The 144,179-nt window shown below is 31.8% G+C and overlaps 3 protein-coding genes across 7 annotated transcripts; 2 read left to right on the top strand and 1 right to left on the bottom strand.

Annotated features, from left to right (window-relative positions):
• The first annotated feature begins 35,577 nt into the window (after nucleotides 1-35,577).
• Nucleotides 35,578-45,709, top strand: LOC143065287 (sulfotransferase 1B1-like). Of its 2 annotated transcripts, XM_076238781.1 has the most exons (6): nucleotides 35,578-35,616; nucleotides 39,771-39,940; nucleotides 41,561-41,887; nucleotides 42,190-42,290; nucleotides 43,961-44,129; nucleotides 45,443-45,709. In XM_076238781.1, the coding sequence occupies exons 1-6, from the start codon at nucleotides 35,606-35,608 to the stop codon at nucleotides 45,565-45,567; spliced, it is 903 nt and encodes a 300-aa protein (XP_076094896.1). In that variant the 5' UTR covers nucleotides 35,578-35,605; the 3' UTR covers nucleotides 45,568-45,709. The 2 variants fall into 2 exon arrangements, with proteins under 2 accessions (XP_076094896.1, XP_076094904.1); XM_076238789.1 differs by lacking the exon at nucleotides 41,561-41,887 and having other exon boundaries at nucleotides 35,591-35,616.
• A 17,793-nt stretch (nucleotides 45,710-63,502) lies between these two features.
• On the bottom strand, nucleotides 63,503-120,195 carry LOC143065273 (cyclin-dependent kinase 17-like). Of its 3 annotated transcripts, XM_076238757.1 has the most exons (16): nucleotides 120,123-120,195; nucleotides 115,131-115,328; nucleotides 89,068-89,201; nucleotides 81,708-81,824; nucleotides 76,435-76,491; nucleotides 74,450-74,564; nucleotides 73,265-73,359; nucleotides 72,703-72,765; nucleotides 72,134-72,257; nucleotides 71,087-71,147; nucleotides 70,102-70,161; nucleotides 67,966-68,169; nucleotides 67,364-67,406; nucleotides 66,301-66,391; nucleotides 65,315-65,392; nucleotides 63,503-63,985 (listed from the first exon to the last, which is right to left on the bottom strand). In XM_076238757.1, exons 2-16 carry the CDS (start codon nucleotides 115,243-115,245, stop codon nucleotides 63,954-63,956), a joined length of 1,389 nt encoding a protein of 462 aa, XP_076094872.1. In that variant the 5' UTR covers nucleotides 115,246-115,328; nucleotides 120,123-120,195; the 3' UTR covers nucleotides 63,503-63,953. The 3 variants fall into 3 exon arrangements, with proteins under 3 accessions (XP_076094872.1, XP_076094863.1, XP_076094881.1); XM_076238748.1 differs by lacking the exons at nucleotides 115,131-115,328; nucleotides 120,123-120,195 and adding an exon at nucleotides 97,691-98,168; XM_076238766.1 differs by lacking the exons at nucleotides 89,068-89,201; nucleotides 115,131-115,328; nucleotides 120,123-120,195 and adding an exon at nucleotides 83,811-83,947.
• A 176-nt stretch (nucleotides 120,196-120,371) lies between these two features.
• LOC143065262 (UDP-xylose and UDP-N-acetylglucosamine transporter-like) lies at nucleotides 120,372-139,158 on the top strand. Of its 2 annotated transcripts, none has more exons than XM_076238726.1 (10): nucleotides 120,372-120,526; nucleotides 123,561-123,674; nucleotides 125,096-125,198; nucleotides 125,709-125,758; nucleotides 127,397-127,478; nucleotides 128,283-128,343; nucleotides 128,759-128,868; nucleotides 131,555-131,630; nucleotides 132,049-132,121; nucleotides 133,090-139,158. In XM_076238726.1, exons 1-10 carry the CDS (start codon nucleotides 120,450-120,452, stop codon nucleotides 133,328-133,330), a joined length of 987 nt encoding a protein of 328 aa, XP_076094841.1. In that variant the 5' UTR covers nucleotides 120,372-120,449; the 3' UTR covers nucleotides 133,331-139,158. The 2 variants fall into 2 exon arrangements, with proteins under 2 accessions (XP_076094841.1, XP_076094850.1); XM_076238735.1 differs by lacking the exon at nucleotides 125,096-125,198 and adding an exon at nucleotides 124,954-125,056.
• Nucleotides 139,159-144,179: the final 5,021 nt, after the last annotated feature.

Raw genomic sequence — 144,179 nt, 5'->3', positions numbered from 1 at the left:
GAATTTCCAAAATATCTGTTGTTACCTTGGAAACAATGCAAAAAGGTCAAAACTTTGAATTTTCACAGAACATTCCAGAACATCAATGTTAAATTTATTCTAGAGACATTAAATGGTATATGATTATGGAGGGCTAAAAATGCAGCAGGGGTTTGACTTTGGAATATTCAAAATGGCCGCCGTTACCATGGAAACAGCAAAAATATGAAAAACTTCAAAATGCTTCAAATTTAAGGAAACTTATAACAAATGTTGCCTAGCTTATGTAGACTTGACTTTTGAGTTAAGAATTTTCTAAATGGCCGCCGCTCACCTGGCAATAGGGGAAGGGTGCCATCCGTTATTGCTAGCAATTACAAATCTAGTTATTTTTATTTTTCTTCCACACATTTTGTCCGCGCGAGTTCTCAGAATTGAACCTACCAATGTTTATGGAACTCAACTATAATGAAGAACCCCACTTGAAGTTGTGCACCTTGCTATGGAATGGTAAAAGATGGCCGCCGTTTCCATGGAAACAGCACAAATGCGAAAAAAATCAAAGTGGTCCAAACTGGAAGAAACTCCACAAGAATGTTAACTGGCATGTGCTGATTTTCAGTTTGACTTTGGAATTTTCAAAATGGCTGCCGTTACCATGGAAACAGCTCAAATATCAAAAATTCTAACTCTTTCGTTATAACATCCAGCTGGATGAAACTTTATGAAAATATTCTCCAGTATGCCAAGATGTCAAGACAATATTTGGAAAGTTCAAAATGGCCGCCGTTGTCATGGAAACTGGGGCCAAGTTTTGCATTAACCCTATGGAAAAATGCATAAAACCAGCATTTTCTCAGAGAGTAGTGCACCAAAGTTAATGAAACTGTATTGATATATAACATGACATGTGGCAAAGAGATGTACGCTTTTAGAATTTTGGAATTATCTACTGTAACCATGGTTGCAGCACAAATGTTCAAAATTTCCAAAAAAATTAAAATGCTGCAAACTGGATGAAACTTTACAGGAATAGTAACTGACATGTGGGGAGTTGCATTTTGAAGTTGGAATTTCCAAAATGGCTGCCGTAACCATGGAAACAGCAAAATTGTCCAAAATTTCAAAATGCTCCAAACTTAATGAAATTTTACAAAAATGATGACTTGCATGTGTAGATGCACTCTTTGACTTTGAAATTTTCAAAATGGCTGCCGCTCGCCTGGCAATGGGGGGACGAGGGTGCCATCCGTTATTGCTAGCAATTACAAATCTAGTTATTTTATTTATTCTTCCACACATTTTGTCCATGCTATTTCTCAGAATTGGCTTGAACAATATTGATGGAACTTTACCATAATGGAGACCACTATATGAAATTGTGCAATTGGGGTATGGAATGGTAAAAGATGGCCGCTGTTTCCATGGAAACAGCATAAATGCGAAAAAAATCAAAGTGTTCCAAACTGGAAGAAACTCCACAGGAATGTTGACTGGCATGTGCTGATTTCCAGTTTGACTTTGGAATTTTCAAAATGGCTGCCGTTACCATGGAAACAGCTAAAATATCAAAAATTCTAACTCTTTCGTTATAAGATCCAACTGGATGAAACTTTATGAAAATGTTCTCCAGTATGCCAAGATGTCAAGACAATATTTGGATAGTTCAAAATGGCCGCCGTTGTCATGGAAACTGGGGCCAAGTTTTGCATTGACCCTATGTAAAAATGCATAAAATCAGCATTTTCTCAGAGAGTATTGCTCCAAAGTAAATGAAACTGTATTGATATATAACATGACATGTGGCAATGAGATGTACGCTTTTAGAATTTTGGAATTATTTACTGTAACCATGGTTGCAGCACAAATGTTCAAAATTTCCAAAAAAAATAAAGTGCTGCAAACTGGATGAAACTTAACAGGAATAGTGACTGACATGTGCGGAGTTGCATTTTGAAGTTGGAAATTTCAAAATGGCCGCCGTAACCATGGAAACAGCAAAAATATCAAAAATTTCAAAATGCTTCAAACCTAATGAAACTTTGCAAAAATGCTACTAGACATCTGTAAATGCATTCTTCGACTTTGGAATTTTCAAAATGGCTGCCGCTCACCTGGCAATGAGGGGAAGGGTGTCATCCGTTATTGCTAGCAATTACAAATCTAGTTATGGCACCCTCAACGGAGTTGGGGTGACGTATTGTTATTCTACGTTTCTTTTTATGGCACCCTCAACGGAGTTGGGGTGACATATTGTTATTCTACGTTTGTTTTTTTTCTTTTTATTATTAAGTCACCAAAACGGAGTTTTTGGGGACTTATTGTTTTTGTATCGTTTCTTATTATGGCACCCTCAACGGAGTTGGGGTGACATATTGTTATTGTTCCGTTCTTTTTTTCTTATTATATTTATTCTTCCACACTTTTTTGTCCATGCTATTTCTCGGAATTGGCTTGAACAATATTGATGGAACTATACCATAATGTAGACCACCACATTCTATAGTGCAGTGGGGTATGGCACCATCAAGATGGCTGTCGTTGCCATGGAAACGAAACAAATGTGAAAAATTTCTGTTTTTTGTTTTGGTGAACTATTTGAATATGCTTACACTCAGAATCATCATATTTTAATACAATGGAGGTGCCCACTATATACAGGTGTTGGATGATTTTTGCACTCATTGGACCTACTATGTTGCCATGGAAACTACACCAAAAATTTCAAAAATATCAAAATGCTCCAAACTTCATGAAACTTCAAAGTAACGATGAGCAACATTGGAAGATGTGGAATTTGGCGTTGGAATTTCCAAAATATCTGTAGTTACCATGGAAACAATGCAAAAAGGTCAAAACTTTGAATTTTCACAGAACATTCCAGAACATCAATGTTAAATTTACTCTAGAGACATTAAATGGTATATATGATTATGGAGGGAAAAAATTACAGCTTGACTTGACTTTCGAATATTCAAAATGGCCGCCGTTACCATGGGAACAGCAAAATTATGAAAAACTTCAAAATGCTTTAAATTTAATGAAACTTATAACAAATTTTGCCTAGCTTATGTAGACTTAACTTTTGAGTTTCGAATTTTCAAAATGGCCGTTGTTGCCATGGAAACAGCAAAAATGTTCTAAATGGCTGCCGCTGGCCTGGCAATGTGGAAAGGGTGCCATCCGCTATTGCTTGCAATGGCAAATCTAGTTATTATTATTCTTATTCTTCTCTTTCTGACCCCTTAAACTGTCCTACCATTTTCTTTAAAGCATTAGAGGATGAAAACTTTATATTTATTCTGGGTATAGGTCTGCATCATGGGGGTTGCAGAACCCAATGTCCGTGATACCAGGGTGTCATCTTGGCATAATTAGGGGGGCTCAAAGATGGGTGGGGTCATTTTTTTTTTACATTTCCTAAATTTTCTGCTGTATATAGAGTAGATGGAACTATAATTTCTTTTATGTATATTTAGAGACACATGTCTGCTTCAATATGGAACTTATTTTATTTCAGTAGGGGGTCTCCTTGGCATAATTTTAGGGGGGTGAATTTTCATAGAACATTCCAGAACATCAATGTTAAATTTATTCTAGAGACATTAAATCGTATATGATTGTATATAATTATGGAGGGAACACATTACAGTGGGGGTTGGACTTTGGCATATTCAAAATGGCCGCCGTAACCATGGAAACAGCAAAAATATGAAAAACTTGAAAATGCTTCAAAATTAATGAAACTTATAACAAATGTTGCTTAACTTATGTAGACTAAACTTTTGAGTTTGCAATTTTCAAAATGGCCGCCGTTGCCATGGAAACAGCAAAAATGTCCAAAAATTTCAAAATGCTTCAAAATTGATGAAACTTAAAACAAATATTGCCTACCATATGTAGACATTACTTTTCACTTTAAAAATTCCAAAATGGACGCCGTAACCATGGAAACGTCAAAAACGGGAAAAATATCAAAATCCTTTCAATTTAATGAAACTTTTCACACAGCTTATTTGACATCATGGATACCGCAGAACAATGATTTGGGGTCCGTTTTGGTGACTTTTGTGTTAGCATCCTAACACAGGATTACTTGTTATGGCACCCTCAACGGAGTTGGGGTGGCATATTGTTATTCTACGTTTCTTTTTATGGCACCCTCAACGGAGTTGGGGTGACGTATTGTTATTCTACGTTTCTTTTTTTTCTTATTATTATTATTTTTCTTCTTGCAACAAATTTTGTCCAGGTGATTTCTCGAAATCCAATGGACCAATGTTGATGGAACTCTACTATAGTAAGGACCCCCAGGTGCAGAGTTGCAGGAAGCATGGAATCGTTCAAGATGGCTACCGTTTCCATGGAAACAGAACAAATGTGAAAAAATCCTGTTTTTTGTTTTGGTGAACTGTTTGGATATGCTTTATCTCAGAATCATTATATTTTAATACAATGTAGGTGCCCACTATATACAGGTGTTGGATGATTTTGGTGATCATTGGAACTACTATGTTGCCATGGAAACTACACCAAAAATTTCGAAATTCTCAAAATGCTCCAAACTTCAAGAAACTTCACAGTAACGATGAGCAACATTGGAAGATGTGGAATTTGGCGTTGGAATTTCCAAAATATCTGTTGTTACCTTGGAAACAATGCAAAAAGGTCAAAACTTTGAATTTTCACAGAACATTCCAGAACATCAATGTTAAATTTATTCTAGAGACATTAAATGGTATATGTTTATGGAGGGCAAAAAATTGCAGCGGGGGTTTGACTTTGGAATATTCAAAATGGCCGCCGTTACCATGGAAACAGCAAAAATATGAAAAACTTCAAAATGCTTCAAATTTAAGGAAACTTATAACAAATGTTGCCTAGCTTATGAAGACTTGACTTTTGAGTTTTGAATTTTCAAAATGGCCGCCGTTACCATGGAAACAGCAAAATTATCCAAAATTTCAAAATGCTTCAAACTTAATGAAACTTTGCAAAAATGTTACTAGACATCTGTAGATGCAGTATTTGACTTTGGAATTTTCAAAATGGCTGCCGCTCACCTGGCAATGGGGGAAGGGTGCCATCCGTTATTGCTAGCAATTACAAATCTAGTTTTTCTTATTATTATTATTTTTCTTCTTGCAACAAATTTTGTCCAGGTGATTTCTCGAAATCCAATGGACCAATGTTGATGGAACTCTACTATAGTAAGGACTCCCAGGTGCAGAGTTGCAGGAAGCATGGAATGGTTCAAGATGGCTACCGTTTCCATGGAAACAGAACAAATGTGAAAAAATCCAGTTTTTTGTTTTGGTGAACTGTTTGAATATGCTTTATCTCAGAATCATTATATTTTAATACAATGTAGGTGCCCACTATATACAGGTGTTGGATGATTTTGGTGATCATTGGAACTACTATGTTGCCATGGAAACTACACCAAAAATTTCGAAATTCTCAAAATCCTCCAAACTTCAGGAAACTTCACAGTAACGATGAGCAACATTGGAAGATGTGGAATTTGGCGTTGGAATTTCCAAAATATCTGTTGTTACCTTGGAAACAATGCAAAAAGGTCAAAACTTTGAATTTTCACAGAACATTCCAGAACATCAATGTTAAATTAATTCTAGCGACATTAAATGGTACATGTTTATGGAGGGCAAAAAATTGCAGCGGGGGTTTGACTTTGGAATATTCAAAATGGCCGCCGTTACCATGGAAACAGCAAAAATATGAAAAACTTCAAAATGCTTCAAATTTAAGGAAACTTATAACAAATGTTGCCTAGCTTATGTAGACTTGACTTTTGAGTTTGGAATTTTCAAAATGGCCGCCGTTACCATGGAAACAGCAAAATTATCCAAAATTTCAAAATGCTTCAAACTTAATGAAACTTTGCAAAAATGTTACTAGACATCTGTAGATGCACTATTTGACTTTGGAATTTTTAAAATGGCTGCCGCTCACCTGGCAATGGGGGAAGGGTGCCATCCGTTATTGCTAGCAATTACAAATCTAGTTATTATTTTTATTCTTCCACACATTTTGTCCATGCTATTTCTCGGAATTGGTCAAACCCATGTTGATGGAACTATACCATATTATGAACCGCCATGTGAAGTTGTGCAAGAGACATTGGAATGGTAAAAAATGGCTGCCGTTACCATGGAAACAGAACAAATGTGAAAAAATCCAGTTTTTTGTTTTGGTGAACTATTTGGATACTATTTAACTCAGAATCATTATATTTTAATACAATGTAGGTGCCCACTATATACAGGTGTTGGATGATTTTGGCACTCATTGGAACTACTATGTTGCCATGGAAACTACTCCAAAAATTTCAAAAATCTCAAAATGTTCCAAACTTAATGAGACTTCACAGTAACGATGAGCAACATTGGAAGATGTGGAATTTGGCGTTGGAATTTCAAAAATCGCTGTTGTTACCATGGAAACAATGCAAAAAGGTCAAAACTTTGAATTTTCACAGAACATTCTAGAACATCAATGTATAATTTATTCTAGAGACATTAAATGGTATATGATTGTATATGATTATGGAGGGAAAAAAATGCAGCGGGGGTTTGACTTTGGAATATTCAAAATGGCCGCCGTTACCATGGAAACAGCAAAAATACAAAAAACTTCAAAATGCTTCAAATTTATTTAAACTTATAACAAATGTTGCTCAGCTAATGTAGACTTGACTTTTGAGTTTGGAATTTCCAAAATGGCCGCCGTTACCATGGAAACATAAAAAATACAAAAAACTTCAAAATGCTTCAAATTTATTGAAACTTATAACAAATGTTGCTCAGCTAATGTAGACTTGACTTTTGAGTTTGGAATTTCCAAAATGGCCGCCGTTACCAATGCTACCGCTCACCTGGCAATAGGGGAAGGGTGCCATCCGCTATTGCTTGCAATGGCAAATCTAGTTATGGCACCCTCAACGGAGTTGGGGTGACATATTGTTATTCTACGTTTCTTTTTTTCTTATTATTATTTTTCTTCCACTTTTTTTGTCCAGCTTATATCTTGGAATTGGATGAACCAAATGTTATGGAACTATACCATAATGTTAACCAGCAGGTGCAGATTTGCAATCGGGGTATGGCATTTTCAAGATGGCCACCGTTACCATGGAAACAGAACAAATGTGAAAAATAAAATTTTTGTTTTTGGTGAATAATTTGAGTATGCATGAACATAGAATCGTCTAATTTTTATATATTGTTGGTGTCCACTATATACAAGTTTTAGGGGATTTTGAGAATCTTTGGAACTACTACATTGCCATGGAAACTAAATACATTTAACATTAAACCCTATGGGAAAACCTTAAAGTAGCATTTACTCCGTTAACAAGGAAGATCAAACTCAATGAAACTACATGGATATGCAACATGGCATGTTTCAAAATGGCACCTGTCTTTGGAATTTTGGAAATGGTAACCGTTACCATGGAAACAGCAAAAATTTCAAAAGTTCCAAATTGCTCCAATCTTCATGAAATTTCACAACAATGTTAATAGACATTTGTAGATGCGCTCTTTGACTTTGGAATTTTCAAAATGGCTGCCGCTCACCTGGCAATGGGGGAAGGGTGCCATCCGTTATTGCTAGCAATTACAAATCTAGTTTTTCTTATTATTATTATTTTTCTTGCAACAAATTTTGTCCAGGTGATTTCTCGAAATCCAATGGACCAATGTTGATGGAACTCTACTATAGTACGGACCCCCAGGTGCAGAGTTGCAGGAAGCATGGAATGGTTCAAGATGGCTACCGTTTCCATGGAAACAGAACAAATGTGAAAAAATCCAGTTTTTTGTTTTGGTGAACTGTTTGGATATGCTTTATCTCAGAATCATTATATTTTAATACAATGTAGGTGCCCACTATATACAGGTGTTGGATGATTTTGGTGATCATTGGAACTACTATGTTGCCATGGAAACTACACCAAAAATTTCGAAATTCTCAAAATGCTCCAAACTTCAGGAAACTTCACAGTAACGATGAGCAACATTGGAAGATGAGGAATTTGGCGTTGGAATTTCCAAAATATCTGTTGTTACCTTGGAAACAATGCAAAAAGGTCAAAACTTTGAATTTTCACAGAACATTCCAGAACATCAATGTTAAATTTATTCTAGAGACATTAAATGGTATATTATTATGGAGGGCAAAAAATGCAGCACGAGTTTGACTTTGGAATATTCAAAATGGCCGCCGTTACCATGGAAACAGCAAAAATATGAAAAGCTTCAAAATGCTTCAAATTTAAGGAAACTTATAACAAATGTTGCCTAGCTTATGTAGACTTGACTTTTAATTTGGAATTTTCTAAATGGCCGCCGCTCACCTGGCAATAGGGGAAGGGTGCCATCCGTTATTGCTAGCAATTACAAATCTAGTTATGGCACCCTCAACGGAGTTGGGGTGACGTATTGTTATTCATCGATTCTTTTTTTCCTTATTCTTCTTCCACACATTTTGTCCACGCAGTTTCTTGGAATTGAGTTGATCAATGTTGATGGAACTATACCACAATGTGCACCAGCATGTGAAGTTGTGCACCTGACTTTGGAATGGTCAAAATGGCTGCCGTTTCCATGGAAACAGCAAAAAACCGAAAATATTCAAAGTGTTCCAAACTGGACGAAACTTCACTTAAATAGTAACAGGCATGGCCTGAGCTGCATTTTTATCTTGGAATTTTCAAAATGGCTACCGTTACCATGGAAACAGCTAAAATATCAAAAATTCTAACTCTGTCGTTATATGACCCAACTGGATGAAACTTAATGAAAATGTTATCAAGTATGCCAAGATGCCAAGACGATATTTCGAAACTCCAAAATGGCCGCCGTTGTCATGGAAACTGGGGACAAGTTTAACATTGACCCTATGGAAAAATGCATAAAATCAGCATTTTCTCAGAGAGTATTGCACCAAAGTAAATGAAACTGTATTGATATATAACATGACATGTGGCAATGAGATGTCTGCTTTTAGAATTTTGATATTATCTACTGTAACCATGGTTGCAGCACAAATGTTCAAAATTTCCAAAAAAAAAGAAAGTGCTTCAAACTGCATGACACTTTACAGGAATAGTAACTGACATGTGCAGACTTTCATTTTGAAGTTGAAATTTCCAAAATGGCCGCCGTAACCATGGAAACAGCAAAATTGTCCAAAATTTCAAAATGCTCCAAACTTAATGAAATTTAACAAAAATGATAACTTGCATGTGTAGATGCACTCTTTGACTTTGGAATTTTAAAATGGCTGCCGATCGCCTGGCAATGGGAGGACGAGGGTGCCATCCGTTATTGCTAGCAATTACAAATCTAGTTTTTATTATTTTTCTTCCACTACTTTTGTCCGGAGCAGTTCTCAGAATAGAATGGACCAAAGTTGATGGAACTATGGTATAATGTTGACCACCATGCGAAGTTGTCCCTCTGACTTTGGAATGGTCAAGATGGCCACCGTTACCATGGAAACAGCAAAAATGCGAAAAACATCGAAGTGTTCCAAAATGGAAAAAACTTCACAGGAATGGTAACTGGCATGTGCTGATTTACAGTTTGACTTCGGAATTTCCAAAATGGCCGCCGTTACCATGGAAACTGCAAAAATGTCAAAAATTTCAAAAAGCTCCAAAATTTATGAAACTTTAAAAAAATGTTAATTTGCAAGTGTAGATGCACTCTTTGACTAAGGAATTTTCAAAATGGCTGCCGTTACCCTGGCAATGGGGGAAGGGTGCCATCCGTTATTGCTAGCAATTACAAATCTAGTTATTATTATTACTAGAACACACCCGCGAAATCGCGGGCATTCAGAGGGTAGTTTAAAGTATGTAAAGTGTTGTTGGAAGAATTTTGTAAAATGCAGAATGACTGGAGAATTTCAGCAAAAGTATCATAAGTCATAGGTTATTGGGGACAGGAAAATGTTTTTGTTACCCTCCACCTTTATTTCCAAAGTTCCCAATTTTTGGTTTTCTATCAATTTCAATATGAACATACATTTAGTATGTTATGAACATTTATTTAAGTAAGGAGCCTGTAATTCAGTGGTTGTCGTTTGTTTATGTGTTACATATTTGTTTTTCGTTCATTTTTTGTACATAAATAAGGCCGCTAGTTTTCTCGTTTGCATTGTTTTACATTGTCATTTCGGGCCTTTTGAAGCTGAGTATGCGGTATGGGCTTTGCTCTTTGTTGAAGGCCGTACGGTGACCTATAGTTGTTAATATCTGTGTCATTTTGGTCTCTTGTGGAGAGTTGTCTTAACATGGCAATCATACCACATCTTTTTTTTTTTATGTAATCAATGAATTTTGTAAAAGATTTAATGACTGAAGAATTTCAGAAAAAGTATCAAAAGTTCACATGAATAATTTTAGCGCTTATCTGTATATTATGAACATTCATTACTATATAAATAAAGCGTATTTACTTTCAATTCTAAGTTTACTAATCGATCCATGGTGATCATTGACATAGTATACAGACCCTCTCTATTTAATAAACTCTGTGACCGCCGTGGATAGTAAACTTGAAAATGATAGCAGATAAAATTCTGAAAATACACTTTATTCGTAGTATATGTATGTTCAAAGTATACAGAAAAACGCAAACCGGAAGTCTAATCTGACTTAAAATTTCGTACAATGACGGGACAATATCCGGATGCCTTTTTTCTCGTTTTTCTCCTAAAATAACTCAATCTGAATAATCATATGAATGGATGACAAATGCGACTATGCACTGTACCTATAGGACACAGAGGCGTGTTGATTAATTTATTCTGGAAAGAAGAGAAGCGACACCAAAAATGAGGTCTTCTCGTTTAATAGTATAGATTATACTTCCACCTATTTTGTCCGGTAGGTTTTTTGGAGTGAAATGGAACCAATCTTAATGATAGTTCACTATAAGGTGGAACAAAAAATTTCGGGGTGCAGGTGGGTCTAAGACCATAAAAAATGGCTGCCGTTTCCATGGAAACGGAACAACTGTGAAAAATTCCAGTTTTTGGTTTTGGTGAATAATTTGGAGATGCTTAAACTCAGAATCATCATATTTTAATACAATGTAGGTGCCAGCCATATACTGGTTTTGGATGATTTTGGCAACCATTGGAACTACTATGTTGCCATGGAAACTGCACCAAAAATTTCAAAAAAATCAAAATGCTCCAAATGTTTTGAAATTTCATAGTAACGATGAGCAACATTGGTAGATGTGCAATTTGGCGTTGGAATTTCGAAAATGTCTGCCGTTACCATGGAAACAAGTCAAAAATGGTCAAAATGCTTCAAAAACCTTAAAGTGGCATTTACTTTCTTAAAATAGTAGGTCAAATCCATTGAAACTTTGATGGTATGTTCCCTCCCATGTACCAATGTGGTATCTGCAATTAGAAATTTGGAATGGTATCTGTTACCATAGAAACCAGCCAAAATGTCAAAAATTTCAAAAATTTCAAAATGCTCCAAAATTGATGAAACTTAATATATTTGTTGACTGTCAAGTCTGCATTAGACTTTTGAAGTTGGAATTTCCAAAATGGCCACCGTTGCCATGGAAACTGCAGAAATGTCAAATATTTTCAAAATGCTCCAAACTTAATGAAACTTAATATTATTGTTAACTGGCATGTATAGATGAGACTTTTGACTTCGGAATTTTCAAAATGGCTGCCGTTGCCATGGAAACAGAAGAAATGTGAAACTTTTGACAATGCTCAAAATGTACTGAAAATTTACAGAAAGATATATGGCAATGCGTTGATCTGCATTCACTGTTAAATTGTTTTCAAATGGATGCCGCTTAGTGGCAATAGGGGAAGGGTGACATCCGCTATTGCTTGCAATGGCAATTCTAGTTAAGTCACCAAAACGGAGTTTTTGGGGACTTATTGTTTTTGTATCGTTTCTTATTATGTCACCCTGACGGAGGTCGGGTGACATATTGTTATTGTACGATTCTTTTTTTTATTATTATTCCACACTTTTTTGTCCAGACTATTTCTGAGAATAGGATGGACCAATTGTTATGGAACTTTACCAAAATGTTAAAGACCATGTGCAGAAGTGCAGTCGAGGGTTGGCATATCCAACATGGCTGCCGTTGTCAAGGAAACAGAAAGAATGTAAAAATGTAATAGAACATTCTAGAATATTGGTGTTAAAGTAAATCTACGACCATTAAATGTTATATAATGGTATTATATTATGGCGAGCACAATATAAAACAGCAGTATGACTTTAGAATTTTCAAATGTTGCCATGGAAACTGTGCAAAAAAAGCAAAATTTTGAAAATTCTTCAAATCTGTATGAAACGTTACAGAAATGTTCACTTGTTAATCTAGATGCGGCTTTCAACTTTGGAATTTCCAAAATGGCTGCCGTTACCATGGCTGCTGTTTAGTGGCAATTGGTGGACCAGGGTGACATCCGCTATTGCTTGCAATGGCAATTCTAGTTATGGCACCCTCAACGGAGTTGGGGTGACGTATTGTTATTCTACGTTTCTTTTTTTTCTTATTATTATTATTTTTCTTCTTGCAACAAATTTTGTCCAGGTGATTTCTGGAAATCCAATGGACCAATGTTGATGGAACTCTTCTATAGTAAGGACCCCCATGTGCAGAGTTGCAGGAAGCATGGAATGGTTCAAGATGGCTACCGTTTCCATGGAAACAGAACAAATGTGAAAAAATCCAGTTTTTTGTTTTGGTGAACTGTTTGGATATGCTTTTTCTCAGAATCATTATATTTTAATACAATGTAGGTGCCCACTATATACAGGTGTTGGATGATTTTGGTGATCATTGGAACTACTATGTTGCCATGGAAACTACACCAAAAATTTCGAAATTCTCAAAATGCTCCAAACTTCAGGAAGCTTCACAGTAACGATGAGCAACATTGGAAGATGTGGAATTTGGCGTTGGAATTTCCAAAATATCTGTTGTTACCTTGGAAACAATGCAAAAAGGTCAAAACTTTGAATTTTCACAGAACATTCCAGAACATCAATGTTAAATTTATTCTAGAGACATCAAATGGTATATGTTTATGGAGGGCAAAAAATTGCAGCGGGGGTTTGACTTTGGAATATTAAAAATGGCCGCCGTTACCATGGAAACAGCAAAAATATGAAAAACTTCAAAATGCTTCAAATTTAAGGAAACTTATAACAAATGTTGCCTAGCTTATGTAGACTTGACTTTTGAGTTTGGAATTTTCAAAATGGCCGCCGTTACCATGGAAACAGCAAAATTATCCAAAATTTCAAAATGCTTCAAACTTAATGAAACTTTTCAAAAATGTTACTAGACATCTGTAGATGCACTATTTGACTTTGGAATTTTCAAACTGGCTGCCGCTCACCTGGCAATGGGGGAAGGGTGCCATCCGTTATTGCTAGCAATTACAAATCTAGTTATTATTATTCTTATTCTTCTCTTTCTGACCCCTTAAACTGTCCTACCATTTTCTTTAAAGCATTAGAGGATGAAAACTTTATATTTATTCTGGGTATAGGTCTGCATCATGGGGGTTGCAGAACCCAATGTCCGTGATACCAGGGTGTCATCTTGGCATAATTAGGGGGGCTCAAAGATGGGTGGGGTCATTTTTTTTTTACATTTCCTAAATTTTCTGCTGTATATAGAGTAGATGGAACTATAATTTCTTTTATGTATATTTAGAGACACATGTCTGCTTCAATATGGAACTTATTTTATTTCAGTAGGGGGTCTCCTTGGCATAATTTTAGGGGGGTGAATTTTCATAGAACATTCCAGAACATCAATGTTAAATTTATTCTAGGGACATTAAATAGTATATGATTGTATATAATTATGGAGGGAACACATTACAGTGGGGGTTGGACTTTGGAATATTCAAAATGGCCGCCGTAACCATGGAAACAGCAAAAATATGAAAAACTTCAAAATGCTTCAAAATTAATGAAACTTATAACAAATGTTGCTTAACTGATGTAGACTAAACTTTTGAGTTTTGAATTTTAAAAATGGCCGCCGTTGCCATGGAAACAGCAAAAATGTCCAAAAATTTCAAAATGCTTCAAAATTGATGGAACGTTAAACAAATGTTGCCTACCATATGTAGACTTTACTTTTGACTTTAAAATTTTAAAAATGGCCGCCGTAACCATGGAAACGGCAAAAATAACAAAAATATAAAAATTATTTGAATTTAATGAAACTTTACACACAGGTTATGTGGCATCATTGATACCGTAGAACAATGATTTGGGGGCCGTTTTGGTGACTTTTGTGTTAGCATCCTAACACAGGATTACTTGTTATTATTATTATACTTCCACCTATTTTGTCCGGCATGTTTTTAGGAGTGAAATGGAACCAATCTTAATGATAGTTCACTATAAGGTGGAACAAAAAATTTCGGGGTGCAGGTGGGTCTAAGACCATAAAAATGGCTGCCGTTTCCATGGAAACAGAATAATTGTGAAAAATTCCAGTTTTTGGTTTTGGTGAATAATTTGGAGATTCTTAAACTCAGAATCATCATATTTTGATACAATGTAGGTGCCAGCCATATACTGGTTTTGGATGATTTTGGCAATCATTGGAACTGCTTATGTTGCCATGGAAACTGCACCAAAAATTTCAAAAATATCAAAATGCTCCAAATTTTTTGAAACTTAATGATAATGATGAGCAACATTGGTAGATGTGGAATTTGGCGTTGGAATTTCCAAAATGTCTGCCGTTACCATGGAAACAGAGCATAAGTGTCAAAATGCTCTAAAAACTTCAGGGTTTGGTGAATAATTTTGATATGCTTGAACTTGAAATCAACAAATTTTTACACAATATAGTTATCCACTATATACAGGTTTTGATTGATTTTGACAATCATTGGAACTCTTCTGTTACCATGGATACAGGACCAAATATTTCAAAAATTTCAAAATGCTCCAAAATTGATCAAACTTAATATGATAGTTGACTGGCAAGTCTGGATGAGACTTTTGACTTTGGAATTTCCAAAATGGCCACCGTTGCCATGGAAACTGCAAAAAAGTCAAAAATTCTAAAAATGCTTTGAACTTAATGAAACTTGGTATTATTGTTAACTGGCAAGTAAAGATGAAACTTTTGACTTCGAAATTTTCAAAATGGCTGCCGTTGCCATGGAAACAGCAGAAATGTGAATTTTTTTAAAATGCTCTGATTGTACTGAAAATTTTCACAAATATGTATTGCCATGCATATATGTGCATTCACTGTTTAACAATTTTGAAATGGTTGCGGCTTAGTGGCAATTTGGGGAAGGGTGACATCCGCTATTGCTTGCAATGGCAATTCTAGTTTCTATTACTTTTGTTTGCTTTTTATAATGGAATACGCTTTGAAATACATTTACCTTTCTATTTTTTATACATGGATTTTGAACTAATGTGTTTACAAGGATGCAGTGCATTGTGTATTTTCTATGGTGGTGGTAAATAAAAGATATTTAGAAGTTAAGAATCGATATAAAAATGTATTTTTTTAAATAGAAACCTGACATGCAAATTAATTTTAGTCAACTTTCTATACTATATTAACCATTCTGTGATAAGGCATATCATTTGAAGAATGGGTCCCCCTTTTTCTATTTTTATGTTTCCTCATTTAGTAAATATTTTACAAAAGGAGGAAAATTATTAATAGAGGACCACAAATGATAAACTATTGTAATATCGTATGGAAACAGAGCTGGAACACATTAAAAGAATGAAAATAAGCTAAAATATTACAGAATGTTTACGAAAAAAAAAATTGAAAGCACGAAAAAGGAGGTCCATTCCTCAAGCGCCTGTGATATATTTTTGGTGGTTCTTTCTTTCTTTCTGTTTTGTTTGATACTTTTAACGTTTTTGGAAAATGACGCTTTCAGCAGCATGTTTCCGATACTAGTGAACTGAACTTCCATTACTTTTCTCTGCCTACCGCGCTTGGTTCGTATTTACTTTCCATTACATTTCTCCGTCTACCGCGTTTGGTTTCGTATTTACTATTTTACATACAAACTGGAATTTGCTTGTATTATCATTTTTGTGTAGTAATCAACCTGGAACCAGTTTACATACCTCCGGTCCTTCTTATTACCAAAAAGATCGAAGTGTACCAACCAATGTTGTTGAGATACTCATAAATCTTTTTTTAACTTTATTGATTATGTGAAGTAAAACTAAAACATTGTTAAAACATTAAAGAAATATAATTAATCAGGGAAAACTTGATAGTCTTTTCTTTTTACAAACAACTGACTTTTTTTTACAAGAATATATAATGAGGCTTGTTTAGGGGGGGGTATCAATATCCCATATCCCATTAAGTTTTTATCCCAATATCCCGTATCCCTATAATGTTTACCCCTAATATCCCAATAAATATTTTTTACAAATATCCCATACCCCTAAAACTATTTTGAAATATCCCAAAAAATCATTATAAATTCATTCCCAAGCCCATTTTTTTCCTCATCATCACAACGTCAACAATTTTGACTCTGGGAAAACAAACTTATTTAGTGCATACTTCTAGTGTTAAATAAGAATATACAATGTATATGTCCAAAAGAAGAAAGGTTCCATCTTAGAGCCTTGTATAACAATCTCTTTTATGTGATGTTAAACGATAAATTTAGTGTAAGGGGTCTAATTTCAGACTTTTTTTTAATTGTTCAAACCGTGATGCATATGACTGTAAAATATAATTTTGATAGCATTCTTCTTTCATTGATAAGAAACTTCATCCTACACGTTAACCTATGTTGGAAAGAACAGAAGGACGCAACCCTGTCTCTTGTCCAAGATTGCTCTGACATCCAACGGCTGTTTTGCCAGAGAAGCTGAGACTGTGGGACGTCAGAGCACGTCCATATCAAAAAGTGGATATTTAGCATGCAAGTTCAATAACTCAAAATTTAACACAAGAAAGCTTTCTGCTAATGTACCTACATTACACTTAACTGTTGCAATATTTTTACAGCAGGCAAAATTTGCACAGCCCTTGTTTTTCAAAGAAATAAGACATTTGACTCTGTGATCTTGACCTTTATGAATTACATAGATCCCAATATTTTTGTTACTTTTTTTTAATTTCCTTCTTCACAACACATTAATTTACATTGATTATTTAGTAATTATTCGTTATTAACATAGTTTATACAGCGAAATATCTACTTTTTGATATGGGACGTGCTCTGACGTCCCTCGGCCCCAGCTTATCTGGCAAAACAGCCGTTGCACATCAGAACAATCTGTGAAACGTGGAGACCTCTGAAGATCCTCGCCACGCCACGTAAAAAATAAGAGGTAAAACACTATTTATAAAATATCCTGTAATCATATAAAGCATCAAAACAAATGAAAACGTTGACAACAATAAGGCTTAACTCATAAGATGGATACATCTAACAAAAATCTATGATTATTTCAAGAAAATTATCAATGCATATGAGTATATAATATAAAAAAAAAAGATAAGGTATGATTGCCAATGAGACAACTCTTCACAAGAGACCACGTGACACAGAAATTAACAACTATAGGTCACCGTACGACCTTGAACAATGAGCAAAGCTCATACCTCATAGTTAGCTATAAAAAGACCTGAAATGACAAATGTATATCAATTCAAACGAGAAAACTAACGGCCTAATTTATGTTAAAAAAAAATGAACAAAAACAAATATGTAACACAGCAACAAACGACAATTAACCACCGAATTAAAGACTCCTGACTTTGGACAGGCACATACATACAGAATGTGGCGAGGCTAAACATGTAAGCGGGATCCCAACCCTCCCCTTAACCTGGGACAGTGGTGTAACAGTACAACATAAGAACGAACTATACAAATCAGTTGAAAAAGGCTTAACTCATCAGATGGATACAAATAGAAATACATCTAAGAAAAACAGAGAGTGGACATGACCGAGTACTTGTACATCCCATCAACAAAAAGACACTAAGTACAGATCTGAGAGTACTTGCAGTTACTGACAGCTAGTTCAAAGCCAATTACAACTAATAAAAAGTAATGCATCTGCATGAGACTAAATTATCAATCAGTACACATCCAACATCCAATGGCACGGTAAACAACATCTCCGTAAAAATGAGGATGTGCTATCCCGTTTGAAATAATTTTTTTACAGGTAGAACCAAACTTCAAAACCAAATCTAGAATTTAGTAAAGATTTTAAGTGATTTGTGGTAACTAAATCCCTGACTTAATATTATTTACCAGTAATACATAGATTTCGTTCATTAAATCCAAATCGTTACAACAGACACGGGCATAGCGGAGGTGTTGTGATATACAAACACTGTAAGATAGAGCCAAAGGAACATCACCATCCAAAAAAGGAAAATTAACAATAAGAAACGAAACATGGAAAGCAAGACAAATACTTTTAAAATTATCAGTACATATGAGCATATAAATATCGAAAATAGATCAATACTTTTCGCTTGGGTTTGGATGACTTTTAAATAAAACGACCATTAACTCAAATAAAATCAACAAAGCACTAAAATTACCTTTAATATTAAACTTTTTGGGGCAATTTTATCAAGTGAGATGTAAATATGTCTGTACTTAACTTTTAAATTCCACTTATTTTTTTTCATGTTAAAAATTCGATATCCTTATAAATGCATCAATATCCCATATCCCATTTACTTTTAGGACAAATATCCCGTATCCCTAAAATTAAAATGGCAAATATCCCGTATCCCAATATACCCTATACAAGCCTCTATAATGTGTCCGTGTTAGTCCACTTTCTACTGGTTATAAGACAGCTCGAAGTACCGGAAATCCGACTCAATCTTTGTTTACAAAGTTACAACAGTAGAGTATGTACTATCCTGGTTCCCGGTACTACGTTCCAGGTATTAGCTATTAGCCATACTCTCTCACGAGGTCCCGGTACGGGGTTATTATTTAAATTTCAAAATGGACCGGAAGTTGGCATTTGGGAGTCCGCCTCAAGTTAAACTGGTCCGCCGTTCTATCTATAGCTTCGCACCGAAGGAACGGGTTGGAGCTATTGTCATAATGGCATTAATTGGACGAGTCGTACAAATTCAACGATTCGCTAATAAAATTGGCCAATTAAAGTGATAGGAAATTGACCTCAAATGTTACTACTGCGATGCCGCAAAATAAACAAGTATCTGTTAATTAACCCCATGGTACTCGCAGATAAATGACCAACAAGCGTGTTAACATGTTCTTGACAAACTGAGCCGGTATCTTTCATTCCCTAAAGAACTCAGTAGGGTTATAAATGTGCTAATTTCTCTTTGATTTGCTATCAGTATAATACATAATTAAACATAGCACATGATGTACTAGTCTCGTCAAATTATTAAATCCCGTGGTCAGAATTCTGACCACGGGATTTAGGCCATACCTGTTGTCAGTGTAGCGATAAGTGAACACAACAGGGGTCCAGTTTAGCCTCAAGTAAACAAAAGCTTTAAATTTTGGCCTTAGGAGACAGAAAATAACAAAACGACTTTGCACATTTCTGCAAAAAAGTATTTTCTTTGATTTAAGACATTAATGATTTAAATTGGAACACAGACAAAAAATGTGCAAACGATTTATTCCAAGCACATCCAACGACAAATGAACGACAAGGACTTGTATGTTGGTCAGACCAATGTCAACCTATAAATAATTACACCCTGTAAGACTTAATAGCAGTTGATAAGTATCGGACAAGAAAGAATAAAGAAAAAAATCAAATTTGTTTGGCTGAATCACCGCAATAGTTTAACAATAAATGTATGACGACGGGCTATAATCATGATAAATTAATGTAAGCAGTAAGTTTTGAAGCAGAATTATATTATACATGTATGACCAGATATGACATATATGTGGGGAAATGTCTATATTGCACTTATACAAATGAAAAACATGAAGACCATCTGTTTATTACAGGTAATTTACACATATGGTCACATTTGCACCTGAAAATTTACTATGGATGTAGACAAACTGGTGCATGACTTCAACTAAAAATGTTTAAATCCATCAGGTTTAATAATGTAACAAAAAAGAGTGACATTTGATATCTCAAGAGATTTGTACCCCCCCCCCCCTTTCTGACGGTTTCATTTGATATATGGTCCACTCTATACATGCTATATATCATGTATTATATATATATAGTTTGTTTGCAGTCTTCATAATTTATCATAAATGAGTTAAATGCACATGTTTATCTGACCACCAATTATTTTTAATGATGAAAACAAATTAATCTGTTTATTGATAAATGATACCATTTAGATCAATCAGCTGCTGCTACAGAACTAGTTTTTAAAAAACAAAACAAGAACTGAATAATTTTAATATAAATAATAATAAAAATTATATGTTATTTTATTTAGTTCATATTATGTTGTATTTTATACTTTGTTTTGTAATTAAAATGATTATTCTGCAAAGAAATGGGCAATAAATTAAATGCTGCATCTGGATATACATTGTAGACACAAGAGACTACAGATTTCATATTCTAAAATTTTGAAATATTTCTGGAATCACAGGTTTAAGGATGAATTGCAGTCTTCAGAGGGTTGAGTTTTAATTTCTTAATGTTGATTTAAAATTCTGAAGAAATTAATTGCACAATTAAACAAAGAATTAATTATTATGGTCCGAGAACACAATTATTTCGTAGTGCATTTCTTTTAGAACGTAAATGAAAATAAAAAAAATCCCACCTGCGCTTTCTCAAAGAAATTTATATGAGCCTGTGCCTAAAAATTGAGATTTTTCAATGAAGGGGGGCCTTACATGAAGATGTGATATTTTCCAGCAATTTTAAATTTGTGAAGCTTTTTGGTTATAAATAATCCTTACATATGTATTAAATGTACTTTAAATGGAAAGAAAAGTTACAAATAACATATCATATTAGTTTAAAAGGGTCTTAGGCCAAGTAAGACTGGAAATAATTTAGGGTCTATTTAGGCCGTGCCACATATTTACATTAAAAATGCATATTGAGGCTATAAGAAATAAAAATGTGTGTCTTTTTTATCATTTCTATACTCATGTGACATGAAACAACAAATCTGAGCACAAAAAGACTCTTGCATTTAACTTTTCTTACAGACAGTATGGTCTGATACAAAGATTTTTGCCTTTTTAGGGAAAAACTTGCATGCAATTTATTCTCAACAGGCTTATATTTAAACCACTTGCTATCTTACAGAAGAACAGAAAGATATTATGTGAAATGGAACAGGTACAATAGACATTGTAAAGTGCTTTTGGTACATATTTAGTGAGGTCTTTATTATGGACTTCAAATTTTATGTACCAAGCTCCCCACTTTTGACTTCATCCAAACAGGGCGTTAGACAAGGGTCATTTATACAACACATTTTGCACATATTGTCTGAGACAATCTTCTTTTCTGTAGATTCAGAGTTCATAAATAAGTAAAAGAACTAGATAAAAGCATAGAAACACAAATATTGACACACGAAAACCTGTCGGATAGAAAATCAAGATGCCATTTATGCATCAATATTGAAAAATCTATAAAATGCCTATTTTGACCATAAAATGCCAAAATTGGTCATTTTTGCAGAAATTCTATAAAATAAAAGTATAAATCCTTTAGTTTCATGCTATTTGACAAATTGACACCATCAAATCATTTAGGGAAGTTGCCAAAGTACAGATTCTATATTTACAGATTTCACCTCTTAGGTCCGAGAACCCAATTATTTCGTAGTGCATTTCTTTTAGAACATAAATGAAAATAAAAAAAATCCCACCTGCGCTCTCTCAAAGAAATTTTTACAGTGTTTTGTACTACTTTTGGGACAAATTATATCAAAATTATAGAAAACTTCATCGGCTCTAACTCAAAATATGGACAATTCTATGTTTAGGGCGTCTTGAAATCTTTTGACAGCTTCCGAAGTGCTAATTTTTAACCTTTTTCAGCTGGACCAAATCACTACTTTCCTTTAAAATTCTGGACCCAAATTTGTTTACAGTGTAATTTCACCCCCCTACTTGCAATTTGAGGCATTAAACATGGAGAAATAAATTTGGAAGGGGTATAAAAATTAATGGCAAGTAACCCACTGTCAACACTAGGGACTATATTCGTTAACAACAAAAATCAAGGGACGACAATTGTGGTCTCGGACCTTGTGTAGTCTGTGGAGAGTCCATCATCACATGTTTAAGTATACCTCTATTTTCTTCCCAAAAAAACCTTTTTAAGTATTACTATTTAAATTTCCACCACTAATTTTTTAACACCTAGCTATATAGATTAAGAACAGTGAAATTGTGATTGCAAACAGTAAAATTTTACTACCTTATATCATGTGTATAAAACCTTGAATTTTACAGCAAAATTTACTCCCACTACTGGGAAAAATCTGTTACGAAATTATCAGTTGATAATATAAAGCCTTCATTTTAACATTTTTTCAGCAAATATGGATTTTAGACATAAATGTTTGCATCAAAGGTAAAAATTAACCTTCTATGCTATTAAAAAGGAGGAAAAAGTTAATTTTTTCCAATTTTACAAAAAATAAGATTTAATCGATATCTAAACCTATATGTCATGTATGTTTAAAATTTTGGTATATTAAACTTCAAAATCACAATTTGTGATGAAACTATAAATTTGCTACTTATAGATAAGTGATTTTTTTTATTACTAATTTCAGTAGGCCCCTGGGCTGGTGTTTGGATCTAGAATTTTTAAAGCTGGATCTAGCAAACCAACATTTATAATAATACAATGAAAGACTATGCATGAACCATATATTGTTGTCGTCATAATCCGGCATCATCGTCCACGTCGTCCAAAGACACTTAGTTTCCAGACAATAGTTTTAGTTAAGTCTATGATCTCTATGAAATTTAAACCCACGGTTTGACAGCACAAAAGGAAGGTTGGGATTGATTTTGGGGGTTATGGTTCTAGCAGTTTAGGAATTAAACGCCTTAAAAGGGATCCAAATAGGCATTTTTCTAGTTTCCAGAAAGTAACTTGTATGCAAGTGTATGGATCTTTCTGAAATTGTACCACAAGGTTCCATACAAAAAAAGGAAGGTTGAGATTGATTTATGGGTTTATGGCCCTATAAACTGGTTAGGAATGAGGGGCCAAAAACAATACTTGTCTTATACTTTGATTTCAACAAAAAATCAAGATATGGGGTTCTTTGATATACTGAATCTTACCATGTATTTAGATTTTTTATTTTTCGGCCCTGTAATCAAATTGATCCATATGAGGTCAAAAGGGTCCAAACTTAAACTTTGTTTGATTTCCTTAAAAATTGCATTTTTGAGGTTCTTTAAAATGCTGAATCTAACCATGTATTTAGATTTTGGATATTGGACCATAAAAGATAAATGTCCAATTTAAAAAAAATTAAGTTCTTTAATAGACCACATTCATTCTGTGTCAGAAACCTATGCTGTGTCACAATCCAAATTCAGAGCTGTATCAAGCTTAAATGTTGTGTTCTGGGATACTTGGCTGCCCAAACTGTTCAGAGTTCAACTTCTGGGGTTGTATGAACCTGCGCCCTGGAACATTTTATTAAATTTTATTATACTTAATTTGTTTGTTTGTTTATTCTTTGAGCAAATTTTAATTCATTTAAAAATATAGGACAACAGAGTTGGTGTATGTGGGTTCGATTCCCACCCTAAGCATTCATTTATATCAGCTGGTGCAAAGCGGGCAGTTTAGCTTAGTGGCCCCACACTGACTCTGTCGTTCCAATGTAAAAAAAAAAAAACTTTCTATTTTTGTTTTCTTATCAAAGACAATGAAAATCAAAATTATGGTATACCTTTGAAAATTATACCAAAGAAAGTGAGATTTATACTCGGGTTGCATTCCCATAGGTTTCATTATACAGCTATAGGAAGCTATTATTAACAATGAAAATACAATGACTTTTAATAGGTATATTATATACATAATATACAAGGCATATTACTTTGAAGTACACAAAATGAAATATGTGGGTTATATCAATTGCAATTCAAGCTGCTGCCACATTTTATGGATGCAATATACATATCTGACTCCCAAAGTCTCCTGTATATGTCCTTGTACATTGTATCATAGATCAAATTTATTCATGGATTGTTTTACAAAAGTATTTTTTGTGGTCCTTTTTAGCTTGCCGTTCCGTGTGAGCAAAGCTTTACCAACCTCATCATTACAAATTAATACTCATGACCATGATGACCAAAAGAAAGAAATACCAACCAAAAAGCAAATTAGCTTTAAAAAAGAAAGAGTGCCACAAAACTAGAGGCTTTCAAGAGCCTGTGTCGCTCACCTGACTCTACTTGGGTTTTTGAAAAAAAGATATTAATCATGACAGGTACTTAAATAATGATTGAGACCAAATTTGGTTGCATTCCATTCTGTGGTTCTCTTAAAGAAGATTTCCCTATGTTAAACTAAGTCCCCCGCTGGCAGCCATCTTGGATGATGGATCAGCTACAAAGTAACCACACTTGGTCAGCACCTCATAAGGAACAGTCATGCTATGTTTGGTTTCATTCCATTCAGTGGTTCTCTAAAAGTAGACATTTGTATGTATTTCCCATAAGGTCTTATGTTAAACTAAGTCCCCCGCTGGCAGCCATCTTGGATGATGGATTGGCTACAAAGTAACCACACTTGGTCAGCACCTCATAAGGAACATTCATGCTCTGTTTGGTTTCATCCCATTCAGCGGTTCTCTAAAAGAACATGAAGAAGACATTTGTATGTATTTCCCATAGGGTCCTATGTTAAACTAAGTCCCCCGCTGGCGGCCATCTTGGATGATGGATCGGATACAAAGTAACAACACTTGGTCAGCACCTCATAAGGAACATTCATGCCATGTTTGGTTTAATTCCATTTAGTGGTTCTCTAGAAGAAGTTCAAAATGTAAAAAGTTAACGACGACGGACGCGCGGACGACGGACGCCAAGTGATGAGAAAAGCTTACTTGGCCCTCGGGCCAGGTGAGCTAAAAATCAGCTACAAACCAAACAACAAAAAATTACATAAAACTGAATCTTAAGTGATACATGAAATTGATGTAAAAAAACACTAAAAGAAAAAAATCAAGAAATTAGAATACATTTATACTGCTGAGCAGTGTCCTATCCCATACATTTCAAATAGAATCCCAGATAATAGACCTCAACACATATGACTCAAATTATTCAAATAACAATTGCCGATTTTTTTCAATGGATTTTTTTCTTCAAATAAGAATTCTATTAAATGAACCCTACTCTATCAAAAATATGTTTTTTCAAATAAAAAAGAAATATTTGATGCCAAAACCTGGACTAGTAGAACAGAGAAATGAATAGACCTGAACTGATCCGAAAATCTAAGGTCAGACTTATTTAAACTTCAATAATTTTTTTAGTATTCAATGTATTTTCTTCAACTGTAGATTTTGTAAAATGAAAAACAGATTAAAATTTAATCATGAAAAATATGTTTTGGGAACCAAAACTCTGACCTGAATGGTGAATTAAAATCTTAAATGGACCTGAAATTTCACTAATAAATTCCATTCATTTATTTTCTCGAGTAATTTCCTTGAAATCTAGATTTTGTCAAAAGCATTAATTGAATATACTATCAAAAAAAGATTTGATCGGAAATTATCTGGTCAATACAGGTATAATATTTTAATTGGCAGTGGCTATTTTACCGGCTCTGATTAAAATATTTCAATTCAAGCCGGCTAAATGGCCTATTTATCTAGGAAAGGCTGTTTTACCAGCAACATAGTTAATTTGTTATTTTGAAGGGTCTTTGTATCAAAAAGTGAAATTTAATATTTACTTTTGAAAAGTACTATGACAGTGTGCATGGTCGAAGGGCTGATCCCGAAATCAAGGGCTTAATAATATGAAATCCCGAGGTCCCGAATTTAAAGAAATCCCGACATCACGAAATTTCGAAAAAAGAATTCCCGGATCCCGAAAGGATTGATCCCTAATACCAAGCTTAAAAACACTTGATCCTGGCCCTGGAGTCCCGATTTGTCATATTACATATGACCTCGGGGCATTATTCACTATTTCTATTTACTGAGTGTTCTTGCGATCAATGTGCCACCTTGAATAAGAATGCGAAGTCATATGTTATAGGACTAGAGCCCCGATAAATGTCCGACCCACCTCATATATACATGCATCATATGAAAATAAAACTCAGATTTATTAATTGTTGGTTAAAAAAAAAAGTTGAAAATATCATTGCATCATAAATTTGATAAAACATTATACAATATAAGAAAGTCAATCACATAGCTTCAAAAATCATTTTTTTGAAATTAAACTTGCTTTTGAAACAACTGGTCAGTTATTTTAATTGCATACACATGCATGTATGCGTAAACAGAATAGTTTTTAGTTTGGCTTCCGTTTACCTCATTCCAACACAATAAACATATTTTCTATTTTTCCAGCACCCGCAACACAGTCACGATATTGCTGTTGCCGATAAATTAGCCATTTCAGAGATGTATTATTCAGAGCCGGCAAAATAGCCACTGCCACTTTGATTTCCTCGCTAAGGTCCGAGTTTTGACAATGGTCAACAATATTTTTCATAATTTCTTATTAAATATTATATAGAACTTTTTGATAAAGTTGAAGAAAATCCATTGAAAAATAAAACAGTAAAAATTTGAAGTTAGAATAACTGATAACTATGATTTCAGGTACGTTCAGGTCTCATCATTTCTCTATTCAGATCGAAGTTCTGGAATCAAAAACTAGTTTTTTTTTATTTATACCATTTCATTTTTTCTTTTCATTTGTTCCTGTTTATCTTTTTAATTATGATGTTCAACTTGGCAAATAACATCTTCGAGAGATGGATCTCGGAATTCATAATGTGAGGGGCGTCTCCTAAGACGCCAAAATTAAAAAGTTCGCCAATAGACGACGTTTGGTTTAGAAATACCTCCGATTTTGAAGAACGTTGTAAACAAGTTCAAGGTAACGTGAAGTTCGTCCCGGTCGTTATATTGGTATATGTGTAACATACTGAATATTGCGATCGGGAACCACTCTAAGTATGTACCAGACTGTATCTGTATGACATGTGAATAAATTGTCGATATTGATGCTGGCTAAAATACAACGGTTTTATTGGCGGGGCAGGAGAGAATAGATTTAAAGCTCTCTACGTTTGATGCGTGCACAACAGTGTCGTCTAGCTGATTCGGCGCGATCACTATCTTACAAAGGAGAATTCTAGTCAAATCGGTACCTGGTCAATTCGGCACCCGGTATAGTCAAATCGGCATCTAGTCAAATTGGCACCTGGTCAAATCGGCACTTGATATAGTCAATTCGGCACCCATGTTAGATTTGTTTAATATATATTTTTAACAGTATTTTAAGAAAAAACAGTAAAAATAAGGAATGGGTTGTCCAGAAATTTAACAGTATTTACCCAAGAAGAGTTAGATAAGGAAATGGTTGGCCAAAAATATTAAATTATTTAAATATATTTAAACCAGTTGAGGATTTTGCAGGAATATTGGTTTAATCAGAGACTTAATATGTCTCTGGAAAAATGCTGTTTAAACTTTCAAAAAAAAAAAAAAAAACACACACACCACCTTCAGTAATTGGTAATTATTTTGCATGAAAGTTTGAATTATTGAAAGGGACTCATACTTTTCCGTTGTATTGCTTCTTATTGTTTTATTGTTAAACAACAGCTTGGGTAAAGGTTTCGTTGTTTCTTATAAAGTTTTTAAGAATGAAACATCAATCATTGAACTACCTGTATACTGTTGAGTTAAAGCATATTAACTATGTACTTATTGATTAATTGAAAAAACATCAGTCATAGAATGTTGGGAAAACTTTAACATAATTAAACTTTTGTATTCTAACTACTTGATGCTTTTAACGATGCACATGATGTAATGCATGAAAAAATCCTAACCCCAAAAATACATCATTATGATCATGGTTTATCATGTTTATACATTTTTAGAATTATTTATTTATATAATTGGATGCCTACTTGTCTTTAAATAGGTGTCGATTTGACTAGTTGTCGATTTAACCAGTTGCCGATTTTACTTTTTCTATGGGTGCAGATTTGACCAGGTGCCGATTTGACTTGTACCCTAAAGTGAGTTTGAATATTGTACGGTGTTTTACTTGGTGGAATGTCAATACACTCACAGTAAGAGTTATTATTTACTTGCTTTTCCACAATAATTGTTGCGTGGTATTCTTTGAATTTCTTGGCAGTTATGGTTTTCTTCGGACATGCTTTTAAGAGGATTTCGTCTGGTTCAATAGCGTGAATCAGCCCCTCAACTACTTATGTACATAAATACTAACTTTGGCTTCAACGCCTTGTTCATCCTTGTCTGGAGATCTTGTTGTAGTTCCAGTTTGGCAAGCATTTTGAGACTTATCCATCCTCTCTTGACTTGTAATCTCTGGTGATAAATTTTGCCGCTTGACATGTTTGTTTTTGTTACCGGGTAGGTGTCGCATACTAGAGCTCCATATTAAATTATGAGATCAATTCCTAAAGGTCTAGTTCATTATCCAATTTGACACAAATTCCAATAACCGGAATGCCACCCAAGTTGAATATATGGTGACCCACTATAACAGCATAATTATTTGGAATTGTGTTTAATACCATGATGGTTCAATGACATACACTTAATGGAGACAGAAATTTGACAAGAAAGATTGTGGATTAGTGTAAAATAAAAAACTAGCTTACTAGGATATATGGTTAAAGAATGAATATCAAATTATATGGGTCATGGGCAGAGTTGTTATAAAATATCAATATGGAGAGAAGTGGTTTCAAATTTCATATAAAGGGACCTGGCTGACATGAAATAAAAAAAATCAAAGGAATATCCCTATTTGTCTAATCTTTAATGTGAAATAAAACAAGTATAACAATATTGTGTAAATCTAGAGAAATAGAATTTGCTTCAAGTAACAGAAATAACTATGTCACTAGTAACTTATTTAATGAGTATGTGGGTAATTAGTCCTATCACGTATGACCTCAGGAGCATTATTTACTATTTCTATTTATTGTTCTGATATTTCTTTTACTATCAATGTGTCACACTTCGCATTCAGTCTTGTCTCTTGACCTATTCGTTTGTATTAAAAAAAAAAAACAGTCAGTTGTCATCTTCACTTCACACACACATATACGAATATCAATTATATACTTACGAGACATGTTGCAATTTTCAACTTATCAAAAAAAAAAATCAAGACTTGCATAAACAATATCCCAATATTAGAGGCAGTGGCGTCAATTTTCCCCAGCAATATGTTAATCCAGAAAAGCGCGTCGGACGCATGAAGTTTATAAAGTTTAATTGTTATTTATGGATTAGCTTATATAGATCTCATTGTCATGTTTCACAAACATAAAGCTCGCGACGTGGAATTCTGTCAACCACCAACCAATCAATCAATCAATCAATCAATCAATCAATCAATCATATCAACATAAAACTCAACGTTTAAATGCTAGATTTTGATTGTCTAATACCAGGGCCGTAACTAGCCTCTTTTAATAGTGAGGCAAAATATATTCGCCGAGCGCAGAGAGGCGAAAAAAATTTGGCGAGGGGTCTGGGGGCCGCCTAAGGCCCTATGAAGCTCAGAGAAAAATAACTCAACATCGTGCATTCTGAGCGTTTCCTGGACTCTTTTCTTAAATTGAAACGGAATTAATTTTTAGCTATTTTTGTCGACAATATTCTGGTCTAAAAAAAAAAAAACATAAATTCATTGTAATTTAAGGCTTTTTAAGGTTTTACGGGGACAACATTAAAAGTAGACCGATAGATATCGTAGTTCTCATAATCATTAAAACCGGATCTGTCTGTCTGTTCTTGTCTTGTATTGTCCTTAGACTTTGGTGATTTTTTTTATGACTAGATTTAAATATAGTGACAGTGCTGTATTATACTTTTAAGTACTACTAGTACTGCTGAAGTCGACACTAAGGACTATCTTGACCTTGTCTTACGGTATTAATGATTATTTTATTGTTGAAACCCCTCAGTAACTATCAAGATGAAAAGGAATAAAAACTTTGACCATTGATCATTTGTATTTTTCCCATGCATTGACTTTGTGTAAGATAAGGTCATGTGAACATTAACTCCATATTCCTTTATTTTCTGTTCAAGGGTCTGAACATGACTCAAAGCAAGTTTAATCCTTCAATGTAAAAGTTCATATGGCAATACATTGATGTTTTTTTAAAAGATGATTTGATACCGGGAAATTGGTGGTCTTATTCAAACCATGTCAGCTATCTAGTTTTATCTACAAAAAAAGAGCCAGTTTTGTATTCTTTGATAGCAAGATCAATTCTCCATGTAGAAACGACAATTATTTTCTGTGTCCAGTAGCATTGTATATTCTTAAAATATTTTCTCGCACAATGTCTAGATATCGAAGGACATGTAACATTGCAAAACCACACGTTTACAAATGAAAATCAACACTCAGACTATAGTCATAAAGTAGAACAATAAATGAGCAAAAGATAAACCAGAGATACAAAGTACAAACAATAGACCATTAACTCTGAAAACTAAAAGTAAAATAGAAACAAGGATCACGAAAAACCTGCAGGGGCGAAATTAAAGATTGAAGAGAACTTGCTTCTGGCAAGACACTTTCTGTGAAAACAATTTGATATGAAGACAACCTTTTGTTCATTTTTTTTTTGAAATTTCCAACATGAGGCATTTGCCTCATTTGCCTCAATGTAGTTACGGCCCTGAATACGAGGAAGACCTTTCTATCCCATTGCTCATCAATATAAGCATATTATTGGAAAACACGATTAGAACACATTTATCATGTTTATTAAATCTTTATGTATAGAAACCTATGATCAGTCAATCATTACCTTGATATATGGTCTGTAACTTATTATTTTTGGGAGGTCTTATTGTTACCCTGATTTGTGAACAGATATGAAAGGAATCAACATTAGAATAATAGTCAAGAAAGTACTAATACTTGGATGCTGACGAATACCACGAACAACCCGATGAATACAGCTTAAACTTCAGTTTTACTGTGAATTGACTGGAAGTGTTGCTTGCCAACTACTGCAGAATTTTAAAATTCTAACCAAATTGCTATTTATTTTCTCACACCTAACTGTTCAACTGGTCAGAAATGTTAAAAAACCTGCTGCAAAAAACAGTCAAGTGGTGAAAGTGCAAGGTGATAGAATAAAGCATACTAACAATCATATAAGACTTCAAATCCACTTCATTCATAGATCAGACTAACAATTCCCATGCACATTTTATTGGAATTGTCATGGTAAAGGTGATAGGTAATACTGTTTGAATTGCTATAAAAATGTCCAAACTAAGCTTTCAACAATCTCTCTTATATTTATAAGAATCAGACATTATTTGAATTAAAACATCTCATATTCAGTAAAATATATGTGAAATAACAATTTATTTTTCGTAAGTTTCAATGAGAGATACTAGTAATCTTAAATCATTTTTACAATATTGATCTTATCTTCCTTTAAAACTTCAAGAGAATATATCCATGCTTCAAGTACATTTCATCAAGTATTGTATAGATCAATTCACAGAAACTTTTATAGCATGCATAGAAAACACCATTTCATTAGAAATATATTTTGACATTTTTTTTTATAGCAATTCGAATAAAATGCAGGGCGCAGCTCGATACGACCGCAGAGGTCGAACCCTGAACAGTTGGGGCAAGTATGGACACAACAATCAAGCTTGATATAGCTCTGAATTTGGATTGTGATAAAAATAGTTGACACAGCATAGGTTTCTGACACAGAATGAATGTGGTCTAAGAACTTAAAAAAATTAAATTGGACATTTAACTTTTTATGGTCCAATATTCAAAATCTGAATGCATGCTTAGATTCAGCATATCAAAGAACCCCATACATTCAATTTTTGTAGAAATCAAACAAAGTTTAATTTTGGACCTCGATTTGGACCAACTTAAAAACTGGGCCCATAATAAAAAATCTAAGTACATGTTCAGATTCAGCATATCAAAGAACCCCAAGAATTCAATTTTTGTTAAAATCAAACTAAGTTTAATTTTGGACCCATTGGACATTAATGTTGACCAATTTGAAAACGGGACCAAAAATTAAGAATCTAAATACACGTTTAGATTCGGCATATCAAAGAACCCCAATAATTAAATTTTTGATGAAATCAAACAAAGTTTAATTTTGGCCCCTTTTGTTTTTGTCCATAGATTTATGAGTTTTGAACAGCGGTTTACTACTGTTGCCTTTATTGGCCCCTAATTCCTAAACTGTTGGGACCAAAACTCCAAAAATCAATCCAAAACTTCCTTTTGTGGTCATAAATCTTGTGTATAAATTTCATAGATTTCTATTTACTTATACTAAAGTTATTGTGCGAAAACCAAAAGTCTTCGGACGACGACGTGATACCAATATACAATCGCAAATATATTTTTTAAAATTTTTGCGGTCGTGTAAAAATTACTACCTATATCAATTTGAATGACAATTACAATCAAATTTGATTTTTAAGAATATTATTGAAGTGGACCTAAACTCTTAGAGGATTGTAAGTATGATTTTTTTATCACCTTTACCTTAACAACTTGACTGTGTTTTTCTACAGCAGTTTGTTAACATTTCTTACCAGTTGAACAGTTTGGTTTGATAAAACAAAATTGCAAGTTGGTCAGAATTTTGAATATACTGCATTAGTTAGAGAGTAACACTTACAGTCAAGTCACAGTAATAGCACATTTATATAATCCTTAAATATTGTTCATTATATATCCTGGGTTCGAATTCATAAATGATAGTTTTATTTTACTAATTTTTACTTAAAGTTTAGTGAATGACTGCAAGAAGAATTCAAGTTGATATAAATGACGTTTTTCTATCCGTTTTTTTTCAATAGTTATGTCAGAACAAAACAAACCATCTTTTGGATATTTCGAACTATTGACAAGGGTTGTTTTTATGCTATTATTTGTAATACCTTTTTATTAATTTTGTTTGCTTCTTATAATTAAGATACTTAGTATACGAGGTTAAAATAAGATATTGCTTCTTTTAACTGGGTCAAGCAGTCTAGATAAATATTTCAAAATGTAGACCTCTTTCATGTTTTATATTTATTTATGTATTTTTAAACTAACATATTACAAGGTTGCATACTTTGTGTATTTCCTATGGAATCTGAAAGATATAAAGAAGCAATGGGTCGGTATTAGTATGTTATTTAACGTACTTTTTATATAACCGATGATAACATATAAGAGAAACGATGATAGTCCGTCGGAAGGGGACGATAAATGGCTGACCAGTGTTAAGAGAGCCATATCTCTTGCACGTAAAGACACCCTTGTAGATTTAATAAAAGAGCAGGCTAATTCTGCTACAAGGCAGCACTCGCACCCGCAAAGTGGAAAGGGATTAATATAAGTTGCAATAACTTGTTTCCCAATCCACTATAAATAAATATGTTTATACTATATTACCCCAGATACATTGTAGTAGACCAAAGCGTTACATGAACTTGCCCTTGAGTTGAATCGAAAGTATATCGAAATTATGCATCTCTATACTTTACCTCTTAGGATGAACTTTTTTTTATTATTTTCTATTCAATATAAAAAGACATATTCTTCAGTACAGTTCCCATACAAGATGAATTTTGATAGAACTGCAACTTCGTAGTCCAAAATAAAAATATTGCTTCAGTTCAAAAGAGCATTAAGTACGATTTGTTAGATATAAACGAGAGAGAAAAAAACGCATTAAAGGGGCATTAGCTTCGAGATATATATAAAAAAATCTAAAGTATGATTTTTTGTTTTTGGTTCAGTCATTAAAGAAAATGAAATAGTGAAATAAAAGTTTGCTTTTAGCAGCCGGTATGGTTCAATGTTGTCAAATAAAGCTAAGAAACATTGATAATGAATTATTCAAGTAAATAATTCAACCTTATTGAATCCGCATTCATGTGAACTTCAACTTAACCCCTTATCTAGAGATGGAAAATGCATGAATTGTGCGTGTTCGGTAATTTAAAGAAAAAGAATGTCAACATCGAAAGTGAAACAAAGGTAAATCATTCGATTGAGTGATTCGATCCACCAAAAATCATTCTTATACAGGTAAAAACGATAATTAACATATATTTAATCTATAATACGAAATTAACAGATATATAAAAAAAAACCAATAACACAAGTTGGCTTTCTATTTACATCTATATTTATGTTTATATCGCTTATATGACCATCGGAGGTCTTTAGAGGTCAACTCGATAATTACCTAGATGTCGTTAAGACTAAAATACACACGGTACGAAGTTACATGTTATCGCTGTAAATTGTTCATTTTAGACTTTTAATAATTTGGATAAATGTTTAACATGGTTATAAATCGAATATTAGAATTTGGGTCAAATCGGTGAACATAAATTTGACAGCTAGTGCCCTTTCACATACTAAGAATAGTAACATGTCTTACAGACAAAGCTTTTTGCTGTTATTTGATTTAGTTTATCACGAATGACAAAATGAAGAGCAGCTCGATATTGATGAAACAACCTTTCCTGATTAGGAGTTATTGTCCTTGATTTATTGGAAAATGGCTCTTCATGTCATTCCATGTCATTTGACCAATGCTTATAAAATTTAAAAAAAAAAAGTATTTTTGCTGATAAAAAAAAAGGCGGTCAAGGTCGATATGCACATTATCACTTTTGCCGTCCAGTCAGGAATATGACAGTTGTTTTCCATTCGTTAGATGTGTTTGAGCTTTTGAATTTGACATTTTATAAAGGACTTTCCGTTTTGAATTTCCCATACAGTTTGGTATTTTTGTTATTTTCCTTTTACGTATCTATACATTCCTGTGTTTTAAATGTTTGGGTTTTAGCGTTCCTGTTTACGATAGCGTCGAATTCACGAAATTTATAAACTTTTATTTTCATTAAGAGTTAAGCTGATCTAGGTCCTCATTTTAATGTGATACAAGACTAGTATTTACTTACATAAAGGTCGCGACATATGCATCTTGCGGTGCGCGCGCATCATCAACCATTCATCAAACATATCAACATTAAGCTCAGATAGAGTATATAAATACTGTTAGAAAAATAGGTAGTTGTATTTGTTGTGTAGAATCATGTTATGGTGTACTTGTTTGTCAAGGCTCACATAACCTTATATTCTTACCTCCTTCGTAATTCTTAATAATTCAGTTTTTGAACATTGTTTGTGATCACTTTTGTCCTGAAAGACTTTCAGTATATGGCGACTCATAATCATCAGCGTAAAATTAAAAAAATTATGTTTTTTTTTTTGTTAGAAAACATTTACTCTGAAACGAAATACATAACACCCCATTACCACCCTCATTTATGTGTAAACAATTTAATTGATATCGATAAAAATGGAGTCGAGGTAAGATCAAACTATTTCTCCTTACAGAAAGAAAAACTGTTGCTTGACACAAATCAGGTATAAAACTACAATTCTGATATATATTCCTTGTATCACATGATATATAGGACGTGTAACTGCTCGACTAGTACCGTTAAAAGATCTCAAACATTACTTTAAATCTTGTACATTGTAAAATGTGAACGACTAGGGTGTTTAACGACCTTGATTATACATGAGGGTCTCGTGCAGTTGGTTGACACATATGCTATTTAGTATATGAAAATCTAATAATACTGGATTTCCTAGATTATGAGGCTTTCTGTTCTGTATGAGTATGGATTTACTCAACAATATCTTTTTTCAGAAACCTACTAGAATAAAATGTACACACGAGGATAAACATCATAGTGTAAAGCGATTCAAAGCATTTAAAAATCTAAGTTAAGTTAAGGATTCTTTAAGATAAACATTATTGGGTACTAAAACAACATGGCTTTCTACGCTTCGTCTTTTTTCTTTGCTGAAAGCTAAAATTGAAGGAATTAGTTTTATAACTGTTCAACATTGCTTTAAATGATTTGTGTTTTGTTTAGTAAAATTAAAACATAACTGAAGAAATGCGGTTAAACAGTTATGTACACTTTTGGTCCTACACAGGTAAAAGTGCCACGCATGATATACGCACGAAGGCCAATACATGCGAAAGTCATGTGGGAATCATGCGTAAATTTACACACGATAATCGGATATAGCTCCATTTGGGCGTTTACCGTGCGAAAAATATGCATGATATACGCATGATTTTCGCACGATTTTCTTGGCTCATTTACTAGTGTACATCTGATCGATGCTTATATTTTGCCACGTTCTTTTCACAAAATTTGTATTACGGTTTTAAAATAAATCATATCATGACTTCTGAATTTTTATTCTGTTTTCATTTCTTTTGAAATTTAAGCTAATGTTGGCGTCATGTAAGGAACGTTTCCCTTTCCAAACTAGAGGCTCTCAAGAGCCTGTGTCGCTCACCTTGGTCTATGTGTATATTAAACAATGGACACAGATAAATTTATGACATAATTGTGTTTTGGTGATGGTGATGTGTTTGTAGATCTTACTTTACTGAACATTCTTGTTGCTACAATTATCTCTATCTATAATGAACTTGGCCCAGTAATTACAGTGAAAAAAAATTTCTAAAAATTTACAAAAATTTATGAAAAATGCTAAAAATTAACTATAAAGGGGTCAATTGACTATTTTGGTCATGTTGACTTATTTGTAAATCTAACTTTGCTGAACATTATTGCTGTTTACAGTTTATCTCTATCTATAATAATATTCAAGATAATAACCAAAAACAGCAAAAATTCCCTAAAATTACCAATTCAGGGGCAGCAACCCAACAATGGGTTGTCGGATTCATCTGAAAATTTGAGGGCAGAAAGATCTTGACCTGATAAACAATTTTACCCCATGTCAGATTTGCTCTACATGCTTTGGTTTTTGAGTTATAAGCCAAAAACTGCAGTTTACCCCTATGTTCTATTTTTAGCCATGGTGGCCATCTTGGTTGGTTGGCCGGGTCACGCCACACATTTTCTAAACTAGATACCCCAATGATGATTGTTGTCAAGTTTGGTTTAATTTGGCCCAGTAATTTCAGAGGAGAAGATTTTTGTAAAAGATTACTAAGATTTACGAAAAAAAGGTAAAAATTTTACTATAAAGGGCAATAACTCCTAAAGGGGTCAACTGACCATTTCGTTCGTGTTGACGTATTTGTAAATCTTACTTTGCTGAACATTTTTGCTGTTTACAGTTTATCTCTATCTATCTATAATAATATTCAAGATAATAACCAAAATCAGCAAAATTTCCTTAAAAATACCAATTCAGGGGCAGCAACCCAACAACAGGTTGTCCGATTCATCTGAAAATTTCAGGACAGATAGATTTTGACCTGATAAACAATTTTACCCCTGTCAGATTTGCTCTAAATGCTTTGGTTTTTGAGTTATAGGCCAAAAACTGCATTTTACCCCTATGTTCTATTTTTAGCCATGGCGGCCATCTTGGTTAGTTGGCCGGGTCACGCCACACATTTTTTAAACTAGATACCCCAAAAATGATTGTGGCCAAGTTTGGATTAATTTGGCCCAGTAGTTTCAGAGGAGAAGATTTTTGTAAAAGATTTCTAAGATTTACGAAAAAATGGTTAAAAATTGACTATAAAGGTCAATAACTCCTAAAAGGGTCAACTGACCATTTTGGTCATGTTGACTTATTTGTAAATCTAACTTTGCTGAACATTATTGCTGTTTACAGTTTATCTCTATCTATAATAATATTCAAGATAATAACCAAAAACAGCAAAAATTCCATAAAATTACCAATTCAGGGGCAGCAACCCAACAACGGGTTGTCGGATTCATCTGAAAATTTGAGGGCAGACAGATCTTGACCTGGTTAACAATTTTACACCTGTCAGATTTGCTCTAAATGCTTTGGTTTTTGAGTTATAAGCCAAAAACTGCATTTTACCCCTATGTTCTATTTTTAGCCATGGCGGCCATCTTGGTTGGTTGGCCGGGTCACGCCACACATTTTTTAAACAAGATACCCCAATGATGATTGTGGCCAAGTTTGGTTTAATTTGGCCCAGTAGTTTCAGAGGAGAAGATTTTTGTAAAAGTTAACGACGACGGACGACGACGACGGACGACGGACGACGGACGACGGACGACGGACGCCAAGTGATGGGGAAAGCTCACTTGGCCCTTCGGGCCAGGTGAGCTAAAAAGGAGAAGACTCTTATCCTATCTGATAATTGTTTCTATGATACATTACAATTATGGACATACAATTCTAGTTTCAAATATAAGCTTACAATAAGGACAGAAGTTTGGCCTCTATAAAACCTACTTCTATGGTGACCCTATCCTAGTCCAAATGTCCCAACCGTCACGTGCCCAATTATACCCTCTTTGAAGAAACTGCATAATTGATTAACCATTTAAATTAATCTTGTCCTTAATATTCATGAAGTATTTGCCACTAAACGTTAAACTTAATAAAGCTATTTAAAAAGTAAGTTTATTTGTATTCCAATTGATAAACATGATATCAGAATGTGTTGTATGTTTTAAACGGGAGGTTTGGCTAGCAGTAAACAAGGTTCAATCCACCATTTTTCTTAAAATGTTATGTATTAAGTCAGGAATATGGCATTTGTTACCGAATAGTCTGTTTGTAATTATGTTGGAGTTTGTTTTTGTTACACTTCAGTGTTCCTGTTCTGTTGTTTTCCTCTTATAGTTGATGTGTTTCCCTCCTTTTTAATTTGTAACCCAGATTTGTTTTCGCTCAATCGATTTATCATTTTTGAACAGCGGTATACTACTGTTGCCTTTATTTGTCATATAATTACTTATTGGTTTTACCTTATAGGTTCACCATAAATACAAAATTGACACTTTATAGATGAACAGACACATTAGTAGCCATATGACGAAAAGTGATTATTCCCGCAAGAAACGGTGTAAAAAAATGCGAAAATGTACATTGTGTGTACTACATGCACCAGAGCTGCAGGTTTAGACAACGTATCATAAATATTGCTTAAATATTTGATACTACTCTATAAAAGATTTTCCATCTAACATGTCTAATGTTAAGTTCGTGAAATATGATAATATACTCGGGAGAATTTCCTCAATATTTATATTTCATTTTGTCATAGTAGGGAATACGCAAGTTATGAGTTATCATAAATACTATACAAAATATTCTATAATTTAATTAATTATGACACGAATACAATTTAACATACTGTGGATTCATTACTATTCGATGGATACTAGTTTTCGTGGGTTTCGTGGGTACGAATTTAAATGTTCAACCAAGGACGTATATATAAGTTATTGCTCAGAATACCAAGCTAAAATATGAAATATTAACATTCTAACTTGTTTTAGACAAGGACGTATATTAGATTATACGTCCTTGGTTCAACGAATTACAAATTTTCTTAAGTCTTTGTACATGTTGTATGTACAGATTGGCAAAACATCGAAATCAAGTATCCACGTAATTGCAATGTTTCCGCAATCCACGAAAATTGGTACCAACGAAAATAAATGAATCCACAGTAATTTATTAATTTTCTATAGAGGAGTTTGGAACGAGGAAGAAGTTGCAGTTTACCCTCCAATTAAATACAAAGAATGGACTCTTTTTCCTTGGCCACACTGGAAAGAGGATACTGACAAATATTTAAAATTACTGAAAAACTTCCAGTCTCGAGAGGATGATATCCTGCTTTGTACGGTTCAGAAAGGAGGTATCAAACTCTTAGTTGTGTTTACATATATAGTTGGTACAGAAATTGATCGTCTCCTCTTTTGGTCACGTATAGATATTAAGGTGTGTTTATGCATCCAAAGCACTTTTCTGGATATACCTTCATCAGAAAAACTGAAACTTTCGAAAGTCATTTATATAAACAGGTGATCCAAAATGAAAAATAAAGTCAAATTCATTTTAGATCAATATTGCCTAAGGGAGATTGGACCTTAGTTTCTTAATAGTTTCTTCATTTATTAAGCGAAAATATAAGAAACCTATGTTATAAATCACTCCAAAACACCCAGTAATGAGTTGGTGATCCAACAAGGACATACAATCCATCAGCAGGAACATCGACCCAGTGCTAGTAAAAGAAAATAATACTCTAAAAATTTCTTGCGTCGCATTACAAGTGTTTTCTGGAGTAGCATAAAGGTATGCTTTGTTCTTAAGTTTTGCGTACTTAAATAAGAATAATCGTCACTTGTTCCTTTCATTAATATAAATGGAAAACCGACTTGTAGATAACTGCATTAATAGAATAATCAGTTTAAGTCAATTATGTCTAAAGTAGAAGGGTAGATTGTAGATTTCAAATAAGTTGTATACGATTGATTCGGTGTCATACGTCACATTTGCATTCATGTAAGCAGAAAGTGTACGTCAAATTTTGCAGAATTTATATCAAAATATTAAGAATTTATAAAAAAACAAAATTTATCACATGAAACCTCTTAGTTGTAATAAATGTCTGTTAATTCCCTATAAATGAATCTAAATACTATTGATTCGGTGTTCTAACTGTATGTGAACGAAACGCACATCTGGTGTACTACATTATCTTTGATGATTTTATACAACCCCTAAGTTGATACCACTTATGATGTACGTTTCGACCCCGAACGTATCACCACAGTTCTCAGCCACACTTTGCACAACTTTCGGAAATTTTGGTTTTCAATGTTCGTCAACTTCGTTATTTGTTTGGACTACCAACTGTTTTGATTCGAGTGTCGCCAATGAGCTTATGTAGAAGAAAAGTGCGTCTTGCGTACTGAATAATCCTTGTATCGTTGGTAATTTCTTTCTTCTGACCTTTTAACTTACCAATCTGTCATATTAATAAAATAACTGAACAAGATATTCATAACTTACTTACAAATTCTTATTTGTATTTTCATCGCTGTACATATAATACCTGCATTTGATTATGGTATTTCAATCAATTAGTTATATATTCACCATATAAAAGTGATGTTTCGTTGGTGTTTTAACGGATTGGTTCCTTGTACTACAAATAAACACACATACTTTCTGATTCTATTTTCTGATCGATCGACCGAGAGAATGAGAGAGGTCTTGTTATTAATATACTTGTAGACAAATGGTTAATTGAATTTCTTACTTTATGACAACCTTTACCTTTTTACTTTTAAGGTTATAAGTTCTACTCGGCTATGCCAATGTCCTTTAAAATAAAAAGAGTTGACATATTAACTTTTCATTTATATGTCCGTTTTAAATTTAATTGACGAAACTGGCATGTTGAAAAAATATTATTTGTACTACTTTGAAAAAACAAGAAAGCTTGTTTAACAAATATTCACAATTTCAGGTTCACATTGGGTTCATGAAATTGTGTGTATGTTGGTTGACCAAACGACCACATATAACAACAGAGGAAGTTCATTGGACGATGTTCACCTAGATACTATGACAGACTTTGATTCTTTGGAAAAGGAGACGAAAAGACGAATAATACACACACATTTACCATTTCAATGTATTCCATCTCAGCACATGGAGAAAAAAGGGAAAACTATTTTTGTCAACAGAAATCCAAAAGATCGACATGTTTCGCAATACGTTTTTTTCAAGAAAATGTTTGGCACGCCACCTGACTATTCTTGGGATCAGTATTTCCAGGAGATGGTTATCAATGGTAAATATTAAGGTGCCCACTAATATACATGTTATCATGATTACTTGAATTCATAGTTGGTCAAAAAGAGATAATTGTTGCAAGCGGAGCAGACTTAAGGGTCCTCGATAGTCTAAAAAGTTGGTATATAAGTGTTTGTTTGTTCATCTGTTTTAGTTTTAGAAGGGTTACATTTCTTTTTTTTTCAAAGTAGTGCATTGACTAAACAAAAATGTAGGGTATGTTATTTTAAACGTAAAGGTTCATCTGAGTTTTTAACGATATATACGTTTATGTCGAACATTTTCTATTATTATTTTTAGACACATTTATGAGCGGATGGTTTAACTACACAAGAGAAATGGTATCTGCTGTAGAGAAGTACAGTAATGTTATACATGTGCTATTTGAGGACTTGAAACTGGTAAATAGAATTATCAATGTTCATAGAAGAAAATTAACCCAATTAAATGAAGAAAAAAATCATTCAACCGTACAGAGCATAGATTTGATGACCAGTCAATCGTACAAGAAAATTCGCGTTAAAATCACTTCCTCGGTAACGGTGAGCATTTGTGTTCAAAGCTCCGACAATGGACTGGAATCAACCAAATCAAGAAGGCAGTAGTACCGTTAATAACATTCGAAAATCAACATCAAACAATGGCATTCACTATTTTTTTTGTTTACCGCCTCGGTCTACACAACATGAAGAGTTTCTTATTGTATGGATTGAAAATTTGTTCTCAACATGAATTTGTATCAGAGCTTTTCCAATACCGTTAACGCAGCAATAGTTCATTGGAACCTGGACAATTTGCCTGAACAATTTTAGTGTATCTTCCGATTTTCTCATTTGGCTTCGTTTTTGTGGTTGTTTGGATAAGCAGTCATGTGTTCTTGAATTGTTAATTATTGTTCGTCTTGAAAAGATGTTTCTAATGGTCCAACGAGCCAAACGATGTTGTTTAAAAAACGGCAATGGTGAGATGATGTGCATCTGCTACTATAGGTAAATAGGATTGAAATTATCGCGTCCGTCTATATGTATGTATGTGAGTTAATAAAGTGTGTTGCTTTTAAAAGGTTCATACTCAACCCTGATGGGTGTCATAGAAAACTTCATACATTTTTAGTCGAATCAACATTATCAAATAGACGCAATATCAAGGATGTTGATACAAATCTATTGATTAAAAAAGTATAACAAAAATACCGAACTCCATGGCAAATACCGAACACATATAGTATTTATAATGAAAATTCAAATAAATATAATTTAAATAAGCAATGAATTAGCATGTTCACCTATCCTTATGTGGAGGGATGAAATACTTTCGATCGCGCTACACTGTACGGCGTAGATACGGTTTATGATGGTGCAAGTTCCTCCATCCTTCAATTTTCAACTATGGAGATCCCTGGAACTCCAGGGCAAATACCGAGCTCCATGGCAAATACCGAACTCCATGGCAAAATACCGAACTCCATGGCAAATACCGAACTCCATGGCAAATACCGAACTCCATGACAAATACCGAACTCCATGGCAAATTCCGAACTCCATGGCAAATACCGAACTCCATGGCAAATACCGAACTCCATGGCAAATTCAATAAGGGGAAGGTCATTAAAACTGACAAAATCAAACTTTATAAATAAACGGAACGAGAAAAAAAAACCTGTCATATTCCTGACCTGGTACAGGTATTTTCCTAAGAAAAAGGTGGGTTAAACCTGGTTAGTTTTAATGCTAACAAAACCTCCCACTTTTATGACAGTTGTTTATAGTTCCGTTATATTGACAAAATTGAAGTTGTAGTTAAAGTCGGAACGAAAGCAACCTTCGCACACCAAAGAAAAAAACAGTCGTAAATATGCACGTTTCTAGCGGTTCGAAGAGTCGTACATCTACACTGCTGCATAACCCTTGGGTTTAGAGCTTTTCCATATATCATTCATCCTCGGGAATGTTACAAGTGTGAACTATATTAGGCATGAATGTATTTTTATTTCTGAACAACTACTGTATTTTGTTTCTTTCGTGGAATTTAATATACTACGACCCAAAATCATTAACTGTTTGTATTTCAGAATCAAACTGCTGAAATAAAACGAATTGCAGATTTTTTAGAAGTTCCATATACTAACAAGTTAATCAATGAAATTGCTGATAAATGTGAATTTGATAAACTGAAGACCAATAAGTTAGATGGTACAGCTGAGTATGCAAAAGATAATAAGTCAACACTATTTAGGAAAGGTTGGTGAAGAAATAACAGTATGTTTTGAAATAAGCGAAATCCCAAAACTAGACGTTCTTCATTTCATCATAGCTACTAATACCATTAAACGAAAGCAATTGTAGATATGGGTTATATTTTGATGAACCCAAAGTTATATCAAATTTGAAACAAACACAAAAGTAACCCGAGGGAAAAAATAAGAATAAGGAGGTTTCAAACTATTTTGACAATTTTTCATCAGAACATATGTTTGCGGGTAAAATTCTTGAGATATCTAAAACGTTTTCATGCGCTAAAATATTTAAACACATACAAAGTTACCTTCGTCAACCGTAAAAGAAACTTCTATTACTGATTATGTTCTGTTTTGTTATAGTAAGCGCACGTTAAAGTTCCAAACATCAACACGGACACCGCCATGTAATTTTGTATGTGCAAGTGTGTTTTAGCACGAAAAAAGAAAATATAACTTTTATTGGAACTTTTATTTTGTCACCTAAAAATACAATCAATGAATAAGAAATAAAAATAATCTTTTAAAGTGTCAAAAGTAAGTATTTTTCCTTGGGCCATGGTGTTGTTTCTTTTCCTTCGATATATGGATTTTGATTTTCCCCTTGGTACCTTTTAAAAATTTGTCCCTGATGTTTTAGTGTTTTTCCGTTGTATAATTTATACAAAAAAAAATGTAATTCTGATATCGATAAATTTTAAATGACATGAAACAAAACATTTATAATGTACTACTATTTTTCTCGATCTTGATTTTAGTAAGGTACGGCGATATCTCAAATAGACATTATTACATCGGCGTCTGTCAGAAATGCCTTGCCATAACAATATCTGAAAGTATTTGACTTGGTCTGTTTAAGTCGAGCTTTTGCTTTTGCCATTTGATTATGGACTTTCCATTTTGATGTTCCTCGGAGTTCGGTATTTTTGTTATTTTACTTTTTGTTAATGAGCCAAAGTAATTTATAATATTAGGGACTAGCTGAATTCGATCGAATCTGTTCTTGTTTGAAGTCATAGGTCATAGTCATGATACCTGCGAATATATTTGGGAGCTTAGTTGTTCATTCCTTTGTGTAAATGTAATACAAGTATGTTACAAATTTCGTATTGGATAAAAATCAACATGTAAGCGGAACGTTTTCGAGCATCAAAACTGAGAATGCCTTTAACAGATCAGTCAAATCCTAAAAGCATCACATAATGCGCTAATCAGTACTATCATTTGCTAATGGAAGACGCAAGAGCGGTGTTAGATTAGTTAGAGGCAACAGTGTAAGACGTATATCGAAATTGTATATTGTATATCATTTTGCAGGGATTATTGGTGATTGGAAAAACTGGTTTACAGTGGCGCAAAATGAACAGTTTGATGAAATGTACAAGCGGGAAATGAAAGATGTCAGCATGTCATTTATATATGAAGATCCCTCAGGAAAATAGAATTTTGAAAACGAGTGACAGTTCCGTTGTGAAATAAGCTTATAATGAATTTCAAATTTATTTTTACTACTAGATTCGCCAGCTATCCTTTTTATTACAAAATTGATTGGTGAATATATTGCCTTATCAGTTTCTTATAATGTTTTAGACTTACACTTCATTTGCAAGTTAATTATTCGAATCTTCCGTTTTAGTTCCAATATTATGTAATGAATATTGCGTTCAAAAACAAATGAATAGTATATGTATGCTGCGTGCACAACAAGAGATTTTTATCGATATCCTATCGAGTGCTCACGGACCTGATATCTCTCCGTGTACTCGTCATGTGGTTCAAATTGTTTTCAATCATCTCATGTTTGGCATCTAACAACCTGTCTTCACCAAAGTAAAATCGTTTATAAAATTTCAAAATTTTCAAACGCTAAAGTTTTCCACCTCCAGGTATAGATTGGTATTTGTAATCGTATTCGGTACAACTTTTCATAAATTCGATTATTAATGCTCTTTTACTTCGTATTCATTTTTTTGTTCGAGAGCCACTGATGAGTTTTATGTAAACGAAACGGGCGGGTGGTCTACCAAGTTAAACGCCCGGTATCTTTGATGAGTTTGTATAAAATAAAGTATTGCTGCAAATTAGCAATTAAGAAGACTCTTATTCACATAAACTTATAATCATTCACCGTCGGTAGTTAAGGAATCATGATCAGCCAAAGATAATGTAACCAGGCAATTTTCAGACTGTATTAGATACTACTTTTTAAGCAGATGGTAGATAAACCAACAAGAAACTCTAAACACCAAGAGCCTTCAATATGACTAAAAGGTGCCTACTATGAACAGCCAAAATGATCTTAAGTTACCTTGATTGAGGGAGTTTAATTTCTGAGGAATATCTAAATTTATCAACCGATAATTTAAGGTTGATAATGAATCATATCATTGTCGAAGAACTGAGCTTATGAAATTCTCCCTGGTACTTAAAGTCCACCTGTAGTCGTGGTATTGAAGACGAAACACGCGACTGGCATAACCAATTTTAGCCTTGAATCTATTATGTTCGACTTTTTACCTTTATTTGTGACATTTTTGCCGGTTGTACCTGTTTGTTTTGATCACGCATCATTATCAATATTATTAAATTTGACGCGACTGTCGTACAAGTGCGAGGTTTAGCGCTGTAGAACCAGGTTCAGTCCACCGTTTTCTACATTTGAAAACGCCTGTACCAAGTCAGGAATATGAAAGTTGTTGTCCATTTGTTTGATGTGTTTTGCCATTTGATTATGGACTTTCCATTTGAATTTTCCTCGGAGTTCAGCATTTTTACTTTTTATGAGTTTTTTTTTCTATCAACTAGTGGCAGCGAATGAAAATAACAAGTAGTAGTGCTCTCGAAGCGTTTTCTTGGATTAACACAAAAAAGCTTAAAACAAAAAAAAATATAAAAGTTTAAGATGTATAAATACATTTGACCAAATTGAGGCCTAAATAAAGGCAACAGTAGTATACCGCTGTTCAAAACTCATAAATATATGGACCAAAAAACAAAATCGGGGTAACAAACCAAAACCGAGGGAAACGCATTAAATATTAGAGGAGAACAACGACACAACATTAAAATGTAACACACACAGCAACGGACTAAGCATTAGACAAAATTCGATGAGAATAACCAATATAACATCAAAACCAAATACATGAATTTGGGATAAAATAAATGACCAAAACCATCTTAGGTCATCTTTGCCTGGCATAGTTGTTACCTTGGAATTTTAAGTTCAATATCAGATGTCTGTATATTAAAATATAATTACTTCAAAGCAGAATTTCGAATGTAACATCAAAATTTATATTTAAATGGGAAGTATTACCGCAAGATACGAACAAAGCGGAAATGGTCACTAATTCTATTGTTAAATTGCAAGTATTAATGAACAAATATATATATATATATATATATAAAAAAGAAGGTATTGAACAAGAAATATGATAATATCCCTTAAAGAAATGCAACTAGGAAGAGACACAAGGCATAGAAGTTTTCACAAAAGAGAAAATGTTAGTTCAAAAGACAGAGGCAAAGCCAAATCAACTATCACAAGATATAGTATGAAAGAACATAGCTGAGTCAGCTAAATCAAATGATTAAATGCATGGTCATATGTAAATTCTAAATGAAAAATGGTATATCTGAGTAACATGACATAAGAGATAGTAAAGTAATAATACATACAAATCTGAATTCTTTACCAGGATATTTACAAAGGATTGACGAAGCCAATAGTTTGTTAGAGAATATAAAGAAAAATAAATTACCAAGAAGTTTAAATAGATCAAAGTCACCTGAGCAGTAATACCCCAAAGTTCTTTTTGAATTTGCAGACATAATCGATACACCATTTTGTATGAGGACTGAACACTTGACCAGACTACTGAAAGTCTAAACAGCATCATATGCAAAATCATAGAAAAGCTCTTTAAGAAGAGAATTGTAGACCATGTTAATTGTTCTTTTTTATTTATCGATCAACAATATAACTTATTGTAGGACGATTAACGGCACTGCAATTGTTTGAGGAACAAGGTTATAGGACTATTGTTAATATACAAAATGTGCATAGAAAAGAAAAGGAAATGGAGTATCCATACAAGACAAAAAATCAGTACATGCACAGCAAAAATAAACACACAAAAAAGCAAAGGAACAAGGCTTTTATTGCTGTTCTTCATCTTAAAGTCACAGTGAGGCCTTCAACACGGAGCAAAAATACTCTCACCTCACTGCAAGTTTAAGACGACCCCTAGCACCGGCTTGAGCGGAATTCTTTGCAAAAATAACTGGGATAGACTGTAAAATGTAACACCACCTAATCGGTTAATGCATGTATATAAGATGATGGGTGTTTAATTAGATAATATTTTATAAATTTCGTGCATCGGAAGTGCTTTTCCCGATTCACCTTCTCAAAGAATTCTCATACCTAAACATTTGAAAGCCAGGGATGTATCAAGAAACGTTAAAATATAATGACCAAAAGGAATTAAAACAAAAGGCTGTCAGAGTGACAGCAAATCGGATTTTCCTGCAGAGGTCGAACCCTGAACAGTTGAGCAAGTATGGACACAACATTTAAGCTTAAAACAGTTCTGAATTTGGATTGTGATTGAATATTTGACACAACATAGGTTTGTGACACAAAATGAATGTGGTCAAAGAAACTGAAAAATTTGAAACCGGAAATTTACCTATTATGGTCCAATATCCAAAATCTAAGTACGTTGTTAGAATCAGCATACCAAAGAACCTCAAGAATTTAAATTTTGATGAAATCAAACACAGGTTTAGTTTAGGACCCTTTGGACCTCAATGTGGTATTATCTAATTAATAATGAAAATAAATACAGGTTTAGATTCAGCATTTCAAATAACCCTATATATTCAATTTATGTTGAAATCAAACACAGTATAATTTTGGACCCCGATTTGGACCAACTTGAAAACTGGGCCCAAAATAAGAAAATCTAAATATATGTTTATTAATAGACAAAATAAGTTTAGTTTTTAAAGGAGTTCGCTTCATAAAAAAATTATATATATAGCATTCAGAAAATAAGTTTATACAGAATAACAAACAAACCAACAACAAAATTCTTCAAACAATTTACAATTATCTTCAAAATGTCTAATAATGAACAGTAAATTTAAAGTTTATTTATTTGTCCTACAGAATTTATCATCATCAAAACTCAAGTCAAAGGAAACAACAGATCTAAATTTGAAAACAATTTCCTCAAAGCGTTTGCATGTTAATGAACGGACACAGATTGGCAGCCGCCAGCCCGCCGTACATCCAATAATCAATGACAGATTTTTCCTTCGAAAATCCAGTTAAAAACAGTCAAATTCAGGTAAGGTCTACTGGGCCTAAGGGACAAAACATTCGAATGCCAACTCGAAAAGCACTGGGAAAAATCTCCTATAATTATGACTTCAATACAGAATTCATGTTCACAGCAACCCTCTATCATGAACATTATGATTGGAACTGACGCCCTGGAATATCGTATCAACTGCAAAATATATACAGGGTACTCTGTTTGCAGGTGATGTACAAATGTTGCTTCAAAGAAACGGAAATTTCAAATTGAAATCTTGTTTAGCTCTCACCGGTACCACGATTTCCCGAGAAATACAAGAACCTTTATGGTATCCCAAAAACAAATTGTTATATCCCGATAAAAAGATTTTTTATGATGTTCTTTATGGTGTTATACTACTTTTAACACTGTCAACTTCTGAATGTAAGCCCCAAGTATTCAGCAGACATAAATGTATATGGTATTTAAAGAATGCTAGTTTCTGTCCTTCTTCTCAAGAAGCCCATGTAAAAAGTCTGCCTTATGGTTATTCATATATGAATGCCCACTGTGTTGAAAAACAAGCTCACCAGACTTTTTAAATATGTTGTCAATTAAAATATATTAAAAAATCTGAAACTTTAAATAAGTGTTCTTGGTATGTGTATTTTATATGCTGAGCAACTTATGACATCATGAGAACTTCATATATATTCGGTAGTCAAGAAACCATAAAAAAAAAAGATAGAAGACAACTAACATATGACATACTATAAACTTAAGAATATAAGGCAAACAGATATAAGTTATCTCTTATACCTTTTGGAATTAAGCTTTTTAGTACTTTGCAACACTTCTTATACTGCTGAAATATGCTTATTGTTCCAACCTTCAGTGAGATTTGACACAAGGCAAAACAACATTGTTTGCCAGCTATAATGGGAATGAACAACTAAAGGTATTGTATGACTGATGGTCATTTTTTACAGAAATAAAATAATATAAACGATAAAAATGAAGTCATTCTTATAATTGATTTGTTTTTACTATAAACCATGTAATATATATGTTTCCTAAAACATAATTGATTTGCTACAGAGTTATTTCTCTTCTGATATGTAATTCATATAATGGTATTATTTGAAGCAGTTTTTACATCGAGATGACCATGAGAGCATTCCGATTTATTGTTGCGGACGAGATTTCCACTTACGTAACTTTTGTGTTTGACTGGTAACCGATCTATAAACAGATAAATATGAGGACATTATTAAGTGCAAAATAACGTTCCTTATTGCTTGTTATAAATTCATTTCTTCAATGAATACTGATAAAAATATTTTTGTTTAGAACATAAATTAATAATATGAAAATGTTTTGTCGTTACAAATATATATATAAGTAAAAAAAATCATTGATAATACATGTATCTATGCACACGTACCGAAAAATTGTGTTAACGCATGGGGAGGAATATCTCAAGAACGTTTTGCCGAAATCTCCCATGCAGAGTTATCGGTCCTTGCTCTCTCTCTCAGAGCAAGGACCGATAACTTTGCATGGGCGATTGGTTTTGCGAGAAAATATGAATGCCTACTCAAATCCAATCTATTAGAAAAATCGAACTTTTACAGAAGAGTGTCCACCATGCACTTGCACTGCACTATTATTAGAATAGTAGAATAGAATGATATATAAATGGATGAAAATTATATATACATGTAACTGCTATATTAATATAATATATAACAACAAACCAGAGTATACTGATTTGTATCACTACAATATAACAGTTATTACGGTGAGGTTGAATTTCCTGTCATTTATTCATCATCCACGCACGAACTTGTCTCAGAAAAAAAATATCTCTGTACATTTACCTCAGTTTCAGGTATAGAGATGTGATTTTTTTCTGAGACAAGTGCTTTTGACCATCCACAAGAACTTGCGGTCATCCGATGTCAGTATTTTGATTAACTTTACTCACACAACAAATCGTCCTGTAAAAATTGCCATGCATACAACACACATTTCGTGATCGACCTTCATCAGGTTAGCCAAGATAAAAAGTTTGGAAAACCAAAAATATCTATATTATAACAAACACTATGTTTGTTGTACCTACCAATACATGTAGTAATTCAGGTTCTAAATATGCAGTAAAAATGTTTTTTTTATGTATGAAATTTTAGAACAGGAAAACTTGGAAATTCCTGTTTCGTTGGGTTCATGGTATTTAAGTATAACATTCGGACCTTCAAATATATGAATATATAATAAATAAACTAACAACATTGCAGTTTAGCATTTATTGTAAAAATGACATGATGGCATCAGTAATGAAAACGTGTTACTTTGTTACAAAATGGAGGCATGTTATGGTATTTATACATGTTACTGCTATATGTGCATCACATCAAATGACAAATACACAATTACATACAACAGTTAGATAGAATATCAAAGTTGACATATCACAGCTTTTTCACGGTTGAATACAATCGTATAGTTTGGTAAAAGACCATTTTTTCACAAAACATCTAAGGCATAACAAATGGTAAATAGAAACTTGATCTGGCATTTTATCACTGGACTGGATTAGGATTTAATAACAAGATGCTTAAAAAACTTTTGTCATGCATGATTTTTTTGTTTTCTAATTTTGAAAAATTATTGATATTGTACTTTAATAAAAGCATTGACTAAATAAAAAATATTCTTGTCTTTCAATAAAAAGAAATCTGAAAATTGGTTTGTCTTGTGTGAATTCAAATAATGTTATGCACACTTTTTTTCAATAGTCAACCAGGTTTACTTTACAAAATGTCTTACTTTAAATATTTGATAAGAGTTGTAAAAAATTGTCAATGTCTTTTTTTCATATCTTACATGCTAGAATCATTAAAAACTGAACTATTTGGTATCAACAGATTATGATGTGATTTATATGTTATATGAATACAAATGTGATGATATGGCTTGCATGCATGTCAGAATCTACAAATGGTTATAATTAACACAAATGGGTTAGCAATATTTAAGTGTTAAAATAAACTTGAGAAGTTTATAGTGCATCTTCGTGCATACTTATTGTTTTTTTCGTCAGTTTTTTTTTCAAAATGAAATATAGTAGAATGAAATGAATGATTTTTTTTATATGTGTAACTACACAGTAGCCAAAGTAGACATTTTTTTAGTTTAAAACACGATATTTTTAATATAAACTGAAATCAATAAATAATTTAGAAATTGTCTGAGGTGTAAATATAAAACACATCTCATTATGTACAATAATTGATTGTTGAAATTAGTCAATCAACAATTACATTAAATATTTGCATTAATATTGTATGGTTGTGTTAATTATAACAAACTGTAAACTTTGACGGTCATATTATACAATTGATGTGCCTCAAATCTACATCCTTAACTTTATACAATAATCAATTTGCAACTTAGTTGCTTAGGATGATACTGTATATCCTTTCTCCTTTTGTATACAATTAAATAAATAAAAACAAGGTGAAAAGTTTCAGAGTCTGCCAGAGAGTGTGCACTATAAATAAATCGGCAATCACAACAATCATTCTCTTGAAATATATAATTAGAAAACAAAAATCATTGTTAGCTTAAAAAATAACTATTAATAATGACACAATTAATACTGAATCAGATATTTAATAAAACTCTGTACCAGTTTTATAATGAAAAATAATTTTGTTTATAAATGTGATTAAAATTTCAACACTAAGTTCACTGAACAGACATGTTTAATTCTAAGAGAAATGTCATTTTTTTTAGACATACCAATTTTTGGTTTATTTTTTGAAAATTATTATAAAATCTGCAAAAATTCTCTAAGTTCACTGAACAGACTTGATAGGTATAAGAAGATAGATAAAATCTGGTAAAAATTAATAAATATGCAGCAATTCAGATAAAATTCAAATATATCTCTCAAAAACATGCACTTTTTTTTTATATTACAAGCGGAATCAAGTCCTACTTGAAGAATCTAACTTTAACCAAAATATGGAAAAAACAGTTTCTGTTCATGCAAAATCCTATTTTTGTTTTAGACAAAATAAAATTGAAAATAACATCAACCTAATTAAAATAGCCTTAAAAAGGTCACATTTACAAATTACTGCAAAAATAAATTAGTAGTACGTTTATACACATTCTTTACAAAATTATACAAAGTTGTGGTACAAAATTTCTGGGCTACAATACAAAATTCTTATTTCTGTCTAAAATAGTTCTTTCTTAAAAATGTTAGAAATTCTTTTCAATTATTATGTAAATCAAATACTCATCAGAAAATGTACAAAAAAAATCCTTTTCATTATATATTAAGCAAATCCAAAAGATATAACTGGCACATTACTAGACGTATATTTTGTAGACAATTCAAATTTTTCATAATGTAACATTATATATTTCTTCACTTGTTTTCTTGAAATAATGGGTAACCATTTAACTATTGAATTATTATTATACCATTTATGCAAGCATAAAGTATTTAGAAAAAACGTTAATTGCAACTGTATGTCAACCGCAAATCATATGAAAGAGACTTAGCATTTTCTAACATCAGTAATTTAATCATAATAAAATGCTATTGGCGAATCTGAAATTTGAAGAAAAATTATTTCCATAAATATTCAAGTGTCCCTTTGGCTCTAAAAATGCCATAAACTGTATGTTTTCATTTTTCTTGAAGACAGTTATCAATAAACTTAACCAAGATCACTTAATGTGAATACAACTTAGCTATCTTGATAAAATGGGTAATTGTCAATTAATTGAAATGGTTTAATAAATTTTAATTTCCTATATAGTTTATACACAAAATGAGGTAAACATAAAAAAAAAGGAAGGTCGTACTGCAGTAGTGACAACCAACTGAAATGGTTTAACAAATTTTAATTTCCAAAACGAGGTAAAAGGAAAAAACAAAAAGTACAAACTGTGGCTTTAACTTCGGCTTTTTATAGCAATATGTTCAATCTATAAGTAACAGTGAGATGACCACATATGTACAACATTGACCATATTGGACAGATATCTAATAGCTGTTATATATACAAGTTTTCATGTTAAGAAACAGCAATTTAATTTTTATTATAATATAACTCTATCTGTATTGTGAGATGTGCAATAAAATGTGAATGTTATTTATTACTACAAAATTGTGTTTATACAGAATTTCATTATTAATTATTTTTTCCTGTAATATCTGTGACCAGATGATACCTATATGATGCTACACTTTTCATTTATGTCAGAATTGTCCTGAATACAGTTATTGAATTTTAAAGTGTTTTTCAGGAGTAAAGTATTGTATTATGTAAGATGTGTATTTTAATCACCCATTAATCCTTCACTCTCAGATGGAATTACACAGACAAAATAGTGATAGCAATATCCATTGTCCAATGTTTTTCAGTTTACCAAAAAAAAAAAATTATCATTACAAAATCAACCAAAATAGGGTATTTTTCAGTAAATTTAAATTGAAAGTTTCATTGAACAGCTCAAATACTACTGAACAATGCCATGAAACCTCTGTAAAAGGTAAAATCACAAAAGTACTGAACTCCGAGGAAAGTTCAAAAATTAGATGAACTACTGAAAGCAACGTATAAATTGTTCTCATTATTCTCCATTGTAAACAATTATGATCATTGGTGTAATCAAAAGTTTAATATAAACATATCTAAAAAAAAAAAGACTATACAAACATTGTCTTATTTTGTAAACTATTCCATGCAACACTAGGCCACGTTCAGTGTCTTCAATGTCATAATATGTGTACTATGTCATAATTTGTAGTGTACTATGTCATAATTTGTAGTGTACTATGTCATAATTTGTAGTGTTCTATGTCATCAACTGTTACAATTTATGTTACAATCTTACATTACATTACAATGAACAAATACATCACATGGCACAGTTAATATGACCAATGATGAAAAATCGGCGGTTTCTTTTCAATATACACATCAAGAAGAATTATAATTATTAAAAACACCCTTTAAAATGTTTGCCTGAGTTAAACAAACTTGTTACATGGTTGAATGAAGATGAAGTTCAAGATGGCAGCTACCAGAATTGTTTCTATTGAAAATGATAAGCCTGTCAAATTAGAAGTTGGAGACTTAACTATCCTAATAAATAAAGACTTTCTAATTCAATACTTGCTTTTAAAACAAATTATTTCTTTAAATTTTCATTAATTATGTAAACTTTTTAAGAAGATAAGCACTCATGACAAATATAACTTTATATGATATAATTTTTCTAGAATATTAATAAATCTTTTCACTAATGCAGTGAGCAGAAAAAATTAAGAACTCCAAATTTATTATGTCAGAGCTTGTCCACAATCTTATTTATAAAACGACTGATTTTGTGCATTATTAAAATCATGCATAACAAAGAAACTGAAACTGGGGTGATCTGATAGAGGTGATCTGAGCCATAATCAACCCTGTTAGAACAAATGAGCTGGGATGTACTTTACATGCGACTGTCCCAAATCAAGAACCTGGTTAAGATCCTTACATTATGTATTTCTATTAAGTTTGTTTGCTTTTTATAATGGAATACGCTTTGAAATACATTCACCTTTCTATTTTTTATACATGGATTTTTTAACTAATATATTACAAGGATGCAGTGCATTGTGTATTTTCTATGGTGCTGGTAAATAAAAGATAGTTAGAAGTTATGAGTCGATATAAAAATGTATTTTAATAGAAAACTGACTTCATGCAAATTAATTTTAGTCAACTTTCTATACTATATTAACCATTCTGTGATAAGGCATATCATTTGACGAACGGGTCCCCCTTTTTCTATTTTTATGTTTCCTCATTTAGTAAATATTTTACAAAAGGAGGAAAATAAATAATAGAGGACCACAAATGATAAACTAATGGTATTGTAATATCGTATGAAAACAGAGCTGGAACACATTAAAAGAATGAAAATAAGTTAAAATATTACAAAATGTTAACAGACAAAAAATCGAAAGCGCAAAAAGGAGGTCAATTCCTCAAGCGCCTGTGATATTTTTCTGGTGGTTCTTTCTTTCTGTTTTGTTTGATACTTTTTGACAGAAGTATGATAGCATAGAAGATGATTACCCATGATATTCGTATATAGGTTAAAATAAACTTACCTTTGGTTTGGGCGAGCTCCATCTGATTTTGAAACGAAAGTATGTCCTTTATGGATACATGTATACAGAAGTTCACAGTTAGCAAACTTTGTTTTTGATGTATCATTGTTTTTATGCCCCACCTACGATAGTAGAGGGGCATTATGTTTTCTGGTCTGTGCGTCCGTTCGTCCGTCTGTTCGTTCGTCCGTCCGTCCGTTCGTTCGTCCGTCTGTCCCGCTTCATGTTAAAGTTTTTGGTCAAGGTAGTTTTTGATGAAGTTGAAGTCCAATCAACTTGAAACTTAGTATACATGTTCCCTTTGATAAGATCATTCTAATTTTAATGCCAAATTAGAGAATTTATTCCAATTTCACGGTCCACTAAACATAGAAAATGATAGTGCGAGTGGGGCATCCGTGTACTGTGGACACATTCTTGTTTAGAACTGCGTTTGTATAGCTGTCTGGAATTTGTGTCTTGATATTGTTTCAGTTTCGTTTCAAACGCATCCAAAGTTTTAAATTTTCACCCAAAATAAAAGTGGTAATAGGAATCTCTTCACCCCTTGTCCAAAGTATAATGACAGGAATAAGAGTAGGTGTGCAGTTAAATACTTAAAAGTGAACACTTTTCTCAGCACAAATTCTCAACAACAAACCATTGAACTATATTGTTCGCCTTTTGCCCTACTAATATGAAGTAGTATCTTTAAGAACATCAAAACCATTAATACGTAAAAGTATTTAAACAACATGTGTTGAATAACAATATTTATTATTTATCATTATTATAAGTATTATTTAGTACATATTAAAAATAAAGCAACAAAACTATAGAAGATTTAAGTTTAATAAATCTAACGTACATTGTTGTTTTTCGTGTAACAATAACGCAATGTAACCGTAGCCTCAATAATTATTGTTACATTCGTAATTAATCAATCCTTAGGTGTCAGACCACCAATTAAAAATCCCTATCTGTTCAACCAAATTTTGCAATTTTCACAGTTTCTAAATATTTTACCTTAAGTTTAACTTCATAGAAACCAGGTATATCCTTAATTGTACATGTATCAGCTTTCTACATGCCAATTTTCACCATACCTTTAAAGCCTTCTAACAAAATAACTGACCTTCAAACAGAGGTACTCCAAAAAAAAAAACAAAAAAAAAACGGGTTTTCTGGAAATTTAAAATTAGTATACTATGGAGCGCATTAATCCTCGATTTTTAATGCAAACTCATAGACAAGTAAATTTTGGCTCAAAATGATCTAGATATATTTCTCTTTCACCAAAAGTTTCATTTCTGCAAATGTGTTGGTTAGTTTAAGTAAACAAGGACATCAAAAGCACTATTTTGTGTCAGAGTAGGGCTACTTTTACAAATTGGAGAGAGTAATTGGTTGTCTGACACCTCCTTACCCAACTTTGCATTCTTGCAATTAGTCTCCAATGTAACAATAATATTTTTATAATTGTTACCTTTCCATGTAACCCTAGCCAGTGCCTTTTAGATTACATGTAATCACTTGTCACTGCGTATAACTTTTTGATAATAACATCCATATTCCTGACTCTGACTTGGAACAGGACATTTTGATAATAACAGCCATATTCCTGACTTGGAACAGGACTTTTTGATAATAACATCCGTATTCCTGACTTGGAACAGGACATTTTGATAATAACAGCCATATTCCTGACTTGGAACAGGACATTTTGATAATAACAGCCATATTCCTGACTTGGAACAGGACTTTTTGATAATAACAGCCATGTTCCTGACTTGGAACAGGACTTTTTGATAACAACAGCCATATTCCTGACTTGGAACATGACTTTTTGATAACAACAGCCATATTCCTGACTTAGAACATGACTTTTTGATAATAACAGCCATATTTCTGTCTTGGAACAGGACTTTTTGATTATAACATCCATATTCCTGACTCTGACTTGGAACAGGATATTTTGATAATAACAGCCATATTCCTGACTTGGAACAGGACTTTTTGATAATAACAGCCATATTCCTGACTTGGAACAGGACTTTTTGATAATAAGTCATATTCCTGACTTGGAACATGACTTTTTGATAATAACAGCCATATTCCTGACTTGGAACAGGACTTTTTGATAATAAAAGTCATATTCCTGATTTGGAACAGGACTTTTTGATAATAACAGCCATATTCCTGACTACGGTGACCTATAGTTGTTAATGTCTGTGTCATTTTGGTCTTTAGTGGATAGTTGTCTCATTGGCAATCATACCACATCTTCTTTTTAATATTGGAACAGGACGTTTTAAGAAACAAATGTGTTTCTCTGAATCATCACAGATAATGTCATGAAAGCTGGATCCATAATGTTTTATATGTATAAATGTATGAAATTTTGGCACAGGACAACTTTGAAGTTTTTGTCCATTGGGTTTATGGTATTTAAGACATATCATTTAGACCTTGAAATATACGAGTATAATAAATAAATGTAACAAATATGCAGTTTAGCATTTATTGTAAAAATGACATGATGGTATCATTAATGAAAACGTGTTACTTTGTTACAAAATGGAGGCATGTTATGGTATTTATACATGTTACTGCTATATGTGCATCACATCAAAGGACAAATACACATTTACATACAACAGATAGACAGATAGAATATCAAAGTTGTATCATTCAAATAAACAGATAAGGACAGCTTCCTTATCACAGAACATCTTAGGGATACTAAACTGGTATTAGAAAGAAAATTGATCTGGCATTTTACAACAGGACAGGATAAGAGTATAATAAAATGCTTAAAAAACTTTTGTTATGCATAATTTTATTTCCAAAAAACTTTTTTTCTAATTTTGAAAGATCATTGATATTGGTTTCTTAAATAAAAGCATTGCCCCAATAAAAAATATTCTTATTTTTAAATTAAAACAACTCTGAAAATTGGTTTGCCTTGTATTAAGCGTAATGGACTCATGCATGCACACTTTATTCAGCCAGATTTATTTTACAAGATGTCTTACTATATAAATTTACTAAGAGTTGTAAAAATTTGACAAATCCTTTTTTTTATCTTACATGCTAGAATTATCATAAAAGGCTGAACTATTTGGTATCAACAGATTATGAAGTGATTTATATGTTATGTGAATACAAATGTGATAATGATATGGCTTGCATGCATGTCAGAATCTACAAATTGTTATAATTAACACAAATGGGGTGAAGGGGGGATAATCACTTGTCATAATAAACTTTCGAAGTTTAAAGTGCATTTTTGTGCATACTCATTGTTTTGTTTCAAAATAAAATATTATATAGTAGATGTGAAATAAATGATTTTTTAAAATTGTGTGTAACACCATATTTTTTATATAAACTAAAATCAATAAATAATTTAGAAATCTTCTATATTGTCTGAGGTGTAAATATAAAACACATCTCATTTAGTACAATAACTAATTATTGAAATTAGTCAATCAATTACATTAAATATTTGCATTAATATTGTATGATTGTGTTAATTATAACAAACTGTAAACTTTGACGGTCATATTATACAATTGACGTGCCTCAAATCTACATCATTATCTTTATACAAAAATTAATTTGCAACTTAGTTGCTCTAGGATGATACTGTATATCCTTTCTCCTTTTGTATACAATTAAATAAATAAAAACAAGGTTACGTGTTTCAGACTCTACCAGAGAGCGTGTACTATAAATAAATCGACAATCACAACAATCAATCTCTTGAAATATATAATTAGAAAAACAAAATCATTGTTAGCTTAAAAAATAATAATGACACAATTAATACTGAATCAAATATTTAATAAAACTCTGTACCAGAAAAATAATTTTGTTTATAAATGTGATTAAAATTTCAACACTGAATTCACTGAACAGACATGTTTAATTCTAAGAGCAATGTCTTTTTTTAGACATACCAATTTTGGTTTATTTTTTTGAAAATTATTATAAAATCTGCAAAAATTCAACTTGATAGGTATAAGTAGATAAAATCTGGTAAAAATTAATAGATATGTAGCAATTTAGATAAAAATTCAAATATATCTCTCAAAAACATGCACTTTTTGTTTATATTACAAGCGGAATCAAGTACTAATTGAAGAATCTAACTTTAACCTAAATATGGAAAAAACAATTTCTGTTCATGCAGAATCCTATTTTTTTTTTAGACAAAATAAAATTGAAAATAACATCAACTTATTTAAAATAGCCTAAAAAAGGTCACATTTACAAAATACTGTAAAAATAAATTAGTAGTACGTTTATACACATTCTTTACAAAATTATACAAAGTTGTGGTACAAAATTTCTGGGCTACAATACAAAATTCTTATTTCTGTCTAAAATAGTTCTTTCTTAAAAATGTTAGAAAAATTTTTAAATTATAAAGTAAATCAAATACTCATCAGAAAATGTACAAAAAAATCCTTTTCATTATATATTAAGCAAATTCAAAAGATATAACTGGCACATTACTAGATAGCATATATTTTGTAGACGTTTTAAATTTTTCATAATGCAACATTATATATTTCTTCACTTGTTTTCTTCAAATATTGGGTAACCATTGAACTATTGAATTATTAATATACCATAATATGCAAGCATAAAATATCCAAAAAAAAGTTAATAGCAACTGTCTGTCAACCGCAAATCATGTGAAAGAGACTTGGCATTTTCTTACATCAGTAATTTAATCATAATAAAATGCTATTGGTGAATCTGAAATTTGAAGAACAATTATTTCCATAAATTTTCAAGTGTCCCTTTGGCACTAAAATGTCATAAACGTTTTGTTTTCATTTTTCTGGAAGACAGTTATCAATAAACTAAACCAAGATCACTTGATGTGAGTACAACTAAGCTATCTTGATAAAATGGGTAATTGTCAATTAATTGAAATGGTTTAACAATTTTTAATTTCCTATATAGTTTATACACAAAATGAGGTAAACCTAAAAAAACAAAGGAAGGTCGAACTGCAGTAGTGTCAACCAACTGAAATGGTTTAACAAATTTTAATTTCCAAAATGAGGTAAAAGGAAAAGAAAATAAGTACAAACTGCGGCTTTAACTTCGGCTTTTTATATAAATATGTTCAATCTATAAGTAACAGTGAGATGACCACATATGTACAACATTGACCATATTAGACAGATATCTAGTAGCTGTTATATTGTATAGATATCTTAAATATTTCTTATAGCTAGCTGGATAATAAATGTACACAAGTTTTCATGTTTAGAAACAGCAATTTAATTTTTATTATAATATAACTCTATCTGTATTAAGTGAGATCTACAATAAAATGTGAATGTTATTTATTACTACAAAGTTGTGTTTATACAGAATTTCATTATTAATTATAATTTTCCTGTAATATCTGTGACCAGATGTTACCTATATGATGCTACACTTTTCATTTATGTCAGAATTTTCCTGAATACAGTTATTGAAATTTAAAGTGTTTTTCAGGAGTAAAGTATTGTATTATGTAAGCTGTGTATTTTAATCACCCATTAATCCTTCACTCTCAGATGGAATTACACAGACAAAATAGTGATATTAATATCCATTGTCCAATGTTTTTCAGTTTACCAAATTTTTTTTTTTTTTATCATTACAAATCAACCAAAATAGGGTATTTTTCAGTAAATTTAAATTGAAAGTTTCATTGAACATCTCAAATACTACTGAACAATGCTATAAAACCTCTGTAAAAAGTAAAATCACAAAAGTACTAAACTCCGAGGAAAGTTCAAAAATTAGAATAACTCCTGAAAGCAACTTATAAATTGTTCCCATTATTCTCCATTGTAAACAATTATGATCATTGGTGTAATCAAAAGTTTAATATAAACTTATTTAAAAAAGACTATACAAACATTGTCTTGTTTTGTAAACTATTCCATGCAACACTAGGCCATGTTCAGTGTCTTCAATGTCATAATATGTGTACTATGTCATAATTTGTAGTGTACTATGTCATAATTTGTAGTGTTCTATGTCATCAACTGTTACAATTTATGTTACAATCTTACATTACAATACAATGAACAAATAAATCACATGGCACAGTTAATATGACCAATGATGAAAAATCGGTGGTTTCTTTTCAATATACACATCAAGAAGAATTATAACTATTAATAACACCCTTTAAAATGTTTGCCTGAGTTAAACAAACTTGCTACATGGTTGAATGACGATGAAGTTCAAGATGGCAGCTACCAGAATTTTTTCTATTGAAAATGATAAGCCTGTCAAATTAGAAGTTGGAGACTATCCTAATAAATAAAGCCTTTCTTATTCAATACTTGCTTTTAAAACAAATTATTTCTGTAAATTTTCATTAATTATGTTAACTTTTTAAGAAGATAAGCACTCATGACAAATTTCATTACAAAATTTATCTTCATGGGACACTTTTCTCTTTTTTAGCACTTTCAACATATTATGTATACTATGACTTTATATGACATATTTTTTCTAGAATATTAATAAATCTTTTCACTAATGCAGTGAGCAGAAAAAATTAAGAACTCCAAATTTATCATGTTAGAGCTGGTCCACAATCTTATTTATAAAACAACTGATTTTGTGCATTATTAAAAAATAGTAGTATTATTCTAAAGCACTTAAAGCAAAAAAAAGTTTTGTCATAAAAAAAAATTGCAATGATATGAAAAGCACCAAGCATGATATGTTATTTCATAAAATACAAAATATATCTACTGTTCAACTTTAAAATATGTTATCTTTGAAAACCAGCATAGCAATCAACATATAATTACTTTCTTATACATGGTACTGAAAACTGTCAAAATGGTTTTTTTTATTAAACTAATGTCAACTTGGCTACTCTACTAACATCTCTATTCTGAATATTGATGACATTCATATAATTTCACATTTGGTTTGACAAGTAAAAATTTAAAATAAAAATACAAGACCTTGTGTTATTTTAATCATCATTTTTAAGTCAACTTAAAAATGTAACTTGTAAATAACAGATATTTCCTTTGAAAATATGGGTAACTAAAAATGAGAGGTAACTAGTAAATAACTGATTTTTCCTGTGATAATAAGGTTAAAATTGTAATTATAGCATGCACACACTAGTTTTATACTACAAAATCAATTAACAGCAATTATTATATGTATAGTTTGTCATTCAAAAGCACTGTTTTGCACATAAGAAATCTTTGCTTTGATTATCACATGAAATGTATCACATGTCAGTCACATGATTTAATCACATGACATGGATTAAAACAGCAAGCTACATAATCTAATCATGTCACATAGATCAAAACAGCATACTCTGTCTTCTTATTTTACCTAAAAAGATAAGAAATTAATAATAGAATTAATTTATTCTAAATAAGTTTTCTTGAAAAACTGTAAACCTGCAAAAGCCAGTGGAAGATCCAGGATTTTCAATAACTGAGCAGGATCTGCCCCTGACTGTATTGCAAAATAATCATTTTACCTTAGTAGTTCTATATGAATAGCATATAGATTAGACCATTGGATTTCATGTTTGAATGGTTTCACACTCATCAATTTGGGGCCCTTTATAGTTTGCTGTTGGGTGTGAACCAAAGCTCTGTATTGAAGACCCCATTTTAACCTATAATGGTTAAATTTCAGAAATTGTGACTTGAATTGGCACTCATACCACATCTTCTTATATCTATGATATCTATCACTCTATGCAAAAGCTTCATATATCACTTTCATCTTGAACTCATAGTTTATCAAATCCTCATTCATTTTCTACCACAAATTAGCTGTGTACAACTGCACTTATCAATACCAAAGTCATTTACACAAACTTTGAAAACTTTGACCAATACCAGCTGTAGCAAACTTCATCAATATATCTGCATTGTCAAAGAATGTACTTTTTTAATGACCTATAAATGTAGATGTGGCATGAAATCACATTTGATTTGCCAGAGAATAATTCAAATGAAATATTGAAGTATTGTTTGTCATCAATGACTGCCTTAGTAGCATCAGTACAAATAATTTATTGATTGTGATTGGTTGTTGACAACAGCACCATCATTTTCTGAGTCAAATATAATTTTTCAGATAAGAAAGTGATTATGTGTTCTATGAGACTGTTATATAAGTGTGAGGTTTAGCTAGCTTTAAAACCAGGTTTAATCTTCGTTTCTCAACAGAAGGAAATGCTTGTATCAAGTCAGATATATGACAGTTGTTTTCCATTTGTTTGATGTGTTTGAGCTTCCGATTTTGCTATTTGGTTAGGGACTTCTGCTTTGAATTTTACAAAAATAAGATGTGGTTTGACTGCCAATGACACAATTCTCCACAAGATACCAAATAACAATCCCATTAACAACTCTAGGTCACCATACAGCCTTCAACAATATAGTATAATCTAGTTGATTATACCAGTTAAGTAGCCATTCCAATTATCCAGCTGTACTTTTGCCATTTGATAAGGTACTTTCTGTTTTGAATTTTCCTTCGAGTTCAGTGTTTTTATTATTTTACTTTTAACATGTAGTACAGTTAATAAACAGTTTTTTATCATGTAACCTAAATCATGGTACCAGTTTAAGTAACCATTTCAATTATCCATATGTACTTTTGGTAAATCTTGATATGAAAACCATGACTCAACATTAACCCTACCTGTAGATGATAATGATGAGGATCTCATTCCAGGATCTTTGTGTAATATTATACCAGGTAGTGTAAATATAGATACAGCTGAAATAAATATCATTATAGTTAATACCCCATATCATTACATCATTTACTTTGTATCTTATAGAATATTATCAGATTTCAAGCATTTTTCTAGCAGAGAAATTGAAATTTCAAAATATGGTTTCTGAGTTTCCTTTAAAATTAAATACTATAATATTTGGTGTTTACATATTGAATAAGTTGAATACTTCCTTTTTTTTTTGTCAAAATGAGAACATCCTCCCTCAATTATTTATTCAAAGTAATTCATTTATCTTTTTAAATGTTTCAAGTGTATGGTCATGCATCCTCCAATATTTCAAGGATTTTTTTTTTTATAAATGGCCTACTTCACTCATTTGAATAAGTTTAATACTTCCTTTTTCATCAGATTGGGGAAATCCTCCCTTAGCTGTATATTTAAAGTAATTCAACTATCTTTTTAAATGTTTTCAAGAGTATCATTATGTATCCTTTCAATTTTCAACAACAATTTTACAAATGACCTTTTTCACTCTTCTTACATAGCTTATACATATTTCCACTGAGAAATGAGTGCAACAATCACTTTGATACTATAAAATCAGTTATATTTAAGTTATTTTCAAATTTGAATGCTTTTTCTCTTTTTTACAATATTTTTTTCCCACCCAAAAGTTAAACCACTCCAAGGTCATCTGCCCTTTTTGGATCACATCTGAAGTACATATTTGATTTGCTATATTTGTATGAGTAATGACAAAAGGTTTCTATATTACTTATAACTAAAACAGATATTTTCACAATATACACATAGATCCATTCATTGTTAAATGTATATTACCTACATGTATTTGGATATTTGCCAGCGAGACTCAATACCATTCTCAAACAGAAAATTTCTCAGTAAACCTATCATGAGATATTTATAAGTGTTAACATGAACTTACTGTCTGGTAACCTATGTACACTTGGTCCCAAACTGTTGAAGAAAGGATATTTCATAGCCTCTGCAGCTGAGCACCTTTTGTTAGCTGTATACTGTAAAATAGAAAAGTTTTAAGTTGTGACAAAAATAACTTTTAACAGATAAACGCATTCATGTGTATATTCCAAGTTAGGAACCTCGTTACTAGTTTTCTTTATTTTTCAATGATAATTTTTTACCTTGAGACTTTGGTGTTTGTGGAAGATCTTTTATAGTTTCTGTTAAATCTATTAGCAACATCTCTAAATAAGTCACCATTCAGAGCTACAAATGTAGACTTGTTATATGGACACAACTTGGTGAACCATTATTTAATACCTGAAATCATTTTTTTTAATTTTTAAATCTGATTGCAGTCATATTAATGTATACCCCTCATCTTCATTGTATATCAGAGATTCTGCCATTCCTTTCTTATCATTTTATAATATTGGAATATTAACTTTATTTCAAAGATGGCATAATTATTTGGTTGATGGCTGTTGAAGATTTTTGTCACATATGAACATGGATATGTTCTACTTGTCAAAGCCTCAATCCAATCTTCTTAACCAAAATTGGGACAATAATGAGTATGACCTGTCAATTATTTTGTCTGCACCATATGCAACATAAAGGGTACTACTAGCAAACCAGGAACTGCATATACTTTCAGAGTACCTGAGTTCAACTCCAGTTTTTGGTAGCTTTAGAGTTGCTAAATCTTGAGTGTATTGTTTGGTTGATTGCATTTTGAGTGTTCCAGGTTTTTTCCCCACAGAGACTGAAAGCTCCATTAAGCTTGGGATTTTAACTTAATGTTTCAATGAAAAAAGGGCAATGACAACACTACTTATGAATAACATATATGAATAATGTTATATATATGGTCATAATGGAGATAGTTACTGGTACAACAGTGGATTCTTCAGAAATGCAATATACGTTTACACATAAATTTGATATCCAGGTTGATTCCTTGGAATTTTGCATTTTAATAAAATAGTTAAAGCTTCCTTGCCTCCTCTTCTATGTAAACAACTTACCAGTAAATGTTTTGATAACAAATCTAAACCGTCTCCATCTAATCTGTAATATAAAACAGCAAATACTTTTAATATAACATATCATAGGTTTTAATTATCAATTAAATATTTCATTAAGTCAGGAACAAAAAAGACACACTATGTATCCCTGCCACTAAGAGGCAGGCAGCATATAAGTTAAACTGAACTAATTTAATGTAACATAAAATGGTAAATATATATTTTCATGCAATAAAATTAATAAACTTTTGAGGTCTGTCATTACATGTATTACTCTTTATATCTTTATATCATTGTTTCTGAAATTTGAATACCATCAGTAGTTCTTCATAATTATATTTTAAAAATATGAATATCATGGGTAATTCTTTGAAATAACATTTTTAAAATATGATCAACATGAGTAATTTTTTTATATTATAAAGTTATGAAATACAATATGAAATGATGTATTAGATTCAATGTTATTATGAAATGTACCTGTATTATATGTCATAATTATGTAGACTAAAATGACATGCTAGACTTTTTAAAGCTAAGTAACTAAAACTTGCTATGAAAATGTATTAAGCCTGATTCTTTAGTGAGAAGTCTAAACTTACCTTGGTGCTACGTTAATAAGTGGTTCTGGCTTATAGAAAGGAAAGTTATAAGACAAATAGTCCTCATTTTTACTAAGTCCTGGGAACTGAGTTTCATTTGGTGTTCCTAGAATTTTAAATATGTAATGAAGTTCATCTTCTACTGTTGACCCTGGGAACAATGGACGACCACATGCCATCTCATAAAATATACAACCAACTCCCCTGTAAAAGTATATAGATAAAGTTTGACTTTTTTATAACAGCTGGCTAATGACATACTTTCATAAATATACATAATAAATACAATTAAAGGTCAATGTCGAAAAATATCAACTTTTTTTCAATCTCAGGAAAGGCAAAGTTTATTGAGCTATTCAACAGTTTCCTGCCAAATACAAAAAAAAGTCAGAATTTTTTCTGACATTGACCTTCTATTGTTTTTATACTGCAACTAAAAACAAAATCAGTTATAGATATTAAAATGTTGACACAAAATTAAAAACTTTTCCCCATCCTTAAAAGAATACACTTTATCCCTATTTGGAAATCTGTCCTGCTTGATCCGAGAATCTGTCCCCCTTGAACTTTTGACATCATACAGCAAATCACTTTTCCATTATGGCATCAGATATTTTCTATAATGACATTTTACGGGAACTTTTGTGATGTCCAGTAATGGCAGACAAATAGCCATAAGGTGTATCACCAAATTGTGAAGAAAAGTGATGTGACATGGTATTGACATTGCCTGAAATAATCCTTTGTATAGATATAGTATATATTCTACAGTAATTCAATCTGTACACTCTCAGCACCTTCCTTATCCAAACTAAGTCTTTATTTTTGAAGGAGTTTTTGTCTGAAAAAAATTTCCACTTAATTAGGCTATACAGTCGATTCCACTTAATTGCATACCGCTTAATAGCATAATTCGGTTAATTGTATAGTTTTCTCCTGCACAAAACCATTTCCCATTCATGTAATGTTAAATTGTCTGGTTATATGCATAGCTCTACAAGTGGCCTTTCGGTTTATTGCATAGAAAATTATTGCCGTCTAGATATGCTTAGATAAAACTGACGAGATTTCTGACCGGAAATGGCAATTTGGTAAGTATAATTTTCTTGAATGCATTCTTATTTTCGTTATTATTTCATATTTACTTTTTTGTTATCTAAATAAAGTTTTAAAACAGTTTCTTTCGTGTTTATATTATGAATTTGATTTAAAAATAAACCTTGATGTCTGCACAGGTAAAGTTTCCCATGTTATATTTTAAGCCTCGAGGTCATAAACATGTCAAACAGATATTGTTGTAAAAACACTGACCATTCTATCTCAAAGGGTGTTAAAAATTGATTGGATTTAAACAATTGTTCATAGATTACATTTGGAGTTAATTTTAAAAACAATAGCTCCTGCTAATTATCGATCATAACTCTATTAATTGGGCTTGGGGTGATCTGTATTAATGTTAAATATTATAGGGCATTTTTAAATGGTTAAAGAATTTTATGCATCAATCATTTATTTTTAATGTTTTATGAAAAGAGCATTTACTTTTAATTATTATATTTTCTCACTTTCAACACTTGTTTCCAGCAAATAACCCGTACAGGGCCCCATTACTGCTTTGCAGATACGAAACTAACGAGGTGTTTCTTCACTGTCCAACTGCATATCAAAGGCAATTCATTACACATCTATTGTTAAAATAATTATAAACTGTGAAGTATTGTTTAAAAGTTTATTTTAATCAAAGCATAACAATGTACATTGTACATATGGGTCATAGAAACAAATCTATTTTTAGAACAGTTTATTTTCGTATCCCAGGTAAAGGAAAGTCGGAACGCAAATAAACTAAACTAAAACAAAATGTGTTTATAATCTTTATTTAAAGAAACAAAATAAAATAACACATATGACACTAGACAGATAATTTTTATTAGAATAAATCAACATTCATTGTTGTATATGGATTACAGATGTTCATCTTTCTTCATGGATTTCTTTTACTGATCTGTTCTATTGATGTTATTTGACTCTGTCATTTGGCATTTCGGATATAAGCATACTCCGCTTTATTGCATAATTTTGTCTGACAAATAGGCTATGCAAATAACCGGAATCTACTGTATATATAAAACTTACCACATATCTATAGGAGTAGAATACTCTGTGGAACCTAGTAATACATCTGGTGGTCGGTACCTAAAATAACAACTTCATTATAAACATTGTTCATACCCTGGCAGTAAATTATCTCCCTTTATTCATGTTGAATATGTTTTTTCCTGCTTTTTTTCCAGGGAAGCTAATTTGGTACTCTGACGAAAGGCTTTGATTTTTAGTATGAAGACATGCCATATGTATAATTTAGTAATACAATTTGTTTGAAATGCCTCAAACTTATATTTTTTCCCTCCTATTTATAGAGACTGTCTGCTTTTTACAGACAAAATCATTTCTGGTTGTTTTTGTAGAATTTATAATTTAACCACATTTATGTCTGTATCTCTTATCATTGATATACATGTCTTTGTTATAAGAATAACTTTGAAATATGAAGTAGTAGAAATAGTAGTGCCTTTTTAGTGTGAATTGAATGAGATTTTAGCAGAAAATAATGTTTATAACTTAATATAGATCAAAAGAAGGGATTTATAATGCAAAATCTCTATATGCATTTGACAAATCTCACAGAAAAAGGAATAATGCTTTAATTGCTGTTCTTCATCTTAAAGCACATTTTAAAAGGCCTTAAACATACGAAAAGCTCACACCTAACTGAAAGTGGATTGAAAAATCTAGTATAGTTGAAGATAAAATTGAGAATGGAAATGGGGAATGTGTCAAAGAGACAACAACCCGACCAAATAAAAAACAACAGCAGAGGGTCACCAACAGGTCTTCAATGTAGAGAGAAAATAATGTTTATAACTCTTAATATGTCATAATAATGTAGACTATGAATTCTTTACTTCTTCCTTTTTTTTCAGTAAGTTTTTCTATGTTGGTGATAACTGTATGGTGTTTTTTTACTATGATGGTTACAAGGCAGATATGATTGTCTAATTGGCAATAACACCACATCTCTTAATTTCATAGATATGTTTAAATAATCGTTACAACTCACCATAATGTGACCACTTCATTGGAATATGTTTTAGTAGGTATTGACTTGGCACGGGCTAATCCTGAAATATAAATAGATAAAATATTCAAAATCAATTTAACAACATATACTGCTCAGTACATACTGAATATATACTAAAATTGAATCTGATTTACTTATGTCAAAACTTCCTATTTCTATTTAAACAAATCTTGAATGTGTTATAATTTTTTAGTCCAACACAAGTTTTTACATTGTTTACAAAATATGAAATTATGAATATATATATATTGTTTTCTTACAAATATTACGATAGTGTAACTGGTTGTCATTCATTAGAGGCAAATAATAATAAGTTATTGTGGAGTAAAACATATTTATCATTTTGACTTCTATAAGACCTTAATTCATGTACTGTGTACTCTTCGGTAAAAACTTTTGTATTCCTATCCAAAATGGTCATCAGTAGTTCCAAATGTTTGATAAATTATTATGAATGTATGCTACAAATAATTTTTTTTTATACTATTACCCCCTAAGACATTTACATTTTATTTCTGCTGAAGGGTTGTGTGTGTTGCGTTGACTTTACTCTGATTTACCCTATTCCTCTATTAAGGTATGTTTACCATATTCCTCTATTAAGGTATGTTCATTGCACAATTTTAAATATAACCTGTGCTTACATTCAAATTTACTGTGGATTCCTTTGGATTTTTTAGGTATTTTTTTTTATGGATTTTGTGGGTATACACAAACCACAAAACTACTTGTTAAGTAAAGTACCAATTTTCTTTAAGCTTGTTAATTTAATTTCCACAAAAAGAAACATCTTTTCCTCAATCCACAAAAATAAATGAATGCATGCTATATTTCAGAATGACTGAAGTCAAATAAATGTATGTGTCTTATTGCTATAAAGCTACCACAAGGACTATAACAACCTGCAGTGTAAAGGAACCCACATGTCAACTGCAGTGTCTACTGCAATATATATAACAACATTATAATGTTAACCTTCACACACTGGAAACGCAACAAAATATTTGGTGCTACAATAATACTTACCAAAATCTGCTAATTTAAGTTCTCCTCTTTCATTAATTAGAAGATTTTGTGGTTTAAGATCTCTATGTAGCACTTGTTTTTTATGGCAATAGGCAAGGCCTCGTAGTAATTGGAATAAAAACAACTGAAATAAAGAGCAATAAATAATCAATATAAAACAAACATTTTTAGTATATATACTACATGTAGTATTGAAAGAAAAAAAACACATTTTCTATACATTTTTCCAAACTAGAGCATCTTTTCCATGCAATTTTCACTACATATAACTGCCTTCTGTTTTACAGTATATGGTAAATAGAGTAGATATAGTTTTGTTTTGACCAAGGCATTTCATAAATCAAAGTGTTTGCATGTTTTATATGCCATACTGTCTGGTTCCTTCTGATCTTATCAAAACATGCATCTTAAAGATACCAGAGGAACCAACAAAAAAAAATTATGTTTAAAATGTTATATTTTTCATAGTAAAGATGATGGCTATTTTGTTTTGTTTTGTTTTGGGTGTTTCTTTTTGTTTTGTTTTGTTTTGTTTTGTTTTACTTAATGTGTTCTTTCTACTTTCTTACCTTAACATTATTCATACTCATTATATTACCGCAGTCATCCATATACTGTTTGAGATCACGATCCTACAAATACAATAGATATGGAATAGAGGTCAAAATGTTAAGAAAAAATAGATAACATCAATACATACTTCTTTATTTATTTAGTACCATGTTAGGATTTTTACCTAAAACATATAAATTCAGTTCTTTGAAAATACTATTTGAATTTGAAATATATTCAGAATATTTGACAAAAAGAGTATGAAAGTAGAGATCACAAAAAATTCTTAAGAGGTATTGTTTCATAACACAGCTGATATTGTAAGACCACTTTGAATAGAAAGTCACATTTCTTGTTGGTTTAGGTTGACATCTGATGTAAAAAATCACCATGAATGAATCAATTTAGCTGAAGTTGGTGTCACTGTCGTATTTATGTGTATTATTAAATGGTTGATAGGTTATTCATCAGTTAATTTATTTCATTTTCATCATTCCATGACGGTGACATTCGTATGAACTTTTTTTTTGGCATGTTCACAAAAAAAGAAATGCGAACTTCAACATCAATTGAACTTACCAAATATTCAAAGACTAGAGTGAGAGACTTTTCTGTATGAATGATGTCATGGAGGGTGACTATATTTGCATGCTTCAGATCCCTGAGTAATGAGACTGAAAAGACAACAAATAAATGATACACAAAATTTGTAATAAATTAACAAAACTCTCTTTCTAATGACCCACTTTAATCGAATAATTAAAAGAACCATAGTGAGTAATAATCACCATGCTATGAAAATGTCCCTTTTGTTCACACACTCCATTTCTAGTACTTATGGACTTGATTTCCAAGTTTATATTGATCTATTTTGAATGACCTTTACCTTGGATGTAGTAATCTAAAGTTCAATCAAGATCTTCCTCATTCCATATCATATATGTGATCATATTTCCTAGTAAAGTTTCAATCGGATATATAAAGTGTTTGACTAATAATAGGGACACCAAGATGTCACTGATAAACTGATTGGAAAAAAACCCCATCAGGTACCCAATTACTTCATAGTAACTTATTATACAGAATGCTATTCTAGGAGGACAAAAGAACAAGAATGGCTACAATAAGCAAATCCCTTTTATAAGATCAAAATCAAATTATGTGGATTGATGAAAATTTACATGTTCGTGGATATTAGATTTTGTGGTTTTGCCAAAATCTGCATATTACCTTATCGAAAATTCTTGAAAACAAAATTTTGCGGTTCACCTGTAACCCTGAAATCCATGAAAATTAGTATCTATTGAATAAAAACCAATCCACATTAACCTTTTATCATCTTAAACAATTGTTCTTGGTTACTGGCTACCTGAATAAACGTTGGACCCTTTATGTATTACAAATTAATACAAAAACAATTCCCCATAAAAAGAAAGATTTGGTTACAAATTAGTCAATGAAAACTGTCTACAGTGGATTCATTTAATTTCATGGGTAACAATTTTCAGGGATTAAGGATAACTTGCATATTCATGGATATTTAATTGCATGGTTTTGCCAAAGTCTGCATACAAGTCTATAGGAAATTTGGTATTTGTACCCACGAAATCTAGGAAACTTGGTTTCCAAGGAATAATAATGAATCCCCAGTAGTCCCTCTTTGAGTTTCATCTCCCTTATATCTGCCTTTTACTATTGGTTTTTTAATGCCAAAATACCTTGCCGTACCAAGATATTACTTTTAAACTGAGATCAATATTTTACCTTCTCTAATGGCTGTACATGGTGCTCCTTCTTCATGTTCTAGTCGTATTTCTTTCAGAGCTACAAGATTGTCTGTTAGTCGACTTTTACCCTTGAACACTGTAGCATATGTTCCCTGGAAATAAAATTTCTTAGTTTCATCATTTGATTTTTATAACCGTTTTCTTTTATCAAAGGAACTTGATTTGTACAGTTCTATAAAGAGGATATGTTATCTACTCTAATATAAAGACATTAACAATTGTTTTAACTTTCTGCACTTTCATATTTTACATCTATTGATGTACGGGTGTTACCATGTAATATATATAACTGCTTAATTCAGTTTGTAACAGAAATAAGTGAAAACAAATTAACCTGTATTAAATTAACAATTTATAGATTTTGATTGCTTTTCTTTATTCTTTTTTATTATCTTATACATTGACTTAGAGAGTTAGCAAAGGTACCAGTTTCATTCCATGATGTATCATTTCAACTGATCTAACCCTAAGGTCTCGACTCTAATTTAGGCTTTAAGCATTCTGGGTAATGTTTTCAAAAGCATACACCAAAATAGTCTGATTGGCTAACAAAGTCCTCAATAATGGAAATTCAACCAATGGCTTGACATTATTGTCCCTTTGAAGTACAAACAATTAAATTACCCATAGTCCTATAGATTATAAAAAGGCTAACTATATTTTTTTTATAATTATATGCATAAAGGTTAACCAGAACAAAGGAGTGACATAAATGATTTATTTGTTTACCAGTTTACAAAACAATTAATTATTAAAAGCAAGCCTCTAAAACAGTTTATACTTAGAAGGCCATGATTATAGTGTTCTCCTGTATCAGTTACAGCAATAGTTATTATCATTGTATAATCATCATCAATCCTTAACTAATCTTTACAACTCTGACTAGCTTTAGTTCTTATTTATTTCCCCAGTTATAACATCTGTCCAACAGCGAGAGATTTATCCCATACAAGAAACAAACAATTTAATTTACACAAAATTTTAAAAACAATTATTTTTCTGAACATGAAATATCTATATAACAGCTTAATAGTTAAACATGCTGATTCAAAAAAGATTTTGACCTTGTCATTACTTGTTTATTTCCTGTAAACAATGTAAACAAAAACTCAACGCTCCTCAATAGACCCTATATTTCCCTGTTGAAACTGAGCAGAAATTTTCCTTATCCAATGGCCATTATTTTTAAAGGGACATCAACAAAATCTAGGGATCCACATTGAAGGCCATACATTTACCTCTAAATTTTATACATAGTGACTTGGATGTAGGGTTGTCTCAAAGGCACTTATACCACATTTTCTTATTTATATTTAGAATATTTAGAACATAATCTTAAACAATTCCTAGCTTCACATTAGTGTTGAATTATTATCACCGAAACTCTACAGTACCCAACAGCAGACAAATTTGTAACAGCGTTTTTGTTTTTTTTTATATATAGGACAAGGTATTTTTCTTATAGGTACAAATAGTCTAGCAGCCTGTAATTCAGTGGTTGTTGTTTGTTTCTGTTTTGAATAATTTGTTTTTTGTACATTGTTTTGTACACAAATAAGGCCATTTGTTTTTCATTTGAATTGTTTTACATTTGTCATTTCAGGGCATGTTATAGCTGACTGTGCAGTATGTGCTTTGCTCATTGCTGAAGGCCATACAGTGACCTGTAGTTGTTAATTTATGTGTCATTTTGGGCTCTCATGAAAAGTTGTCTCATTGGAAATCTTACCACATCTTCTTTTTTATATGTAGGGAAATGTAATCAAAATTTTATTTTATTTGAATGTATTTCAATCATGTCTCTAACTGAAAACAATTAAGAATCTTCTGTAATCTCTGTATTTTCTCAGTTAAATCTACAGGATTACTATTGTTACCAGTCAGCAAGTGATTACCAAGAACTTGGTGATAACAAATGAGATTTCTGTATCATAAACATGTATTAATTTACAGTAACCATACCTCTCCTAATTTGTCTAATTTCGTGTAGGATTCTATCTTTCCAAATCCAATTTCAGACTGCAAATAGAAAACAGTTATATGGTCATGTTCATTTTCTTCACAAGAAATAACAACCGTTTTTTACATGTGATTCCTATAATTGCTTTTTTAGTGAAAAAGATGCACCAAAAAATAAATTGTGGAAAATGAGAACTTAAAGGAAGTCAATAATTATGCTCTATTTCAAATAAATAAAATAAATTATACAATAGGTTTGTTATGTAATGCAGATAGTGTTTGATAAAAGTCAATTATGCATGGGAGCAATGATCAATGTTAATTGGTGATTTACAAAACTAATGAAGCAAAAAATTACCTTCATTTCTCTAATGCATGAAAATAATTTTGAGATATTTCTTTGTAATTAGATTTTTGTTTTGTATCTTTAATCATTAACACTGTATTTTGTTTATTTGTTTTTCTAATTACAATTGTAATATCATCACTTCTGGTTTGTATGAGAGTTTGGATTGTTTACGATGAAGTTTTACAATTGTTTTTGGTTCTATATTTGCACATGTGTATGGGTCTAATTTTATACCATTATTTGTCTTTTTTAGGTTGTGTTATCCTAAATGTCATAAGTTGTTTCTGTTATCTTCCTAACATAGAAGTGTTATCAATTATCCCTAAGGATTGCATTTAGTATATAACACAGGAAAGAGTGCAAGAGCAGGATATTTGACACCTAAGGCCAATATTTTCTGTTTCTTGTAAGACTTTTGCAAGTCAGTAATGTTAAACACTGTTTGTACTTGTACAAAAGTGAATTGATTTAAAAAAAAAATCAGTTGTTGTTAACATTAGTACAAGCAAGGTTGATCTTGAATTCTCAATTATTTTTTTGGATCCACCACGTTTACATTGTGTAAACAGGTTTGTATAAAAAGGATATATTTAAGTCCACAATCATCAGTGTTCATGACAAAAATTTCACAGTAAAGTCAAGAAAATAAATATCTAAAATCATGTGACCAAAATAAATGACAATTGGAAAAGGAAACTACTTTTTCTAAGAGACTGAAATCAGTGGTGGATCCAGAAATTTTCATAAGGGGGGCCCACTGACGATTAAGAGGTGGCCCACTCCAGTCATGCTCCTATGATTCCCTATATAATCAATCAAATTTTCCCCACAAAAGGGGAGGGGAGTCACCCTAAGCCACCACCTAAATCCACATCTGATACTGACAACAGTGCACTGTTCAATATTTAGTGCTTTTCTATAAGACTATTACGACTGACTTGCACATTTTATACTATTGCCATGATAAATATTTGATACATTCACTAAAAGCATTTTCTACCGCCTGTCTTTAACTTGAATCATTTTAATATCTGAAACCCTTAAGCTATACAGATAAAAACTTCAATCTGTTTTTCGTTTAGCATCAAAACATAATAAATTTGTTAATCTTGTCTTATTTTAAAAACACCATCAAGCCATCAACAGAGTTTATCTCTCAAACTAACCACTTTAAAAGATAACCTCTGAATGGAGTTAAATTACTTGACTTCCTGTTTGCTTTGGTTCTGCCTTTCTACAAGTCTGTTCTCAATTATATAACAACACCACACATTTTATTATTTGGCAATCTTTCCTATAGATTTTAATTTAGCCTGTCCCAATTTTCTCCCATCTTCTACATAAAATGCGGTTATTTCAATCAATTTTGATGATGGTAATCATTTATAGACACCTATCAATGAACTGAACACAGGATTGACTGGGAGAGTTTATTTAACCACAGCTTTAATGAAAAGACATAACATTCATGACATTGGAAATGAATATAAAAATAAATCTTTGGGGAAATTTTGCATTCTTAGGTGGTCACATTTTTGATTGAACTTAACTAAATGAGTGCCTGATATAAAACTTTTTACAGTTGCCTCTGCCAAGTTCAATCAATATTGGCCAAGAATTTCAGAGATGAAAAAGTTATTTGATTCTAATGCATGCCAACCAAACAACATACTTATACAATTTGAATATATTTCACTTTGTACTTCAAGAAGAAAAGAAAATAAAAAATTACTTATTTTCATTTTACCAAATAGGTAAACCTTAAAGTTTACCTTCAATATATTATGGGTATTACCAGGGTTCTCGCTAAGGATTTTTGAAGGTGAGTCCAGGGACTCATCATTTTTAGGTATGATGAGTCCAACAGCAAGAAGAAAATATTTTATTGCAATATAAAGTAATATTTTAGTCTCCATTTCCTAACAGAGCAATGAAATGAAATCAAATTCAGATCACTTTTAAACTTTTGCTATAAAATGATGATATTTGTGTTGAACTGTGTTCAGTTTATACAAAATATTTCAATCTTGATGCATCTGTGGACTCACCAGTTTTGAAAATGGTGAGTCCAGACAGATTTAGATGAGTCCAGGACTCATGGACTCGTCTTAGTGAGAACCCTGGTATTACCAGTAGTCCCTACCATTGAGAATAGAAATGGGGAATGTATCTGAGTCAATAACCGACTAAAGAGCAGAAAACAGCAGAAGGCCACCAATAGGTCTTCAACACAGCGAGAAATCATGTTTGATTTAAAAGGACTATTTTATTGGCTATTAGATGTCAAGCAGTAAATTAAATGTATATTCAGGATGATGAAATGCTAATGTACTATGAATATACAACCTGTTTTATACTAGATCAACATTTCTAGACATATTTTTACAGTGCTAATTCACGAGGTCAGCAAGAAGACATTTCAGGGCCTTTTATAGCTGACTATGCAGTATGGGCTTGCTTATTGTTGAAGGCCATACAGTGACCTAATTTCTGTGTCATTTTGGTCATGCAGTATGGGCTTGCTCATTGTTGAAAGCCATAAAGTGACCTAATTTCTGTGTCATTTTGGTCATGCAGTATGGGCTTGCTCATTGTTGAAGGCCATACAGTGACCTAATTTCTGTGTCATGTTGGTCATGCAGTATGGGCTTGCTCATTGTTGAAGGCCATACAGTGACCTAATTTCTGTGTCATTTTGGTCATGCAGTATGGGCTTGCTCATTGTTGAAGGCCATACAGTGACCCAATTTCTGTGTCATGTTGGTCATGCAGTATGGGCTTGCTCATTGTTGAAGGCCATAAAGTGACCTAATTTCTGTGTCATTTTGGTCATGCAGTATGGGCTTGCTCATTGTTGAAGGCCATACAGTGACCTAATTTCTGTGTCATTTTGGTCATGCAGTATGGGCTTGCTCATTGTTGAAGGCCATACAGTGACCTAATTTCTGTGTCATTTTGGTCATGCAGTATGGGCTTGCTCATTGTTGAAGGCCATACAGTGACCTAATTTCTGTGTCATGTTGGTCATGCATTATTGGCTTGCTCATTGTTGAAGGCCATACAGTGACCTAATTTCTGTGTCATGTTGGTCATGCAGTATGGGCTTGCTCATTGTTGAAGGCCATACAGTAACCAGTTTTTACTCTTAATCCTATAAGTGCTGGTTGTTTAGTGGAGAAGAAGCCAATATTACTAATGTTATTGAATGAGAGGTTGCTTTGCAGAGAGGAAGTCAATACTAATGTTATTGAATGAATGGTTGCTTTGTGGAGAAGAAGTCAATACTAATGTTATTGAATGAATGGTTACTTTGTGGAGAAGAAGTCAATACTAATGTTATTGAATGAATGGTTGCTTTGTGGAGAAGAAGTCAATACTAATGTTATTGAATGAATGGTTGCTTTGTAGAGAAGAAGTCAATACTAATGTTATTGAATGAATGGTTGCTTTGTGAAGAAGAAGTCAATACTAATGTTATTGAATGAATGGTTGCTTTGTGGAGAAGAAGTCAATACTAATGTTATTGAATGAATGGTTGCTTTGCGGAGAAGAAGTCAATACTAATGTTATTGAATGAATGGTTGCTTTGTGGAGAAGAAGTCAATACTTATATTATTGAATAAGAGGTTGCTTTGTGGAGAAGAAGCCAATACTAATGTTATTGAATGAATGGTTGCTTTGTGGAGAAGAAGTCAATACTTATATTATTGAATAAGAGGTTGCTTTGTGGAGAAGAAGTCAATACTAATGTTATTGAATGAATGGTTGCTTTGTGGAGAAGAAGTCAATACTAATGTTATTGAATGAATGGTTGCTTTGCGGAGAAGAAGTCAATACTAATGTTATTGAATGAATGGTTGCTTTGTGGAGAAGAAGTCAATACTAATGTTATTGAATGAATGGTTGCTTTGCGGAGAAGAAGTCAATACTAATGTTATTGAATGAATGGATGCTTAGTAAATGAGATAATGAGGAAGTAAAAGTACATATCGCTTATAAACTAGTGGTCCATGAAATTGTTGTTGCATGTAAACATCCTCTTTGGAAATATTTTATATAATTGTAATTTTAACATTTTTGATTACTTCCCAACAGTTTAAAAATAAATAACAATTCAAGAATTACATAATCTAAATTTAAATAAATTGTTTATATAAATGATAACATGTGCAGCATCTTCCCGCATGCACTCATAAGCATCCTTTACCTTTCTGAATGTAAATAAAGCATCTTTAAGTCATGCCTTGATGGGATGGCCTTGAAAAAAGTAGGATCATGGTCTTCATAATTTTATTCTTATGATTCACAGACCTTCATGAGTGCAATTACACTAAAATCATCTTGACCAAATATAAAAAAAATAAAATATGGTTAGCTTTAAGGAAAAACTGCCATTGGAATTAAAATGTGTGTATTCAGAAGATTAAAGTGATATGTATGTGCCACACTTTACAGTTTGCCAATACCAAGCCTGTTACCAAAAAAAATCAACCTTTCATGTAGCTGTTAAAAAGAATATAACAAAAATTTCTCACAAGTAAATCAACATGAAGAACCTTAAAGCTTAGTAACTTTATATGTATGTGGCCAACAGGAAGTTGTTATGTGACGGACCTTTCAGTCGCACATATGAAATTTGGTACCAAATATCAAGTAACTATCATTTATAGTTTCTGGGAGAAATGCTACAGAAATGAGAAACAGACAGACAGAATGAAGGACATTCTTCTTCAAGGACAATCATATTATATATGGAGAATGTGTTAAAATGATAATAAAATACTGAACTTATAAATAGCCAAACAACAGATAAGTTTCATTGCACTTACAAATCAAAATGTCAAAAAGGATAACACCAATTTATTGGGCCTACAACTAATAGTTTTAGGTTTTCAAACTAGTTAAAAGACTAAATAGTAATGCTTACAAGAGACTTCCTCCTTGATCGTCGACTCAGCTGACCTTCAGGACTACTTAGGTTTGTTCTAGACCTATGGCTTGGTAGTCGCATATCAGCTGGAAGAGACAGGCGTTTGTTTGCCTCCTGAAACAAAATAAAAAAAGTTTTGAATTAGTTTAAACATATTTATTTATAATGGATAGGGAAACAAGTTTTGCAACTTATATTAATCCCTTTCCACTTTGTGCGAGTGCTGCCTTGTAGCGGCATTAGCCTACTCTTTTACGAAATCTACAAGGGTGTCTTTAACGTGCAAGAGATATGGCTCTCTCTTAACACGGGTCAGCCATTTATTGTCCCCTTCCAACGGACTATCATCGCAATCACAGTGTTGACTGACTAGTTATAATAGTAGTAGAACTACTAGACCACTTGGTCACCAAGACCCCACAGTACTGCTAAATCTGGTTATATTTTCCAATCCTATTATATTTTAACTACCTTTTCTGCAGTTCTTAAAATTATATTTGCATTTATCTCCAAAAAAAAAATAATACTGATACCATTTATCATAACTAAACCACTTTAGAGCTATATCTAATTAACTATCTAAGAAAAAATATATCTTGACACCTTCAGTACCCATTTGTTCAGGAAGGGCTGGCCAAATATTTGCACTACTGTACAGCATATGTCAAAGTAATGAGCCAGTTACTGAAGTAGAAATATATTTTACAATCTTATTAATAAATTATATCAAACGAAAAAAAATTAAACATTTCTAAACTATTGTTTGTCTGTTAGTGCTAAACATTGCTTTAGCAACCTTGGCTATATCATAGTTTTCCTCTTTTTTTGCTTGAGAAAATGGGGGTATCAAGAGAACCACTACCTTAGAGGTAGAGGAACGACCACTCTGTCATGGCAGCTCTTAACCACCAAAGAAACAGCAACATAAAATCACTTGTATGTAAGGTTGCTGGTTTGTTTTAGTATGCATTTTATATGTAAGAATACAGCTTTTTAATATGATCCCCTTTCATTCTTAAGTAGACAGATTTCTGACAGACTTCAGTTGATGGGCTATATAGCAAAAGTAACTGTGATATTTATGAGATTGGATGGTTTTAAAACCAAGTTCATGGCCTTAATATGGCACAGTATATTAGATATTTTGACATTTAAAGATATATGAAAACCTACACAAAAAAGTTCTGAATACTATCATCTTTAAATAACAGTAAAACTGCTTTATCATCTCCTCACAAAAACCACTGTACCATCAATAAATTCTGGATTTATAGATTTAAATTAAATCAAATTTGCATATACAACATGTACAAAATATCAATTACCTGGGCACACCTGCTTATAATATCAAACTTACAACTGAAGTGAGTGAATATGTCGTTCAAAAGTCTGAATTTGTACTTGACCAAAGTGTTGCACTTTTGTTTATACCACAGACCTTCTTCAATATACAACAGTCCATAACATGTCCGTTAATTGCCTTTCAAGATTAGATTCCTCTCTGATATAGACATGTTTTTATTTTATCAATATTTTCTGTTCAATATGGATTCTTCCTTAGGCACAAAGGCAAAAATAAGTGTTATAGAAATTTAAAAGACACAATCAAAACAACTTTTTTTTTACAAATTTGAAGATAATTAACCAATTACATCCACTTCTGAGAAAAAAATTATGTGAAATATGATTTTTTTTTTCAATGTTCATGGTGTTAAGCTGGAGGAAAAAATATTTCCCTGTTACTAAATGAATTTCTCATTTTAAAAATGCTCTTTTTTTTATTTCCATTTGCTTGTTGTTCAAGGTTTAACTGTACTAGAAACTATGGCCCAATAATTGATTGAATCCCTACCAGTTGACCCTTAATTGTAAATTCTAACAAAAGTTCTCTCCTCTGTTTGAATTCATCATCAAGTAGAATTTTATATGATTTTCCAAGAAGCAATATCCGCAATCTGAAGTTGAGACAAACAGCGTTAAAAGTATCTCAGAGGACACGATCAATACCTGGAGACCCTTTCCACATTTATAACTACATCATGTAATGACTTCAGTTCAAATAGAGAAACAATGAAAATGTTTAATTTAAAAAGCTCATACCTTGTAAACAAGTAAATATCTTTTGTCTTCTGGAATACTAAGGTCCCTAGGAGAACTCATTTTAATTTGTCTAACATTGGAAACTCCCATTGTATCACTTTAAAATGTTCCAAATTTTGGTAACTCACAATCTAACTAACGAACTTTAATCCTAGACAAATTTTATATTTTGTGGTATTAATAAATATGAATCTCTTCTTTATGTAACAATAACAATTAAAGCATCTGTGTTAAATTTATCTACGTTACATTTTTACAGTAAAGTTACAGCTGTAAATACTTTCAATTTAAAAGCAACATTTGAAGAAGGCCAGAGATACAAATTAACTTTTATTCTGATGCCAAACCAATTTACAATTATTTGCAAGAATATTTTGCCAAGGTTCAAACTATAAACAGTTACTGCAGATGATATACGAAATAACTAAAGTCAAATTTGTAAACAATCTACTTAAAATTCAATAAAATCTCTACTTTTATTTTGAGAATAGTTAAACAGCATAGGAGGATAGGTTTATTGAGTTTACTTCAGCAATATTCACTCCCAACAAATGTGTATTCAGCGTACTTAATGACCCTTATAATCATCAATAAGGTAACAATCAAGGGTTCAATAATTGGGACAAAGTTGGGACAAAATCAAAGACCCATGTGTTCCCCACCACCAATGGATTGATTGATTGTTCTTCGTTGAATGTCTAAATGCAAATATATATACTACATGTATAATGGATGTAAAGGCCTTGGGGAGAACACTGTGTGTTATTTTGAAAAGTATTACATGTATCAAAAGACAATCAACAAGAAAGGCTCTCAATCAGTAACAGTAACAATTTACCACGATTGACAAGCACTACCACCATTAAGTTATTGACAGTTATTTAGTCAAAGACTTCTATGAATTGATTATTTCAATCTAACCCCTAAGTGTGTCAATAACCAGGAAATTGGAATCATATTAACAATCATTTCTTGAAAAAGTGAGTTATTATGACAGAGTTGGTTTCATATTTCTTCACCCAGGCTTTTGAGATCTTTATCAACACAAAAAAGTTTTCTATTGAAAAAATTAGTAGTTGGACATGTACAATAAATCATTATAATTTGTGAAAGTCATTCTTCATATTCTTACAGTCTTCAAAATTTGTCACAATTAAATATGAATAATCTAAGGAAATGACTTTTTATGAACAGTTTTTCATATGAATTCAGTAAAAAAATTATAAAAATCAAACAAAACTTTTGAATTTTATAATTGCACAATACATTGTAATAAAAATGTACACAAAAATCTGGGCTGTGTAAAAGTGAAGGTCCTGATCCCGAAATACTGGGCTTAAAAACATTAAATCCTGAGGTCCTGAATTCAGAAAAAATTATATCTCGACATCCCGAAATTTGAAAAAGAAATCCTGGAATCCCGCGCTTAAAAACACCTGATCCTGACGTCCCGAAAAAGGTCCTGCCCCCTCAAATGTGTACTTAGGACAAGGACAATAACTAGCTAAGGTTATAATAACCCAACAAGACTTACATAAAGAAATATTTTTTAGCCCACATGATAGAAATTACTCTAAAAAAAACCCAACAGTTTCTATTTTTCATGTATAAATTAATCACCTTTACCTCTCATTATCAATCAAGTTAGACGGATAGAATCTATAATGGACAAGTCCCTTACATTAACTATCGCTTAACTTCTCACATTTTCACTAATTTTACAACTTTGAAACAAAGTCCAATCAATCCCCATCAAGGTTTCTATGACAACTGTGATGTAACACAACTTTGAAAATTGTTCTTCATTTAATAACTTTAGATAAAAAGATAGTCAGATATGTTGATCTAATTATTTATGCAAGAAAAGGGATTCGGCTGATTTGTGTTATACAATGTTTGTATGGAGGATTATAAAGATATAACATCAATATAGAGCAGAGATTCTGCAATCTTGCATCTAAAAATAATGAATGATTAACTAGTTCTTTGGCATGAAAACATCCATACTTTTCATATAGATGAAAATATTTTAAATCCTGGCACCTCTCATGCATTTTACAAAATGTTCACAGTAATGAAGTAGCCTTCAGTAAACCGATTGTACAATTTATAAAAATAGTGATTCACCTTAAAAATAGCTAAGCATTTATAAATTTGATATTTTACTTATTAGTGTATATCATGAAGTAGAGAATAATTCCTCCAATACCTGATCAAGAAAATTGACTTACTGGTTAAAACAGACTGTACTGCAGATTGTGAAATTCCTACTTTTCATATTGCCTTTCATCATGTTCATACGGCCTATTTACATTTGACCATGGATAAAAGAAAATTTTAATTGATTCAAAAAACCTTATGTTTTCATCAATACAGGGTTGCTCTTATACAGCAAAGTACTAAGGTTTTTTTAAGTCAGAAATTTTATTATAAAATTTAAATGACTATAAACAACTGATCCCTCAAGAACCAGTCCCCTAAAAATAATCTAACCAACAACAATGTATTTGGCAATTACAGTTAAATTTGGAGAAATTTGAAAACATTGCATTATTGTGTACATTATATAATTCTCATTATGAATTGGACATAATCCTTAAGTAATTTGCAAGCTGAAGGATAAGACAGTTGTTTGTTTTTCAGTTAATAGGAATATGAACTTAACTTTTATTCTAGGAAAGCACTGTGGAATCTTACTGCAGAAAACTATTCTTATAAACCTAATTTATTAGATAGAAGAAGAGTTCGTTGAGGAAATTACTTTTGAAATATTTCTCCAGGAATTAGTGAAGTCAGCTGGAAACAGGAATTCCAACTGAACAAGGAAGCAAAAGGAAACATCCAATCAACAGTTTCCAAATATGGCGAAAAATAACATTGTTTTTCATTGAATCTCAAAAAAGTGGTATTCTGCACTTTCTGTTTGTTTTAAACTTCGCAACAACAGGGCAGTCACATTACTGATTATTGAAACAATTTCCTATTGCTTCAAAATACAGCGGGTAATACTCCTAACTATATAGACAATGTGTTGTTTAAATCTGCAATATGATATTAGATCAGATTGTTTTACCTCTGTTTTAATTTTTATGAAAATTCCTGATCTTTTAATTCAGAAGCATCATGTGCTTTCATCAAGGCAAAAGTAAAAAAAAGCACCAATTATACATACATCAGGTAGTACCATTTTATAGGCATTGAAACAGAAAATACTATACTTGAAAGTGCAAAGAAAACTGTCAAAATAAACATGTCTTATTGTCTTTGTAGCAAATAAAGAGGCATTTTACAAAATGCCAAGGAAAGGCCCACAAAATGAGTCATTTTTGTAGTTTTCAAATTTCTAAAATAATTTTTAAGACCGTAAAAAAAAATGTATGAAAAAATTCAAAACTATAAACCTGCATGGTACTAACATATTAATGTTAGTCAGGGTTTTCTCTGTTGAATTGTTTCTTTATTATATTTTGTGTTACCAGAGCCTTTTATAGCTTTCTATAGGGTGTCGATTTTGCTCAATGTTGAAGGCTAACCAGTGACCTGTATTTTTTTACAATCCAGCCAATTGGTCTTTATGAATAGTTATTTTATTTGCTATCACGCCACATCTCTTAAGACAACTTCATATCATCCTTTAATTATTTTTTTAACTTTCTTTAGAAGACATCTGTACCGTAAGGTGACCTATAGCTAATAATTTCTGTGTCGTTTGGTCTCTTGTGGAGAGTTGATTCATTGGCAATAATACCACATCTTCTTTTTTATATCTACATATTAGTTCAAGGTCTTAATGGACATTGATGGATTCTAAAGCTATTACCGGAGAGGAAAGAATTGAATTGCTTCATTATTACACACTGAATATCAAACCAGTTCTAATTCATTGACCATCAATCCTTGACCATCTATATCATTGTACTTACTGACCATCTATATCATCGTACTACAAACAATTTATCATTATCAGTAATCAGCTGACAAGAAAAAACAAAATGAGGCATTTCGTGTATTGACAAAAATGCAAAGAATTGTTAATTAATGTGTAGGAGGGTAAAGTAAGGTTAACTCCTCATTAATCTCCTGCAGTCTACTCTTGTTAACTATTGATTCAATGGCATACTGTAAAATATGGGTAGGTGTTTTGTAACACCAGGTTTATTCCATTCTAATATTACGGCAGTGTGTGCAATATGGGTGCCTAACTGGGCCATTCATCAGATTATTCTAGAGTGAGATTTTCATTCTATTCCATTTTATAAGCCTGTCATGAGTCTATCCAATCAAGATTGGCCTGTGTTTTACAATATGCCTAACATATTATATGTGTATCATCATAACCCATTATGAGGTTTTCCTAGTACTGATCATGCTGATAGAGATCTAACCAAGGAAATGACCCTAACCCTGACAGAACTAATTACAATATCATTATAAACAATTAGTTTTACTCCATAAACAATGGAAAAGGGTCTACTGAATATCTAGCCATGTGTTTTCAACACAAACCACATCAAAATTTACAATAAATTAAGGAAAATACAACTTGTTTGTTCATACTGGGGATCAGTAATCAATTCTAATCATCCAAGACTAGAATTGAAATTAAAGTTCAACCTGATATCATATATTAAAGTATGTTTGTACACAATTGATGCAGTGTTCACTTATACACTTGATTTTGTTTATTATTACTCTACACTTGTATTTGTAGTTCATGTGTTCTCAATTGAGTTTCCAATTTCCATTTTATGAATGAACTGCCCTAGTTGACCAGGGGTCATTTGAGAAAAATTGTGTCAATGGACATTATGACTTGAAAATATTTGCATTGTGCATGTTGTGAGTTTAAAATTTTGGAAAAAATGCACTAATTGTGTGCATTAAGGACATACAATAAAGGGCTGCAGTGTGTACCCATATGTCCTTCTACCTGGCTAATGATGTATTTAGGACATAGAATAAAGGGCTGCAGTGTGTACCCATAGGTCCTTCTACCTGGCTAATGGTGTATTTAGGACATACAATAAAGGGCTGTAGTGTGTACCCGTAGGTGCTCCTACCTGGCTAATGTGTGTATATAGGGCATACAATAAAGGGTTGCAGTGTGTACCCATAGGTCCTCCTCCTGGCTAATGTGTGTATTTAGGACATACAATAAAGGGCTGCTGAGTGTACCCATAGGTCGTCCTACCTGGCTTATATGTGTATTTAGGACATACAATAAAGGGTCACAGTGTGTACCCATAGGTGCTCCTACCTGGCTATATCTTCTTTGTCGGTTCCTCATTCTAACTGCTGAGACAACGTCCTCCCTGCTGCCAGGAGTGGATGTGATTGAGATTTCTTCACTTTCTCCATCAGATAATATTCTGGGATTTTCATGTACTATACCTACAACATAAAAAATAGTTTTTTCAATTTCTTTTTAAGTAATGAATGTTAATCGAGAACCAATAACGAACGAATATTGTACACTCATGGATAAACATTTTAATATGGACAAATAATAACTGTCATCTTGACCAAGGATACCACCTCCAATAATGATCTGTCGCTGAGAATACAACAGAAAAAAATATTGAAAGGATTATGGAAGGTTGATAGAATGCATGAAATCATGATATCCTTAAATTGTGTGTTTGTATGTAACTGTTATGTTAATAAGGTCTTTTGATGCACAATAAATGATAGAATATAAAGACATACCACACCAGTTATATTTTATAAAATTTATTTTAACTAAATATCATTGCTCCAAAAATAGAAAAAAACATTTATTGAAAAACAGCATATGACTGATGTAATTTCTGGTATTGAATATTTTAATTTGTGTTAAAAAAAAGAGTGTAAAAGCATAAGTTCTTCCCTATTGACTTTATCCTGTTGACTGTTCACCTTAAAGAAACTTTCAACATGTTTTCAATGTTAACATAATATCTATCACTGACTATAAATTTGATTGAATCGCTTGTGCATAATGAGTATGCATTGTTTAAACAGCTTGTAATTCATGAAAACTGATCTGTCTTATATTACAATAAGCATTGTGTATTAGTTTCATAACATTTCATTAAAGCAATGTAAAAGAATGGATTCTAATTTTGACACATATGTACAGACCGATGAACCATAAGGCTTACTAAACACTTTATGCCTATGCTCACAGTTACTGAATGCAAGCTCTAAGATACTTTAAGCAAGCTTACAAAAAAATTTGCCAACAAATTCATCAAATGGTTTATGATGGATAGTTGTCACAGTGGCAATCATAACACTTTTTTTTATAATAATTGACAACCTATTGATATGAAATCCTACCATACTTTGCTATTGTATCGGTGGCTGTACTTTTCTATAAATAGTACAGGAAGGACACAATGAGTTAGTTAAATACCAAATGTTACAAGACTAAGACCATTTATTTAGTCCCAGCTGTCAATGAAGAACAGTAAATAGTTTTAAATATTTAACCATAATATTATGTTTCATATTCAGTTATATACCAATAATGCTATTTGATACATTTACAGCTGCTGTGTTTGTCTTTATAATACCTCACCATGGACTTAATAATACCTTACCATGGACTTAATAATACCTCACAATGGACTTAATAATATCTCACCATGGACTTAATAATATCTCACCATGGACTTAATAATACCTCACCATGGACTTAATAATACCTCACCATGGACTTAATAATACCTCACCATGGACTTAATAATACCTCACCATGGACTTAATAATACCTCACCATGGACTTAATAATACCTCACCATGGACTTAATAATATCTCACCATGGACTTAATAATACCTCACCATGGACTTAATAATACCTCACCATGGACTTAATAATATCTCACCATGGATAATACCTCACCATGGACTTAATAATACCTCACCATGGAATAACTGAACAATCATAGGAGACATTTATGGTCACAAAACTATAGAATGGAAATTGGTTAATTACCATTCAAACAATTTATGACCAGAAAAACCTGATTGCCTATAATAAAGTGAACAAACAATACCAACCTACAGACAATGATGTAACTCTTCTACCAAACTCATGCAATGTAGCATGACAACCCTTAATTATGCTGCAATTTAACCTGCGCTTCAGCTTAAACAAGGCCTTTGTATTGCTTCATATTTAATGAGGAAATTTACACATATAAAGTTAAAAGAAAAGTTAGTAAAATCAATTTTGAAGCAGAAAGTCCGTTTGAGAGGTTAATGTCATGATTGCATGTCTTTTTACATAAGGCAAATCATATCCTTTGATTTTTGTAAAAGTACATTCATCAGGAAAGTGAAATGTCAGATGTAACATTTCAGGGAAATATCAAATCACAAATTCCATTACATTATCCAATGTAAATTCTAAAATTATTAGATTTATTTGAGACAGACATAAAACGGAGTGATTAGTCAATTCCTACAAGGCAAATAAAATGTTCTTCAAGTATTCGTAGAATTTTTTAACCTATATACCTAGAAAGAAAAGCACACTGTCTATTACCATGATTCTAATGTATTATGTCCTGTAGCACATGACTTTCAATCGATTGACATCTGCCCTCAATTCCAAGGTTCAATACAAGTGTGATTGTTATCAAAGATTGTGCAATCAGATTCACATTTTGAGGATGTATATTTCATTTCTAATCATTTTATTATAGTATTAAATTAGAATAGAAATAATATTAGAAGCACTGTATATAAACATTTTGTGCTTCTGAAACACTTTTATTTTCCTTCCAATTAACATACAAAACTATGTCTGACTCTGTTATTCCTTATAAAAAAAAAAAGTCAAAAAGCCTGTTATTCATTGGTTGACTTTTAAGCTCATTGACGAAGGCTGTACAGTGAGTGAGTGAGTGACCCATAGTTGTAACCTCTATGTCATTAGGTCTCCTGCAGAGAGTTGTCTCACTGACTGCTTATAACACATAGTCTTTCTTTTATATTTCATATCTGAATATTTGGCCATTCATATTTGACCCAACATTCAGCCATTCCAATCTGACCCAAAATATTCAGCCATTCAACTTTGACCCTACACATTCAGCCATTCATATTCGACTCTAAGACATTAAGCCATTCATATTTGACCCTAAACATTTAGCTCTTCACTTTCAACACATATTATATAAGCACATTTTTTGTAAGTTTATCATACATGTACATAGTTGAGCTTATGATAATGACTTTTAGAGTTTATAATGAAAGTGCTCAGCCTCTTCCCGTATTTCAGTTCAATTTCTGACTGTTTTAAAACTACTGACTTTATTGTAATATGGCATGTATGGGGTAGGACATTAACACTGAAACAAAAACTAAGTAAACCACACTTGACAGCTGTTAAAATAGATGCAGCAATAATAGAGAGGCATCAGATTTAATTTCCTTCCTGCCAAGAAAGATGATTAAACACCCTCGGCAATTTCTACCCAATCATTTATAGTTTAACACTGGAGACCTTCCACACATATTTTATCATTGTGGTACCAGTCCCTGACAGACTTCAAATTTTGTGCCTCACAATTTCATAATATAGATGACAAGCTTATCTAAAAGGAGAGTAATAATTTTACAGAAATAATCAGGATGATAAAATTGATGATATGTTTATCCTGATATTGATACTATATGTTATGTAATGGCTTCACTCCCAGTTCTACAAGATTCTAAAAAGTGCAAGACAATCATGCAAAATTGTTCCAGTTAAAAGACAAATCGTATACATATAGATTTTAGCATGTTGACATGCACGTAACTATTCGATGTATTTATCAGTTGGTTTTTTTTTTCTCAATCTTAGATTCGATATATAGCTGATAATTGAGGAAGGTTTACATCATTGCAGCTCCCTCCAAAACAGAAATGTTGTTTTAAGACAAAAGTTTATGATAAAAAAATAACATTTAGCCATTTATAAAATGGCCATAGGCAAAAGATTTTAAAAGATACTGTAAACATTGAAATTAATTTTGGTGAAATGAGGACAAATTATATGTTTGTGGATAGGTGATTGCAAAAGCCTGTACAAGCCAACTAAGGAACACTTGAACTTCACGGAACATTTAAAATTTGTGGTTTTCCTTTGCTTATGAAATCTTCAAAATTTGGGTCTTCAACAAATAATAATGCATACCCAGTATATTAAGTTGCAATGTCAGAAGATTGATAGTTGCTTACTTTTCTAGACTCTGAACAGAAGAAACCTTGACAAATTGTTTTGACATTAATCTCTTGTTAATGACTTATATGTGGTCCTTTTGGTTTGTTTGTGTCCAATGATAGCTGTCTAATTGATGTAATGTATTCCCCATATATCCTTTTATTCAAAACTACTGCTTAACTTCTGTTTTATATTCATTTATTTTTTTCGATACCATTAATAATCATTTGCTCAACTGATGAACCCTGATGATAATGTATACCAAATCAATGCTATTTTATGAGAAAAAAGGAATTTAATTTCAAAACAGTTGCAGAGATATCCATATTTAGTTTGATATCTGTATACATTCTGAGACATGCCGGACATCAAAGAGCTGAAATTAACATTCTAATATAATCCTTGACCTAGAGGTTAAACATTATCTTAATGTTCCACTTTTATAACTCCTGTCATAAAGTTTGTAGAAACTTACAAGAAATCAAAGGTTTTATCTCAGTAGCAACATAGAACCTATCAATGGACTCTACAGGATACCTGAACATAAAACAATGACCCATATCAGTAGTTATGTGGGGTTTCATGTTTACAAACATCAGCATCCTTGATGGAATATTTATATTCAAATCACAAATTCTAGCTAAACTGTAATACATCAAGTAGAGTAATCCATTCATCATCAAAATCTTCCAAAGGCATAATGGTGCATCAGCATGTTAATAGTTTTCACAATGGTTCAGGGCATTTTTAGGAAAATTAACCTAAGATTGCTATGACAGTAATAAGACTGATTAAATGGTTGAAATATTTTTGTTGTTTACTGCCACATTCAGTGCTCTTTATATCAGGTTATTATATCAGGGGACAGTCTATTCATTGGTGGAGGTAGCCTGCCTACCCAGAAAGAACCATTTGCCTTGAGTCGGTTTGGTTTTTTAGACAGACAGTCTGCACTAACATTGACTATAAACCAGGTTGTAAACATATCAAAAACAATGTCCTGCTACTTAGTTCCTTTTATATTGATATAAAACTGAACCTTGAAAGGTACATAATCAACAATAGAGACTATTGGAAGCATATTTCAATCAGCAAGGGAACGTTTTTACACTTTAATTGTTTATTATCCCTGCTAATTCTGCTATCCCACATGCTGAAAGCCATCTAGACAATGACAAACATTTGCAATGTCCCCAATGGGTCTGTGAGCTAAATAGTATCATGCAACAAATTTCTTATAAAACTGTAAAAAAACCTCCACAAAAATAGATCAATCAATTGTATTATTCCATTTAAGGTCCCCAAGGGAGGAATGACAAAGATAAAATCAAACAAAAACAATGCAGATCAAACTAAAATGTGTATCTCTTTAGTAATTCCTGGTTAATGTGAATGTGGGGGTATAAATGATTAGAGCAACCGTTTGCATCTCTTTCATACATAAATGCTTGACAGCCTTAGTCTTCAATTATTTCAAATCTTTTTTTTGTTCTGAATCTTTTTAAAAATAAAAATTGCCAATGTGTGTATAAAGTGCTAAAATCAACCACATTATTTTTCAACTGTTTATGATCTTTCTAATCATATTTTTTCAAAGACTGTTTCACTGTTATCAGTGAGATTAATAGATATGGTAAATTAAAAAAATTGTAGTAAAGTTCAATATTTCATTACTTTTTGAGCGTGCATGTGCTACTTAGTTGGAGCAGGTAAAAATCCATAAAAATTAACCTTGACACAGAAAGTACCTCAAGTATCAGATGTTATGGCTAATATTTCTATTACAAACAGGAAATTAGCTGTTTCAAGGTTTATTTACTTTAAAAAGATGACATAATTGTATTGCTCTTCCATTAGTTTTTTAATGTCAAGATGAAATGGGATTATCTACGCTTCAAAAACCACACACATTTTGATTTTGAAAACTGTTCAAATGGTTTATAGACAACAAAAATGTGTCATTTAAAGATAAGTCAATGGTAAAGATATATACATTGCTAGTAGCCTATATACATGTATATGTGGCATTTTTAAAAGAGGGGGTTTCCAACCCAGGGGAATGGGGGATTTCCATCCATATTTACCAATTCAAATGAATGGATCATACAAAAAAAGGGGGGTTCCAATCCCAAAACCCTCCCACCCTCCTGGATCTGCCACTAGATTAGGGCAGTGTCAAAGTAGGATGACATCGTTTTCCTTAACTGACTGTTAGTTTGTGAACTAGCATTCTAAAAATAAGTTCATAGCAGGGTTCATTTTCATACCAGCCATTAAACATGTCCTCATTCTGATATCCATGTAATGTTTGCCACTGGATATAAAACATAAGTATTAATTGAAAGGAAATAACTCTTCAACATTAAATTTTCAAGCCTATAAATAAACTACCTATGTGAACTGAATAATGCAATCAAAGCCAGGTGCAGTGTGTAGTTATTTTTTATAGAACATATAATCTTTCAAACTATCATGCAACCATGTGCAAACAAGCATTTTAGTTGCACTTCATTTGCATGATAAATCAGGCTGTTATTCAAAAATGTTCTTTAAATGTCAGCCAATATGTTAACAACTAAAATGGGGCGAGATCATTATGTTATGCATTTTTCATTCATTTGAGCCCCTCATTGTTCATGTTAATGAAAGGGTTCTTGTTGGGCAGAGAGTATAGCATCTCCCTTTCACGAGGCATCTAAGAATTTCATGCCCATATTACATTTTATTACAAACAAACATAAGAATCACAGGTCATACAATATAACATATATTCAGCAATTGTTGGACAATACAAAATAAAGAGATAGGGTATGATTGCCTAGAAACAAATATCAATTTTGATTATTGTGCCACAAAAAGGGGGCAAATGAAATCATTAAGCATGTGAAGGGTAAGAGTTCTATCATTATATATGTTATAAAGAATGATTTTCTCCTGATTTTAAAGAAACTTCAAGGAATAATGCTAAAGGATATTGAACTTTAAACAGATAAATACATAGAAAAGAATTTTGTTATAACTGCTGCGTAATCTATTGTTTAGTTCTGATTATTATATAAATAACACTAGCTGACAGCAAACTTGCATTGATCTTGAAAGATTAGCACTGCTCCTCAGAATTTTTTCTTGACAGTTAAGTTGAGATGTTCAACAAATAGGTCAAAGATGAAACCTTAGAATGATTTCATAGGAATAGGTCATCATGATAAGGCCCCACATGAATTATCTCTATAGGAAATGTCTAGATCATATTCAGCATGGTTCTAAGTTGGTGTCTTATCTTTATATGATACACAGCACTTAGTTTACATTCAATATCAATTAATCAACTAAAACTGATATAAAACATATTTTAGGGTCAAGGTGAAATAAATATTGCACTTAACATTGTTGAATCCAGCATTATCAAAAGGTATAAAACCTGCAGTAACTAAGTTACTATGTTGTACATAAGATGTTACTGTTTAAATCATATTTCAAATTGATTTTCAGGAGAAAGATTTGAATCTTTATAAAACTTTTAATCATCTACAGTTTTCATCAAGTCAACAAATTTAATCTATTTTATTGATAACTATAAGTTTAAGAAAGCGTTTTTTTAAAATATGATCGAACCATTCTTTATTCAGTTATAGTAATTTCATTTCTTTCTTTGTCTGAAATATTTATTAACACCTTCTAGAAGGAGTACATTACACACAGTTTTCCTTTGATATATGGGCAATTTCAAAATATGCCATTTCACATCTTCATCAATGAGAAAACCCATACTGTATAAAAAGCTATAAAGACTAGAGTAGGCTAGCTCAACAAAATGTGAAACAATTCAAAAGAGAAAACCAACAACCTACATAATGCTTAAAACTAACAAACAAAATTAATACGGCAGATAGCAATCAGCAACCACACATAAAGAATGTGACAGGGTGAAACATGTTTCTGAGGGCTGAACCCTCCCTTTACTTAGGACAGCCGAATGATGCTGCATGAACAGCTGCCCAATAACCCTTTCCCAGTGCTTTGAATTACTTGAATAACAAAAACCAATCAATTCATCATGCTCATAAGAGCACAGAGATATTGCTAGTTTTTATTTTACTTCCTTATAATTTTCTTTTTATCCATGCATTGTTTACAATCAATGAAAAATAGATATCTTTATTATATAAATTCAGTCAAAATTCACTCTCTTATAGAACTCAGGTAATCAATCAAAATTAAAAATATAGAGCCCAATTTAATATTCAAGAATAATTACACCTTATGAAAGATCCTTGGTTTTGATTGGTTAATAGCCAGTGTATTTTTCACCAATTTACTGCTATCAAATGAATATCGTTCATTTTTAACGTTGCCTGGGTATATGCAAAAAGGATATGCCTTTTTTACCCTCTCTGCCGTGGTATTTGCCAAAAATAATCTATCCGACTGGACGCTTGTAAAGTCACGATCATCAATGCGTTTTAGACATTGGGTGTAATTAAACAGATATATCTTGAGGGGTATTTGCGAAAAATACTAGTCTTGAGAATGAACATCTTTATAATTTTCAAATGATAAATTACAGAACTGCTGTAAAAGCTGATGGCCATGGCCTATCCATAAAATTAAGTAACATCTTTAAATACTATGATATTGTTAATAAATTTCAAAAAGAAAACAATTATAATTTATAAACAAAATTACCTAATCTGGCATTTCTAGGCAATGTATGATTTTTGTCGTGTTCTTCCTTTAACTTTGGCGGAGTAACAGCAATGTTTGTTGTGGGAACAGGTGATCTCTGTGAAGAACTATCTGACCGGGACCAAAGATTTCTAATCCGACTTATTAAAGATAAAGACCGACTAAACGGTTTCTTTTTCTCTAACTTTTGTAATGTGAGCACTTTCCTTTGGCGAAAACTACGACTTTCAAATTGATGCATTTTATCCATGTGAATTTTGAGTCCTTTAATTTTATTATTCAATTAAATAAAACACACATTCATTTTACACAAACACTTCCTGATTCTTTATATGTATATCCTTTCACAATAATATTTGTTCTTCACTTATGTAACGTCCATTTCTAGCAAGATCATAACATAAGCTGAAGGTTCATAATCACTTAATCTAGTTTATCTTTCAAAACTATTTTCCAATCAACCATGTAAAAAAACAATTTCATCTAAACACCAGGACTTAATGTGTAAAATTAGTCTTGTCAATTTCCTGGGAGGAAGTGACCAATTTGCAAGGAAACAATATTGTATCACCATTCATGAAGCAAACATACAGATGTAAATAGCAGATGTTATAATAAATGACCAGTAATGTCCAAGGATTGGTCACTCTCCATTCTAATCACAGTAGGATGCATATTAGGGACCATATAACATGTCAATAGTTTAAATTACCTCCTATTATTTACAATATCCTAATGACAATATTTTATATTGATTATTACTCCCTCAAGGTTTGTATCTAATAATTATCACACAATTATTACGCTTCTGTTTCAATAAAAATTGTCATCAAATGGTGATATATACCAAATATTGCTGAACAGTTTTCCAGCAACTACCTTCCAATAATTATATTGGGAAATGAAATTTTAAAACATATCTCCAAACACTAGTTTTTTCAAATTAAGTTTTAACTTTTTTATCACTTAACTTATCTTTTGTATAAAATTCTCTTCACTTTCATTTACGTTTATATAATAATTGTTATTTTTTATTGATCACTGAAGACAGGATATTCCTCTACCGTTTAGTAAAATCATCCTGTTTTTTCCTGTAAATCCTGGTATTTCATTCACAATTATCCAGTATTACAGCTTCACAATTCAAAAATAATTTGATCAAAAGCATGTTCAGAAAATCTAAAACATTTTTACAATTTATCCATCACACGGCTTGAGGAATATAAGTGGCCTTCCCAGAAAATCTGCCTCCATTTATATTGAAGTTCATACACAAATAAATGTAAAACGAACCAGTAATCAAGTATTGCATTTTGATTTTAGATAGAATGTAATCCAAGCCTTTCTTCAAAGACCTGTGGTAACTTCTGCCATGGCCTAGATGCTTCAGATGATAATTGTACAGATAGGAAGCAGATAGAGTATCAGGTTGTTTTATATGTTTAATCTTGTCTTATCTTGTACAGAACATTCTGCCATGAAAATCTGTTTTAACATTAACTTCATTTAAAATAAATTCACTGTTTTTATTCTTTTTCATCCATGTGCAATATGACTTTTCTGCACTGCTCTTTAAATTTGCTCTTTTGAAGGTAAATGAGATAAATATCAGAATGCCTGATTATTATATTATGATAATTTGTATTTACCACATTAAAAACAGACAAGAATTTAGAAGTCATGAGATTAATAACTCCTACAGGAGTTAACAGAAATGTAGAAAATGTTTTGCAAGATTTAAGACAAGTTTACTATATCTTAAACCATCACAAAGGTCAACCTCATGTAAAGAATGTGTAAATTGCTCTTAAAACAGACTAAAGGTTCATTAAAATATGAAATGAATGTGTCCATGGAACACAGATGATGTCCTACCTTACATATAACGTTATAAAGGGACATAACTCAAAAATGGTGAACATGACCCAGCCAATTTCGTGCTTGATCTAAATTTTGTGGTAATATTATTGTGTATAAGTTTCATAATATTTGGTTGAGGCAAACTTAAGTTAGAGAATAGAATTCAACAATTTCTCCATTTGTATAGAAGCATAAAGGTAACAGTGACACCACACAAATTCCAACGTAATCTGTGTTTTGTAGTAACAAGCATTGTGTAAAAGATTCATAACTATTCTTTCAAATACAAAATAACAGATCATTTATTGAAATCAACCTAGCTGTATCAATAATATTGAAAACTGTTATCATGTTTATTTTTTCATCACATTTCATCAAGTTGTATTGAACATTTTTATCATACTTGACTTTTTATACTAAAGTATGCAATGTATATGTTTGCATTTTGTTTGATTTCTCATGATGAGGGCCTCAGGGAAGATTAGTTATAGCTAACTGTGTAACCCTCTTAAAATAAAGTATTGTTGTTGTTGGTTGTTGTTGTTGTTAGAACTTGGAAGTTTTACTAAGTTTCACTCAACTTCATGTTACACAAACTTTAATTTAGGGAAACTTTGGTCATTATACCAAGCTTATGGTTTGACATAACTAAAGGAGTTGATATAAATGAAGTAATTAAGATGAAATGACGAACAAATCAAATCAAATAAACTGAAACAGAATTCAAAATACAAAACATCAACAACGAACATAAAGACTTACGTAGATAAGGTCAAGGTCGGATTAACACCACCAGATATTTTCCTTCAACCAAACTGTACATAGAATATAAGCAAGCCTATTGCTACTAGTGTTTTAGAAACCTACCAAATTACAAAAATTAAACAATGACCAATGAACCATACAAATGTGGTCAAGGTCAGATGAACCATGACAGACAACATGTTCACCATGCAATCATTTAACTCCAAATAAAGTTGACCTATTGCTAATACATGTAGCATCTGAGAACTGATATACCCATGAAAACTTAACATTGACTAATGGACCATGAAAACTTAACATTGACTAATGGACCATGAAAACTTAACATTGACTAATGGACCATGAAAACTTAACATTGACTAATGGACCATGAAAACTTAAAGCATTGACTAATGAACCATGAAAACTTAACATTGACTAATAAACCATGAACATGAGGTCAAGGTAAGATGACAGACATTGTCACCTTCATGACCTTCCAATCATTCCATACACCAAATATAAGTCAACATTTTCTCAAGTGTAAAATGCTTGTTTCTGCATCACAGAGATTTAAATGAACTTTGGCATTATCTGCTTTATTTTTCTCTTCCATTGTTTCACCTTTAATTTGATCTTTTCTTCCTTGCAAATGAAGTGTAATTGATATATTAATACTCTAATTTCAAATTTTGCATTTTTATATTGAATTAATTCTTACGTTATATCTAAAATACAATGTAGCATATTCAATACAATGACACATATGATTTCAGTATAATGATTAGTGATTTTTTAATATTATAGAATTACCATTTTATATATTTCCAAAAGGTTACAACAAACCTCCTTATATGTACAAGGTTACAGAATATAAGGGCATTAACATTCAAGTTATATAACAAACAGAAAGTGTTACTTTTGAATATTAAACTATGGATTAGATGAAAGTCAGCCACAGAAAGCAATCAATTATGCACTAGGTACCATTTAGATAGTCTTCAGGAAGAATTGTTTTGATCAAATTTACCACCTCACTTATATTGTTTGTCTTGGAAAATACATTTTCATTCATAAAAACCTGCCTCATGAGAATAACAGATACTTCACAGCCAATCCCATAGCATTGATCCCTGATTGTACCACAGCATCATTCACAAATATCTTATTGATAGAATTCACCATGTAAACATAACAGATAACAGATTGTTTACATATGCACCAGCAAATCAAATTGTTGTCTTTTATTCAGGTTTATTTCAATTAAAATTAGTATTTTGTGGATTTCTGGAGTTCATCAAACTCTGACTGCTGAAATTAATGTAGTAAATAAAAAAATATCTTTTTCAGCATGTTTAACAAAAGATTGCATAATCATAATGCCATTCTTTATGCTCCTTTATTTATCAATGGGAATATGTCATTGTCATTTCTACTTATCATTAAGATTTACGCATACATGCACATGTAGACAATATTCTTATCAGTATAAGACAATTTTCATATTTTTACCTGGAATATCCTATAGGCATGTAAAAGCAGAATTGTGACTATTGGGTATTTTTTCCAATTCATTTTTGAAAATATGCTTGGAGTCTCATAGGGGTAACATATAAGTTGAACAAAAAAACAAAATAGATTTGATTTCTTATACATGCTTAAAGAAAAAGTTCATATAATTCCTATATTTGTATCAACATGAATTACATATAAACTATGGCCTTCTTTTATTTTCTTAAGCAGAGCCTATTTTTCTTCTTTTACTTTTGCTTCATTTAATTGCATGTCACTTGACACAGAATAGTATGCTATGACCTTTTCATAGGCTAATGGATGTTTACAAACAAACCCTTACAAAAAAGGGCTGCTTCAATATGATATCTGTTTTGTCACAAATTAGGCTGTTGGTTCTTGTTTGAATTATTTCACATTTTGGCATGTCAAGACCTTTAATAGCTGATTATATGGTATGGCTTTTATTGATTGTTGAGGGCCATATAATCACCTTAAATAGTTCTTAGCATGCACATCATTTGGACTCTGAAGGATAATGGTCTCATTGTCAAGGACTTTTGAGGATATCCCAAAGTTCTCTAGTGGATAGTTGTCTCATTGCCAATCATAACACAGTTCCTAAAATCTTTTTCAGATACACTCATGATCAACAATTTGTAAAACAACATTAGAGAGCTTAAATGCAATAAGAGCCAAAATATAAAGGTTAAACCTGTCTGCACTTTAAAGACCTAAAAATATGTCTAAAACTGTTTTGAAAGGGTGCATTAAAACAACTTATTACATTGACTTGGCCTTATTCTTACTACACTGACTGACCTATAGCAAGATTATAACTAATAACTGCATGTTCATCATGTCTTTTGTACAACTTACTGACTGTTAGAGTGTTTAATCTAATAAACTGTAATCAATACAAAAGGAGGACGGACATTTGTGGGTTAAAATTGTTTTTCCTGACCACATCAAAAGCATAACACTCACTCTCTTACAAAGTCATCTTTCTGCACTAAGTTTAATATGTAAAATATATGATGTCATATAGGTTAATCTATAATGTCCTAATTATGACATCAAAAGCATACATATGTACACTAACTTTCATACAAAGTTATCTTTCTGCACTAAGTTTAATATGTGATATGATGTCATATAGGTTAATCTATAATGTCCTTAAGACATGCTGACAAGAATCAATTAATGTAAAGCTAGTTAAAACTCATTAAATCAATAAGCTAAAGATCCTCCATCCTGCATCATTAGGTTTTTAATGAGACACTGAATAGAAACTTAATTGCTTTTTGTTTACAACCAAAGACCCAAAATATCATAATGAAGGTTTGGCCTCCGAAAGGCCAGTTTCATATTCATTGTGTTCATTATTTGGGTTTCAATGCTTGGCACAATGCTTTTTTAAAAGTGGACAGACAGTGAAATGTTTGTGTAGATTCAATTTAAGGTGAATTGCCTACTTGATTTCAACCAATGCAAATTGTATACAATATACATGTACTGTACAGTCAAGTATTCTAAATGATTAAATCAACTTAAAGAGTGGTCAATTTACAATTAACTTGGACAATTGGACCAGATGAGCTAAAAAAAGCATACATTATTTCTGACAATCAAGTAACTTAGCCATTTTCTTATTTCAACCCTGTAGAAATATTGAAAGGCATAACATTAAAATATAATGAGTCTGTAAAATAAACTAGGGCCATCTCAAAGTAAATTGTCAGTAACACTTGCTCATTGGGATAAAAAAGCACTGTGACACTTCTTACAGTAATGTGAATTCACACTCAAATATAAGAGAAAACAAACGACACAACGCTAAATTGTAACACACACAGAAACAACTATAATATAAAAATGGCCATATTCCTGAATTGGTACAGGACATTTTTAAAGAAAAAAATGATGGGTTGAACATGGTTTTGTAGCTTGCCAAACCTTAAACTTTAATGGCAATGTTAAAGTCATAAGAAACCTCAAATCAAAATAAAATAATGCATGTTTTTTTATAACTCAATGGATAGTTTTCATTATAAAACTTATGTACATATACTTTTTACTGAAGAAAATTCTTTAATTTATTCAAATTTAGAAGAAGTTTACCTTATTTTAATTGCTTCCTTCCAGGAAGGAATTCCCCCGACATATTTTCCGTATGCAAAGTGACCTCAATGTGACCCATCGTGTAAAAATCTGGTGACCACAATACGCATGGATGTCCTTAAAATAAACTATTATCTGAATTTACATGTTAAACACATGCTCAATTTCCATGCTTTTTTGTTGATTTTTTGTTTATTGTTGACAAACAGGTGACAATCGTTAAACTTCGGCTTCAAAACACGAACATTAATTACCTGCCATATTTTTATAATAACACTGACCGATTGAAAAAAAAATAATTGACGATTGTACGAAATTTACACGAAAAAAATGATAAATTCGTGCACCGAAGACTAAGTTTATGATGTTTATATGCATTGGTGTAAGAATTGGAAGAACGTTATTTTTCACTGGTCACTCGTTTCTTATGACTTTAAATATAACATTAAAGTGACAACATATAATATTACAGGACTACAATACAAATAAATAGGAGAACATATATCAAAAAGTGTTAATGTCAAAACCATACCAGACCTATACCAGGTACTCTTAACAGTTTAAACTGTTCAATCTGAAGGCTAAAATGGCTTTTAAAGATGTTATTGAACAGTCCACCATATCATAAAAGAATAAAGACATAGATGCTGTCAACTGCACCATTATTATGACATACTTTCTGCCATTAAAATCTGATAATAGAAATGTATAACAATCTATGTTAGTTTGACCTTTTGAACAAAATGACCAATTACTGGTTATGAGGGAACATTTCTGCCTTCATTACTTACAAAGTCTAGACGACAATGCCTTCCTTTCCAAATCATAACTTAATTTTTATCCTTTAATGTCTCTTACACAATACAGAGTAATTTGCATTATTACTGTATATAACTTGAACATCCTGCAGTCTTAATACCCATACAGATTTGATTGAGCCTTCCATCAATGATTATTGAGTTGGTAATTCATCTAATGATCCTACTTCTGGGTTATTAAAGGAAATATAACCCCTTTATTAAGGCCAAGGCAAATAGTAATCCCTCAATCTATATAATACCAGCTGGTGTATAATTATGGTACTTGAGTTTGACATATAAGTCTAGTAGGATTCTCATGCACAGCCAAAGACATCAACTGTTGCTCTATAATGCTCCTTTTCAAACAGAATGTTTATTTGAATAAAAACTTTTTTCATCTGATATTAAACATCAATTCTGATAATACCAAAATGCTGTGCAAATATATGTAATTTCAGCAAAAAATAATTAATATTCTGAGCAACATGATTGGTTCATATAAAAAAAGAAGCTTATCCCTTCCCAGCCCTTTTCTGTTATTCATTTATATCTGTTTTTATATTCAAATCTTAATAAATGATGGTTAATGTGATCAACCAATGGTTGACAACCATTTACCAAAACTTAATGGTAACTATTCAATATCTATGCACAAAATGAAGATAAATGAAGGTAATACCTTATAGCAGGTTATTTTTTGGCAGAGTGTAAATTTTCGCTTATTTTCGTGGATAGAAAACTAGAGGCTCTAAAGAGCCGGTGTTGCTCACCTTGGTCTATGTGAATATTAAACAAAGGAAGCAGATGGATTCATGACAAAATTGTGTTTTGGTGATGGTGATGTGTTTGTACATCTTACTTTACTAAACAGTCTTGCTGCTTACAATTATCCAATAATGAACTTGGGCCAGTAGTTTCAGTGGAAAATTTTAATAAAAATTTACAAATTTTATGAAAATTGTTAAAAATTGACTATAAAGGGCAATAACTCCTAAAGGGGTCAACTTACCATTTTGTTCACATTGACTTATTTGTAAATCTTACTTTGCCGAACATTATTGCTGTTTACAGTTTATCTCTATCTATAATAATATTCAAGATATTAACCAAATACAGCAAAATTTCCTTAAAATTACCAATTCAGGGGCAGCAACCCAACAACGGGTTGTCCAATTCATTTGAAAATTTCAGTGCAGATAGATCTTGACCTGATAAACAATTTTACCCCATTTCAGATTTGCTCTAAATGCTTTGGTTTTAGAGTTAAAAGCCAAAAACTGCATTTTACGCCTATGTTCTATTTTTAGCCTTCGGGCAAAAAATGAATTCTGCCAATTTAAAAATGTACATGCAAAGGTATTGATATAAGACGATATCCGCCAAAATATTTTGTTTACCTTATTACATGAAAATCGTGAAATTTTACAACCGCAAAAATAACCCGCTTCAGAGTATAAGTCACCTTAATTTGCAAAAGTTGGTGTCTCATGAATATCAATGATTATCACTATTTTACGAAATTTTTGTTTGATTTTACTGATAATTTCCTGTAAATTTTACTGTTGTAATAGGCAAAATAACTAAAAGATTATCATTGGTCATCTCAACTTGATTGTTTTTCTCTCTTTCGCCTTATAGGCTCAAGAGAAAAATTAATCTCAGTAAGGGACGACATCAAAAGTTCAATGTAGGATAAAAAACTTAATTCACATAGTTTTTTCACTGACCCCCCACCCCCCCTCTTAACTTAAGTTGGGAAAAATTGATTTACCAATAGGGATATATGTAAAAATCGATTTTAGATATACAAAACTTGCAGAATTTTAACCCCCCACCCCCAAACTATTTGATTTAAGTTTTTTATCCTACATCGATCTTTTGATGTCGTCCCTAAGATGACCAATAATAATCTATAATTTTGCAAAAACTTCATTCAAACTTTTTTGTGATAATTTTTCATATGCTTCTTGCTTGAGATAGAAATTTTCCTAAGAGCACATGTGACGCTGTCAATGTTAACATAAACGACATCATAGGCAAAATAGTGTTAAATAGGCTATCTATAGTCTTTCAAACTCAAGGATGTTTCTCTGTTACATCTCAACCATGGATAATCTATAAATATTAATTGGTTTTTCAATTATTAGACTTCCCAATTTGTGTAAATGAATTAAACCCTTTTTGACTTGTCCTACATACAATACATGTATATATAAATTTTATTTATTCCACCTCCTCCCTAATTGTCTTCTCAAAACATTGAACAATTATAAAGGACTTGAAGTTTTGTGACAAGTATAATCCAATAGAATCCTTACAATATCAGATAAACAGCTGATGTCCTTCAAATCAATACAACCAGAAAATCTAAAACTATTAGTCAATTCCACTAGATATACTATTAGATTAAAATCAATTTTAATGTCATTTTTAAAGTTGAATATATTTTTATTGGATAATATTACATAAGAATTTAATAAAGTCAAACGTAGGTTCAACAAAAGTATTTTATGAAGGTTGAGCAAGAAACTTTTAAGATTTTGATAATTAAGTTAGGATTTACTTTCCTCTTTTAAATCAATAAAACCATTTTCTCCAGAATTCCCCATCATTCATTTTGTTCATTGTATTTATAATGAAATCATTGCTGAGACTATATTCTTGATGAAATATTTACAAAGTTGAAGGCCAGATTAGAACAAGAAATATTTTTTGGGACAAAAATACCTGTATGTAAAAAATATCACTTCAATATAATATATTGTTACAGACAACCGGGCAGTCAAAATAGTACCTGCACACTTGTCAGTATATGGCCATTGACCAGAAGCCCAATCAATTTTCTTTGAAACAAGCCTTATAACAGGTTCAATTCTAGTAGACAAAAGATAATTAGACACTACTACTTCTAGAACAGGAGTTCATCTGTCAAAACAGACAATGTGAAGGGATAGTAGACAATCCCAACAACGTTGTAGAAAACTTTTAACAGCAATTTGTACAGAGTTCACTGTCCTACTTCTGTTATTACATGTCTTTTACAACCAACCAGCTGCTGTTGTGTTAAACTTATATCATAAGAAACAAACATCCAAATGCATGAGTACAAACAGAAATTATGCATTCAGTAAACAATAATATAAACATATGGTACTAATGCTGACCAACTGTTCAGTCTAGACGAAAACTTCCTGACAATAACTTAAGTAGAAACTATTGACAAAACATGTTTGTTAGAACACTTCTTTATTCTCATAATTACATTGTTTTGTTATCCAATACTTATCTTGAAATATTACTTCAAAACACGTCATTTTGTTACACGATTATAGTTTCTGTTTAGATATAGTGTCACCGACATGTGACAAAACGTAATCAGAATCCCTTAACAGAATTTCCTCCTCTCACTTTCCTTGGTGACAACATAACATTTACAAATACTCATCTTTCTATAAAAATGTTTGAAAATAACATTAAAAAAGAAGAAATAATTGTGGATCTTGGAATAGACAATTGCATGAAACAGACGAATTACTCAGTATTTCAATGAGTCACAATCTGTCAATATTTTGAAGATCTATAACTTTTCTAATGCCATTCATACCAATTTAAATCCAAATAAAACGATGTTAAGTATGACTTCTACAGTTATAGAAATAATCCCTAATGGAACAGCAATTGTTAATTTTCGATTCAATTACAGTTATCATAGCCAGGCTGCCTTAGTCTAGACTTGTCAATTTCCACCCCAGAGCATCTTTGAAATACAATCTGAACATTTTCTTAGCTTTTCAATTAAGACTTTGAAGTGAGCAATATAATAAAGTTGTATAAGACTGTACTCTTATCTATTTTTCTTTATTCCAAGTGACTTCTGATCTTAAAATGACAGATTCTCATAATTTCAAATCCAGCCTTTACTGTGATATTGTAGTACATTGGATAAGAACATTTCTATAGAATAAATTAATTGAATATTTAGCATCTTCTATTTCATTTTGTATTGTTTATTGAATTGAAAGTCAAGTTCAATATTTTTAAAGCAACAACAGCTTAAAATTGTTTCTAAATTTCTACAATAGAAAACAAGGGAAGTTATTTATTAAATTGTTTTATAAAGACACATTTTAAGATGTTGAAAAGATCTACAAAAAATTTCCAAGAATATTTAGTACGTGTAGTATATGAAGGTAATTTTTACCTTGATAAAAATGTTTTGAATCTTTTCATATGAAAAAGTTGCTTTAAAAAAGCTGTATGTAACCCTATTGTTATTTTTGACTTGAATGAACTAATGAAAACAATTATACCAGAAGAGTTGCATGACTAGCAGTATCTCTTTTATGGTTATTTTTTATAGACTGGAAAGATAAAAGTTGTCTTGAAGTCAGACCAAAGATATATATTAAATATATTATATAACATTAATGGAACCAAGTTTATAGCACTAGAAGTACAATAATGTCTCTTCAGTTACGATCAAGGCCAAAATATTCGAAAATCAAGAATCTAATACAAATGTCAAAGAGAAGATGAAACAAAAATGAACCAAAAGTACTGCCAAAACAAGAAATTACTGCATGATGAGGTCTATCGATGGTCCATATTTGGTCTTCATAACTTCAACAGAAACAAGAGGCAGGCATGTCAAATAAATGTTGGAAGGAAAAAAAGAAAAAGAGAAAAGAAAAAAAAACATAAGAAAAACAATAAGGTCTTTCCTCGCGTAGGCATGAGGCAGAAACATCTTAAAGGTGTGAGATCTTGAACCTCAACAGCAGCAACTATCATGTTTACTATATATATATATCTCCCTCTGAAGTTCCAATAAATAATCCTGCCTCTAATGAAAGGAAATAAAATACCTCTCAAAATAGATGTTACATATATATAGGTCATATACATTTATATGTTACATCACAAATGGATTACATACTAATCAATTAAGACAATCTGATGCATGCTGATCAACCCAAACTCTTTAGATAACTACAGTAGAAAACAAGCATGATCATGGCATGAGGAAAACTTTCTGATGTGATGCAACTGATAAAAAAATATTTATATCTGCAAGTGCAATTTAGCTTCATAAAACCAATTTTTCATAATTTTCTTTCAGGCATTTATATCATAAAACTATAGTCTTGAAAAGGAGTAAATTTTTGAAAAACAACATATAATATCTCAATTTATATGCACAATTGAATCAGTTGAATTAAAAGTTGCTGGGAAGGCTTTTTCAATGGTTAAATGAATGGCTTCTTCAATGGCTGAAATAATAATTACTTCTTCATTGGCTGAAATAATAATTACTTCTTCAATGGTGGAATGAACGGTTTCTTCAATAATTGAAAGAATGACTTCAATGGTTGAATAAATGGCTTCTCCAGATTTCTTCAATGGTCAAAGTACATGTATGACTTTTTCAATGGTCGAATAAAATTACTCAATGGTTGAAAAAAATATTTTTGAATTCAATTTCTTATGGTTGAATGAAAGATCTTAATGGTTGAAAGAGTTCTATCACTGACAACGTTATGAGAAACTACAACATATAATTATAAATCTAAAATATTCTGTGAAAACCTGTGTCCATCCTTGCAGTAACCAATGATAAGTTCAATAAATGGATGATTTCCAACATTAAGCTTAGTGTTTCCTGTCAGTTTCTCTATAATTATTGGTGTTGGCATAAAAACAGCACAGATTCCAATCAGACTGACAAAGGCAGGATATACAACATAAACAACAATTTAACATGATTAAATACAAAATCTGAGTCAAGCTGCGGGTCAAAGAAATAATGCTTTATAAAATATAAACATAAGTATTAGTTTAGTATGTGTAAACATATTTGTTGTTTACATGAATGTAAACAGAAAATGTATCTAAGCAATAAGCATAAACAAGATAAATCAACAGGAAGTTGAATAAAATAAAAATCAAAAATTTGAATATAATACAAAATTTTTAATGATATGAGTTAGTGTTTGATTGATTGATTGATTGACTGGTGTTTAACACCACTTTCAACACTATATTGTTCTATTTTATTGCCACCAGTTTTCATTGGTTCAGGAAAACCAGAGTGGCCAAAAAGAATCACCGATCTTAAGTAGTAAATTTAGTGTTTGAAATGAACAAAATGTATCAGGATGGTAAGCAGGCTGCTCTGGTTTAATCTAGGGAATAACCATTTATAGTCAGTTAATATGGCACAGGCAGACCTTGTATAAAGACCTGAAACTTAGAATTCTCTAATAAGGAAGTTCAAAGTAAATAAAAGATCTGTCAAGGGTAGAGAGAAGGGGACTGGATTGTAACCCTTGGATAGCAAAGATTTGATCAAACCACTACTTCTAATTAAGAGACATAAAGTTAATCAACAATAGATATCATAATATTGGTTAAAATATTGAAATAGAATATACATTTAGATGTTATATACGATTGGGCATTAAGGGAGCAGAAATCAGTCAAGTAATCTGGTATTATATTTAACATATATGACGGTTCCAACTTCTTATAATAATTTTACCTTGAAGGTACAGTACTATTACAAAGGGATAGTCATATCAGTTAATACTTAAGATTTGATTTTTATTTTGTAATTAAAGAACAGATTATCCACAGATTAAAGTAAAAACATTGAAAGTATACATAGGTCACAAATTCACAATGCACCACTGACACTCAATTAACGTTTCCATGTTCAGTGAACAACAAAATTTAGGTAAAAATGCCTAATTTAGTATATATTTTAAAAAGCTCACATACTCATGATTATGTTTTATAAGTTTCAAGTTGATGTATAGTGACTATAACATAATGGATACTAAATAAACAAACATTTAAACCAGAAACCGGAGGGACCAATGTACAGACTAACAGATGAAAATACATAATGGTTGCTACTATCTTATACAGAGCATAACACACTGTGCAAAGATCCAATCTAAGGATAGGATCATTTAGAAATAAATTGTAAGGCTTTTAATTAAAAAAAATAATTCAATTTAAAACTGCAATCAAAAGCTCTAAAAGTATTTAGTTAAGACTGAAACAGATTTATATTCTGAGAAATTCCTGACAATACTTGATCTCATACAAATACAACAGAGAATTATAGACCAATTCCTGGACACTTCAATTATCTATTCTCTATCAAAGCAGATGAAAACCTTTTTAAATGGTATCCCAAGAGGGCAAATACAATCTGATAAAAAATTGTAAAGTTGATCAAAACTTATCACCTATTGATAGATAGAAACTTTCAAGATAACCTAAAACCTATAGACCTACATTCTACAAACCAAAATATCCTTCTCCAATTACAGCCAAATTGTATTGGAATAACTTGTTTACCTACGGCTCAATTCTAAACCTCATCTTTACTACAAAGTCATTATGATATGTCAAAACAACAAGTGTTTTATCATAGCCTCCTCATGTCTGAAATAGTTTCTAAGGGGAATAGATAACCTGTATCACACAACAGTATAGCTGTCCTGAAAGAACTCGAAATACCCTTCAACAAAGCTTCCAGGATTAGAATATATGTTGAGAGATTTTTAATTTAACTCAATACAAATAAACAGAAATGTGAAGTTCATGTCAATGAGACAGCAACCAACCAAACAACACAATGATACTAATTATAGACTTCTAGAAGTGTGCACATCATATGCCAAACCTTAATGTGGATTGAGTTTATACCTTTTGTGGATCAAAAATTTACAAAAGTAGTTACAGTTATGAAAGTTATTGTCCATATAGACAAACATTGTAGTAAATATTCAATTGGTGCATGTCTGCTGTCTTTATTTATAAGTCCAAATGAAAAACTACAAAAAATATCAAAATCATTGTATTTTTCATGAAAAAACACAAAGGACATGTAGGAGGACCTTTTTTGTGATGTCAAAACTGCATTTTAGGGAAAGTCAAAACAACTTTTAAAAACAAATACATTAATTAAAACTTTAAATAAAAAGTTCAAGTAAAGGAAAAGTTAGACCAAGTAAGCTCCTCATCACACTCTGTCCTTTGACCAAGAATCTGACATTGCTTATCTTTAATGTTTTAACTGCATGTTGCTGGTGACCAGCAAACTTCTGAAACAAGGTGATTACTGTTGATTTAGGGGAGATCACTCTCTTTATGGTCCTTTCAAATAATACCTTCTGAACATACTGTACATAACATATATTTCCAAGTGAATCACCCTCAATCAATAGATATAGGAAGATGTGGTATGAGTGCCAATGAGACAACTCTCCAGCCAAATAACAATTTATAAAAGTAAACCATTATAGGTCAATGTACGGCCTTCAACACGGAGCCTTTTACAAGAATTCACTGTGAAATATAACAGCTAATTCAGTCAGCAGCAGTAGTCATAAGTATTCATGGTAGGTATTCAATATGGTAGCATAAAGGTCAACTGTTTCCCTCAAGAATTTTGTTATGATCTTAAGAATTAGGTTCAGATAAGTACAAACCTACTGTACCAGGTGTGTTATGTAAAAATATTATGTCACCTGCATTGTGACATAATTCTTCTTCTGATATGTTTTTTACCTACATTCTCTTATAACCCGAGGTCATATGAGGTGAGAGGAGTGAGACAAATTAATGTTGTCATCAAAATATTTTTGTAAATCTGTATTTGAACATATATTTATCTGATTGATTAGAAAATAGTTATGTCACAATTTAGCGTGCATACTGCTATACATAGTAAATCTGATCCTTTCTATAATCTTACAAAGATAAAGAATGTTGGGTGTGGGGTACATAACAGTCCTTGTCAATACTCCTGTCAACAACCTGAACACGCTATTATTCTTAAAAGTACATACATTAAACATTGCTGTATACTATTTCCTTAATATGTTACCAAACTTTAATCCATGTCAAAACCTTTTCTTTCAAACTTACTACTATGAAATTTTGATAACCAAACAAAGTTTTTGAAAAGATGTAACAACCACCATGTTTGTAATCTACGTCTATGTATTGAACATCAAGATTATGTGACAGTCAGATAAAAAAAAATACTTCTTACATATAAATTCAGCTACTGAAAAAAATAAACGTACTTAATTATGACAAAATGAGCATCCAGCCATCCAGATGGATCAAAGTCATGACATCTTTCAAACTGCCATACATGTACTTACTAAATTTTGTTGAGATTAGATCACATCCCCAAAATTAAACCTGACCAATGCATATGTATATCATGACAATATTCAAACAATTAAAAAAGCCTTAACCATGTCATGAAACAATAAGAAAGCTTTTGGAAAATATTTCTACAACTGAAAAGCTAAGAATGGAAAGGGGAATGTGTCAAAGAGACGACAACCTGACCAAAGAGCAGACAACAGCACAAGACCACCAATGGGTCAACAACACAGAGAAAATCCTGTACATGGAGGATGTACATGCACATTGTCATACATAATTAAAATTCTCTGACAGAAGCATAATTTAACACAATTAAATGTATTAATTCCAGGACAAAATATAAGTATATGATTGGAAAGACTGCAAGTTTTATGTTACTTTGTACAAAAAAATGTATAACTAAATAAAACTTTAAATACAAAAATTAATGTTCTACTTGAAAAGATCTTGTGTACATTGTAAAACCTATATTTGAGGATTCAAATAGTTCTTATTTTGATTTCTTATAAATATATATATATAAATCAATGACAATTGATCAATGAACATACAGTACATTTCTTTTAACAAGCATCACAATAACTCTGTTATAGTTCACTGATTAGGATGAGAGAAGCTACATGTATATAGATAGAACAACAAAGTCTGATAAATAAAAACTCACCTCTAGGAGGATCGTCACAAAAAGTCACCTCTAGGAGGATCGTCACAAAAAGTCACCTCTAGGAGGATCGTCACAAAAAGTCACCTCTAGGAGGATCGTCACATGTACATAACATGACAGAGGTCAAAAGAAATTTGTGACACTTTCTACAATCTGATTTCCTATGTAAGAACATACATATTTCATTGGGTTGCTGTCTCTGCATTGACACTTATAATCACCATTATCTATATTTTCATTTCATTCAAACATGCAAAAAATGGTAATGTTTGCATATACAAATGAACATGTGCAGCTAAAAATGTACATGTATTGCACAATAGGCTCTTCACAGTTAGTTCTGCCATATTGGATAGGGTGCAGATTTTTTTGAAAGAGGTGGAAATTGTATGAAAGTATGGGAAATCCTATGCATGTTTCTAAGCAACTGCTCTGTTTTAATGATGTTTTCCCGTATTTTTCACACCATTTTTACCTCTATTATGAAAATCTGCCAAACTAACCCTGAAGAGCCCTATTGAGAAATGTGAAATTTGACCATTCTTACTTGATCCATTTTCCTTTGCTCCATGGTCCTCAATAGTCAAATCTGACAAACTATCATCCACATTCTGGTCTTTACTGAAGCTATGAGATAACCGTCGCTTGATTCTTTTGATCATTGTGTTGTCACCGGTGGGCTGGTTTACACCAATTCAGTGTTTGGTGATTTCTTATAAAATTCATTGACTTCATAGAGAACTATCTGAAGAAAAGAATTTCACAAATGATTCCTGTTTACATGGTTTTTAAGATTCATTTAGTACAGCATAATATACAGATATATATAACATTTCTGTTCATCAAAAAAGACCAAACATCTGTTTTACTAGACTAAAGAAACTAAAGAAACTTCAATAGACCTACAGCTAGTCAGAGTTCTTGAAAACAAATAAATCCTGGTCATCCTTCAAATAAAATTTGATGGTTCTCACTTTTATTTGTACATGTATTAAAAAATACCAAATTGTGTGTCTGTCTGTTTTTTTTTTTATTTTTAAGGTCAAACCTTTGATTGGACCACCACTTTTTAAAGAAGTCTATCTGCTGAAGCATGATCATGATGATACAACTTTGTCATGTTTGCAGCAAAGTATTGTTGAACTGGTTTTCCTGTAAAATGTGAATGCTGACAAAGCTAAATTATTTTTGTCAGATTAATTACCAAAAGGCTATAGTTTCCCACATTATTGACTTTTCCTTTCACTGTATATATTACATGTATTATTTGCAATTGGAAATATTAATTAATTACAAATGCAGATGTAGATATTTATATATTTACTTTTACCAACTCTTTACCTGAAAGTACATGTACATGTACATTTATAGTTTACTGTCATCAGATATCATAATGATACACTATAATAATAAGTCACCTCAAGTTAGAGTGTACGAACTTAATGTTTATTGCCATATATATAGGTTATACCTTAAGTTGATGTACATGAAGTAGGTACACAAAATGTAGCATACAATATGGTCAAGCATAAAATTCTTTAATGGCAGCACTCAGCCAGTGAGATATTTAGACTTTTGTCAGATAATTTTATTAATAAAATTGAGAATGGAAATATGGAATATGTCAAAGAGATAACAACCTGACCTAAGAGCGGTTACAGTCAAAGACCACCACCAGGCCTTTTCTATTATCTGCATCTGCTTCTTCAGATCTGATCTGAATACTATAAACATGTCAAAGGACTGGATTAGTTACCACTATGACCACAGAACATTTTCAACAAGATTATAAATACCCGGTAAGATTTCAACAAACCAAGTCAGATAATTTGTAGATATTGTAACGACAGGAACAATGTTTATTAGGATTAATTGCCATATATCATTGTGTAATAATGTCCATCAGACATGTCATCGTACCATATCAATATATTTGTTCCACAATATTTCTAGATATATATTTTTTTATCTATGGTTGGACTGCTGTCTAGTTGATGTCTACCTACATGTAACATCTCATATTGTTCATAAAACTCATCATGATACTGCCAGTAATTTGAAACAAAAATCTGACTGTTTAACCAATTTGTTTCTTTCAAGGCTGAGAGATCAATCTTTGGTAGGGCCAATGTCAAATTTCCAATAGCATATCATCAATACTGAAAAGATCCATCTTAATTTTCATATTCATTTGAACCCATGACCTAAAAGGGATTAGTAAGCATATAAAGTATATCACTTTTAAGGTTTGTCAAAAAGAATTGACGAATATGGCTGTGTTTACACAACATAAATAACTCTTGAGTAAAGACACACCTGTATTCCTGGAAAAGTTTGAAAACTCAGTTCAACCTACCATTTTTTTCTTAAAATGCCCTGTACCAAGTCATGAAAATGGCCGTTGTTATATTATAATTCCTTTCTGTGTGTGTTACATTTTAATTTCGTATTTCTGTTGTGTCGTAGTTCTCTTATATTTGATACGTTTTCCTCATTTTTAGTTTGTAACCTGTATTTGTTTTTTCTCTATCAATTTATGAATTTCGAACAGCGGTATACTACTGTTGCCTTTATTTAAGCCATATTTACATTGTAGCAGGAACTAGATAATTATATTTTAAATGCATTTTATGTTCTTGAACTTTATAAACTTTTATGGATTGTGAGATTCCTTTTTTTGTGGGGTTTTGTTTCAAAGAGGGTACAAAAATAAATTTAGTTTAGCTGGTTCCCCTGTTATACAATAATAAAAGGGAGTTGTTTTGATTGTCATGGACAATACATGTTGATCGACAATTATGGTGTTTTATATCCCAACTTGTTAAATAGGCCTGTGTACATAAGCATTTAATTTTAAGGAAAGAAATCTCTGTGTTACATAAAAATTATTAAAACAGCAGTTTTTTTTTCCCGATAACAGAAACTTGTCAAAACAACAGAAACTTGTCAAAATTTTTACTAAGTTTTATCATCTGTACACAAATATAATTTGTAAATATAAATGATTTTAATCAAAGTGCAGACATATTAAATATTCATGTATTTAACATCCCATCATGATCATTGATGGTAATTATATTCAATACAAAAGACCAAAAATGTCATCATTCACCTCAAAGACTAACCAAACCTTTAAACATACTTAGCTTATTCACAAGGGATGCAGTAATAATACTGTTGTCAATTGCATGTCATAAAAGAAGGAATGTTTTTTTTTGATTCACCAAATAGATTTCGGCATTAGAAATAAACACATTTATTTTAAAACCAGTCAATGGCATGCCTGATCCGTAAACCTGAATTTTGGTTGATTTTCATACATGTATGATGAAGACTTAATCTTTCGTTCAGTATAATTGGGGCCTAGATCTAGAGCTGCCAGTACAAGCTACTAGAAGTCTTTTGTTAATGTATGTTAGTCATTGTCATTTTGCTAAGTTTCATTTGTTACATTGTACTTGTACTTGATCTAACATTGGACTTGAACATCATTTAAACTGAGTTTTACTGTGTGTATTGCTGTGGGTTAGTTGATTTCACATTGGCTAGAGCTTTAAAAGGAGGGTTAAGATCTCACATAACATGCTTAATATTTTTCATGTGGGATCCTTTTAGTTTTATAGCAGACTATTCTGTATTTGTTTATCTCATGGTTAAAGTTTGCATGTTTGCCTATAATTGCTTAAATCCACTTTATTTGAACTTTGGTGGATAATTATCTTATTGGCTATCAACATGATCAAACCACATCCTCTGTATTTTTATATATTAACTCTGCCACAAAATTTGGGCCTGTCAATTCCTTCTAAAGCTTAAGTAAAGGCCAAATCATACCCATCTTATTTGTTTTAAAACAGTTAATGTAGAATCAAACCACAAATATCGTTCCTAAGGATTTCAAGATAGTTCAAGATACAAAATGTACTTAAATCTTAACAGAGATGTTTTGCTCAGAAAACTGCAGTTTTGCAAGCAGTTGTTGTTGTTTTGCTTGGTTCTATGCTCACATACGTCCAGAGACCAGAGTTCATTCATTGCGCATAATTTTAGTTTTTCTCTCCTCTATAAGTTATCTGTGTACAAGTTTTCTTTATCATTTATGCATTTGTATGAGGGTAATTCATTTTTGCACACTGTTCTTTTATTGTGTTACAAATTAATATAGCCAATATCCAAGTGGAAGTAGGCCTTATTTCTGTTTACAAGGAAAAACAACACTACTTTCTATAATCTGAACTGGTATCATTCAACACACCTAGAGGTTTCAATGTTAAACATGTAAACTATGCAAATAATCCAAAGTCAATGAACCATAACTAAAGGTGCAGGGCCAAGTAACCTCAATAGACATGTGAAATAATAGTAGAAGACAGATTTTTCAAATCCTAGTATGCAAAAAGAGGACACAGGATCAGTATTTCCATCAAGTCGATCCCGCCCAAAGTCGATCCGGCCCAAGTCGATCTGGCCCATGTCGATCCGGCCCTACGTCGTTCTGGCCACATAATAAAATATGAATAAACTACATTGACTCTGGAGCTACTAAAGTATCGATAGTGAATGACAACAGGTAAGTGAAGTATTGGAGTACCAGTCAAAAAAATATTCTAAATCGATACGAAGCTGAGTGTGATTGTGTCTGTTTGTATGTATACATGTATAGCAGCTTCAATAATCTTGAAAACTTGTAATGAAAACATAATCAACCTGCATGTAGTTGTTTTATACCCATCTAAAGACAATTATTTGTCAAAGGCCTTTTTTTTTCCCGTACATCTTTTACATTAATTAATAAAATGCATAAACATTTTTGAATTACAATTAAGATATATCTTTATTTTTATTCCTTAAAAATATTTTTTTTTATTGGGCCCGGATGGACTTTAAATACATGTATGGGCTGGATCGATGTTGGGCCGGCTCGACATGAAAGCGAACTACAGTATTATGATTTACGTGTGTACATCTAGTTGGATCAACAGAAATCCTAGTTTTAGATCAACCTTACAGCACTATGGCCATATCAACTGATTACAGATAAACTTGCAGAGACAGGATGTAAAAAAATGTGGTATAAATTAAACCAAAAAATTAAAGCACCATCTGAATGTTGTGTGTCATATATGTTAACTTGAACCACTATTGGTGTATGATCATTTATATCTTACATGAAATGGTCAAATACACCAATATAAAATTAAAATACAAAATGAAATAAGAGGCTAAAGATTCTTGAGATGAATAAATTACAGAATGTCAAAACAAGTGGTGGTAATAAATGTATATGTAACACCAGGGGAGTAGGGTCAACTGAATTTTTCTAGCAAGGTTTTTTCAGAACCAACCCAAATTATCAGTATAAAGTTACATTAAAAGACATTACACAGACAAAGGAGGTTTTTGTGTGGGCAATATTGATACTAAAACAGAAAGGAATGTCGTTTTCTGACATCAGATATTATTCGGAGATATTTTTTTATCGTTTAAAGATAAAATCAGATGTACGAAGTAGCATTTTGAAAATATTCTATATGTTTACCTTCGTCAAATTTTACATTTTTAGGTGACAGACAGTCATGGAGAGATGTAAATCTGGAGTCGCTTACATCAATGAAAATATAATTATAGCATAAAGTTTTTTTCTTAAATACTCTAGTTTAATATGAAAATCGTGCAACATCATTTTGTTCGAATTTCTTTGATTTATATAAAATGTCTCTTGAGGAATAAGAGAAAAAGTTAAATAATAATGTTTTCCTAATCGGTGTTATAAGCGGCTCTACAATTACTTCCGGTGCCGGCGTTGACGTCTGAAATTTACCAATAATTTCCAGAAACTTCATTTTATTATAGAAAAAAAACAACTATGCATCCTGCAATCCCCATCTCACTTGTGTTCCTTGGTTGTTGCAGTAATGTTGTATTCCTAGAATATTTAATAAGGTACATTACTTTGAAAAACGATTTTAGAAAATAGAAAAAGGAGGGGGGTGCATATAAATACAGAATATAGTGCATATATATAAATGTGTATGAAAAAATTGTGAGGCATGAGCTCTGTTTATCCTCACTCCATTTTCGCCTTGTGTTCGTTCACCAATACGGTCTATTTGCCTTGATCGCACTGATTGTTGTTTTGTGAGGAAGGTGCTACATGTACCTTAAATGCCAAGACTATGTCCCAAACCTGCCAATTATCCAGATTTTTGTGGTATCATCCCGATTTTCATCCCTCAACCCGAATCCTGATATTGGGATCGTAAAACTAGTCAAAATCCCGATTTTCACCAAATATACCCGAAAAAAATATTGGTTACCCATTTTGAAGATTTTCAGATCAATTTTAAAAAATCTATAATTTTACCTGGGGACATATTATGACAAGTTAACGACCCTACCCTAATTAACGGTCACAACAGGTGTCATAATTAGTTGTCGTATGTAATCGAATCACCTAATGGGCCATAACTATCCTCATGTCAGACAGCCTTTCAATTTTAATCAATTTATCATACAAGCACAATTTGCAACGTTTACCGTAGTTCCATGACAAAATCCTAGTTAAAGTCATAAGAAACGAGTGACCGGTGAAAAATAATGTTCTTCCAATTCTTGAACCAATGCATACAAACATCATAAACATCATAAACTTAGTAAATTTCGTATAATCGTCAATTTTTTTTTCCATCGGTCAGTGTTGTTGTCAAAATATGACAGGTAATTAAAGTTCGTGTTGAAGCCGAAGTTTAACGATTGTCACCTGTTTGTCAACAATCGACAAAAAATCAACAAAAAAGCATGGAAATTGAGCACATGTTTAACATGTAAATTCAGATAATAGTCTATTTTAAGGACATCCATGCGTATTGTGATCACCAGATTTTTACGAGATGGGTCACACTGAGGTCACTTTGCATACGGAAAATGTCAGGGGAATTGCTTCCTGGAAGGAAGCAATTTAAATAAAGTAAACTTTTTCTAAATATGAATAAATTAAAGAATTTTCTTCAGAAAAAAGTTTATGTACATAAGTTTTATAATGAAAACTATCCGTTGAGTTATAAAAAAACATAATCATTATTTTATTTTGATTTGAGGTTTCTTATGACTTTAACTAAAAGATGAGAACTGTAATGAACTCTCAAGAAAAAATCGTTTATCTTGAAATCCGTTTAATTTTTGAAACCATACGATGTGTGTCTGTTGATTTAAAATCGACGCCATTTTGTAATCACTTCTACTGTGTTATTGTATAAGCCTCCGCCGGTAAGAGCACCTCTGAATACAAAGAAAGATAACTCAAATTTTATCCATTTTCTCATTAATACTGATGACTAAATCAAAATCTGTATGCATCCTAACTTTAGGACATGTAGGTTTAGGTCTTTTGAGTTATGGTTCATAGATAAGAAGGTCTTTGGAGGGGGAAAAGGGGGGTCTCTACTTTGAATCCTTTATTTTTAATGCCATTTTTCTCTATTCTTCAGTTATTTTGTAAATTTTCGTTCCCCAAGGGTGACTGGGGAATAGAAATATGGTCACTTGGTCTTCTTCCAACCGGCAGTAAAACGCTTGCCGAAGTGGGGCGTCCGTTTGGCTGTGCGGAATGTATCAAGTTCGCAGTCACGTCCGGTCAGATTGGGGACGTTAAATCCGATGCCTCGTGTAAAGAGAGTGCCACGCTCTTTGCACGTTAAGAACCCTTGCAACAACTCTTTGAGGGGTCCGTAGGTGGCCTGTTGCAAGGCAAAATTCCTGTCCCTATCCAATATACCCTCATTTTCCAGTGGCAGTCCAAATTTCCCCGACCATCATCCTAGATGGCCTCTATTACAACAACCTACCTATTGTATTTATTGTGAACTTGTTCTCGTCCTGAATATGCATGAAATATTTGCCACTGGACGTTAAGCAACCAACAGTCAATCAATCATGTAAATTTTCAAGCTCATCATTTGTATACCAAAAGGAAAAAAGAAGAGAAATGAGACTATTTTAGGAGTAAAAACAAAGCAAACAGAAATGTCGCATAAATTGTAACCCTTAAAAATCTGGTTGCGCGCATAAATCCCCCATGGAGATTTTCAAAAGTTGGCAGGTCTGATGTCCTATATATTGATTGGTTGTTGGTTGCTTAGCATCCAGTGGCAAATACTTCATGCATGTTCAGGACGAATGTCCTACATTAACATTTAATTTTTGTCTAAAGTAAAATAAGTTCAGTCAGATGGAAAATGTTACAAACAAAAAAGAATTTTAAGGTTAACATACAGTTTTCATGTGTAAACTTGACTAAATGTCAATAAAAATAAGATGTAGAATGATTGCTAATAAGAGAAATGTCCAGTGTATCCACCAATACCAAATGATAAAATTGAAAATGGAAATTGGGAATGTGTCAAAGAGACAACAACCCAACCAAAGAGCAGAAAACAGCTGAAGGCCATACATGGGTCTTCAACACAGTGAGAAAATCCAGCACAGGGATGTACAAGTCACTTATGGCTTTTAACAATGAGCAAACTTTTATAGTATACCATTAAAGGTGAAACGATAAATATCAAACAATTCAAAGAGAACAGCCTTATTTATGAACTGGACAATAAACAAAAAATAAATATGATAAACTGCAACTAATGACAAACACTGAATTACAGGCTCCTTGAGCGGAATACTGTATATAGAAACCTGTTTGCAACTGCTTAACCTAACCTGGGACAGAGGAGTGGCAGAACAACATAATAACAAACTGTGAAAAACAGTTGAAAAAGGCTCGATTCATCAGATAGACTCAAAGCACAAAAAACTCACAAAAATTGTAAATAAAAATCCCACTACCAAACCATAACAACTGTTGACAAAGTTCCAGACATAGATCATACATACTATGGGTCCAGATAGTTTAACATACATGTATATAGACACTGTATGAAAAATATATTAGTTGTGTATAAATATAGTACTTTTGTATTTTCAGTGATCTTCCTACCTGTGGAAACCTGATAACATTTATGCAGTTTGCCTTCATTGCAGTAGAAGGTTTAATATTCACAGCAAAATTCGGAATGATAAAACCAAAAATTCCTATTCGGTATGAATCACAAGTTAAAATTTAATAATAATTTTATTTGACACTATGTAGATTTAATCAAATGGGTGACTTCAATGCTTAATGCTAACACTTCAGCTTTAATATATACATGTGTAATACAGAGTTCTTTTTGTAAACTAATCGGTGTTCAGAAAATATATATGTAAATTACTAGAATTAGGATAATTTAAATATTGCAATTTTTCCTAACAATGAAAGACTAGAAAAACTGGTTAAAGTAAACGTGATATCTTTACTAGAGAGCTAAATCAAATGATAATATGATATTAAAGTACTTACATGTATTTGATACTTTTAAAAAAGTTTTGATTATTACGGATGTCTACTTCTTATAGTTTCAGCTTTTCACTTATTTTTTGTTATCCCATCTGCTTTTTCCTATGCTTAGTATATGATAAAAACACATGTACTCACAAAACCTAGATTTTATCTTATTTTGAAAAAAAATGCATGTTATAAAAATATGGATGAGAGTCAATGAGACTGCAGCTGAACTAGCACAGAACAACACAATAAATAAAAACAACATTTATTTATCAAAATTTTAATTTCATTCTGGTATTAGTTCCTCCTGTATGTAGACTTTTACCGAGGTTGCTTAAAATTATAGTGTGGTGCTTTTTAATATCATGAAAGTAACAACTCATTTATAGAATTTAAGTATTTTCTATCTATCATGCTGGTGTGTCTGAAAAAATAACATATTTGGTAGAGTAGAATACACTTTAGAAAGGAAAAGGTATGATAAAGAGTTTCCCCCTAAATGAGATTTTTCAAATTTTACAAAATCTCGATAAATTTAATACAATGGATCTTTTAAATAGATTATACAAATTTAGAAGAAAAGAAAAATCAATCTACATGTGTTATGTTATGACTTAAAAAATTTATCTCACAATCTATTGCTTCCACCCAATGTTCTAAATTTATGCCTTCACCACACAATTCAGCATATTACTTGTAACATTTTATTGACCCACGCATGTGCTGACCTTATAACACCATACAATATATATAAAGAGAACAGATTCATAATTTCAAAAATATATTGTAGAAAGAGTCCTTATCGTACCTTTTCCTTTAAATTTGATGCACTTACAATGTAAGTTTATGTATGACAATGTATGATTATTGTAAATTTAAACAATTTCATAGATTATTGAAGAATAGCAGAATAAATGTGTGCATGCATATATACAAAGAGGATTACATTTTTATTTAATGGAAAATTAGAAAATTCAGTATTTGTATTTTTCAGTATATATGGAACGATGGTGTCACTTTTCTTTCTTGTGCAAGTGGCCAATAATGCGGCATATTCATTCAATATATCTATGCCACTCCAGATGGTATTCAGGGCAGTAAGTATAGAATGTCATGCTAACATTCCTATTTTTCAGCATCTACACAGTAATGGTGGCATTCTTCTTTGTAGTACAAGTTGCCAATAATTATTCCTTGTCATTCAATGTCTCTCTGCCTTTACAGATGATATTTAGAGCAGTAAGTATTCTATTAAGTGGTCAAATGTTTTATCTTTTGGTACATCAATTTTTAAATCTTAACCATCTTTATCAATCAAACCCAAACTTATACTTATTTCTCAGAAGAGATCAATTCATTATTAATTTTATTATACCCCCGCTTTGAAAAAAAGGGGGGTATACTGTTTTACCTCTGTCTGTCCTTCCGTCAGTCCGTCAGTAAATGGATCAAACAGCCATGCATAAAAAAATGAATTAAATTTTTTTTTTTATTCTCTGTAAAAACAAAAGTGTATACATGATTTTTGATCATGTCCTATTTTCACTGCAAGTGCCATTTTTGTTTGTTGGTATTTCTTCTACAGATAAATCCATCTTGCCTTCTCATTGGCAATTGTCAATATCAGTGAAAATAAAATAAGTGATTTTGAGAGAATTTTTTGGTTTTTTTTGTTTAGTTTTATCAATTTTAGTTTAATTTAAAAATAAATCATCCTGTGTTTTGAATATTTAATATTAAATTTTACAGGGATCCTTGATAGCTAATTTGACATTAGGAATGATTATCATGAAGAAAAGGTAAGACTTGTGATTAATATTTTTGGACAACTAGATCGCTTAAATACTAGTGATCAAAACTAGCATCTAATAACGAATTTGTTTTTGTTTGTGTTAATATACCCTACCTGGATGATAGATCAATACTGTGCATGTTGATATACCTTGGTTAATTTCTGTATCTTTGGTTGATGAAGCCTGGTTGACTGTTGCTTTTTGCCTTGCCTCATCATTTGCTCAAGGCAGTAAAAAAGCTAGACTGCGGTAGGCTGTTTTTGGCAGCAGGAGTGTCAACAATGTACTAATTTGTGCCAGTTAATGTGGATCTAAATTCATTGCCTCTTTTAATGTTAATATGGATATAAATTGATTGATTGGCTTGATGTACCTAGATTTACATGTAGATATACATTTTTCGATTCATTATTGATGCCTGCTCCAACGGATTTACTGGCTTACCTTCATTTGTCTGTTACTGTTTATTTGTCTGTACATGTAACAGGTTTCAATAGGATTTTTCTCAACAACTATAAATCAGTGCTTCTTGATATTTGGTTACATGTTTACAGATCAGTCACTTATGATCTGTATGTTCTCAACAGTGATGCAGGTCTAAGAAAATACAAATCATAATTTTGTGATATTCTGTACAAAGTTTTATATTTGAAAGCTAAACTGTGTGCTAACATTATTTCTAATGTGTGCCTCCATATTGTTGGGTTTATCATTTCATATGTATTTCATTTCACCCAAAAACACTCACTACATATTGTTAGTCTGTTTGTGTTGATTTCTTTGGTTTGAGCTGATATACATTGATTAATAAGTTAATAGTGTTGGTGTATATTAATTTGTTTTGATCTTACCCGTCCTGGTCACGGCACTATTATGACCCATGGATAAGGTCTAAACATTGAAGAGTAATAAACAATATCTATTTCTTTTTAATATTTAATCTCAACTTCAATATCATAATATTTTAATAATTATAGGACAGTTTTACACTTGATATAGTGATAGATAATATTGCAAACATAACATTAAAAGATTCTTTCTGTGTACCGGTATGCTAAAATACCATTATTGTGTTGATTTTGTTATAAATTCAAACAGAGCTTATTGGTTAGAAATCTGCCACTTTTAGTATTGAATTCATATCAACACAAGCTTGTGTTTTAAAAAGTTTAAATGTTGGTTGCTTACTTACTTACATCTGGAAAAACAACAAATATTAAATTTCAGGAAATAACGCTGCAGGTACCATACAATTTATACATGTGAATCTTTTTTTGGATCATTACAATTTTTAGATAAAAATCTTTTATATTTTACTTCCTATAGTAGCCTCCTCCCTTGAGTGCAGGAAATAATGGTTTTCGGATTGCAGGCTGGTTCAAAACAAAGATTTTAGAATTAATATTTTCTTGTTACTTTGCATTGCAGCATTTAGAAGTAAGAGCAAAGACTGGTCAGTAAGAAAGACAGTTGAGGTTCAAAAATTGAAAGTTTTTGAAATTAACTTTATTTTATGTTTTCTATTGAAGAAGTCTCATATTCTCAACTTATCTACAGTAGATGGTCTATTGAATTTTAATGTATGAACATAGTTAAAAACTAACACATTTGATTTTAATTTATATATGTATTTCTATTACCTAGATATACTACAGGGAAGTATATCTCTGTTGTGTTGATTACAGTTGGGATAATTCTATGTACTATTGCATCAGCTCAACAAGTTGTAAGTATATGAGTTTATTTCAACAATCTTTGGAATGCATTTTTTCAACAACGTAAAAAGATCAGTTTATTTTTGGCAAAAAGAAATATTTGTATGTCTTTTCATTCAATGATCAATCTGTTTCTTATTTGTCTCAATGTTAAATGTACTGCTATCAAAGTGTAATAGCTTTGGAGTGTAGAATGCATCATTTGATATAATCATGTTAAGTACTTTTAGCCTTGCTTATAGTACTGTAGATTCATTTATTTTTGTGGGTACATATGTACCAATTTTTATAGATTGAACAAAACTTGCATTTTCTTGAATGTTTGATTTCATGGTTTTGACAAAGTCTGCATATAACCTTAGAGGAAATTTGTCATTGAACACTTAATTTCGTGGTTCATTTGTACCCATAAAATCCACCGGAATTAGTATCCAACAAATAATAATGAATCCACCGTAACTGGGATCATTCTTTGGTACAGTATTGTTTATTATTATTGTTTTGTATATATCCCAAATTACCAGGTCTGTTCATTGCCTTGTCAAATAAACTCTTCCTAAATAGCTGTACAATAATGACTAAACATTTACACAGTTGCACAACACCACCTTAGGACATGCTTAAGGAATTAAATCTCAGTCAAATATGTTAAAGGGGAGATAGTTGGAATTTTCATACATTATCTGTCTGTCTATTTGCATTGTCTATTTGCATTGTAAGCACAGCATATTTTACTTTAAAGACTTATAATGTCTCTAATTTCTGTTGTTTTCATGTTCAGACCTGACAAACCATGTTACATTTTCTTTTTCCAGGAAGATAACAAAGCAACATCAACAGGAGACCTACTATATGATTTAGCAATATGGTTTACTGGTAAGTGGCAGCACAATTTCCCCTTCGTATCATATATGCATTATGCAACTTTTATATAAGAGATTTTAGATGAAATTTAAAACATTTTTTAACTTTAAAATTAATGTAAGAAATTAAAGCTACTTTTTAAAGTTGTAAAAACCTTCTATATTGAATCTGCAGCTGTATCATGGTATTTTCTTATGCATGACCTCATGTTATGTTTGCTGATAAAAAGAACATCTAAAATGCATGTGATGAGAATAGAAAAAAAATGTGTTTGATAAGGATAACAGAAAAAAATCTGAAGTATTACCCAGTCTTGTAAAGCAATCAGATAATCCTCTTTCACATGAACTCCAAAACACAGAACACTTTGCCTCCTCCAAGGTAAACCAGTACATGCATATATCTTTATGAACATGTTATATTTCAGGTATATTCATATTGACGGCTGCTTTGTTTATGACAGCTGGAATGGGTATTTACCAAGAAGGGATCTACAAACAGTATGGGAAACATCCAAAAGAAAGTCTGTTCTTCAATGTAAGCAGATATATTTTTTACATTTATTCAGTGGGAATAGTTGCATGATAACAAGAGATAGTGTTTTGTATGGCTTGACACATCATTCCATATCTAAGCACAAAAACTAACAAAAAGACAAACTATTGATCTGATGTTACTCACTGGTACTGAATGCTAGATCAAAACACAATTAAAACTAAAATATAGATTGTATTTGTCAGAAACCCTCCCTTTTTGTCGAGCCTGCAACTTTTGTTGCAGAAAGCTCGACATAGGGATAGTGATCCGGCGGCAGCGGCTACGGCGGCAGCGGCGGCGGTGTTAGCTCACTTCTTAAAAGCTATATATTTTAGAAGGTGGAAGACGTGGATGCTTCATATATTGTATATAGATGCCTCATGTTACAAAGTTTCCGTCAGTCACATGTCCATTGTCCTTGACCTCATTTTCATGGTTCAGTGACCACTTGAAAAAAAAGTTCAGATTTTTTGTAATGTTAAATTCTCTCTTACTGTAAGTAATAGGATAACTATATTTAGTATGTGCGTACCTTTCAAGGTCCTCATGCCCGTCAGACAGTTATCACTTGACCTCGACCTCATTTCATGGATCAGTGAACAAGGTTAAGTTTTGGTGGTCAAGTCCATATCTCAGATACTATAAGCAATAGGTCTAGTATATTTGGTGTATGGAAGGACTGTAAGGTGTACATGTCCAACTGGCAGGTGTCATCTGACCTTGACCTCATTTTCATGGTTCAGTAGTTATAGTTAAGTTTTTGTGTTTTGGTCTGTTTTTCTCATACTTGATGCAATAGGTTTACTATATTTGTTGTATGGAATGATTGTAAGGTGTACATGTCCAACTGGCAGGTGTCATCTGACCTTGACCTCATTTTCATGGTTCAGTGGTTATAGTTAAGTTTTTGTGTTTTGGTCTGTTTTTCTCATACTTTATGCAATAGGTTTACTATATTTGTTGTATGGAATGATTGTAAGGTGTACATGTCTAGCGGGCAGATGTCATCTGACCTTAACCTCATTTTCATGGTTCAGTGGTTATAGTTAAGTTTTTGTGTTTTTGTCTGTTTTTCTCATACTTTATGCAATAGGTTTACTATATTTGTTGTATGGAATGATTGTAAGGTGTACATGTCTAGCGGGCAGATGTCATCTGACCTTGACCTCATTTTCATGGTTCAGTTGTCAAAGTTAAGTTTTTGAGTTTTGGTCTTTTTATCTTATACTATATGTCATAGGTCAACTATATTTGGTGTATGGAAATATTTTATGATCTATATGTCAATCGTGCAGATTTTATTTGACCTTGACCTGGTTTTCTGGTTTTCACGGTGTTAAATTTTTGTGTTTTGGTCTATTTTCTTAAACTATAAGCAATAGGTCAACTATATTTGTTGTATGGAAGCATTGTTAGCTGTACATGACTGACCTTGACCTCATTTTCATGGTTCATGTTAAGTTTATGTGACAGTTGTAATAAAGCTTTATATTTAGGAGTATCAACATAATATCAATGATTAGTAAAGAAGGCGAGACATTTCAGTGTGTGCACTCTTGTTTATATGAAGTCATTTCATACACTAAGTTGGAACTAGTTGAGTTACTCATTTATCTTGTAGAAGCATGTTTGAATCTAGTCAGTGCAGTTGATTGCATATGTGTTCCCTGGCTTGGTCTCACAAAAATCTCTAAATTTGTGTGTGTTGCCTCTCTACTATGTACACAGTATTAATGAGTATGACAGGAGTTATTGTCTTGGAGTAGGAATTATGAGATTGACTAGGATCTATGAACTACTCATTTTGAAAAAGACTTAATGGTTTTATTGTTGATCCTTCAACTTTATTTTTATTGTCGAGCCTTCGACTTTAGTCGAAAAAGCAAGACATAGCGATCCTACATTCCATCGCCGTCGGCGGCATCCACAAATATTCACTCTGTGGTTAAAGTTTTTAAATTTTAATAACTTGCCTAAACTACTCTGGATTTCTACCAAACTTGGACAGAAGCTTGTTTATCATCATAAAATAGTATCCAGAAAATAAATTTTGTAAAAATAAAATTCCATTTTTTTCTGTATTTTACTTATAAATGGACTTAGTTTTTCTGCCGGGAAACATTACATTCACTCTGTGGTTAAAGTTTTTAAAATTTTAATTACTTTCTTAAACTATTCTGGGTTTGTACCAAACTTGGACAGAAGTTTGTTTATGATCAAAAGCAAGTATTTAGATAGAAATTTTGTTAAAATTTTGTACCTGTGTATCTGTATTTTACTTATAAATGTTTTTCTTTCAGTGAACATTACATACAGCCTGCAGTTAAAGTTTTTCAAACATTTATTAGATTCATAAACTATCCTGGATTTTTACCAAACTTGTACAGAAGCTTCTTACAATTAAAATATAGTATCAAGAGGAATATTTTTATTGATTTTTTCCCTCATTTTTGTTGAGCCTGCAATTAACAGCAAAAGTAGGCGAGACACTGGGTTCCGCGGAACCTTTACAAATTTTTTATTTCATATAACACTGTACCTTGTCATTGTAACTAGATTTCTTATGTGACTTTCAAAAATGTATAAATGGTTGATCTTGATTTCAATATTTCAGAAGTTATGATTTGCAGTTAAGAAATATTTCATGTTGTCAATATAATAAAAGTTGATAATTTTATTTTTACAGCATGCTCTACCTCTACCAGGTTTTCTGTTATTAGCAACAGACATATACAGTCATATACAGAAATTTAATAATTCAGGTATGATCATATATACAACTCATTCTAATGTTAGTCTGAAAAATGTTATGTCATGGGTTAGATATGCATGAAATACTAGGAGGACAGATTTATTATAAGACATTATGTCATAGATAAGTTGTGTAACAATTATAAGTTATTTTAATCTCTTACATTATAATGTTAATAAACTGCTCATTTAGAGTGCATAAGTTGATAATTTGAATGGTGTGTCACTTGATATTTAAAAATCATTTCTTAACTTACAATTGAGGTTAATTGTAACATGTAAATATAAGCATCATTTATCACTTTTATTTAGAAAGTATTATATCATCCAAATATGTATTACACAATTTTTGCTTCATTTGACCTATTGTCATTGATCATTTCATACACTTGAATTATCATTTTAATTTAATGATTTATTCTTTTTTAGTACCATTAGATTTAGCCTTTGGAATAAGTTTACCAAGATTGTGGTTTTTCCTGATTTTCAATGTTATAACACAGTATCCTTTTAAAATGGTTGGAGATTAAACAAATGTTGTTCAGTAAAAACAATAATTGTCAAATAACCAATGGATGACAAGATGGTTGTGAAATCATCGACCATTCAAAAACAGTTGCTAATTAAGATTACATCTAAAAGATTTTGAATAATTACTGAACATTTAGAAGAAATAGAAAAGGTAAGGGATACAACTGAGTAAAGACCATGTAAATCCACAATGACAGTGGAGATTTTCCCTGAACTAACTGAAATGAAGACCATTTTGAAATAAAAAGAATTTGTATTGTCCAAGTTGTCTGTACTAAATAACAAATTCAATATGCGTGGTTTTTTTTTAGATTCAGAATTAGGTCTTCAGTTCTCTTGAAAGAAAAGTACTATTTTATAAAATTGTATTTATAAGAATAGGTAGTTAACTAGTACTTCATGAAAAAACTTCAGTTGCTAAAATGAGAAAACAATTTACTATTTGAGGTGCCACCCTTTTGGAATGTCTAATGTTCTGAATGCATGTTGTATTGTACAGTCTATTAAAGTTTGAACAGATTAGAAATGAAAGGAAAATAGATTGATACCATTTCTAGTGGTCTTTTTTATCACATAAACTAAAGCTGAGGGAAGCCTAAAAAAAATTAAAATGGAAATACAACAGTTAAAATGGTGTTCCTAAAAGAAAATTAAGCTACCCCTACTATGTAATTGTTATCTATATATTGATAATACCATCATCCAGTAGCAGTCCAAATTTCCCTCACCTTAATCCTGGACGGCTTTTAACAGCACCTACCTACTGTATTTATGTTCATTTGTTCTCGTGCATGCAATATTTGCCATTGAATGTTAAACAACCAACATTAATCAATCTAAGGTCTTGTCTTCAAGATTAATGTTTAAGAACTAACACAGGGTTTATATTATTCCAAGAATCATATTGAATTATTAAATTTGTCCTTAACTTTTAACCAGATATATATGTATAAGAAGTGTATTCATCCTAACCACAGAGTGTTCATCGTTAACTGTGACATTAGTCGTTACACTCAGGAAGTTCGTTAGTCTTATATTTTCTATATGGTATTTCCAGAATCCATTCACACCAACACATTGGTGTGGTACCTTGTTGGTATTTATAGGAATCCTAATCTTCACAGAAGTACTGCCCCTAGATAACCTTTTACCACAGAAGAAGACGAAAAAAGAAGATTGATTTGTTAATGTTTTAGATCTTTCTTTCCTTTAGTATCCATGCTATCAAATTGTTTCTGAATTTGTCTTATCAAAATTAAAATTACCAGGAAAGTTTACTACAGGAGAAATGCATTATTTATTATCAAATAATTGCAATTCTTATATGGCATGACATTCCTTTGAAAAGTGAAAACTGTTGGAAAACTGATTTTATCATTTTTTAAATCTAGACCTAGAGACATAGATAAGCTAATTTACAATCTCACATAGTTAAACCAAAAGCAAATAATAAAACCTTGTGTATTAATATTAATATTCTTGGAAAGATCTCTTTATTTTATGATAGATTTTTAGCTCACCTGACCTGAAAGGTCAAGTGAGCTTTTCTCATCACTTGGCGTCCGTCGCCCGTAAACTTTTAGAAAAATCTTCTCCTCTGAAACTACTGGGCCAAATTTAATCAAACTTGGCCACAATCATCCTTGGGGTATCTAGTTTAAAAAATGTGTCCAATGACCTGGCCATCAATCCAAGATGGCCGCCATGGCTAAAAATAGAACACAGGGGTAAAATGTATATTTTGGCTTATATCTTTAAAACCAAGGCATTTAGAGCAAATCTGATGTGGGGTAAAATTGTTGATCAGGTCAAGATCTATCTGGCCTGAAATTTTCAGATGAATCGGACAACCTGTTGTTGGGTTGCTGCCCCTGAATTGGTAATTTTAAGGAAATTTTGCAGTTTTTGGTTTTTATCTTGAATACTATTATAGATAGAGATAAACTGTAAGCAGCAATAATGTTCAGCAAAATAAGACCTACAAATAAGTCAACATGACCAAAGTTGTCAGTCAACCCCTTAAGGAGTTATTGCCCTTTATAGTCAATTTTAACAACATTTTCGTCATTTTTTGTAACTTGTACAAAAATCTTCTCCTCTGAAATTACTGGGCCAAATTTAAACTAACTTGGCCATAGTTTAAAAAATGTGTCCAATGACCCCACCTACCAAACAAAATGGCTGACATGGCTAAAATTAGAACATAGTGGTAAAATGCAGTTTTTGCTTTATATCTTTGAAACTAAGACATTTAGGGCAAATCTTTCAAGATTTAAATGTCCATCAGAATAAGATCAATCCCCTCACAAATTAACAGATGAATCCTACAACCGGTTTTTGGGTTGCTGCCCTAAAATTGGTAATTTTAAGGAAATTTTGCAGTTTTTGGTTATTATCTTGAATACTATTATAGATAGAGATAAACTGTAAACAGCAATAATGTTCAGCAAAGTAAGATCTACAAATAAGTCAACCTGACCAAAATTGTCAAAGAACCCCTTAAGGAGTTATTGTCCTTTATAGTCAATACATGTATTGAACAACTTTTCGTCATTTTTGTAACTTGTACAAAAATCTTCTTTTCTAAAACTATGGGCCAAATTTAACCAAACTTGGCTACAATCATTACTAGGGTATCTATTTTTAAAAAGAGTCTAATGAGCCCCGCCTACCAACCAAGATGGCCAACAACAGTAAATACAGTAACAGGTGAGCGACACAGGCTCTTGAGAGCCTCTAGTTTTTATACTAGTAAAGCTTTCTTAGATTAAATCAAAATATCTAGACCAATAGCTTTAATATCTTCTGGACACTGTATGATTGAAGTTTATCTTTATGGCAAACAAGTATTCATTATTCATATGTTTTGTATGGACTAGCCTATATATAATTATAACCCACTGCAATGCCACCAAATCTCTAAATTTGTTATATTTAGCATGTGTTATGTGATTGATATATAAAATATGCTTGGCATTAAAACAATCTCTTTACTTAGCCTTTTATGACGGCAGTCACATTGATGAACTTGTTGACTTGTGTTCAGAAGACTTAGAAATCCATAATTGATTTACATGTAGTATGTTAGTATTGTAGTAGTACAAATGTAGGTTACAGAATGTTTTTTTATGTTATATTTAATGTATCTAATACAGAAACCTGCCATAAACATTCTTGTGATCTCTTACAGGTTGGGGTTTAAGTGCAAATTTATAACATCACTTTGGATTTCTTTAAGCATATCTATATTTATTTGTATGCATTTGACTTATTACTGTAATATGTACATTCTCCAGTGAAACAACCTTTTATAATTAACTTTACATTAAATTTACTTAAGTTCCAAAGTTTGGTTTTTGAAAATGGAATTGCTATGGCGGACTTAATGTCAAGCAAGATATAGAGATATTCTTTTCTAAATAAGAATCTGTAACAATTTGATTAAATCTGAGCAAGGAATACATGTACAAACAATTAACACCTGCTTTAAGGAATACATGTACAAACAATTAACACCTGCTTTAAAGAGTACATGTACAAACAATTAAAACCTGCTTTAAGAAATACATGTACAAATAATTAACACCTGCTTTAAGGAATACATGTACAAACTTTTAACACCTGCTTTAAGGCCTATGTTAGAATTAGTTAGTGATTGGTTAAGGCTTTGTTAAAATATAGATTTATTGTTAGAAATGCTGCTAAATGCATCTACAATTTTCTGATATATTTTATACTATTTTACTTCATATATGTACTAAATATGCATGGAATATCTGATGTTTAACATTAAGCAACTAACAATCAATTATATTTTAATTATGCACTATTTATGAGTTTTACTGCACTACAATCTTAATTTGTATTTCTCAGATTTGTTAATCATACCAATTACATGTAGTATATAGTTTAGAGAAGTGTTCAAAATCACTGAAGAATAGTACATTTAATATAGTAATGTCCAGTTTCTTTTATGTTTAGGAAAATGTAAAATGTATCATTCTCATATCATAATATTTTCTGACAAAACTACTCACTTCAGAATTTAAACTTCATTTTGATTGGAATTGCTTTAAGATGTTATACTGTGAACGTGAAATAATTTTAAGCTCTTTTTCCGAGAGACCAGTGTGAGGTGCTACCATTATTTTAAAAATGCTATTTGTTTTAGTTACTGTTGATGTGTTATTTTTCTTTGGATAAAAAATTTTGTGGGTTTTGTTGGTACAGGTGAACTAGGAAATTACTTGTTCAAAGAATAGCAATTTTCTTAAGATTTGTATGCAGACTTCGGAAAATCCATATCATGGTCCTGTGTCATATAAACTAATAAAACTTGTATTATTTTTCTATGTTTTTTTGTTTTGTTTCATCCTTTTGATATATTTACTTTCATTATTTGTCTTTTGATATTGTATCATTGCTTTTTGTATGTTTTAGTTTAATACTGAATATGAACTGTTTTAGGAATGTCTGTGTTATAGATGACGGCTAAGATTTTACTGAAATTTAAATACCTCATAATTTTTCGTTCACACAATTATTTGTGAAAAGACTGTCTAATGAATCTATAGACTTCAATCTTTACATTTTTCACAGGGCTTTCTGACAAAAATCCAGTTATTGATTTGTTTTTGTACAGTGTATGAGCAGGTAGCTCCAGTTATTTACCATGTCATAACTTAGTTACTGTTTAAACAATGACTTTCAAATTTTGATATGTTGTTTTGCTTATATTGAAAAGATTATTGATTGTTATTTAACTGTGCAATCTGCAAATTAAGTATATAATTAAAAACTTAACAAAAGACTTTTTGTTCTGCTTGTACCCTGCTCTGATTAGGAGCTGATGCCTATGGAAAAATTACCTTTTCTGTTTTTATGAAGAAATTGAAAAAGGAATAGAAATCCAGTATAATTGTTTTATTTTGGGCTTTCAATTGTTAAGCTGTACTCAGAACTCAGTGTACAAATTTTGTGCTCAAACACCAAATCCAGTATTTTGATTGATTTATACCCAAGGTCTCATCAAATGAAAAAGTTTCTATTTCCACTCAGGCTTCTATATTTAAAGTGTCAGGATTTTTGCAATAGACACAGGTGCTAGTCATTAGACAGCATTTTTTTTGACAATCTTATGTTCCTTATATATTTTTAGTTGTATTATGTTTTGATGTTTTAAAATACAATGTTACAAGTGTAAATGTAGAATAAAACCGTTATTTTTTGTCTCACCTGTAATGCATACACCTTATGGATGTTTGTCCACCATTACTAGACAATGACATCAATAGTTGAGCGGCACAGAATCTCGGTCCAGCGGTGCAGATTTCCCAAATAGCAATAAGATGTTTTATTTTCTCGATTCACTCTGTTCAATCAAAAATAACTCATTTATATACTTTAGGCTACTTATTTTCTGACCACATCCTAATACCAACCACGAAAAATAATATGTTTGTCTCAAATATTTCCAATGAAATCATTTCTGTGTTAATAAAGACAATATAGGGAAAGAAGGTGTGCTGACCATCTTTGATACATGTTTCATCCTCTGAATTACTGGTGACATCTTCTGAAAGATACTGTTGAGCTGTGTTCCAGCCACCCTCTGACTAATCAGCTATCCGGATCAGCTTATTATGCTTCTTAAGTGTTTGAATCAACTCTTCAAGAAGTTTCTTAGCTCTAGTGGGCCTTTTACTATCAATATACTCCACGGCTATTTCAATACTGTCTACTTTGTCAGAATTCAATTCAAATTGTATCTGGTTACCTTTGAGACGAAATGGTGTCTCAACTTTCTTCACCTTCTTATCCCAACTGTGATTTTTGTCGTCATAGTTTCTCTCAATACCAGGCAACTTGCCGTTCATGTAAGTCTTGAACAAGGAAAACAAATCTGCATTAGTTACTTCTTCGTCAAAATTTCTGTCTGGTTCAACGGTCTCCTTACTGGGTACGGGTCAGACATTATAACTCTTCCCATACACAAATACATATTCCTCGTTAGATGGTAACCATCCTTGTTGAAAAATTTACTTGTGCATGCACAACTTTAAATACTATGGAACTTCTTACTCTAATGTTATTACAATTATCCTGCTACCTGTACACGAAAATTCATACGCCTTTCTAACAAATATATTGTTGAAGAATGAGCAATATAAGAATGTTAATTAAAGTGGGTCATGTAAACTATATAAATATAAAGCTTTAGATTTTAGAAGTAAGAACTGAGTGTTTTTAATATCGAATCTCAAATGCTTGGTGTTATTTGTTTCCAACTGTCGTATGTACCTTGTCCTTGGCCTCATTTTAATATTACATGTTTTGTTGTAAAAGGACAACTTCATTTGCTATATAGAATCATTGTATAAATGTATATATGTCTGTCAGACAGGATTGACCATTGGCATTGTGAATTTATGATGATGTCAAACATTTTTTTTTTTTTTTTTTCAGTAAATATACAGGGCCAAATAAATCCCAAAATGTACTCTTTCCTTTGGTTGCTGGTTAAAAGTTAATTATGGTTTTTAATTGGCCTCTTGTAGTTCATTGAAATTTATTGCACAATGCATATTTGTCTATTTGTGAATTGATGAATTTTGACAGTTCTAATTAGTAAGCACATACTTAATTACAGAATTGTTTGCAAATTTGACTGTCAAATATATTCATTGTGTATTCACTCTCAATAGTGTTATTGCTATATTTTCTTAAATTACTTGAATATATTTTATTTTCCCTCTAGCCTATAGTCCTCACTTTATATATACCAAAGGTGTGATTTAATTTTAAGTCATGTAAACAATATTTTTTCTATTTCTGATTTATATATAATGAATGTTTCTGAAGATACCGGGTTATTTGTGTGCATTACTGTTATTTCTGCCAGTAGTTGTTTATATTATTGGGTTGTCTGTTGCTTTTTATTGTTAATATTCTGGGCAAATATTGTGTATATTAATTGATTGTTATATGATTAAATGATTAGATTTGTTATTCTTTAAATGTTGCCATCAGTTAGAGCCGAATCATTTAAACTATCTGTTACAGCAACTCCATGTAAAGGCTGGTATCTTTTACAGACAGTTTATTCAAAGGAACAGAAAATTCATCGTAGGGTTGTCAGCAGTGACAGCAAATTTATTTAAAGGTTGCAATCTTTTATGGTCAATTCATTCAAAGGTTATCTGTTATGGCCAATCATTTCAAAAATTGCTGTATGTTATGGTTATTCATTTAAAGGTTGCTGTCCAGTATGGACAACTCATTCAAAGGTTGCTAGCTAGTATTGGCAATTCATTCAAAGGTTGCTGTCTAGTATGGACAATTTATTCAAAGGTTGCTGACTAGTATCAACAATCCATTCATAGGTAGCTATCCAGTATGGAAAATTCATGCAAAGGTTGCCATCTAGTACGGACAAACCATGCAAAGGTTGCTATCTAGTATGGACAATTTATTTAAAGGTCGCTATCTAGTATTGGCAATTCATCCAAAGGTTGCTGACTAGTATCGACAATCCATTCATAGATAGCTATCCAGTATGGAAAATTCATGCAAAGGTTGCTATCTAGCATGAGCAATTCATTCAAAGGTTGCTATCTAGCATGAGCAATTCATTCAAAGGTTGCTATCTAGCATGAGCAATTCATTCAAAGGTTGCTATCTAGCATGAGCAATTCATTCAAAGGTTGCTATCTAGCATGAGCAATTCATTCAAAGGTTGCTATCTAGCATGAACAATTCTTTCAAAGGTTGCTATCAAGTATGGACAATCCATTCAAAAGTTGCTATTCAATATGGACAATTCATTTCAATGTTGCAATCAAATATGGACAATTCACTCAAAGGTTGCCTTCTACCATGAACAATCCATGCAGATTTTGCTATCTTGCATGAGCAGTTCATTCAAATGTTGTTTTCTAGTATGTACAATTCATTCAAAGGTTGTTTTCTAGTATGTACAATTCATTCAAAGGTTGCTATCTAGTATGGACAACTTATTCAAATGTTGCTATCTAGTATGGACAATCCATTCAAAGGTTGCTATCAAGTATGGACAATCCATTCAAAAGGTTGCTATTCAATATGGACAATTCATTTCAATGTTGCAATCAAATATGGACAATTCACTCAAAGGTTGCCTTCTAGCATGAACAATCCATGCAGAGTTTGCTATCTAGCATGAGCAGTTCATTCAAAGGTTGTTTTCTAGTATGTACAATCCATTCAAATGTTGCTGTCTAGTATGGACAACTCATTCAAACTAGTATGGACAACTCATTCAAATGTTGCTATCTAGTATGTTCAATTCATTCAAAGGTTGCTATCTAGTATGGACAATCCATTCAAATGTTGCTGTCTAGTATGTTCAATTCATTCAAAGGTTGCTGACTAGTATTGGCAATTCATTCAAAGGTATCTATCCAGTATGGAAAATTCATGCAAAGGTTGCCATTTTTTTGTCACTTATCAAAGGTAGCCAATTTTTATGGTCAATTCACATACAGTGTGGTATAGTTTCAGTATAGCAATGCATTTTAAGATTTGGTTCTAAGAAGATATTACATTTTCTATTGATTGAAAAGATAGAACCAATTTACACTTATAGATACTATAAGCTATTGGTCTAGTATATTTGGTGTATGGATGGATTGTAAGGTGTACATGTCCAACTGGAATTAGTCATCTGACCTTGACCTCATTTTCTTGGTTCATCAGTTTATAGTTTTTTTGTGCTTTAGTCTGTTTTTCTTATACTGTAGGCAATTGTCGACTATATTTGGTGAATGGAATGATTGTAAGGTACTCATGTCCAACCTGCAGATGTCATCTTAACTTTACCTCATTTTCATGGTTCAGAGGTCAAAGTTAAGATTTTGAGGTTTTTTTTTTCTAATACTATGTATGCAATAGATCATCTTTAATTGATGTATAGAAATATTTTATGATGTACAAGTCAGCAGGTTTTATTTGGCCTTGACCTCATTTTCACGGTTCATTGTCCAGTGTTAAGTTTTTTTGTGTTTTGGTCTTTTTTTCTTAAACTATAATCAATAGGTCAACTATATGTGTTGTAAGGAAGCATTGTAAGCTGTACATATCTGCCTGGCATGGTTCATATGACCTCGACCTCATTTGCATGGTTCATTGGATAATGTCTAGTTTTCATGGTTAAGTCTGTTTCTTAGAAACTATAAGCAATAGCTCAACTATATTTAGTGTATTGAATGATTGAAAGGTGTACATTTATTTCTCGTTTGATTTATATGACTTGGCCTCCTTTTCTTGGATCATGTTAAGTTTATGTAATAGTAGTAGTAAAGCTTAACATTTAGGACTATTAACATAATTTTAAATGGTTAGTAAAAAAGGCAAGACATTTTAGTGTGTGCACTCTTGTCGTGTTAAAGCAATGACTTATTGGCTCGCATGCACAACATAATTAGCCCGATTTGGGTTACAGATCTTCCTGTTGTCGTTCCTTTTTGTATCCAAATATTATAAATGCTTAAAGATTGACATGTATAAATCAGTAATTTTGTTAGATGTGGTCGAATTGGTTCCTGATAAAATAAAAGAGTAGTAAAAATGGCATGCTCAGCTTAAACCAAAATGCTATCGGATGCAAAGATATGTTATGTCGCTTTCGGGTCGATCCGGCCCCACGTCGATCCGGCCCAAGTCGATCCGTCCCACGTCGATCCGGCCCCACGTCGATCCGGCCCATATGTAAAGTCGATCCGGCCCCAATAAAAAATATATTTATAAGGAATAGAGATAAAGATATATATTAATTGTAATTCATAAATGTTTATGATTTTTATTATAATGTAAAAGGTGTACGTTAAAAAAAAATAAAAAAGGCCTTTGAAAAATATTTTTTTAGATGAGTATAAAAAACTCGGTTGATTATGTTTTTATTACAAGTTTTCAAGATTATTGTATAATTATATTAAAACGTATATAACAAATAGTTACATACACAACGGTACAAGCCGATCCCCAAGCTGATACATACAAACTTTGTTTTTCTTTTAATTTTTTTAAATTTCTAAACTGTTGTTTGATTTGCCGAATCCTTGTGCATTCAATATCATGTTATTTTCTTGCAATTAAGCATAATGGATACTCCTATAACTTGTTTTTATTTATCTACACACAACTATTCAAAATATTGTCAACTTTAAGAAAAATATATTGACTATATTCGATATTACAAAAAAAAAACAAGTGTTATAGAAGCATCTGATGTTACCTGAAAAAAAAATATACAATTAATACTTATTATTTATTTATTTAGCTACTCTGTGTGAGAGGTAAATAAAATAAAAATCGCCATGACATTCAAAGTCAACATGGAAAATATCTTCACATTTTAAAATATGTTGGAGCTGCTATACACACAGACACAATACCACTCAGTTTCGTATCGATTTAAAATAGTTCTTTAACTGGTACTCCAATCTCCAATACTTCACTTTACCTGTTGTCATCCATCATCGACACTTTTTGCAAATTCCGTTGATATTGTTCAAATTTGTGACAAATTCGTCCATATAGTGAATATAGTTTATTCATATTTTATTATGGGGCCGGTCTTGGAGATTGGAGACCTATTGGCAAACAAGAAGATGCTTATGCACGACATATATAGAATAAAATGCAAACACACTATGTTCACCCCAACAGTATCTAGCCGCAGATAAAATAAACACACTTTCATAGTAGACAAGAAAAGTTTGAAGAAAGTTTTTTACTCAAAGCCTTTTGTACAGAATAACGGACGAAGCGGAGTCGAGCTGTTACTAAATTTGCTGTCGGCTTTATTATCATAATAACTTAATATTAGATACGTAAAGTCTGATTTTATTTGGTTATTCAATTTTAACTAAGAAATGGACATTGACAATCAAAGTCAATGAATGTTATCTGATCAAAACGAAACAAACGACCTATCACAGATCACTTGTGTTTGATCTTATGGTTTGGTTTTGTAGAAAATGTTGTTTTCAATAGATTGAATGAAGATTAATGTGGAACAATAACCACAATGTATGTGACAATTATAAAGAATTTGATTCGAGCGTCTCTGATGAGTCTTTTGTAGACGAAACGCGAGTCTGGCGTAAATATAAAATTTCAATCCTGGTATCTATGATGAGTTTATTTACAAACACTGGGTCGATGCCATTGCTGGTGGATTTTTAATTAAACGATGTATCACCAGCCCAGTATTCAGCACTTCTGTTTTGACTTGAGTCATCATTAATATCAAATTCCAATCCTATCTGTGATGAGTTTATTTAGAGTTTATGAAGTGACCTTGTTTGTACACTATGCCGACGCTCAATAAAGGTTTTTTTTTTTTAGCTCGCATGGCCCAAAGGGCCAAGTGAGCTTTTCTCATCACTTGGCGTCCGGTGTCCGTCGTCGTCGTTGTCGTCCTTAATTTTTTTACAAAAATCTTTTCCTCTGAAACAACAGGGCCAAATTTAACCAAACTTGGCCACAATCATCATTGGGGTATCTTGTTTAAAAATGTGTCCGGTGACCCGTCCATCCAACCAAGAAGGCCGCCATGGCTAAAAATAGAACATAGGGGTAAAATGTAGATTTTGGCTTATAACTCTGAAACCAAAGCATTTAGAGCAAATCTGACATAGGGGTAAAATTATTTATCAAGTGAAGATCTATCTGCCCTGAAATTTTCAGATGAATCGGACAACCGGTTGTTGGGTTGCTGCCCCTGAATTGGTATTTCTTTTGGAAGTTTTGCCGTTTTGGGGTTATTATCTTGAATATTATTATAGATAGAGGTAAACTGTAAACCGCAATAATGTTCAGCAAAGTAAGATCTACAAATAAGTCAACATGATCAAAATGGTCAGTTGACCCCTTTTAAGAAGTTATTGCCCTTTATAGGTTTTACCAATTTTTCTTAAATTTTTGTAATCTTTTACAAAAACCTTCTCCTCTGAAACTACTGGGCCAAATTTAACCAAGCTTAGCCATAA

Source organism: Mytilus galloprovincialis, chromosome 1 (assembly GCF_965363235.1).
Source record: "Mytilus galloprovincialis chromosome 1, xbMytGall1.hap1.1, whole genome shotgun sequence".
In the NCBI taxonomy this organism is placed as follows: Eukaryota; Metazoa; Mollusca; class Bivalvia; order Mytilida; family Mytilidae; genus Mytilus; species Mytilus galloprovincialis.
Note: the sequence above shows the minus strand (reverse complement) of the source record. Positions and strands in the feature narration are given on the sequence as shown.

What these genes read in the sequence shown, in the direction of transcription:
- LOC143065287 (XM_076238781.1), top strand. An exon ending in TTGTACGGTTCAGAAAGGAG is followed by an intron (nt 39,941 to 41,560) that starts GTATCAAACTCT and finishes TCACAATTTCAG; the next exon opens with GTTCACATTGGGTTCATGAA. An exon ending in GTCAACACTATTTAGGAAAG is followed by an intron (nt 44,130 to 45,442) that starts GTTGGTGAAGAA and finishes ATCATTTTGCAG; the next exon opens with GGATTATTGGTGATTGGAAA.
- LOC143065273 (XM_076238748.1), bottom strand. Translation starts at nt 97,940, where the DNA reads ATGGATAAAATGCATCAATTTGAAAGTCGTAGTTTTCGCCAAAGGAAA. An exon ending in GCCTAGAAATGCCAGATTAG is followed by an intron (nt 89,202 to 97,690) that starts GTAATTTTGTTT and finishes TTTATGTTGTAG; the next exon opens with GTATAGTACATGAAAATCCC. An exon ending in GATCAAGGAGGAAGTCTCTT is followed by an intron (nt 76,492 to 81,707) that starts GTAAGCATTACT and finishes TTCTATTTGCAG; the next exon opens with TCTGAAATTGGATTTGGAAA.
- LOC143065262 (XM_076238726.1), top strand. Translation starts at nt 120,450, where the DNA reads ATGCATCCTGCAATCCCCATCTCACTTGTGTTCCTTGGTTGTTGCAGT. An exon ending in ATGATTATCATGAAGAAAAG is followed by an intron (nt 125,759 to 127,396) that starts GTAAGACTTGTG and finishes TCTATTACCTAG; the next exon opens with ATATACTACAGGGAAGTATA. An exon ending in TTGCATCAGCTCAACAAGTT is followed by an intron (nt 127,479 to 128,282) that starts GTAAGTATATGA and finishes TTCTTTTTCCAG; the next exon opens with GAAGATAACAAAGCAACATC.